Raw genomic sequence first — 106,179 nt, forward strand, 5'->3', positions numbered from 1 at the left:
TTAATTCTATTAATCTTATAATAATCAGACAACCTGAATCTTTCAATTAATAACACCATTTTCAAAATTGGTACATTTAAAAGCCTTATAGGGCCACAGGTTCGTCATTCCTGGATTAAGTGAAGAATAGATCTCTTTGCCACAGGGCAAAGTGTTAAGGTAATTTGTGAAACTCAGATATGTATAGAAATCTGATGCATTTCAAGAGTTTAACTGAACTATCCTATACTTTACTTTAGACCAGGCTGAGAGATTAGATTACTGCAGTGTACAGCTGCCCTTGAGCCCAGTGCAGAACCTTCAGCTTGTGTAGAATATCTGCACAGGTTTCCCATTTACTACTGAGCCAGGTTCAATGTCCTTGTATTAATTTACGAAGCCCTGCACAACTTAGGTCCAGCATATCTCAGGGACCACCTGAACCCCTATTTCTCTGCTCCATAGAAGCCAACTCCTATCAACTTCAGCTTCTTTCAGTTTATCATTTTTTCACTCTTAAGTTCAATTCCCCACTTTTCCTTATCAGTTTGCATTTTTCTAAAAAGGTCCTCATGAGAATTCATCAGCATTTTCCTGCAAATTTCTCCTAACCTACACATTTTTCTATGGATTTTTGTCTAATATACAATTTATCTAATATAATTTTGGGGGAAATTGCAAACCAGTTCCCCCAAATTTTTGTACATATTATTTTCACTGTGCATTTTTATGCATACTTAGTCTATACATTTCTGTACACATTACTTGGGTGGAGAACTGCATTGCAAAATTAGGAGCATTTCAAGTTTTGAAGAATGGCTATGTTTGGGGTGGAACTCAGTGTAGCACTAAGTGGGGTATACATGCACGGAACAAGGTCTGCTCATGCAGCAAGACCTCTTTCTGCGCCGCTCACCTGCCCCCTGCCTGACCCCCAAACCCTACAGAACAGATTTGGGGGTATGATTTGGGGAGAAGTAGAGGAGAAAGTCCTGTTGCATGAATGGACCTCGTTCCATACATGCAACAACTGAGTTAAAACCTGGCCCAAGTGCAGATTAGGAAGGTTTACCTTTAATGAAAACTATGTCCCCCATCCCTAGTCATTAGGTGGTTAGTTTTGATTGCTGCTGCCACTCTATTAATAAGATAAAGTTGATGTTGGCTAACAAGCAATCTACTATTCTCAGATAGCGCAATTCTTCTTTAGGGAACTATATTTGTATATATTTTAGCATACAGCAAAATCAATTGAGTTCTTGAGAATTCACGAGGAAATTTGTTGCACACTAAGCCAGAACTGAATTAATCATTATGCTGCTTACATTACTGAGTAATGTTCCAGCCATACTGGGGTCTCGACTGGAATGCAATTATTTCTGTGTAGAGAATGGGTCTGTGTGGGGCCCTTTAAAATTCTTCTCAATGACTGTTCCTTGACCACATGACAAGAGAATTGTGGCATTGTTCCCAGTTGTAGAGACATTTTAAAATATTGGTAGCTGCTCAGCATAAAAAAGCAGAGTGACTGCTCTCTGTAGCACTCCAGATTTCAGGTAAAAGATTAGCAGGACAGGGAAAGAACTTCCATTGCTTTATAATGGCTACTTCATTCTATTTGTGGCAGAGAATCATGCTGCAAATCTATCATGGCAATGTTGGGTCCCATGTCACCATAGGCCACACCAGTGATATAACTAAGGTGGCAAATGGTTTTCAGCAATTAAAGAGTGGAAGTCACAAAAGCCACAGACTTTGTTTACCAATAAAAATGCAATAGTAAACCACAGTACTCAGATAAGAATGTGTGAAATATATTTCGCACTGAGTACTCAACTAGGTGTGACACTGGAGCTCCCTGGTCTGATTTCCTGCATTAAGAATGTAGCATATATAGCCCTCAACATCCCTTAAATTCAGACTGGAGAGACTGAAGCATGGGGAAGCGGGGAGGTGACCCCCTTCCCTCCCAGCACTGTCCCGTCTCACACACACACACAAACACACACACACACACACTGAAAATTTCACCTATAGCTCCTGTTTGACCCATTATGGGAATTTAACATGTACACAAGTGAAGAGTCTGGATTTTTATGCTTTCTAGCCTCTGCTGTAGCTGGCAAACTTCTTGTCTCAAAGAACAAAGGAACTGTTATTAGCTTAGTACAGTACAAATATTTTCCTTAGACAAGTATCTTCCACTCATCAACCTTTTTTATAAAAAAAAAACAACCTGCTACTAAGTTGTGATATCTGATTCTTAGCTAGATGATCATTCCAACCTGAGCTTAGCTGTGGATTTACAAGGTCATAACAAGGCAATGCAAAATTCTGTACCAAGGCCACTATCCCAACATCACGAGAGTGGAAATTATAAGAGGTGTTTCCGCAAAATATGACCAGGTGTACGTTGCAAGGAATGGAATCACATGCTGTGAATCTCAGGTTCAGTCCCCTGGGATTTGGCATGCTATCCTCCTTCCTTATTTGGCAGAAGGTTGCAGTGCAGTGCCCTCTTTATGTTGTGCAGAGTCAGGTAGGGATTGTATAGAAGTGGGAATGCCAGGAAAGAGAGTCTTGCCCGCTTCATTGCCCCACTACTCTGCAACAGCCCTGCAGTGTTTTCCTATCTGGTAGATTCTGCAACCACTCACTTTATGGTCACTTGCAGCCCCAGAAAAAGCAAAAAGTGAGGCTGTCCTTTAATGATTAGAGTTGGGGATCCTGGCTCAGCACCTCTTGTTCCTCCAACCAGTCCCTCACAATTCACCACAGATTGTAAAGCCAGCATTCCAGCCGCCTGCTTCTCCCTGAGAACAGAGTGAATTCTTGGCTTTACCCACTCCTGCCAACTGTTCGTTGATCACTTGCAGTTTTTATTAATCAATCAATTAATTATAATTGCTTGTTGTTGTTATTTCTTCATTGTATGTTCTTCCAAGATTAAAATCCTCATCTATTCAAAGCTGTTCTTCCATTCAAAAGGTTTAGGCTTCTCTATTAATTTCATCTTCGTGCACGGGTCACTGAATGAACATTTGATGAGAGGCGTTTTTGCTCTTTACTCATGTTATTGCAATGAAGTAGCAACTACTGCATGCCCTGACTGAGTGGATGTCAATTTTTCCTAGTGACTCACCTGTTGCTGTGCGGTTATTTTGGGGCATAAATGGATAAGTTCCTAGACTGAATGCTTGGGACAGTTTCTTTTAAAGTGAAAATGGTAGACTGTTCTGTTGTATCCGTGATAAGCGTTCTACTGACGTAACACACACACACACACACACACACACACTGTAGCTTAGCCCCTGTGAATCTAAGCTCCTGAGTTGCCACCTACACCTGAAGCTGCCTCTTTAAATTAGATGCATTTCAGAATATTCTTTTCACATTACAATTCAAACTTTGACAAATTCCTACTCAGCTGTCAAACAAAAAGAAAGATAAAATATTTATCTGCACCTCACCATTTCTGGGACAACTGCGTTGGAGTGGAGAGAGATGAAGGGGAGATGAAGTAGCTATGTAGTACACAGCCAGGGTATATGCATCTGTTGGCAGAGCTGTGTTTTATATTTTAGCATGTGCATTTATTCCTGTGTACTCTGGGCATACCATGCCTGTACAGTTGAATATTTTATCTGTAACTACATGTATCCTAGTTATTCTTTATGCATGTGTGCTTGAATTGATCAGCAATGGCATATTTTGTTGTGTGTGTGTGTGTGTGCACATGCACATATGCGAAGAGCTATACATTGTGCATACAAAGTAAGAGTAATTACATGTCAGAAAGTGTTTTATGTAGGAAATAAATGTTCTTGAATATGTAATTTTCCATATAGTGTTTCTTTGTTTGCTGTCTCTTGACACAATCTATCTACAAAACACCAAGTGCAGTATTTGCACAAAGCATAATACAAGATGCACATTTGCATGTGCCACTGCAAGAGTGTATGTCCGTGCATTGAGAACATACATATACCATTCCCAAGAGTGAAGGTATATAAGCCTTTAATATGAACTGCACAACACTACATGATGCACATTCCTGTATTATTTTTCACTTACACTGCTGCATTGAGGAATTAGTTGTATGGGATACTGTCCATTCTGTGCACTTGTCAATGTAATACACTGTTGCCAAGGGTAAAGGTTAATTACTATTCTGGCAGCAGGGATAATCATGAGACTGGACTAAGTCAAGCAGTTAGCACAGGAGTATCCTTGGGAGAAAGTTGCCTGGGCACTTCTTGTGCTTTAGCAGGGCACAACAGTGTCTTAACAAGCGCCATAAGTAGTTGCTGCGCCTATATCCTCTGATCAACTTGCCCAGAATGGAGCTGATGAAATTACACGTGGTTTAATGGTTGTAATGGTGTTGTTCTATTGTTTGTTTAAATTATGGGTGTTTCTATTTTAACATTTGTGCAACTGGTTATGAACTTGCAAACTGATTGGAAGTGGTATATAAACTAATAATAATGTGGTATATACATTAATAGTTATTATAATAATAATAAACAATGTATACAATGTGTGCATGGAACTATTGAGATTTTACAATGCCTGAAATCACCAGCATCACATAGATAAAATTTAGGAAAATCTCCGGGGGGTTTTCCCCTGCTTGGTTTTGATGTTTTCTATGTAAAGTTTGCAGTAGAAAACTAGAAAAAATATGTTTATGGGCCATCCAAAACCTATTTCTGCTTCTTTGTCTAGAATTTCAGGATTTTTTAAAACATGATTTGTGGCTTGCCATTCCTGGTAGTTCTCCCCCCTCCCCCCCTCCCAAATAAGAGTGTGCACAAATGGGCAAAGTAGGAAGACAGGCAGGGTGTTCATTACGCACAATGCAGGCTGTCATTAAACGCTTCTGCTGAGGGGATGCTGCTTTTGCTTTGCTATTTTTTTCCTGCTGAGAGTCAAGGTTTCTTGAGGAAAGGAATATATAAATGAGGGGTGGGGAGAGAGAGAGAAATGAGATGGAATGACAGTAGGAGAGGGAAGCAGACCCATCAACTACTTAATCGCTGGATCATAGAACTTGGCCCATCCATGGGGGGAAATGCGGGAAAATACTGGGGGCACTCTTTGTCAAAAAAGGAGAGCAACCCACATCTTGCTGGAGTGAATGATGAAACCACCGCTGATTTGAATGGATCAGAGCTGCACTCTAATTAAATTATATTTTAACTACATCTGCACTACAGCTTTCTCACACATTTTGCATTTTATTCCACAAATAATACAATACGTAAGCAATACATCCGATTATGTTATACAAAACACTCCTCTTTTATTCCTGCATTGCAGGGGTTGGTCTAGCTCACCCTTGGGGTCTCCTCTTCCTTGCCTCCATGTCCCTTTAACCCGCCATGTTGCTTCTTACCTTTTCCTAGAATGTTGTACAGGTACAATCCACAGAAGCAAAAGCACACAGCAGCAGTCCAGCCTCATACCTCACCAGCTTATTTCTGCCCTTCCTTCAGTACATCTACCATGAACAAATGGGCCCAGCAAGTACCAGTAGCTATGTTCATAAAGCCCAGGCAACTTCACTCAAGCTCCCTTATTGGGCAGTTCCTCATGACCAATGAAGGTTGGTCTATTGGGGCAAACAGGGTACTGCCCCACCCAACTCATTCTGCCCTTAGCCAATCCCTGCCTGCCTACCTGCCTTCTTACTTAGATCCTGCCCAAAAGGTAGCACTGGCTATCACCTTGTTCCTCCTTACTCTCAGTCTTGCCATTATAGAATTCAGCAAGTGGGAGGATGGGGGCCCAACCAGAATTAGTTGAATCTGGCTGCCATTGGCTCTGGCTCCATCTACAGTTGACCTCTCTGCCAGTGGACCCTCTTTGCCCTTGAGTAGGTCTTGCAGTGCCTGAACACACCAAGGGGCACCCACTACCTGTAGTAAGAATATGCTTGTGTTCATCTGTCCTAGTGATACGGGATACCACACCACCTCCTTGAACCATGCAATGCTGCTCTTCTATGTGGTTTATGTCAGAATTTCCTCCAAGGGCACATCCTGCGTGGACCGAGGGAGAGGTTTTACATTCATTTGCAAAGGAGTGTGAAAAATTGCCAGAAAGGGCGAAGGGGATGTTTTTCAGGGGTGCGTGAAAATGTTTGTTAACTCCCAACATTGAGTCGGTACCGGTCTGTAACAATTAGAATGTACGCTCTGTTCCGTGCAACTGTAACTTTATTTTTCTCTGAGTACAGGGTTTAACATAGAATTGGCTCAAGGAAGCCTTTTCTGATCAAAATGATGCTGCAGCGCTAAGTGGTAAATCTTCAGTACAATTAGCACCACAAATACAAAGAGTTTCTGGGTGTATGGCTTTTCTGAATACTGTCCCTCCAAAGGCATAGACGGTCTTATTTAGTAGCATAGGGCAGTAAATGTCCTTCTGGCATTACTTTGGCCTACTTCTGTTAGATTTTCCTCGAAGCAATCTCGCTGTTTAATTGATGCATACCAAGGAGCAAGTCTAGAAGTCCCGATAAATGCAAGTTCCTTCTAGGCTTTCATTTCAATTATTCTGGTTTTCAACTGCAATTTAGCTGATAGAAGCCTAGAAGAACCTGAACGCTGAAGTAACCATGAGAAGAAATAAGCTGGGTTGCTTTAGACACTGATAAGGATGTCTGTAGAAAACGAAAGCTTTGGGAGTTCGGTATCGTCCATAAACTAGAGTTTTAACTTGTCGTGCTAATCCTTGCGCTGGCAGCAATAGATAGGGCAGTTCACCTGACTCCGCTCTGCACAGTAGGACTAGAAACAGTAGGGGACAAACCCTACAAGTAGGGACTAAGGCAGCAATCCTAGATACAGTATAGGAAATGACTCCTGAGTGACCATTTATCAAGTAGTTTACTTCTATCAGCTGTAGCCTAAATGGTGGTTATTTCGAGCACTTTTAGCCTGCTCTTCATTAAAAATCCCAGACAAACTAAAACTAACAACAGGAAAACTGCAGAATACTGGATACTTCTCAGTGTTCTTAACCAATGGCTTGGATAAATAAATAGGCCTTCAATAGGCATCTAAAAACCCAGCAGGGTTGGCACCAGCCAAATCTCTGAAGATGACAAGTAGGCAATCCATAGTTGGGGTGCTGTGATTGATAATACCTTCTCTCATGTAAACACATATCACACACTACAGGTAGGTGGATATGGGGCTGTGAAGAAGAAGAAGAAGAAGAGTTTTGATTTGATATCCCGCTTTATCACTACCCAAAGGAGTCTCAAAGCGGCTAACATTCTCCTTTCCCTTCCTCCCCCACAACAAACACTCTGTGAGGTGAGTGGGGCTGAGAGACTTCAGAGAAGTGTGACTAGCCCAAGGTCACCCAGCAGCTGCATGTGGAGGAGCGAGGAAGCGAACCCGGTTCCCCAGATAACGAGTCTGCCGCTCTTAACCACTACACCACACTACACAGGAGGTCCCAGTTCATGGTATCTCTAGGTAGGGCAGGGGGAACCTTGTGCCTGAAGCCCTGGAAAGTTACTGCCAGTGAGTATAGACAATACTGAACTAGGTGGACCAGTGGTTTTACACTGGATTCATCTATGCTGTTGTTTAATGTGGACAGTAAGCTTTCTGTGCGAACCCGGTTCCCCAGATTATGAGTCTACCACTCTTAACCACTACACCACACTAGTAGAGGGTTTCTCTACCAGAATTCAGAAACTGGGTGGTTTCATAGGGAATCCAGCAGCTCTGTTGGTCATAAACTGTGTGCTGTCAACAATAAGTTTTTAATGTAAGAATTTAAGAAGAGCCTAGCTGCTGGATCAAGCCAAATGCCCATCTATTCCATCGTCCTGCTTTCAGCACTGGCCAACTAGAGATCCCTGTGGGAAGCTCACAAATAGGACAAGAGGGCAATAGTGTTCTCTCATACATGATCTGCAGCACTGATGCTCAGAGTCAGAGGACTACTGTGTGCCTCCAATACTTGGGGTAATACAGAGCAGTCTTGATGACTAGTAGCCATTGGTAGCCATGCCCTCAAAATAACCCCCCTTTAAATCCATCTGAGCCATCTAAACTGTTTTTAATATTTTTAAATTGCTGTAACCTGCTCTGGGGCCTTATGGAGATTTTGTGATTCCCCAGGAGGTTTCTTTCTCCATGGGAATATCATCTAATGAAGATATCTTCTTGCCACAAGAAGCCACACAGATTTGCACAACTGCAATAAAAATAGATAGTGAGGGTCAATGGAGTGTTAGTAAACTGCAACATCTTTTACCGGCATAAAATGCAGGGAAGATGAAAGCAATGCAAATCAGACGTAATTACATTGGATTGGAAATGTAAATGAATCAAAGGTGAAATAGTTACCACTGAAATCAATATGGGAGTAAACTTAGATACAATTATACTTGGAAAAGATACACTCTTTATGACGTCTTTGCTTCCTGTTGTCTCCTTTGTTTCCACTTAGAATCTCCAGGACATTTAGAAATAAATGTACATTTTTAATTGCATTGTGATTGGTTTACGTGCTGCACTGGAGGTGCTGAGTTCAGATGAACTGCTAAATTAGAGATGCTTTGTATGAGAATTCTAGGGAGCAACATGGGCTGGGGTGTTGTTTGGGGGGGTTGGTGGTGGTGGGGTTGCTGTTGTTGCCATTGGTTTTATGTATCATTATTTTAGACCTTGTGGCTTACACGGAAATTGTTTAATATGGTTGTGTGTGTTTTGCTATTAGATTATTGTTTAGGACTATTTTTGTTATGTTGCAGTATGTATTTTTTCATGTTATCAGCTGTCTTGAGCATGGTTTGAACTGTGGAAAGGCAGCATGCAAATAAAATATGGGTGCACAGACTGGGCTTTGGTAGCTGGTTTAATAATTAACAGGTTTAATCAGAAGTAAGTCCCACTGAGATGTAAAGTTGGTTCTGAGCTCTTTGCCCTGTTCAGGTGTCTGGGGGGGGGGGGAACCCACAGGTCAAATAATCTAGGATTTCCACAGATTGGACCATTCATTGAAGGGAACCACTAGAGGCAGTTTGTGTCAATTGGTAGTAAAGAAATGTTGTTACAGCACAGCTGGCATGAGAAAAAACTATCACAAGGACCCACATAGTGTCAATGATCAAGAACTGTTGCTTGAGTTGTCAATAGATTTTAAATGTTGTAATGTAGCCTTCTTAAAGATATCAGCACCTCTAAATTGAGAAATTGGAGCTTTCTGAAAATGCCAACAACTTCACAATATTAAACCATGTGAAGGGCAGCCCAAGAGATGAACTGCTAATGACTAACAGATCATGAAGCTCCTTATGCACTTGTGGATCCAGGTGTTTGAAGGTTTCCGTGACATTATTGCTTAGAAAAACATCTGCACACTTGCCAAGGAGCTACAAATTGAATGGGGACCACAAGGGGGTGACTGAAGCATCTGTCCAGTCTCCACTGGCCATTCCTTTCCAGCTGGCAGCTGGCATGGGCACAGGGTCCGATATTGCCAGTCAACTCTCCTGTGTGACCCAAAGACTCCTGACAGAGGAGAGGTGGAATGCAAATTGGCCTATCATCCTTTGGAACCCAAGAGTTGCTGAGGTCAAGCAATCTCCTAACAAGGCAGAGACAACAACTGGGAGTCATCCCAGCCAGTCTTTATTTTGCTCAATAAATAGACAGTTGTTAGTCTCATTTGGTGCCTGAGATCTAAATGTCTTCCCTCAAAGTAGTGTTTCTGTTGCAGAGAAAATGCATATTCACAGCATGCAAATGTCAATGTCTGATTAGTATGAAAATATGGCTCCCCCTCCCCACTTCCAACCAACACATCCACTCGATTGTAACTGCTGCATGGAAGGTGGTTATTCAAATGTCATGGTGGGCGTCTATGGAATCTAGTTTGCGTCATCTCTAGTGCCTCTTGCCTTTTCCATGATGCCCTTACCGTGTTGTAAATTTGTTCATTCGTTGAATACTGGAAATAAAAATAAAAAAATTAATTAATTATTTTGGGTCTTAGAAGGCAATGTGTCTTTCCAGCACAGGTGCACATTCATGTTTTCAAAACAAAGTAAAACACAGAAGATGAATATAGACATCCTCTCACAATGTACTGGTAGGGTTGCCACACGTCCAGAATTTCCTGGACCTATCCAGAATACTACTGTCTCTAGCAGTGTCCGTGTGGAAATCGGAAAATGTCTGGGAAAATCTGGACGTATGGCAGCCATGTCAACAGCTTTGGGTAAAACTATGGTATTAAAAACCTTTGCCCCTCCCCCTATGTCAACAACTTTGCAAAAAAAAAAAAAACCTCAACAACTTTTCTGTCTGGATTTTCACTGTTTGAAATATGGAAACCCTATCACAATGATGCTTATAAAGATAAGATCTAGTACTACCAGAGCTGGTCTAGAGGTAGCATGGATATAGCATTAAAAAAAAAAGGCACATGCATTTTCAACTGATTGGAAAGGTCCTATGAGAGAGGAGGGGGAGAAAACCAAAGTCAGCAATAATCTATCTGGGCAATTCCCAATCCCTACTCAGAATATTTCAACCAACCTTATGCAGGGAAATGTGCAAAACAGTGGCAGCATCTTGCCACAGTTTAACCAACACCCAAAAGGAAACAAAGAGAAAGGGTAAATGAGAAAAGGGAGCTACAGCAAAGCCATCTTGTCCGGGTTTGACATAAAGAGATGCTCTGTGGTCTAAAAATTAGGAGGGGTTTTCCTCAGCTGTGCAGGGACTGTATAAATTGTCTCATTAAAAAGGTTGTAACAAACCAGGCGGATACTGAAAATGGAGGCTTTAGGAGATACATGAGTTCTACTGAGCCGCCTGGCACCAAATCATGAATTAAGCAGGCTCAAAGGCAGGCCAGGGTACTAAAGAGCACTTCATTTTTGCCGGGAATCTGCCTCAGGATTTGTTTTCAGTGCTAGACTTAAAAGATAGCAAGAAGTGCCACTGAACGTATGCAGGATTACCTTCCTCTCAACTCTGAAAGGTGGGCTGTTTTCATGCAGTAAGAGGGGCTTCCAATGTGTAGGGGCCCGAGTGTGGGGTGTGTGTGTGTGTTCCACCCAGGCCTAAGCCCAGGCCCCATACAAAAGGTGCTGGAATAAACCAAAATTGAGCCAGGTGCCAATTTTGTGGTATTTTGCCCCTGTTCCTAGTAAATCCCCACCCTGGACTTGGTCTTCTGTGATCTGGCAACTGAACTGTTTTGACTGATCTAATTCCCTCCTTTGTCAGCTGGCACTTCCACAGGGTATTTCCCACCCGGCCCTATCCTGCTCCACCCCCACCCCCACAATTCTGGGATTCTCTCCAGCCTAAACCCCAGCTACCCCCCAAGAACCATGGTCTCCCCTTCTCTCCTCCCACCTCCCCAGGAAGTTACCCAGGGTCTGAAAGCTTCACATGAAACCTAATCGATGCCAGACGAGCTGGCTCCTTCCCTGCCAGGCAGCTGTGCAGCCAATTCCCGCACACCCGTCTGCATAGCAGAAGGGAGGGGGGCTTCCCCCGCTGCCTGCGGAGAGAGCCTGGCCGTGGGCTATTTGGAAGGAGTTAAACCCATGGGGAGGCTGAGCTGAAAGGGTCAATCTTCTGTCAGACAGGGAATAAGTCACTGCTGCTATTATCTGATGAAAAAGGTGGGATGGCCTAGGGGCTAGAGCACAGCATTAAGGGACAGACATTGCAAGTCCTTGTTCTCTCCCCCCCACCTCCCTCACCTGACTCCTTAGGAGCACCATCTTGCCTTTCCAGGTACTCTTTGCCCCAAGGAGATGTCCCTCAAGCCCAGCCTTCTTATAGGGTGATGTGCACAGCTGCAGCACCTCATAATGTGGGCTACGTTTCTTAATGTAACCCTTTTGGTGAGAATGTAAGAGCTGCCAGATGCATTGCTTCTAAGCTCTGTGCAACTCAGTCTCATGTATCTGTGAGCGATAAAATAGCAATTTCATTTTAATGTTCATTTGCCTTATGCTAGTCTATTGCCCCAAATCGCCTTCACAACTGCATATAAGAGAGGAGGTGCACCACACTTCACAATGACAGCACAATCCTAAGCGTGTCTTCTCAAAAGTAAGTCCTAGGTAAGGAGGTATAGGATCGCAGCCTGGTTGCCCTCCAAAGCGGACAAATTCAGAGACATGCAAGGTATACTGAGTAGCTGGTGCACCCTGCTTAGAAAAAATCCACTGAGCCAGCAATCTGGAAGAAAAATATTGGTCCTGGCCCAGATTGAAGCAGCAGCACCACCATATGGTGCTTGGCCCATTTTCAAAAACCCAGCCTGTTACTTCTGTCAACAAAGTATGGAGCAATGACCATGAGCCAAGCACACGCACTGTTTAATGTCTGGAGGGTCATTCTAGGCTTCAGGAAGCCTAAGGTACTGTCTATATCTGGTACTACCCAAGATATATGACTACTACTAACAATAATACCTAACATTTATATAGCATTTTGGAAGACTGACAATGCTTCACATGTATTATCTCAGTAAGGCTTAGGGCAACCTTGAAAAGTAAGCTGGGATTATTATCCCTGCATTATAGAAAGTGATGAGGATGACAGATAGTATTTTGCAGAAGACCACCTGCCGAGTTCGTGATAAGGGTCAGATTTGAACTGGGGACTCTGTAACCAACCTCACCAAACATTTAAAGCACACTTGAAGCATATTTAAAGCATGCAGCATCCCCCAAAGAATGTGAAGGGTCCCGGGAATTGCAGCTCTGTGAGGTGTGAAATACAGTTCCCAGGATTCTTTGAGGGAATCAATGGGCTTTAAATGTATGGTGCGGATGCAGCCTTCATTATTTGTTGTTTGTTTGACTGACAGATTGAAAACCTTGTTGAGAAAGTATCACAGGATTCTTTGGTCCTCAGGCCCCCTGGAAAGGGATTGTTTGTTGTGACATGAGGAGAATCATTGTACTTGCAGGTTGGCCCCGTTCAAAGGGCAGGCTGAGGCATCTCCTTGTGAGCAGATCTGCTGGTAAGTAAACAGACAGGCACATAGAAGACTGGGACCCCATGAAGTTCCTGCAGATTTACTCACAGAGATACACCCCATATATGCCTTTTGTCTGTTGTCTATTCCTGTTTCAGACGGCACAAAGAAGAGCGCAGGAACAGAGGAAGGAGAACCAATCGATGTAAAATGAAGCTAGGGCAATGGTGGGGAAGGCACCTCATACCCATAGGTCACATACACGCAGCAGTTCCTTATGGCCACATCCACACCATAGATTTAAAGCACATCCCCCCTGCCGCAAAGAATACTGGAAACTGTAGTTTACCCCACGGAGGTACAATTTTTAGCACCCTAAACAAACTACACTTCCCAGTATTCTTTGGAGGAAGCTATGAGCTTTCCCATGTGCTGGATGCGCCCCTGGCAAGGGCCTGTCCTGATGGATGTATTATTGTGTGTGCTGATAGTATGCGTGACTGTTCGTCATTATGCAATGTGAGCCTCCATGTTGCCGCTTAGTGATATATATTTTAAATATTGTGCAGAGAGCGCACAGTGGGGATTCAGTTACACATTTAAAACATCAAAATTAAAGGAACATAGCAATAATTATTAAAGTGGAAGGAATGGGGGGGGGGGCTTGATTGTCTTCCAAGTCTGCAAGTTTATTATTGGAAAACAGCCCTGGTGTGTGAAATAAAGAAAATCTTCGCCCATCTTCCAATTTCCCACAGGAAACGTGGTAATTTCTCAATAAGAAGACCACAAAGCGGAGGCTTTCACTACAAAATAAAAAAAAAAAATTGATATGGAGAGATGTTTTCCTCCCACCCGTCTCCTTGTTTCCCAGAGTGTCTCAGCAGCACCCTCTTGTGTTCAACCACGGAAACTGGGTTTTGCCTCTTCATCGGTTGCCCCAGGAGCTTCTTATGCTTCGACTTTTTACACCAGCAAGAATGGTCAAGGAGAAACCCGGCCAAATACAGCTGCCACCAAAGCATCTAAAGGGGCACACCCAAGTCTGAAATGTGAAACTTGAAGACCTCCTGAATCAAGTGCCCCTTCTGAGATTTTAGCACATCAAGGAGAGACATTTGGTTACGAGAGTCCGCATCAGCCAAGGAGCTGAGGCTGCGGCAGAGCGCTGTCACCTGGTGCCCATAGACTGGAGATGCAGCCTAAAAAGTGGGGTCCTGCACAGCTGCCTTTGAGGCCTGTAGCAACAGCCCCATCTCATTAAATTCATTTCTGTTTCTTGCTGCAGTGTAATGGTCCTCTCCTAATAACAGGCTATCTGAGGATATTTTTCTCCCTTCGACACTGCCAGATCTCTCAGGACTCTAGCGAGGCCATGGCTGAGATGTCAGGAAGATTGTGGGTGGGGACTTGTAGCTTGGAGACACACTGCTGGGCTCATCTGCAGAAGGCAAGGGCATCAATGAGCTGGAACTGGCAACCCAAAGATGAAACAGTGGGAGATTAGATGGCATCGGAACAGCAACTGAGAGGCTGGTGCTGGGTTCTGGTGCCTTTTTACAACCAACTAGATAAGTGGTAATTTCTGTTTGTTCAGAGCACTGAGCACCCCAAGAGGAAATGTTTATCTTCATGCAGCAATTGCTACTCTTCTGGAAAGAGGACGGAGAATGTTCATGTTCTGGTGGTGAACTGGCTCTAGCTGCTTGGTGAAAGGGTTTGGAACCAAGTCTGCAGGATACAACCCACAGCTGCTCTCTGTTTCTTGAAGGTTGGCTAAAAGTGCTTTCCATTAGGTTCATTGAGGCCAAATGAAGTCCACCCTGGGCTGTGGCGACTTTCAAGTGAACCTTGTTTTCTAGGATAGGGTAGCTAATGCAGGGCACTCTAGAGCCTGTTGGACTCCAAGTCCCATCTGTCCCAGGCAGTGTGACCAATGGTGAGGGATGATGGGACATCCAGATAACACCTTGTTGGTCACCCCTCTCCTAGGTAGTACTTCTCTCTGAGCCTCTTCTAGGTGGTGCTTCTGCTGGGAAAGCATTATGCAGTGGTACCATGGTTCCCAAACGCCTTGGTACTCAAACAAATTGGGACCCAAACACTGCAAACCCAGAAGTAAGTGTTCCGGTTGAGAACTTTTTTGGAAGCTGAATGTGCTCCATTTTGAGCATTACGCTGAGGTCTCTCTATTTTTGCTATTTATTTTGTGTTTTTGCGGCTTCTTTGTTTTGTGTTTGTGACTGTGTGGAACCCAGTTCAGCTACTGATTATGTGACTGTAGTACATTGTTTATTGCTTTCATTTTATGGCTCAGTGGTCTCGTTAGATAGTAAAATTCATGTTAAATCGCTATTTTAGGGGTTGTTTTTAAAAAGTCTGGAATGGATTAATCCATTTTGCATTACTTTCTATGGGAAAGCGTGCCTTGGTTTTGGAACGCTTTGGTTTTGGAACAGACTTCCGGAACGGATTAAGTTTGAGAACCAAGGTACCACTGTACAATGATTCTGTTTATTCAGAAATCTTCATTAACATATTGGGAGATTCCCAGGACACCTGATGGGCCTGTGCCTCTAGTTTTCACCACCAAGAACCTTGCATGTTATCATGTCCCAGATGTAGATGGGCCATCAAACAGCCCTCCTCCCTGTAGTCCATTAGCAACAGTGCAGGCTCCTTATTAACATCTCCCCTGCTCTCACGGATCTTTCTGAAATGGCTCCAAATTGACATAATTCCAGGCTATTAGTGAAACCAACAATCTGATTGTGTTGCAAGGCTGTGGCTAATTATACCACATAAAGGGGCCTCTGCCAAGGTGTGGGAACGCTGTGCTTCTGAGCAAGGACAAGTTGGACTGTAGTCTGGGAAGAGCTGGGCTTTGGGTTTCATCTTTCGCTTCACAGTTCCTTTTGCTATATTTCGATTCAATTGCAGAATGAAAATTCAATCAGTTCTTTCCAAATTGCTTCAGACATCTCTTTCTTGCAGTTCCAAAGTACTTGAAACCCTGAAGCTCTGTGTGTGACGCTTTCTTGGTGTTTCCTTGACGCCTTGTCTGCATGTCCTGCCACTTGTAGATTTGAGGGTTTGTACGGGAGGTTTGTGGGACAGTTAATGTGCCTTTGGTGAGTGCCATGGGCGTAGCCAGAAATTTTGTTGGGGGGGCAGAACCGACGTGATTGGTCAGTTAGCCATGCCCATGATGAGTGCCTATCTTAAATGTGCTTATTAAACGATGGGGTAGGGATCACTAACTGGGAAGGGAAAACATCTCTCCTCCAAGACCTCTATTAATCCATCATATTGGGATGGATTCCTTCCAAGGACTTTCATTGTTATTTTCCTTGTTTACTTAATACTCTGAGAATTAGGGGTTTTCTGTTGCTTGCTGCCAGAGAGCTGTGAATTCCAAGGAACATAGCTTCTGTTCTACTTTTAGTCTGATGCCATGTTTTTGCAGAGAGAGTGCCTCCCCCATGCACATTCCTCTCCCGCTCTTTGTCACATTCTTTGTGCTGTTACTTCCTCAGCCCCCCTTCCATTAGTTCCTTCTTTACCCTCTCCCACTCTTTCTTCCCCATTCTCTAGTCTCCAGCACTATATTGGATGTTGCTAAGGAAGTCTGACTTGCACCATACAGCATCTAGCACGCACAAGCAGGAGTCCCTGTTACTTCTCTTAGTGGTAGCCAAGGTGCCACTTGTTGGAGATAGACAGAGTCACGCGGGTCACAATTTAGGCACACCTTGAGAACACTCAGCTCTGTGCTAGATTGCAGCTTCAGCCTTCAAGATGTGTGCTTTAATGTTCTGTTGTTCAAGTGTGCTGGGGTGGGAGTGCTTTATGTAGCCGTACTGGGCATGTGGGGGAATGCACGAATGCCTAGGAGCTTCCTAACATGCTACCTTCTCGTTTGTGGTCAGATATTAATTGGTGTAGACCATCTGCTATCTAACCACTTACCTGCAGACATTACAAGCCTGTGGTTTCTCTCTCTTGACGGGCTTTTAGCCACAAGCAGCTTTGCAGGGATGTAAGGGATTTGAACCATATGTCTCGTCACATGCTCTCTCTTTATTAAAAACAAAAAACAAAAATGTTTTCATATATAAAAATATAGATTTCTAGTGTGGCCTTGTTGTATTTTATTGTTGAATTTTGATATTAAGCTCCCCAGGCACCAATTGGCATAGGTGGGGGGCTATATAAATAACATAACAATTATGATCATTACTATGACAAACACTACACAGGAATCTCAAGGTTACTCTAGAGATAAGCACGATTATTTCTACCATTAATATAATAGGAACACACCATGGGAGGATGCAAATGTCTCGGTGAGAGAAAGGGTTTGTGCATATGGGAGGCTTATTTTCATGCTGTTTCCTTTGGGCGTGCATGTGTGGAACTGTGTGGGAGTGCAGCAAAAATAATCTGCTGGGGTACCCAGAGGAAAGGCTTACTTTTCTCTGCTGCATAGTTACATTTTTAATGCACGTGCCAATACACATGTATGCATACACAAAGGTTTCTGTATATGTGGATGGATATCAGTTGGCACATGTCTTATGCTAGGTCGGTCTTAATCTGAGCCAACTGGGAACTCTGGGAGCCCTTCCATTGTTCTGCCCCCTAACCAAGTCACTCCCAGCCCAGATTCATCAGCACAAGTACTGCAGCTCAGATAAGGATGACTCCTGCTCTCTGCTGGTGGGACCAGGATACTGATTTCATTGCCATTCCAACCAGCCACCAGCTGGGAGCCAAAGCATTGGCTCTGACAGGTTTGACAGCTGAGATGCAATAAGTGTGTTAACCCATCAGGGACATAAGGGATGATGGATGATGGTGAATAGATTTCCTTAGCTTACTTACCTGGAAGGGAATCTAATTGAGATCACTTTAACTTATTTTGGAGAAAACAGGGATAGGTCTGGGTTAAAACTTGCAAGAATCCCTCTCAACAGCCCTACATTATGGTAAAAGGCAGATCTGGGGGAAGGGGGTAGAACACAAATGCATAGGTTGTCCTAAACAATTCCTCCCCACCTGCATAGCACAGTAGTTGGCAAACCTAGTATGGATAAGTGTTGATCTCCCTCCATGTTTGAAGGTCGGCAGATGGAGCTTGAGAGTGAAGCTGCAGCTGGGATTAAGAAGGTATAGAGTGACTGAGCACAAGGCCATGTGCAGCTGTTGGTCTATTAGAACCTCTAGGGTTGAATCCTATGCACACAGGCATACTGTATTTATGCACACTGAAATCAATGCTCATGGATGTACTCAACTGAACATCAGATTAAGTGGTAAGGAGGCCCAAACCCCATTTGCATACAGTATATACATTTAGCTCCATAGGCTCCATAGACCTTCATCTACAAATCTGTTTTGCTAGCAAAACTGTAATATTGCTATATTGTACTGCATGCTTCTAGCCAGAAATGCAACTGTTAGTGCAAAGAAGGGATGAGGGATTCATAGTGATTTGTCCAAATGCTGATCAGGTAATTTAGGCAGCAGACAGTGACCCACCCTGCACAAGCAGACCTCATAACTTGTTGAGGTGTAGTTGCATTTTGAGATTAAACTGCTCTTTTCTTAGGCCTGATTTAAATCTGTCCTTACAGTTACAGCAGATGGGTGCTGTCACCTTTAAGTCAGGTTCCCCTGTACTGACTTTTGCAGTGCTAGTATGCCAGTATGGTAAGCACCCAGACCAGAATGTCTTGGTGCTCTGATACTGTGCATGCAGGGGACAGCAACCCAATTGAATCTGATGTTGGGCTGTGTAATTTCACAAACCATGTTTCGTCTACATGTCCCACATAAAGCCCATCTAAAGCTGAAAAGCAGCCAGCTTTTTCATAAAACGATGCAGATAGCAGAATACAACCCATAAGGCTTAAGAATACACTGAGTTACACCAGTGCAAGGATTTCTGCTCTAGAGAGTTGGGAGAACCCCTAGAACAGATTTAGGGTGCCCATGAGAGAATGTTTCATTGCACAAACAGAAATCCTTGCAATGGCAGAACAATTGCCTTAGAGCTATGCTGCAATTCCATCCTTTGTGGAATTACCTATAGCAACCCCAGTTGACAACCCTAGCATCTTTGCCGTTATCTATGCCATCTATGCATGTGCACACTGCTTGGAGGGTTTTCAGTATTTCTGAGGGACACTTTTGTACCTCAAACTGATATTGCAGTCAAGGAAAGCATCATACTCAGTGGCCTTGCATAATCACTTCATTCCTGCCTAACAAGAATTTGCAAGTGCAATCCCAAAATCCTAAACCATAGTTTGTATATAGCCTAAGTCAGGGGTAGGGAACCTGTGGCCCTCCACGTGCTGTTGGACTACAACTCCCATTATCCCTGACCATTGTCCATGCTAGTAGTGGGGGCCACAGGTTCCCTACCCCTGACTTAGGCTATATACACATTAGTGTCTTAAAACACAGTGAGATCACACATACACCCCACAGTTTAAGTCACATTTTATGTTGCTGTACATACCAGAGAGAGGGTGGGGACTGTCATCACCTGATGCACATTATCGGCTTGGTTGCTTCACACCTGTGACACACATCGTGGCTTCACATGTCAGCCATGGGAGCTCACTAGAATCAGAGTAAAAAGTAATGTGTACACAGCCTTAAACTAATAATTCAACAGCCATAATTTAACTATCAAGTATAGCAAGGCAATGTTAAGTTTGTACTATCAACAAACTTAAATACAAACTTGCTATACTTGTCAGGAACAGATCAGCAATAAAACACCAGGTGTCAGTGAAGTTAACTCTTTATTCAAAGAAACCAAAACAGTGTATGCCTAGCGACCACAGTAACTCCAGTAGGTCTTGGAAAGCCGTAACTAGGGGGTGGCAAGGTGGGGCCCCACTAGGGGCGCAGGCCGGGAGGCACAAAATTGGTTAAAAAATATGTCCATAAATATGTCTATAAATAAAAATATTGATTATTGCCTCATAAGAAAAGGTTTTAAATAGAGGGTGAATTTAATGGGGGGGGGGTTGGAGGAGAGGTGGAAAGAAGAGCTAATTTGTCAGTGGCTAGGGGGCACAATCTGGACATTTCTGCCAGGGGCGCAAGATCACCTAGCTACGGCTCTGAGGTCTTGACCCAATGAGGTAGTTGCAAGGACTGAGGGTCCCTGCCTCCCCACCACTCCCTAAGAATCTTCCTCCCCCAGATCCTTCCCAAGCAATCTCAGGCTTGTCTTGTCTCTCTTTGCTCTGCCCTCTTCATTTCTCTGCGTGTTCTGGGAAACCAGTGGGGAGGTGAGCCGGTCACAGCAGGAGGGAGAGGGCTTCTTCAGCAGCCTGCCCCCATTCCTCTCCAGCCTCCACTTCTGATTCTGATTCTGGACTGCCTTCTGCCATAGCCTCTTCCTGCTCACTAAACCCTGTTGCCTCTTCAGTTTCTGACATCTCCCAGTCCGCCCCCTCTTCTCCCTCTGACCACTCATCATCATCCCACCATGGCTCTGAGCTTTCTTCCCATGGGGGTTCCTTTGGGCGCTCCCCAGCTGTTGGCACCTCCTACCAGTCCTCTGCATCCAGACAGTCCATGACACCCCTGATAATCAACTTGTGGCTACTGATATAAAGATATGGTATGTGCCATTTATAAATATGCTGCACAGCAATTTTATGTATATTTGGTACTAGGAGCTGCTGTGCCTAACACAGATAGGATGCGATACTGCAAAAAAGGTATTGTAATTACTGAAAAGACAAGGGTTAAGGAAAAGTTGAGGGCTGACAATAGGACCTGGGGGGCACTGGTGGCAGTGAAGATACAGCCAGAGAAATGGTGCTGATAAAGAAGCAGAGCAGGTTATAAAGATGTTACCTTGCCTTGTTTTAGGATAGCATATCCCACCTCCCCCCTGGGGCCGCTCCACATCATACATTTAAGATCTATGGTTTTTTTCAAAGAATTATAGGAACTGTAGTTTAAGGGTGCTGGGAATTGTGTCTCTGTAATGGGGGAAAATAAAGGACGTGGGTGGCATTGTGGTCTAAATCACTGAGCCTAGGGCTTGCAGATCAGAAGGTTCAAATCCCCACGATGGTGTGAGCTCCCGTTGCTGGGTCCCAGCTCCTGCCAACCTAGCAGTTCGAAAGCACGTCAAAGTGCAAGTAGATAAATAGGTACCGCTCTGGTGGGAAGGCCAGAAGCAGTTTAGTCATGCTGGCCACATGACCCGGAAAAACGGTTTGCGGACAAATGTCGGCTCCCTGGGCCTGTAAAGCAAGATGAGCACGAGCACCGCAACCCCAGAGTCGTTCGCAACTGGACTTAACTGTCAGGGTCCTTTACCTTTACTTTATTTTTTTAATGAGGGAAATTACAGCTCTCAAGATTCTTTGCGGGAAGCCATGTGCTTTAAATGTAACATTCCGTTACCTAAGGGGCCTTCCTGTTCTGTCTAGACGGAAAGAGGGAGTCAGAAGCTAGTTGCAGATTTGCTGCGGAACGGCGGCAGTTAGTTGTTCTCCTATAATCTGAACGTTCTTCGGAACTCTGCAGGGATTTCATTTATTAAGCCAGTGTACAATGTTAAAACTGATCTGCACGTGACGTGGGACATTTAGGCTTGCCAAAGAATATTTTCTCGCCCGTCTTTCAAATTCCTCGTTGGCTCGGTCCCTTAATAACTCGCCAGAAGGCACCAATTGGCCGCCTGCGCGTTTTGAGCGCGCAAAACGGAACAGGCAGAGCGCGCGCTGATTGGTGGTGGGCGGCGAAGGCCAGCTCGCGCAAGGGGAGGGGAGCGGAGCGGAGCGGAGAGAGGGAGACTCGGAGTCGAACGCTCATTGTTTAGATTTAGCTCCCGCCAGGGACAGAGTCGGGAAGGCGGATTGGCGGAGGGAGAAGTGGGCGTGGCCGCGCGCGAGGAGTAGGCGGGGGAGCCGAGGCGCGAAGCTCTGGGGTTGGCTGCAGCGTCTCCGATCGCCGCGCGGGGATTGGTGGCTCCACCGTTCCGTCGTTAAGCCGGCGGCGCGCGGGGAGTGGGCTTTCGGCGTTTGGGCTTGAGAGGGAGAAGGAGAAGGAAGCAGGCAGGCAGGCAGGCAGGCAGGCGGGGGGAAAAGAAGAGATCTGTCATGGCGCGGGTGTCTGTCCTGGGAGTTTCGTTGCTGGAGAACCCGAGCCCCTTCGGCCACCCGCTCCGCTTCCAGGTGCAATTCGAGTGCGGGGAGGCGTTGCCTCACGGTGAGTACGGGAGGGGGGCGGGGGAGGAGAAGCTCCCGCGCCAGTAGCCTTGTTCCCCAACCGACCCTCAGTCCGAGCCAGGTTCCGTCGCACGAGGCGCCCGTCTGCAACCGACGCCCACGAGCCCCCACCCCTCCTCCCAGGATGGCAGGGCTGTGTGCCCCCCCCCTCCACTCCCGGGGCTTCCGCTATGGCTTTATTTTGTCAGCCTGAACACGGCTCTCCACACAGGGGCTGCTACGTGGGCGCTACACCTTCTAACTACCTTTAAAAATAAAAATATAGCTTTCCCAACTTGGTGTCTTAAGTTTTTAGCCTACAGAAACTTAGCAGCTTAATTGGGGCGAGGCTGCTCTTGAGATGGGGTGTGTGTGTGTGTGTGTGTATATATATATGCATACACACACACTTCAAAATGTCACCGGATGTGGGGTGTCCTTCTGGCCATTCTGCTGAGTGAGGCCTTGGCCCCTGCCAGGAAGCCCCACCCGGCAATAATGTTGGTCTGGGCAAAGAGGCAGTGTGGGGTGGGGATTTGGGCTGAGGAGACCATGGTTCAAATCCTTACTCAGCCAGGCATCTCCCTGGGTGACCTTGAGCTTGGCATCTAACCTACATCACAGGGTTTTTAGAAGTGGGGGGGGGGGGACCTATGCATGTCTCATTTAGCTCCTTGGGGTAAAGGTAGGATTTAAATGAAATAAAATAGCATTGGCTGTTTTGGGGTGGGAGCCCTAGTGCAGGCCTTGTCCTGATCTCAATGCCAGCAGCTCTGTGGGGGCAAGGTGTAGCTGCTTGATGGGATCAGCAGAGAGCTCCAGAATGAATGCCCATATTCTTTCCCTCCAAATAAACCATAGGCTCCTTATTTGTTCCTATAGGAAGAGTTTCTTGAATGCTATAGTAGGAACGCAGCTAGTCATTAACCATGTGCATCTCCCAGGCTTACTACTGGCTAACAGCTATGCCTTCCCGGGCATTCATTGGCAGTCAGTAACATGGAAAACTAGGAATTGTACTCTATAGTGTTGGTAACTTATCTGAGTTCTTTCAATTTCAGCTGAATGTTTGTTGTTATCAATTTCTTATGGTGTTTAATTATTCTTCACTAGATACTGCAGCGGTCTAATGCAAAATTATGAAGGCTGGTCTGTTAAGTCAAATGGGGCAGTGGCCCACTAAACTCAGCCTGCCCTCAGCTAACCCCCACCTGCCACTTGCATCCTATCCAGGAAGTGGCACTGTTTATCATCTTGCTTCTCCTTAATCTGTTACCATTTCTGTACTCAACAAGGATGAACATGGGGGCAAAAGTAGAATAAGTTGACTTCCTGTCATTGGCTCTGGCCCTATCAACTGTTCTTCTGAGAGAATGCCAAAGTATTATGTGGTACCATTCTGCCTACCCCTTGGGACCATACCAGTCTCTTCCCCTACTATTGTGGATTCTGGATTGTTAAATTGAAAATCACCGCGTTCCTTATTTCTACTCCTTGGTGATCTTCCACTACATTGGATTGTGTGAAGCAAGTTTGACTTGGTTCAGGACTCCTTTGATGGAAAGTTGCTGCTTCTGTCCCCGGGTAGGAGTGGGCTAAAAATGTCATTGTGTGGGACATTGTGAGAAATCTGGCTTTCTAAATGGTTGTTCTCTTGAAGGTTTACAAGGTGTGTCATTTCCTTAACCTTAAATTTAGGCTACTGGTTTTCTTATGAGCAGCAGGCACAAGTGCAAATCAAGAGCTTCCGAAATTATGGCCCTCTCCACAGAGAAAATTTGTAAGTCAGGCTTTTAAAATAGAGTAGCTTATCATGCAGACAGGTTTCTCTTCTGCATAAACTTGGAGAATAGCATGCAAAAAAGGGAACACTGCCATAAAATATAGGTGAACAACCAAGGAAAAAAGTATAAAATACTCAGCCGTGACAATCCCTAAAACGAGGTGAATGTGTAGTAAAGATATAACCCAAACTTAACTAAACACAACTCCAAAAAATGGGGTGAGGGCCCCTAAACAACTAAGTGGAATTAGACAAAAATATATGCAACTCAAATGAAAACCCTAACGAGATGCCGGCTCTTCCTCGTTTCACTGGATAAGAGTCTGTTTCCTCAGAGGGAAATTAATTATAGAAACTACAGAAAGCTACAAAAGTCAAACCAAAAGAATAAAGAGCAGTAGGGGGAGAATCCTCCCAAACTATTTCATGTTAGTTGAACTCAGGTTAGCTAACCTAAACAATTCTGATAACAAAACTCATTACTTTGAAAAAACGAAGCCGCACGGGCTCCTGTGACAAGATGCTACAAAAACCATGAAATTTGGTATTGGGTGCATAGTTTAGTATTCTGGGAGTTGCAGTTTTTGTTAAAAGAACTGAATGTCTAGCCTTACAGCTGGAAAAGATATATTTGAAAGTGATTGGGCAGTGCTTGGTGAAGCTTCAGAAGTTGCAAGCAGGGAGTCAGCTGAGCAGAGCAGGATTGGCAGAGGGGCATGTTTTAATGTCAGGGCTATGGTTTTGCCATCGCTTTTTTAAAATAAAGCATATGGCCTTCACATACATTATTAAGACCAGACTTCTCTTAACAGTGTTGAGATTGGGGAGAACTGGAGGTACAGAAAATCACAGTGAGATCCTTTACTTTGGGGCAAGATGTGTATGGCCTTTCCAACTTAGGAGCAGCTGCAAGTTTTCTAAATTTAATAACCTCTGTGTGGACAGATGCCAAAAAAGCGCTACCTGCAAAGTAGTAAAGTTCATAGAAGGCACATGAGAGTGAGCTGCAGCATAGGATCAACTTCCTATTTCAGATTCTAATCTCCTGTTAAGAGAAGTTCTTTCTTAGCAAAAAGCCAGGACAGCAAAGAGGGATTTCTGGTGAGCAAATGGGGATACTTTTGCACATTCCTCACAGCTCCTTATAGTTTCTTGTTGCTCCTGATGATTGCTCCGTTTGCTAACATCCCTTTTGACTTGCATTGTTTTTGGCACAAAAATGTGGAACAGTGGACTTCATTTATTCATGACCTCACATCATTGGATACAAGTTCTTGTTAATTAGCATTACTGTTCCATGTGAGAGAACTACTAGCATTCATAGCTGCACCAGTGGTCTATCATGGCAGATTGTGCACAATATTTTCTGACTTTTGACTAATGAAATAATCCATAAATGTTCAAGACAGACATAATAGCTAACTGGAAGTCACAGCAAATTTTGCATAGCAGATTCTTCACCCATGGTGGGAGCCTTTGCAGTTTGCTCCTCCCCTATGCAGGAAAGCTATCTTGCTTTTCTAAAGAAAAAGAATTTAAAACTCTATTTGTATATTTGCATTTAATTGCATCTGCACCTCTTCTTTAAAAAAAGGAAACTGTGTTAAAAAAAAACAAACTTTTTACTAAACTGCTCCAAGGATTGTGGTGAGGAATCTTGATGAGATTATGAGTGATGCCCACTGCTGGCTTATATGGCAGATTTGCAGACCTTGACCTGGAGGGAGGGAGAGAGAGGCATCTACTGAACACTGTGAGCGTGCTTCCAGATTGAGCCCATTGCTTTGCAAACATTACATCAATCTTCACCCAAAATTTCCCCATCATTGTTTAACAATATGAACTGTGGATATGAAAATGTTTTTTTGAGACACTGGAAAACAATAGAGGTTATTCAACCCTGCTCTTGAACTGGTGTGCACATTCTCCAAACACTGGTGCTAATGGTTTATTTCAATGTATTGGCTTTCTGAAGATGAAGGGAAATTTCCCTCAATCCGTCTAGGATTCTGGTGCCCACACTCTTGCCAACTGCATCCCTGTTGCTTTTACCTTTCAGATTTGGAGTGGAAGATCATCTATGTGGGCTCTGCAGAGAGTGAGGAATATGACCAAGTTCTTGACTCAGTGCTGGTGGGACCTGTTCCAGCTGGGAGGCATATGTTTGTGTTTGAAGTAAGTTTAGATCTATCTCTTGGAGAAGGATAGGAAAGATAAGCCTAAGGCTCCAGTCTCTAGATTTTTCTCTTCCGATTCATTGGAAAGGGACCTCCTGTTTCATTTTTAAGCTTTTTTATTTTCATTTTCCCTAATAGAGAAATGATTGTTACCTGGAGAAAATGAATTGCTGATGATGATATAAACAAATAAATGTGTTAATATCAAAGTCTCAAATCCTTTTTGCTCAGAAGAAAAATAAATGTGGCTCTTTGACCTGTGCTGATAACATTGCTGTAGTAATTACAGGGCACTGCTGCATTCTGGGGTGGTACAACTCTTAACAACATAGTTAGCCAGTGCTTTCAGGATAGTAATTCTTGTTAGAACACTAAACTAAGATGGAGGCTGATTAAATTAGTGGCCCAGTTCACTGGCTTTGGAACTGCAACTGCATTGCTTACTTCAATTTGTGTTGAAGTATAACTCCATCTTTGGCCTTTCTACCATCTGTAGTCCAGCTTTCTTTCTCCGCAATAATTTTACAATCATGGTGAACTGACATGAGGATAATTACCTGAATCTTTTGCTTGGTTTTCTGAGACTACATATTTTTGTTGCTTGTCTTTGTTGTGGCACAGCACCGAGAGAAATAAAAAAAAAAAAAGCTTTGATTATGAACTCCAGTCTGTTGGCATTTCATCTATAACTGTATCACTTTGTTCCAGCAACATAAGCCCATTCCTGGCTATATACACCTCAATGGATCTTGAATGAGGACTCTGTAGTATTCTCATTCAAGATTGGACCAGACAGACCTAGGTTCAAATCTCCACTCAGCCTAGAAACTGAGTGGGTAATTTAAAGTTTTAATATTCTTCAAGAATTGCAATGAGGATGAAATGGAAAAGCCTCAAGCATGCTGTCCTGAGTTTTCTTTTAAAGACAGGCAGGATGAAAATGTCACTTACCTTGTTTTGCTGTTTTCTCTGCAGGCCAATGCCCCCAACCCTGATCTAATCCCTGAAAGTGATGCTGTGGGAGTTACAGTAATACTTATCACTTGTACCTATCTGGGCCAAGAATTCATCCGCATTGGATACTATGTCAACAATGAATATATGGATCCTGAGTTAAGGGAGAACCCACCCGTCAAGCCAGACTTCTCCCAGGTGAGACACTGATCTGATAAAAGCAGCTTGTCCATCTTCTTGGCCTTCATGAAGGCCATGTCCTTGCCTTGGGAATTTGGATTGGGGACCCTTAACAGAATGCAAAGCAAGGCAAGTGAGGGGTGTGGCTTGGGGAGAATCCAGATAGAGAGACCTGGAGGGTTGTATTTGTCCTCCAGCCTGGTGGTTCCCATTTCTTTTGGGGAGTACAAAATCCTTACAAGGCCAGAGTAGTAACCTTTGAGACACAGTCACTTTGCAGTGTTGGAAAATGCTATGCAGGGGGAGGGTAGATGTTATTTGCGATGACAATATGAAGTAGAAAGTTATACAATGAGTTCAGCTCAGTATTAATTTATTGCCTGCATTCTGAATAAGATAGTGCATTTTGAGCAGAAAGCTGTGGAGTGGGCAGCCCTTGTGATATAGAATGGAGCTTTGATTTTTTCCCAGGAGTTATAGCACAACTTAAATACACTTTTGTAGAATAGAGTAGTGATAAAGGCCTGCTACAGCTGCATTCAGATAAAACCTTGTTTGTAATTGCATCTTCATCATATTATGTGCTGATTGATGTGGCTGCAGTGGAGTAGTTTGAGGGAGCTTTAAATCTCAAAGAGAAGATTAATATGTTTAGTGAGGTACCTACTTAGCTCTGTGAGTTGAGGGGACATTGATGATTCCCTCCTGGGAAGGTTTGTGCTCTGACAAAGGGCTTCAAAGCACTGAAAGAAAATTGGGGTTACTGAGTCACAGCAGCAGATTTTATTTATTTATTTAAAAAAAATATTTTCAATGCAAAATTACAACAAAAATTACAAACATAAAATCCAAAAAAAGAAAAAAAAACACCTACAAAGAAAACCATGCCATCATAATAATCTTTACGTACATATACACATATTGACTTCCTTCCTCTGTTTTGAGACCTCAAAATTTTTAATCTTTCTGAATTGTTGTGTCTAATGTAAATTATCTCTGTTTATACCTTTTGCACCGTTTTTCAGTTTCTTTAACCCTGCAAAACCTCATTTGTTACTTACCAATATACTTACTACAGAACAAATTTTTTTCATATATTCTTTAACACAATCCCATTCTTTTGCTAATTTTTGGTCTGATTGTCCTCTTAAGAATGCTGTCACAGCAGCAGATTTTAAGAGCCTATGGACTATAGAGTTTGGTTCAAGTCTTGTTTGCCATTTTGAAACCCAGTGTGCAAGGTAAGTAGGTGCCCTGTACATGTCAAAAAGTAAGAAAGATTACCAATGTGAAATAGAATTGGAAGGATTACACCCAGATATAAATTTTCTCTCTATGTTGTCACAAAATATAATAGTGTTAACTTTTAAAACCATTTTTTACTTCTGTTACCCCTCTCCTTTCTTGATATTGCTGCAGGAATTGAGTAGCTGTCAGCCGAGAAAGTTGATCCAATCATAAACCTATGTAACTTTGACCCCTGTTTTTCTTACTTCCAGCTGCAGAGGAATATCCTGGCATCGAACCCCAGAGTCACCCGTTTCCACATCAATTGGGATGGTCCTAGAGACCAGATGGACAATATTGAAAATGTAGACCCAGAACCTGATAGCTTCCTGCCTCCTAGCTGTGCCTACATCAAAGGGTTGGTCCATTCCATGGGTCTGCAACCAGAGAATTCCATGGACTGTATGTGATCCAAACACAATAATGTTGAGGACCCTGCGTAGTGAAGAGCAGCTGACAAGTTTTTGTGGGAGATGTAGGAGGGATTTGGGATAATGAAGCAACTCATATGTCTATGGAGATTGACAATTGAGAGTCCTTTTTGTGTTGGGGTTTGTAACAGATCTACAGGTCTGTTCTGTCATAGTATTTCTTCATTGATACTTGGATCCTCCTGCCACCGACCCTTGACAGGCACCTAGTCTAGCTGCATAAACAAGAACCCTGTGTTTCCCTCCTTTGTTCCAGGTCTCCAGAAGGCTGAGCAATGGGAGCTTCCTTGTTATTTTGTGCACCCATTTCCTGGGAATCTAGCATATGGGTGCCTTCTTTTCAGGACAGTTTTCTGTTTCAACACAGCTAAGTCTTGATGAGTTGCTGCTGGCAGAATAGCTAGCAATTGCAGACAGGTCTTGATGCCTCTCAGGAGTTGATAAGCCTGTCCCAATTTTACAATCTATGCTTAGTAAAAGGTGATGGATGATGAGATTTAAGCTGTACAATTTACCTATTTGCACAAGGGTCCCAGCACTGCTTTTGAGAGCTCCCTCTTTTAGCTTGCACCAGTTGGCCTTCTATCTACCACTGACCCAAAATCTGCCCAAGGCCACAGTGAGCAGGAATTGCATCAACTCCTTTAGGCAGTGGCTAAGTTTACAAATCCCTCCACAGAGGAAACATGCCTTTCTTCAAAAGGCCTGCACTTCTTCTTTTTCTGACCTGCCTCCAGTCCCACACCCTCCTTTTCTGTTATTACCTGCCCTGATACTTGATCTCTCTATTTCTCTCCCTGGTATTTTAGAGATGAACACAGCATATAGGTGTTTAAAACATTTTTGCATTGTATGTCTGACCAATAAAACTTTTTGGAATAAACTATTTTGTGAATTCTTAAGTGGTATCTAGTTGGTTCAATACAGAGAGAACCTTATTAAAGCTTTTACTGTGAGGGAATACTCATTTTGGCGAGGTTAAAAAAGACGTAGGTAGAATTTGCTTCCTTAAAGCAGGAGTGGCAAAATATAGTTGTGTGCAGTGTTAAAGATCTGTAAGATTTAGGATCTCTTCCAACTCTATAATTCTGAGGGTCATCTAGTCCAACCTACTGCAATACACAAAGTGATGCCTCCTAAATCTGTCTTGGGGATTTCCCTGACCCTCTAGACCAGAATTAGGGAGGGTGCAGGGCACAACAGTTGTTGTGCAAGTGTAAATCTTTATGCTGATGGAAAGAGCAAGTTGGATACCACCCCAATGATGGTCACGACCAGATTACTATTTTCAGCCTTCAGCTAATATAGTGTCATCGGTTAGTGTCATTTTTTTATTTTGTAAAATAACTTGTGGTAGGTTTAGATCAGATATAATGCCAAACCATGTTCTAGTGTGTGAGTGAGTCCTCCGTGCCCAAGGAGACTCAAACCAATGCCCCAGGAAAATAGAAAAACAGTTAAACAGTAATATAACATGTAAAAGACAGTAATGCAAAGATGACAAAAGTATCACTCCAGGGGGAAAGCGCCAGAATAAAATGCTCAATCAAATGCTTTAATGGCATACTTAAATATAAGCAAAACACTACAGTGTCCTGCCCTGGACCACCACTAGATCTTTCCTCATAAAGTACCTGCTACAAAGCACCCCTTTCAAATGGCTTGAAATATGAGTAGCCATTGAACTGCAGAGATTCTCTTGTGTGTCAAGTGAAACATGCCCAGTGTTCCCAAATTCCAGATCAGTGTAATTGGCTTACCTCAAATCAATGGATTATCAAGTAGACTGAAGTTGGAATTTTTAGGGTTGGTTGACTCATTTTAACTGATTTAAATACATTCATTTTTCACTGCTGAAAGGTTTTCAACCTGATCATTATTCAGCATGTATATGTTTGTGGCAGTGTGGTTAAAAGTAGCTTGTGAACCAGTGGTGCTGCACCAATACTATGAAGTTTAATAACAGTTATTTTTCTCCTTTTTTTGGCACCGCTACAGTTGTGGCAATTGGTGGAAACATCTTAGTCACGCTGCTTTCTGCAGGCAGTTGCATAAGCAATAATTATTCACGGATCAAAACTTAGCTGAAAACAAATGTGTGAGCTGGGGTGCTTAGGTTAGAAGAATGAGACTGATCCTTGAAGAATCTCTGTGTAAACACTCTGGGCCATAGACATTCCAGGATATTCCCGGAGGACACTTCACTTGCCCCAAGCCATTCTTGTAAAGCTGGCTGCACTTTGTTTATTAAACACCTTTTACATGTGTGTTCATGTGATTTACAACATATCTTTAAAGTTGGAAAAAGGTGTGTGTGTGAAATGTTGATAACCAGAACCTTGAACATGGTCCAGCGGCAGGTAGACTGCCAGTACAAATCCTGCAAACAAAACTGTTAATAGTGCTGCTGCTTAAAATGTGCTGTCACTCTTTTGTGCCACTTTCCCCCCAGTCTCATTTCCCTAATATTGTGTGTTCCATTTCATATTCTATTTCCTGCTTCTGGCCACCAATACAACCTCCATTTTAAGGAGCTCATGTGTGTGGTCCTTTCTCAAATTATTGGGCCAAACATGGCAGGAAAGTTACCTCTTGCACAGATTCAAGGATCCCTCTTGTCGGCCACTTCTGTTCTTCCCGTCATAGCTTCAAAACGAGTTAATTTTAGCTCATTTATAAACTTCAGCTAATCTAAAAGGCAATCTGCTCAGTTGATAAAGCTGGCTATAGAAAACCAATTTTACTTGTGCACTGCAGTGTGTGGTGACTTCATTTTGCTGTTGGATGCGATTCAAGAAGCTGAGTATAACAAAGCTCAGTAAACCTGGGACCTGAGTGTTCCTAGGCATCACAACAGCAAGGTTTCCTATGTGGAGGATGGAAGTGGTTTAGTTTTCGTCAAAGCAATAAAAAAGTATTGACTGGTGGATCTTGCTCAGGTAAGCTGGCACAGTCCTTGGAAGGTTCCTTGGAAGGCATGAAATTCAATAAAGCAAGCTAAAGAGGAATAAGGGCTTGCATGCAGCTCTCCTCCTTTATTCAGTACAAATGGGTAGTGTATAGCTCTCAGCTTTGCCTAAACATTCCAGCTGCACATTGCAGGTGGAGGAAAAACCTTATATACAGTAATGACATTATTCGCCTACCTGCTAAGGCTGTATTTTCTGCCCAGAGACATCAAATTAAGTTTTTAAGAAACTGGACCACCCTTGTAATACGGAACTTCCACACAATTGCATATTGGTGCTGTTTCTATGTGAAAATGAGGCAATGTAGTCCCCATCCCTTGCAGATGACCGCAGTGCCTGGAGACAGAAAGACAGGGCATGTATCCACAGCAATGACCAGAGAAGAGACAACCGGTGGGAGGAGTGCAGAGAGAAGGAACCAGCAAAACCAGAAACCTTCAATAAACATGTCTCTGCTGTATTGATCTCTATAGGCATAGCAGGCACTATAACTCTCCAATGGCTTGAATTTACCCCCATGGCCCACACTTCCATTGTCTCTTCAGAAAGACGGATGTCAACAGTCCCCATACAACAACCTCATTAAAGCATATACAGTGGAACCTCGGTTTTCAAACGTAATTGTTCCAGAAGACCGTTCATCTTCCAAAATGTTCGAAAACCAAAAATTGAAAGCAGAAGCTTCAGTACAATAGGGAAACTCAAAACAGAAGCTGTGTGGCACATTTGGCTTCCAAAAATCATTCGAAAACCGAAGCAGTTACTTCCGGGTTTTCGGCATCCAAAAGCTGAAATGTTCATCAATGAAGACATTCGACAACCGAGATTCCACTGTATATGAGTTGGGCCTGATGGAGACCAACAACTTTGGAACCCCTTAGTTTCCTGATTTTTCTTTAGGAAACAGTGCAAAATACCCCTTTAGGTTGCCTTCTGATACATAACAGGGATCTCTTGATTTGCACTACTTATAGCTTTAATATTCTGTGCCAATGTAACTCAAATACTGTTCTCAGTACTGGAGGGGGGGGGCAGAACGAGCTCAGCCTTGCCAATAGTCTTGACAACAGAAAAGGCATGGGCTTTCCCTATGCTTGTGTTCTCCTGAGGGATAAGAACCTCAGCAAGAAACACTCTTATCATACCTTCTTTCCTTGTCAAAGAAAAGGAGAAAGGGATCTTTAAAATCCTTTTCAAGGTCACCTTTGCTTTAAGCTGTGTCTAAATGAAACTCCCCTCTTGGCACAAGAGGATTTGAAAACTATATATGAAAAAGTACTGTTCCAGTTGCATGTTAGGATGAGGGCAAGGAAGATGTGGAGGGGAGCATTGAGAACTTATTGCAAATAAACTTATTTTGCATACTTACTCCTGTCTTATCAGCTGCAACCACAATACCAAGAAAAAGCCAAGTAATGTTCAGCCCTAATAGTGCTTAAAGACAGGGATGTGGTTTTCTCTGATGGGCAAATATGCAGCCAGGTGACCTGTAGGAATCTGGACTCTTTTCTTCCTTTTTTGGATGTTTAGTAACCCTAGCAGGCTTACTATGACCCAGTCTCCTTGAATTTGAGTAGTTTGCAGATGTTTTCCCCCTTTGGGGGAACAGTTCAAACTCCCAAGGGTGTGTTGTATCTGAGCTTAAGGGAGACTGCAACATATAAACACTGCATTACAATATGTCAAGAGGTTTGGCACTATCAGTTGTGGACTGGTTTTTATTACACAGCATATGGTTGGTTTACCAATGCCAGGATGTCTGTGTTATCAACATGACTTATTGTGTGTGGTTGATTGCCGCTGTTACATACACTGCATTTTTATATGTTCTCGTCTGATTTCACTGCACCACCCCCACCAACTTCAGCCATATATATGTGCTTGCAACTTAGGATAACCCTTAATGTATCTGAAGTGGACTGTAGACCATGAAAGTTTATTTTGTAATAATTGCATCTCTAAGGTGTCACAGGACTCCCTGCTACTCTTGCTGCAACAGATGCATGCACCTACTCCTCTAGAAATTGTAATAATGCTGTAGGTAAAACTTGGAGTCATTTCAGCTGCATAGGTTGCCCTCCCCTTGAAAAGGGCGGCAAAGCAGGTTTGAACAGCTTTTACTTACATTTCCATGTGCCCGGCCTAAAGAACACCAATGTGCCCTTCTGGAGGTAAACCCTGACCCTTAAAGGGGAGCATTTATGACGAACCTCCCTGGTTACTACCCATCTGTTACTAAGTGTATTATTTCTGAGGTGTTCGGGGTCACTTTTTACATCCACCCCAACTCGATTCTTGAGGTCCGTCTGTGTGGATAATCCCTTTTTATTATAACTAGGGATAACTTTGCTCTGGGCTCCTGGGTTGAGAATACCTCTCAGCTCTATCAGTTCTGGGGCTCTCTCTCATTAGATTCCCCCCACTGCGTCAGTTAGCTAAACCCTTTTAGTAACTGTGTAGCCTTACTGAGGTTTCTGCCCTCCTGAGTGAAACTCCAAGACACAAACTATCACCCTGCAGGTCAGTTTTGCCTTTTCCCTGAGTTCACCTCCTCATGAGCATCCATATATGGCTGGACCAAGTAAATGCCTCTTTTCTCTTGGCTCAACAAAAACAAGTCTTTATTTAGTTCAGAACATCATGTTTCAAGTAGTTCAATAGTTCATCAGCTTAGTTACATCTAAATCATAAACTCTTTCAGTATAACCGACTAATCTTCATCCTATCCTAGCCTAACCACCACTATCCTGGCCCCCACACCCCTCTTCTTCCAGTCACCACACACTCCCTCCCTCTTCTCCAACTGCCAAAAACCGTTCCCTCCTTTTAAACCGGGGATCGCCCCGCCCCCAAAGGATGAACTGTCCATCAAAAATGAAGATGCCTTAACTCTTTCGGTGCTGGGCTGTCATACCTCCTCCATCTTAAGGCCAATCCATCACAGCATTAACTAGAGCTGTTTCTTCCTGCTGTGCTGTGCTGTGCTGCACTGAATTTGAGGCTGGAAGGTTCCCTGTGGTCTCAGAAATGCCCCAGACTCAAAGACTGTCCTCACTTCCTGGCACCAACTGTTCACATAACACGTATGCTGCTCCACAATCCAGATATTTCACAACAACAGAAGGGAACCTTACAGCTGCACAATAGCTGCCTTTGTTGTGCTTTGTTTAATCTCCTCTCCACAGGGAAATAAAGCTGTTATGTACTGAGTTGAATAGGATCCAAACTGCAGCAGGCTGATTGGTCCTAGAACAATAGGATTGAGATTGCAGCAGTCTGACTGGTCCCAGAACAATAGGATTGAGATTGCAGCAGTCTGACTGGTCCCAGAACAATAGGATTGAGATTGCAGCAGTCTGATTGGTCTGCAGGAGCCACCCAATCCAGCTCCAGGTGGAAGTGAATCCGCATTCCGATTGGCATACAGGAGTATCCCGGAATTAGCCAATCACGTGGGGCCCATTGTGTAAATAGTGTATATAAAGCAAACATTTTGGGGGAACTGCATTCCTCACTACTATGAGCTGAATAAAGAGCATGAAATTCACACTGGACTCCGAGTATCTTTCACTGGCAAGGACACCCTACGCCGCATGACGCAAGGGGACTGGGAGTACCGCCTTGCCACATTCCTTCTAGCACAGCACAGCACCCCCAGCTCAACGACTGGCCGGAGCCCCGCGGAACTACTAATGGGCCGGCGCCTCGCAATCAGACTGGACCGCCTCCACCCCGACAGAGCTCAGGATGAGGTAGTGGTGGGTGAAGGCAAGAACCCCCGGACCTTTGTGGCCCAGGATCCAGTGTATGCAAAGAATTTTGGGGCAGGCCCGGCATGGGTACCCGCCACAGTCACCAGGGTGACGGGCCCCGTGTCATACGAGGTGCTAACAGAGGGGGGGCAATGCTGGCGCCGCCACTGCGACCAGCTACGGCGACGATTCCCAGGAGAAAACCAGGAGGAGGACAGGTCAGAGGAGTCCCAAGGGAACAGTGGGGCATTGAGACCCGTAGAGCAGGAGGGGCTGGCAGGGGAGGCAGAATCAGTAAATACTGAGAGGACCCGCGAGGCCGAAAGGGCACCGGAACCAGAGCCACGACAGAGCGAGCTGGTTGCGCCAGACCAAACAGCCCCATCACAACCAGCAGCCTCGGAACACGAGCCAGAACCAGAACCCCTGACCAGGGAACAGCCCAGGCCACAACGCACACGTAGGCGGCCAGCGTACCTTGAGGACTATGGATGCAACCTCCCAGGCACTACTGGAACTTAGAGGGGAGGGGTGTTATGTACTGAGTTGAATAGGATCCAAACTGCAGCAGGCTGATTGGTCCTAGAACAATAGGATTGAGATTGCAGCAGTCTGACTGGTCCCAGAACAATAGGATTGAGATTGCAGCAGTCTGACTGGTCCCAGAACAATAGGATTGAGATTGCAGCAGTCTGATTGGTCTGCAGGAGCCACCCAATCCAGCTCCAGGTGGAAGTGAATCCGCATTCCGATTGGCATACAGGAGTATCCCGGAATTAGCCAATCACGTGGGGCCCATTGTGTAAATAGTGTATATAAAGCAAACATTTTGGGGGAACTGCATTCCTCACTACTATGAGCTGAATAAAGAGCATGAAATTCACACTGGACTCCGAGTATCTTTCAAAAGCTGATGGCACCAATCCGAGTTTCATAGTCTGCTGTGGGCTGGAGGTACATCCTTCTCCCTTTTAACCAGATGCTTATTTACTACATCAGTGCATGGCCCCACCACTGCAATTTGCTTCATCTGCTCTTTGGCAGCATCCACGGCAGGAGCCACATCTTCTTCTAAGCAAAGTCTGCCTCGTTTTTCTCTCTTTGACATCATATTACAAGGAGAAATCATAATGTGAGCTCAAAGCGGAGATCTAGCCAGACTGGCCTGTTTATTACCATCTGGGCTCCAGTTGCTCATCAGACACTCTCCACCCTTAAGATTCCATAATACATGCATAGTTCTTGATGTAGGTAGGCAAAAGGAAAGCAGAAATCATAATGTTGTGTGCTGCTTGTTAAATTCTCTGGAGTGCTATTTATGTTATACAAGTGGGATAACCAGCCTATTATAACCAATATGTTTAAGTCTAATTAATGCATGAATGGGTTAATACCATAGAGTAAGCTGTCCTGCCAGGCTTAGCCATGCCCACTTCCCTTACTTTGGGTAATCAAGCTTATTCTCCAGTCGACCTGAGAAGCTCAGCATGTAAAGAAGTTTGAGCTGGCTGCTCCAGCTCAGACTGCATGGATCTCACAATCCATTATGGAGTTTCTATACCAATAATTTAGGAACTTTCACCACTTTGTAAGTAATACAAGTTTTTATGCCAGTGCAACCCTTTCTGAAGCACATGAATATGACCTTTGGATAATTTGCAAGTAAACCATTTTTAAACTTATCAAATGCATGGTTTCTTTTCCTATGCCAGGGGAGGAGGGAAACTTTGGAAATAAACTTTTTAAGGGTAATTTTTGGGGGTGCACTTTTAAAGTTTTACAGCCTCTATTTCTATACTTTAGTTTGCTGCATATTCTGTGATTTTAAATCTCTGCCGAGGTTCTCTCACCAAATAGTATTTTCCCCAAACTTGGATACTGGCATCCAGGAATTCTCCATTTATACCTCCCCCACCCCACCCCGTGAACCAACAATACATGTATTTGTAAAATCAAAGTGGAAAGGTTTGGATAACACTTGGTATGGCTATCTAAACACTACAAATCAGTTTGCATCCAGTGTAACTATTGTGAGCCCCTGCAAATAATCTGGAGGATTGCACCCCAGTGAGAGTGTTGGGGACCCTTTGTTAGAGCTCTCCAAACCCATTGAGAGTTTCCCAATGAGAAAAAAAAAATCAGTGCTAAATAGGTATGGAAAGTGATTTAAATCTTTGGTGTGTAGACCTGCACTCTGAAATTCACCCACCTCAAACATGTACCAAACTCTTCAGTATTTCAAATACGCTATCTGGAGCTATTTTCTTACTGTTTCCCTGCACACATTTTTAAAATTTGAGTAGTAGAAGCTTATCTATTAGGGCAAATGGGGCACCACTGCCAGCCTTCTTACAACCAGTCCAGGGGGTGGCACTGCTGGTGGGGTTCCTCTGCCTTGTTTCAGCATTACCCTTGGACAACTCAGTAGGGAGGAGGAAGAGGGCAGAATTACCTGTCTAACTAGTTTGCTCTGCCTGTCATGGATTCTGGCTCTAGCTACTGTTGGTCTTCCCCCGCTCACCTCCACCCCCACCCTGGAAATGTAATATTTGACATAGTACTCATGTTTACCCAGCAGAGGAGAGGTTGGAGAAAGTACAAAAATGCAAAGCTGAGATAAATACCTAAGGCTATTCACATTTTTAATAGTAGCGTTTGATTAATTTTATTAATTTGAACTGGTAGCTTCAAATTTGAAATTAGCATCCTATTTGAAAATGCTGTATATTTATAACTACTTGAAATGCACTAATTTGTTAAAATGTGATTGGTTTTCAGTGTTCAGATTTCAGATGTGTTCATTATTGACCTAATTTGATCTGTCTTTGTGCTCAAAATCAAACTAATAAGGCCTATGCTCATGCAGCCAAAATAGCTAAAATTAAATGCCATATTTTATCCCTTTCATAGCAGTGCAGAAAACTGCTACTTTTGAGCATCCAGTTGTCAGTCATGTCCTGGACAGAATAACTTTGCTGCATAAGGAAATCTAGTGAGAAGTTTTTAAGCTGAGGTTGGTCAACTATCAAGGATACTGTAACAGAGGATTTCCTGGTTTGGCCTGGGGTTTTTGGGCAAAGTGAACTTTGACATCCCTTCCAACCAAGTATGATTTTAAAATGTGTGTATCAGGGTTCAAGTGAAGCCAGGACCCACTCTTGAAACCTAGTTTCAGTGCCAGAATCAGGACACTCTTGGAATATATGAAGTACACCTCCATAGGTACATGTAGTTCAAGTATAGTGACCAAGTTTTTAAAGTATCATCTGGAATGACACTTAATTTTCTTTTTGGATTGCAAATGTAGTATGGGCAATTTCAGCTAAGGATCCAGAAATCAGAGAATATTGGCAGAAAAAAAGCTGCTGAAACATAGGATTCTGTATAAGTTCTTGCCCTCTAAATATGATCCCTATTATCTGTTTCAAGTCCCCAACAACCTATTTTATTATTTTATTTTATTTAACACATCTATAAACTGCTTCACAGCCAGAGGCCATTGAAGCAGTCAGTGTACAATTAAAAAAGCACACTGGTACTTCGAGAAGTACCTGCTCGCTTATACTGTGATAAGGTTTAGGTTGCAAAGCTTAGCACATTTAATAGGCTGTAATTCTCCCAGAAGTCTCTTCTGAGCAAATATGTGTAATGTTGCATTATGATTTTCCCATTAAAGGATGAACAACTTTCTCATGGTGCTTTCTGCCACTTGGGGAAAGAAATAGGGCCTCATTCTGTTGGCTATACAAGAAATAAACATGAAAGGTGAAGGTGAGGAGAGGATGGAGAAAATGTTAAGCAAAAGCAAGAATGGCTAAAGCATTAAGAAGAAATTGAGTAAAGCATGAAAAAGTATTGGTCATTGCTACTGTATTAGTTATTGCTACTGAGACACTTGAAACAGTGTCTTAGAGGCACTTGAAAAGAACAGAAAATTATTGTGGCTTGTATTTGTCTTGCCTTGTTCATCTTCCAGCACCAGTCTTTAACATACACATACCCTTAGTGCATAGTAAAGCCCTGTAAAACATCTGAGGTTCCTAGGTTATGTGCCCTTCTGCATTCTGCATAATGCTAGCAGGTTAGTAGTACTGCTTTAACTGTCTAGTTGTAACTTCCAGAGAGAGAGAGAGAGAGAGAGAGATGGGATAGTTTATTGCAGCAAAAACAAAGAAGAATCTTGTGACATTTTAAGGCTATCATAATAAATAATAACTGTATTAGTATTTAAGTAGCATTTGTCATGGTGACAGCCACGTCCTACATTGCCTCCAGAGCTGTTAACAGTTGCCAAACAAACAGTGAAGTGAAAATGTAGTCTAGACGTTTAGGTTGGTTACACAACGCGCTTAGGAAAAACCCTTTAAAAAACCCGCAGACTGTGTATGTCACAAAATGAACAACTATCAGCAATACACTTCGGGCATCAGATTTATTACATAAGTTCAGCTCGTTATATAAGCTCTGAGCCCCCCCCCCCATTTCAGCCAAGATTTGGAAAATCCTGTCATCATACGGAAATTTAGATAAATTAGGGCCAAACTAGACGGATAAACCTCTGAATTCACTTTGCCCAGCCATTGTTTCACACGCTCACGTAGCTGGAGACATAGAAGGCGCAAATGAACTGTTTCCTCCCACCCTCCAGTCGGAGTTTATGGGCGTGGTAAGCAGTCTACATCAGAGAGCGCTCCGGGTTAATCAATAACAAGCATAAAGGTCTCAATTCATTCAAAAGATGGCACAGTCAGTCTATATTCATACATTAACCGAAGTGCATGAACAAAGGGGTAGTCAAGGACAGTCATACGTTAGTCCAGGTGCACAAAGCAAGCTTGAGAGCACAAGATCAGCTGAACGCCCATTCTTATCAGAGCATCGCTTTGTCAGGCTCCCGCCCCTCAAAAGTGAATTTATTCCATACTGGTCAACCGAGGACAATAGCTTTGCGCAACAGCCAACCCCTATGCTCGCTGCACAATGGAACCCCTGTATTATTTATTTCTACCTGTATTCTAAAATCCCACTGGAAGCATCAAACACCACGTCCGGAGACGCGTTTTATTGCTGCCCCTCCTCCTTCCTTTACAATGGACATTCTTCGGAATTAGGAAAATCTAAATATTCTAATAATAGAACCCTGAGCCATCTCCCGGTCTAGCCAATTAACGGATCCACACCAGAAGGGTGGGACTATAAATCTTCCGTTAGCCAATCACAGAAGCCGGTGGAAGCGTTCGGCTTCAACCCGACACTTTTTGCGCAAGAAGGAGGGCGGGCGCGCGAGAGGAAGCCGTCACGGTCCCCGGGCCAATTGCGACCGGGGCTTCAGCGACGGGACCAATCGGCTGGCGGTAGCCGCGCAGGCTAGCCAATGGCGCACGCGCGGGGAGGTGGCACCGCCGCCGCCGCTGCTACTGCCGCCAGGGGAGAAGGGGGCGGAGGCGACCCCGGTCTGGCAGGGGAGGGGGGGATTGGGCCTGGCTGGGCCCAGCCGGAGCCTCCTGCCGCCTGCACCGAGCGAGCGGGGAGAGCGCCCCCTCCCCGCGGGCCCAGCCCAAGCCCGAGCCCGGCCCCCGCCTGGCCATGGGCAACGCGGCCACGGCCAAGAAGGGCGGCGAGATTGAGAGCGGTGAGTGAGCAGCGGCGGCGGCGGCGGGAGGAAGCCGGGTGTGGGGAGCGGGGGCCGCAGTCAGGGAGAAGCCGAGGCAGGAATTGGCGCCGGACCTCCCTCCTCCCTCCCGGAGCGGTGAATGTTCTGGGGTTTGCGGGGAGCCGGTTCCTTAGAGTGGAGGAGTAGCGGGGGCGTCGCCGCCCGTGAAGCCCGCTCGGGGGGCAAGACACCGCCTTGCCCACCCTGTCTTCACACCAGGTACCCCGGGCGGGAGTGGGGGTGTTTCCCGAGCCGTGCCAGGCTTATCCGAGGTGGGGGGTGGCGCCAGTCCCCTCCATGCCCCGTTTGTGGGACACCTGGCTGGCCGGGGCTGCCGGTGGACTTTGGGGCCGATCCGGCCGGGCTGCCTGCCGCGCTCTCCGGCGCCCCCGCCCTGCTTCCCCTAGGAGCCTGCGAGTGCGCTGCCTCCACATGGAGTGAGTCCCCTTCTCCTGGCTTCCCAGCACAACCCATTCTTCCCGTTCGCCTTCCCCTCCCTAGAGCATTACTTTTAATGCTTTGTCCGATTTAGGTCCACGTGTGTGTTTATTCGGGGAAGGGGGTTTCTAGCATGAAAAAACGGGTTTAAAAAAAATAAATAAATTGGCGAGCGGGGGTTGTTTTCTGCCTCTGGCAACACTGCCTCTGGTCGTGCCTGTGCGCTAAAAACCAGTTTATGTTGACTTTGCCTGTATCTTGTAGGTTAGTTATCCTCCCCAAATATATCAAACAGATTTAAATACGAAGCATAGCATTTTCTCTTTTATCTGAGGCTCCTTAGTTAACAGTGGCTGGTACCGAATATGTGCAATGAAGCTAACACTTTGCTATTGCTTTTAGGCAGGTATGACAGGTTCCTGTTCAATAGACAGCTCGCCCTGTTAAAACACAAATGGAAGGCTACTTAATTCAGCAGAGACAGACGGATGTGTCCGCTACGCCCCACCCCCCAAAGGAAGCTGCAGAATGGAACTGCAAACTGGTCAGGCAGGGCCTCAGATGGAAAGACTAGCAACAAAGCAGGAAGTATGTGTGTAGCGTATCTAGATGGAAAACGGAGAGGTCTGCTTGGATTGCTTTCGAGGAAGTGGAAGGCAGGATTATGTAGCCGTGGCAGACTTGCAGAACAGTCAAAGAATTCATGCTGGAATAGGACCTCATGAAAACTATTTAAAACCACACACACACCCTTTGGGGTTCTTTCAGTTTACCTGTCTTCTTTGGGAGCTTGTGGCATGCAGGCCTGTTCAATTAAGTCTATGAGTTTTACCTGCCACATTGCATCCAAGCAGTGGGTGGGAAAAACTCGGCCTTTTCTTCTGCACTGGAGAATTCAGGTCATGTTTCTTTAGGACTAATGCATCTCATAATCTTATTTTTTTATACCAGCCTCTTTAACAGCTGGGCTTGGGCTCAGTTACAGATAAAAAATGTGAAACAAAGTTACACTGCAGGACTCAGGATTTCTAGGTGCTAGTACTATTCTTTGAACATGGAATTGTCCATCCTTAAAGGCTCCCTCAAAAGAGAGAGAAAGTATAGGGAGGAAATGTATGAAAATTGCAAAGGAAGTGCCAGGGCTTGGCACAGAAGGTTATCTCCTGGAATAAGAGAGCTGTCAGACTTCTGCTCCATGTGGACTCAGTCCTTGTCCCAGCATGTATTCCTAAATCCCTTCCTAAAGTTGTGGATAGGATTCAGGAACCTTGACTTCTTGTCCATTATTACTCTCTTCCCTTCCCAGCTTGTTTGACTCTGTGATCAAAATCCCATTACTGTTTAGACTGAGGCTGACCCTTTCCCAAAGAGATTATTACACTTAGTAGCTGTATGGCAGGATTATATCTGTGGCTTGTAATGATCCCTGTAGAAAGAGGAAAGGGCAGGGCACATAGCAAGTGTACTAATTCCTACCCCTGCATCACTGCTTTACAGTGTTTTAATGTACCGTATTCGTTGTTCTCAGCACTTCATTCATTGTCTGCTGTTAACAGTATCCAGGAATTGCCCAACAAGACAACGACAAGAATCCATCAACAGCCTGCAAATCAATATGGCAAACCTGATCCAAAAACACCCACCCACCCCACTCACAGACGAAAACAAAGTTCACCACAGCCAATCACAAACAAACAACCACACCCAGCCTAGGGCAACCCCAACCTCTCTCACCACCAAAGGAACACAAGCGAATAGTAAAGAGAACCCGCACAAGCGATGTTCACACAAAACCCCACACATACATTAAGTTAAATAGAAACATCGCCACCCGACCCCACCCTCCATGGCCCCCTCCACCTCTTTCCCCCTTTTCTTCCTAATGTAACACTAATGTCTCAACAAATGAAGCTGATCTGTAGAAAATGTAACTTGAAAAAATCGACATTGCACATATTTTTGTAAATCAAGAAACGTTTAATAAAAAATGCAATTAAAAAAAAACCAGTATCCAGGATTTAGGGACTCTACTAAGAATGAGATGGACCAGTATTTGGACTTCCTGAACATCAAAAGCCTGATTGATACTGTTTTTATTAACCACAAAGATAGCTATTGCCAAAGCAAGAGAACTCAACATTGTGTATTAAAAATAAGTTGTGCAAATTAATATTTTGTGCAGCTACACATATCTTGTAGAAATATGTCTATATTTATATTTGATTCTAAATATATTTATATTATTTTGTGGAATTTAGAATATATCCTTGAAGGGAAGCACAGGTAAATGAGTGACATGCGTGACATAGGGTAACATGAAGTGCAAAATTCATAGGTACATGGCTTTGATGATCACTGGTTCTTTCAAATGCACATTTGTAAATATTAACTCTGAAGGACTGAAACCTACTGTTATATATTTAAAACGTGGATTTATCAGCAATCCAAATACTACACCATATTTGAGTATGTGGAATCTCAGGACATGCATAGTTCTGACTTAGTTACGGTATTGTTATTTAGGTAAATGTATACCTTCCCCTTCTATTGTGATCATGGTACTTGGAAGTGGAGTTTGTTAAGATTGGGAAAATTTAAGGACACTTTCCTTAAAATTGTCTTGAGTAGTTGTGATTGAATTATAAACATCCTTCAAAACTTTAGCCTGATCATCAGATTTAACATACATGCATGCATGTCATCTAGTAAAGTTCAAGTTCATAAATTGATGGTTGTAGCCAAAGCCCATGATAGTATTAATGCAATAATACAGAACATATATTCATAATACAAAAATACTGCCAAGTTCCTGAAACACAGTTTTCCTTGTATCTCTCTGAGAGCTCCAATTGTAATATTATTTTGCCTTTTAAAAATCCAATTTACCAGCATCCATAACGTACAGTAAGAAAGACAAGTTCCCAGATACACCAACAAACTCAAATCCAGCTTGATTTCAGATTCCACCTCTGAAGCACCACCACAATTTATAGCAATTTTATCTTAACTCCTTTTTCCTGGTTTATTTAATTATTAATTTTTGCAGCCAGTGTATAGATGGCCATTCTGCATGTTACGGAGCTATTATTGTCACTCAAAAGAAACAACTGTGTGTGCCTGCTTGCTTGTGTGAACAAAGGTTTCAGAAAGCCATCTCTTGGCTCTCTATGTAAGGGGCAGGCTAACAGATAATGGGTGATGTCTCCCACCTGACCATAAATACAAAGTCTGTATACAAGACCTTGTTGTAGTCGCCATCCAAGACTGGGGTGGGCATCACTTGGAAATGCAGCTCAATAAAAGCATTTCTTAAGGAAACTGGTGAAATTCCAGATACTAGCCCTAAAATGCTGTTTTTTCAAGAGTGGGTACCAAGGGGGAAATTTTGTGTTTCTAATTAGTTGTAGGTCCCTTCTGGATACTGTCCAGAAGATCCAATCCCTTAGTTGTCATCTAGTCAAAAAGCTATTTATTAGTCTTTGCAACAAATGATTTATTGGCAGTTATAAAATATTACAAAGGCTATTTTCTCAAGTAACAGCATGCATTATATGAGCTCCATTAGGTAAAAAAAAACTTGAAGGCTTCTGAACAGTTGCTTGTTGTAGAAGTATGCTCTGTGGACCATTATTCTCTGTAGAGAGTAATCCAGTTAGCAACTGAAAGAAATTTAAAGGAAACAAATAGTAATTATTAATTGTTAAATAGGAACTTTAGCACACTATGCACATGATATCCAAGCAGTAAGGTTTAAGTTGTGGGACTTTGAAGGAATACTTGCATCTGCCTCTCTGCCTGCAGCTCTCCTGGTATATGCGCAGCAGTTGGAGGTGGGCTCCCTTGCAGTTTTCTAGTCCAATCTGTCCCCTTTTGTTGCTTTCAACAGATCTGAGGAGCAGACGCAACATTAGACCTGTGTCTCTGTTGCTGATGCATGGAACTTCTTTGCAGATTTGTTGTTTGATCCACAAAGAAACTGTGCTGATAATTTTACTCCCAGCTCTCATTTTTGGCAGGATTAAAAAGGAAAACAAAGCAAGACTTCAATTAAACAGAGCACAGCTTTAATTAAACAATTAATCCAATATAATGTATGTGAAGCTTTTATGTGAAGTGCACTTAATAGAAGCATTGTTTCTTTTTATTAAATGGGACATCCAGGTGCCTATGGCTTGGCTGCTAGGCTTTGTGTAAAAATGTCTATCATGGAATTTCTGGAAGATAGATGGATCAAGTAAACTTCCTGTCTACTCGGAAGAACTCAGAAGGGGAACAATTCTTGTTTTATGTAGCCTTTAAAAAAACCAAAACCTGACGATGTAATTATTGTGATTCTCTTTCATTGGCGGTTTTAAAGTTGAAACTAGATAACAACTACTACATCCTATCTTTCCTCCAATAAGTTCAAGGTGGAGTACATGGTTCTTCCCCTTCTCAGTTTGTCCTCACAACAACCCTGTGAGGTAGGTTTAAGTTGAGAGGCAGTGCCAAGCCCAGGGAACTTTGTGACTGAGTAGGGATTGTGCAACATTACATGGAGGTCCTTTCCAGCTCTTGCAACTGTCTGTTAGGTGTGGACATCCATATATTGTTGGACCCCAATTCCTGTCAGCTTCACCTATCTGAATTAATCATTCAGTGCAAATGATAAATGGATTTTAATAGGCTAGCCAACAGATCTGGAAAAATGCAAATAGGTCCTGCCGTTTGTAGCCACCATCCAAACGTGAGTTGACTTGGCTTCCTGAGTAGGCTCTCAAATGTGGATTGGAGTGCAATAGGGGTTACTTACAGGAGCAGACAGTCCTTGTGGTATTCTGGTACAAAATGCTTCCCAATTTTTTTGTCAAAGAAAATGTGGCTATATACCGGTAGGTATCAAACCTGTGGCTGACACACTGTTGGTATGTTAAGTAAATATAAATGAAATGTATGGAGAACCATGGATTGGTAAACTAAACTCTTTCAGTTGCATCTTAAAAAATAGTCTAGTAGCACCTTAGAGACCAACTAAGTTTGTTCTGGGTACAGTGGTGTCTCGCAAGACGAAAATAATTCGTTCTGCGAGTGTTGTCGTATAGCGAATTTTTCGTTTTGCGAAGCACCAACGGGAAAATAGCGGTTTGACATGAAATCCCCCCCCCCGTCTTGCGAGGCAAGCCCATTGACATTTTTGTCTTGCGAGACAGCCTTCCGCTAGTGAATGCCTTTCGTCTAGCGAGTTTTTCGTCTAGCGAGGCATTCGTCTAGCGGGGCACCACTGTATAATCTTTCGTGTGCATGCACACTTCTTCAGCATCTGGGCTTCCAATAAACGGTTGTATCCAGTTCAGCCTCTGGGGCAACGGAGGAGTCTGCTTTATCTGACCAAAAAGGGGGTGAGGTGATATATACGGTATATATATATATATTTGTAAATTCCCACTTCCTCCTGCGTCTGCTATGCTGTTCCAAGGGGTCTCCAGGGCAGGCACTGGGGACTGCAGAGGGCAGTACAAGCAGCTGTGAGGTATGTCCACAGTTAAAGGTAGGTTTCCTCTTCCGTCTTTCTCTCATCTTTCTATTAGGTTGTAAGTTACTTGGGGCTGCGATCTGTTTTCTGCTCATTATTCTGTTCATTGCCATGAACACTGATGGAACTATATTAAAAGTAGGTTCCTTAACTTCAAGTCTGGGAAAATCTAAGCCCCCTTTTAAAAGTTGTGATTTCCTGTTTGTTCCGCAGAACTACACCAAAGGCAGAACTGCTGATTGACAGCTTAGTTGTTTAAAGCAGCTTTTTTCCCAACCTGGTGCCCTCCAGATATTTCAAACTATAGCTTCCAGCATTGGCTATACTGGCAGAAGCTGTTGTGTATTGTAGCCCTAAACATCTGGAGGGCACCAGGTTGGCAAAGGCTTAACATCTAGCTGGTATTAGAAATTGAGTTGGTTCATCTCACTCTGCAGATCTGTGACTCTTGGCTTTTGTTAAAGTGATATGATTTGCCTATGATCTCTACCATATATAAAGTGGAGGGAGTTAGGGCTTCTGACCCAGTGAAAAAACCCCTATCAGCATGTGCTAATCTGATTTTTTAAACAAACAAACAAACAAACTTCTTTTGCTTCTAGGAAGCCTGCAGTTTGGGTGAAGAATGTGAACACAGAGTCCCTGAAAACATACTAAAACTTAGAGAATATGCATTGGTTTTGTGGTTAAATTTTGTTTACTTATATGTCTTCTCACCCTCAAAAGGGCCTCCAGGGGCTGCTGCAACTTCCAAGTGACAATAAAACAAATGATAAAACCAGAGATAATTTAAGATCAGCCAACAAATCAAATCCACTGCTGGTTGTAATCGCAGCAAGTAGCAAAAGAACTCCCTGGAGTTGGGGAAAGGTGTTAGGAGTAAGCTGTGATTACCGTAAGAAGTTTCTTCAGAAGACGCAGACAGGAGAGGGAAATGTAAGAAACCATTATCTGTGTACACTATAAAAATATGAAACTGTTTCCTTGCCCATGTAATTGGCACTCTGTTCTTCCAAGGTTGCGAACAGGCCCCAGCAGTTCTTGCTCTCCTCATTAGGTTCTCCCAGTTATGTGATGGAAGCAGTCTTCAAGGAAGGGTTTGATGTGCATGGGATCCCAGATGTTTTAGGGTTCTTGGTAGGTTAAAAGTGTGAGCTCGCACCGATGATTAAGATGAGAAATTGGAACTCTATTAAAGATCAGAGTAAACTAGCAGGAACTTTTGGTAAAACGAGGTCAAAACTGAGCTTACAAAGCCAATAATGCGACTTTGAAAGTTTTGTGCGCTTTGGAGCTGAAGGGTGGGGTGGCAAATATGCCAAGGGTGGTTATTTTCTGTGAAGAGGTGGTATGGTAGGTAAAGGCTAATAAGGAAGCAACAACTGTTCATTTGTATGAGTAGCACAGTGTCGGGAATGCTTCATACCTCACAGAGTAAAGGTTCAAGTGGTGGAATTTTTGCTACATAATTTTGAAGTGTCTTAAGCATCTGTTTCATAGCATGTAGACATCTGGGGAGTCAACCAAGGCCATTCCTTGCCATGTGCATAGGTGCATGTAGCAGTTTCAAACAATGTGCCCACCATGTGTAGATCATGAAAGATCTTCAAGAAATTACTACAATCTCGTAAGTCAGAATTCAGATTGCTGACATTAATTGGGTCCCTGCTGCACCTGTAAGCACTCATTGATCAGTGTAAAAATCCACTCTTTTTGCAATCAAGGTTGCTGGTTTAAAATGTGTTTAAAGAGTAATTTACTGCCTTAAAAAACTGGAGTATGAACGCTGAGCAACCTTTTGTACATTCCTTTGTAGAATCCAGAGATGATTTCACACTTGTTTCCTTTTTTTAGTGTGTGAATACTTCATAATACATAGCATTTAGATATTAGCCAGCTCTTAAGTTGCTTGAAGCGTCTTAAAAGCAAAGTGCTGCCCGCTTCATTCTCCTGAGTAGGTTAGTCAGCACGTGTTTCTGGCAGGATTCCTATGTCTTTAATGACTGTGACAAGCAGGTATCCAACAGCAGAATCTTGCTGGAGTCACCTGCTGAATTTCTGTTTGGATTGCAGCCGTTAAGGGGCATAGGAGCTCCTGAGAAAAAGATTTGGTAGCCCAAGCCCTTAAGTGCTGTTCTCCTTGTCACTTCCTCCAAGATCCTGTGTTGCTTTCTGAAGTGTTGCAGACAGGTTAGTCACCAGGTGGGTAATTTCTGAGGATCAGTAAATGCAACAACCTGCCACATCACTCTGTACTATATTTGCACTCATCCCTTACCACACAGACAAGTGTACAGGCATTCACAAACCACAGGCAGGCCTTCCTGTGCTCCCCCTGTGGTTGCCACTGCCATACTGGGGTAGAGGGAAGAAAGAAAGCCAGCAGCTCAGGCCTGCAGCACGAGCAAGCAGACCAGTGAAATGGGCAGGTGGGCAGCCAAGGCAAGCCTTCCTATGCACTCTCTGTCATTGCTACCACAATTTGGGTGTGTGTAGAGGAAACAGGTCAGCGGCCCAGGCAGGTAAACTGGCAGAGTTGGCCACCCAGGCAGGCCTTGCTGAGCTCCCTCTGTTGCCATCTGCAAAGGGGGGGGGGCAGGAGAATGAAGAGGCCCTCTCCCTGCTGCTGCCAGAAGGAAATCTGCAAATGAAGCAGAAGTAGGGAGATAGGGGGAAGTTTCTTTGGGTTTTTTGGCAATCTTGTGGGTGGGGGTTGAGCCAGTTGTGAGGGGTTGGTTGTGGGAGAAGTGTAAAACGAGAGGGTTGGCAATGGGATGGGGTTATACAGTTTATAAGACCTGCTTCTGATTCGGGAAATGTTTTTAGTCTTTGTGCTGCTAGCTTCATGCTCCCTTTCTCTTGGGTTGACTGCCTAAAAGACACGCCTGACTCTTCCACTGCCTCCATGCCAAGCTCCTTTTCTCTTTTTCCCAGGCATGGACCTCATCCTGTTGCCTTGTGGTCTTGGTGCAGAGGGAGCATCCATCAAATTTCCACAATCTGTATCTATCTGTAGACTGATCTAGCAGTACGATGTGGAGAAAGCTGACAGAGAAGTTTTCCTCCCCTTCATAAAAATAGAACTAGATGCTGAATGTTGGAAGTGCAAGGGCACACAAAAGAAAGTATATCTTCATGCAGGGCATAGTTAAACTACATGCTGTCACAAATGTTGTGATAGTCACCAACTTAAAGGCTCCTGGTCATGGTGGCTGTGCAGAGGTGATGTGCTTCTGAATACTGAATACTGTTTGTCAGGAAGCACAAGAGGAGAAAGTGCTGTTGTGATCGTGACCTGGTTGTTGACTTCCCATAGTGGCCCCTTTGAGAGTAGGATGCTGGACTAGGTAGGTCTTTGGTCTGATCCAGCAGAACTCTTCTTATTCTTATATCAGCTAGATCTTATCCTGATTTGTTAGTTGCTCCAAGCATTTTAGATTATCTTTTAAAATGTATTTTATTATTATGGAACAGAAACACGGAACATTTCCTGGAGTTGCTTTCTGTACCTCTTAGCCCCTGCCCTTGTTTCTGGCTTTTGAATTGAGAAGGCAGCAAAATAAACTGAAATTTCAAGAAGATCCAGCTTGCTTATTTTCTTATATGCTGCTGTGGGTCTCTGTAGAGGTTCGTGTACAATTAGCACAGTGCCTTGACTTAGTGCTTCTGTGAGCCTTTCTCTATAACTGTTTGATTCACAGTGCCTACTAAAGCAAGGGGTCAAGCATAAGGTTTGAGGGCCATAGCAGGTTCTATGTATGTCCCCAAGGTGGCCCAGGACACCCCTAAAACATTCTGGTCAAAATTTTGGACCAGCTTAAATTGCACTGTAGACAAAAGCACCCCATAACTGTTAACTGCTATATTCTCTGGTAGCAAACACTGGTGAGTTTTATTTCTGTTAGGTTGCTTTGGAAGGGGTGTAAAGGAGGTGAGAAATGCTTGTTCCTAGCTTCTTTAGGATGCAGAGGAAGACAAATGTATATGATGTTACTTACCGTATTTTTCCGCCTATAAGACGCCCCCTATTTTTGGGGACCCAGATTTAAGAAAATGGGGAGAGATGGCCCCATGTATAAGACACTCCCTAATTTTTTTACATTATTTTTAAGGAAAAAAACTAGTCTTATACACAGAAAAATACGGTAATTATATTCTCATGATTGTTTTAAACCTGGTAGCTGCAGTAGCAATTTCCCTTCCCTTCTAGTTTTAATGTGTAAAACTGAGCATTGACCCTGAGTACTGAAATCCTTGACCAGAATGATTCGTATCCTGATCAACCTGTTCTGTTTGTTAGTAAGTTAATCAAGAGGTGATTTCAGACCGAAGACTGTAAAGGGGTCTGTCTACTAAATTACAAAAAAGGGGGGGAAAAGATTGGACATATTGCTCAAGAGAACCCCATTATGTTTAAATGGAGACAGAAGCTGTGTAAATGACAGTGACAAGCTGGCTTGAGTAACTACTGCCTCTTGCTAACTTGTAGCATGCTGTAAACCTTGGTGGATAAATGAGGGAGTATTACAAATTAGTGCATTTGTAGTTTTGGCAGGAATAGGAGAGTGGTTTGGGCATCCACAGACCAGATCGGGCACGTTCTTCAGCCATGATGCATTTAAGACTATCAACGCCTGGCCTGTGGAATGTTTTCTGGCAATTCTAGTTAGGAGAACAAACTTGAAGTTTAACCTTCTGTTGCCCTGTGGTTCAAGTGTGGGATTGTGTTGTGAGTCATTCCACTTGTAACGTTTTTGCAAAGGAGTAATGGCTAATAGTTGTATTGATCAGGTTAGATAAGACTTACAGGCCGGGGCCTTATTGTAGCACGATACAGTGATTGGGTTTTGGCTCTTTCCTGATGAATTTCTCGTACATGGAAGTTTGGAAACGACAAATACAGTACCCATTCTTGTGTGTTAGCTATTTATTTAGCAGCTTTTAGCCTTGCTTGTTTAGACTTCAAAAGTCATTTCAGTTGACAGAATTTAAAAAAGAAAAAGAAAACACAAATCATTAAGAGCAAAGAGAAAATGCAACCATTGGACATGCCTCTAACTCAAACACCCTCCTAAAAATTGAGATCTTAAACATTATACTTTTGAAAGCTGATGCAAGAGTTCATTAAATGCATCCCCTAGGAATAGTGTTCCAAATAGTACCCCTCATCCTACCGCAACAAACAAGGGAACTGTTAAGCATTGCTTTTCCAGTGTTCCCAAGGACATAATAGCGGTGGTATGCCTCTGATAACTTTGGTTCAGGGCTTTAAATATCAAAAATATACTTCGATGTGTGCTTAGAAGCACACTGGCAATGCAGGCAAATGTTTGAAAATGGATGTAATATATTGTCAGCAATCTACCGCCATTAAGAGCTTTGCTGTTGTATTTATTTATTACATTTATATTCTACTTCTCTAAGGAGCTCACAACAATGTACATGGTCCTCCTTTCTTTACCCAGCCCTCCCCGTTATATTCAAAACAACTTGCTCACTAGCCCAAGGTCACTCATCAAGCTTCATGGCTGAATGGGGGTTTGAACTTGGGTTTCTGTAGCCTGGACATTCTAACCATTACACTACACTGTTCATTGCCCAAACATAATGTGGAGGTTAGCGATAGCTGACACAATAACATATACCGGTAGTATAACAGTGCTGAACGGAAAGGAAAAAATGGATGCTTTTTGTGCCATCTGGTGGCCATTTATTTCCTACACTAGTGAAAAGGGTCTACAAAATAATGTTATCCACTGCATCTCTACAAAACTGGGTGTTGTGGCCATGCATACTACTTTGTACTTCAGCTGGAGAAGATGACCTTGCTGTGGATGGATGCTCCCACACTAGCCTGATGGAACAACATAAGAGAATCCTGTAGAGAGAAACTAAAAGAAGAATGAATTTAATAAAGACATGAATTCTAAACATGGAAGCAATGGTGTACAGTGATATTTTTTTGTAGAGGAAGTAACACTGTGGGTCAGAAGCACCAGCTTGTGAGGATGGTTGCAGGGGGTGGGCGCAGAAGCCTCCTGAGCTTTGAGGAGGAGGTGCAAGGCTTAATGCTTTAACACTCTAATTTACCAGGAACATTTAGGGGACTAGCTTAGTCCCCCTAGTCCACTGCCCGGAAGCTGGTGAGGTTGGGGAGTACATTATAACTGAAGTATACCTGAAGGAGTGTCTCCACCCCCATTGTTCAGCCTGGACACTAAGGTCCAGCTGCGAGGGCCTTCTGGCGGTTCCCTCACTGCAAGAATTAAGGTTACAGGGAACCAGGCAGAGCGCCTTCTTGGTAGTGGCGCCCGCCCTGTGGAACACCCTCTCATCAGATGTCAAGGAAATAAACAATTCTCTGACTTTTAGAAGACATCTGAAGGCTGCCCTGTTTAGGGAAGTTTTTGGTGTTTGAGCTTTTATCATGTTTTTAATATTCTGTTGGGAGCTGCCCAGAGTGGCTGGGGAAACCCAGCCAGATGGACTGGGTATTAATTAATAATACTAATACTAATAATAACAACAACAACTGGGTTCAGTCACCTAGATTTGATTTGTTATACAAACTTGAACGAAGCGAAACGGCCAATCGGGCGCGGGGCAGCAGGCTTGTGCGCTGAGGGTTCTGCTCTGGCCACGCCCTCCTAGTTCTACAGGAGATCACTGGAGATCAGACCAGGCAGGCCCGGGGCCTGATGTGCTCCGCTTGCGTTTCTTAAAAGTATGTGCCAAAGGCAGGCTCCTGGGCCTCAGAAGGGTTTGATCTTTACTCTTGTTCTTTACAGGGTCTGGCTTTAGGTCTTTTTAGCAGGCTGTTTCACCCCACCCCTCTCTCTCTGCCCCTTGGAGCCGGTCTCCTAGAGAGCTGGCAAAGCGGTAGTATGGATTGGGCCTTCTGGGGAGCCGTAGGTGAAGAGAAGCCACATTCCAGACTGGCAAGATGGAGGTCGGAGGTGAGGGGGAGTAATAGGCTGGGGAGCCAGGGGAGGAGAAGAGGCTCGGAGTCTATGATGCCAGCCCTCTCGGGGGTCCAAGGAGGGGGTGTCGTGGCTTTGTCTAGGGACGGGTAGCCCCAGTCTTCACCGCAGGGGAAGGAGGGGAATGTGACAGGATCGGTAGAGCTGAGAAGTAGAGATATTTCCCACTCATAATGTGAGGTGGCTTCCGTTTGGGCCCAATCAAGGGACTTTGGAAGGTAAAGAATGGCTTTGATTTGCTTAGCTGTACCATCTGGCTTCTGCAGGCTGATAATTTAAGAAAAGGTAGGCCCTTTGATTATAACATGCTGTCTAACTTAACACACTCCCATCTGGTTACTTTTCCCTGTCTTGTCCTCTTGCAGGTTTGCACTGTGGAAGGTCAGAACCGGTAGTAATTCAGGTTTACGTTCTTTGAGGGAGAGGATTTTTATTTCTGTTAGGACAGTTTGTACAAGGCCCTAAAAACCTGGGGTTACTGTGGGACTGAGTTCTTTAGAGTGGAGCGTGGCAAGTGGCTAACAGAGGGAATGTCCACACTTTAAATTCCTATGTTGAATTATTAAGAGAGAGTGTTATTTGTTAGGGCTGGTTGATGGTCCCGGAGCTTATTGATTAAATTGTGATTGTACATAAATGTGCCGATTAAAACCCAAACTTCACATTGAGATGTTACAAAGATGTAGGTGTGTTATAGTTAAAAAGCTGTTGAGAGGGGTGCCTTTTCTAAGAATTGTGAGGAATTGGAGAAGTTCAGTTTTTCTTACGTTACGCATAGAATACTTTGCTAATTCTCCATATAGAAAAGTAGTACTTGTGCTATGAAGAAGTAGGCTGTGAAGTTTGAGATCTGTTCTGATGATGTGCATAATGTAGAATTAGGCTTTTCTAGAATGGAAAGTAATGTTTGTGGTGTCGTTGGCAGACTGGAATAGGAATCTTGGGAAGGCGTGGAAGTTATATAAATAAAGAAGGAGCAGATCAATCAAGATGCAAGTGATGAAAATAGGGAAAGTGCTGTTACTCTTGAAAAAGGAATCCATTTTATCTTCTAGTGAGTTTTGTTTAAGATGTGTGCTAAGAAAAAACAAAGCAAACAAAACTATATAAAGGTGGAATACTTCTGGAAAGTCAGACTTTCATAAGTTTTTTTCCTTTTTGTTATACATCTTAATCTCAGCTCCTTTGCTATGGTTGTGAAGTGTGGGTTTGGTTTTTTTAATGGCCGGGAAAGAACCCAAAAGATCACACAAGCAAAATTCTCAATTTTGTTCAGCATCAGGGCCATACTGAAAATCTTTAACTGGGGTCACCAGTCAGTCATACTTGTATTGTTTGTAGCAGATGATCATTACATGGAAGAGTCACCAGCTAACTGAATTTTGCTTTTACAGGCCTAACTACAGTAGAGTATATGTGACCCACTCATGTAACTTTCCATGTGATGTACTTGTTTGCTTTCAGAAGCAGACTCACCGGGCTTCACTTCAAATGAATGGATACCTTGTGATACAGCTGTATTGCTTGGCTTGGTGTGCATTCAGCTTCCAACAGCCAACGTATGAATAGAGTGCTGAGTGGAAGGCTTTATGCACCCTTCAGTGCTTACTCTTTATTCTTTTTAACATAGGTTGAGAGCTAACAGGTTGAGAAGCATTACTTAATTCCAACTGTGCTGCTTCCAGTTCGTGATCTGATCCACCATCTGCGAAGTACTTCAGATGAATGCAAAAGTTCAAGGGACACTTGGCCACAGAAAAGAGTTTTGAGAGAAAGATGTGACCCAGCACCATTCCTTGTGGTCCAGCCACCAGAGGGGGATGTTGCACATGGTTTCTAAAGATGGTATAATGCTGATTGGTTTGCTATTTTCAGAATGTCTGATTCAAGCATCTCTTGTTACCAATTAATGAGAAAAACCATGGGGTGTGTATGTGACTTGTAATTGTTGGCAAAGTGTACCATTTGTGCTCTGTGGTCTTTGTTCAGTTATTACTTGGTTTGGGAAAGAGAAAATGGTTGACGATACCTTTTGCAGATAAGATTCTCTGTTTCTGCATTAATCACAAAAGGCATGAGCATAAGAGATGCGGGTGATCTCAGAAGTTGCCTCAGTGTGGTAAAATGTGTGGAAGTGCTAATGTTGGAGTTGTAATATGTGTTACTATGCCAGAAAATAGTCATGTTGTCGGAGATCTTGTTTTGCAAAGCTCTTAGCACATACATGTGCCTCTTGAGAGCAAACCTGTGGCTTTACAGCTATATGGCGAGAGAGGGTGTGAAGTACATATAAGAGAATAAGGTTTCAGAAAGTGGAACACTCATTAGCAATGCATTATGTGTAGTGAGGTGCTAAAATATGACAAACAGTCAGATCCTAATAATGTGTACTTTGGAAGTAAGCCTCCTTGATGCAATGAGAAATCCTTAACACGTAGATAAATCTTCCAGTTTACATCTAGATAAACTTTACAAAGCTATGTAAGGTTGACGCTGCAAAGAAGGATCACTCTCAAATTCCAACTGATTGTTGCAAGAGCTACAGGTATATTGGTATCTTCATTCTCTCCTCTGCAATCTTGTTCACAGAGCAAGGAGCCACTTTGAGAGAGGAATGGATTTCAGCTGATAAGCCAGCAAACATAATGGCCATGTCTTTTCTTGCTCTTCTTCATACCTGAAGCACTATCTATAGGAAGAGGGGGACGGGACATATGTATGTGTATACACATTGTGAAAGCAATATACATCCAGGCCCCATTACATGTAGATGTGTGAGTTCCTAAGGTGCAGCTTATTCTGACTTGTACTTATTGTTTAGAGGTCACCATATTGCACCGACCCATACTGTTTTGTTAAACAAAGTCTTTAGGCTAAGTTGATTTCTGGACTCCCATCTGCTGCAGTCAGCATGACCCGTGGTCGGCTAAGATGGGAGTTGTAGTCCCTCCCCCTTGCTTTAGACTGGTATGCTGGGTTCAGCATTTTGGAACGGGACAGTCAGAAGGATGGACAGCATTGGTGAATTTAGCTGCTGGTTGACAATACTATTTTATGCTTTATACCTGCCAGTTGTATTGAGAATGAAATCAACTTGTCCAGCCTGACAGTGGAAAATGCGCATGAGAATATGTGATATCCTCATTGTGGGGTTCAGACTTGTGGGAGAGAAAAAATGATGTTGCTGTGAAGTTTGTCTTTTTTGTGGGGGAGCTGTGTAATGGGATCATCACCCTTTGTGATCTCCTATCAGGATAGTTGTAGCTCAGTATTGTTCTGTACCTTGTGTTGGATGAGTCTGAGAGGCCCTTATTTTGCAGAGAATACCTCTTGATTACATTGATGTCAGCAAACGGGGGGGGGGGGGGTTAAAATTATGACATTTATAAAAACTGTTTGGAGACTTCACACAGACAAAGCCCTAGCTTTCCTGAGTAGCATGGGCTTACTGGCAAGCGTGCATTAACTATGCAAACCCTGATATCATGTTACATTAGCGGGTATGGAACTCTGTAAGTGTTGTTCTCCAATTCTAAAGTGTTGATCTTTGGCTTGATGGTATATCTCTTGATGTCTCATTCTAAACATTGATATGCTGATGCTGCAAACATCAAGATAAGACTCTGCCAATAATTTCTAAACAATATTTTCCAGTGAGCACAACTCATTATTTGGTAGTGGTTTGGAATTTTGAATTCAGAAGCCATTTTAAAAACATTATTGCAATGCTTTATTGCATTTGTTTTAAAAACAAAGACTATTCACCAATTCTCCTTCCTTTCTCTCATTAAAGTTTTCAGGTGTGATTTAAGACTTGTTTATGAAAATACATATGACGGGAACTATGCAGGCAAACATAACTGGAGGATTTTATGGTGAAAACTGGTTCTCAGTAGCAAACCTGTTAAAAGTAATGGGAATGGATAAGGAACTAAAGGGACATAGCTGACTTTCATATTTTAGTTAAGTATAATAATGTGCACAGTATGTATAAGCATGTTTCCGCTCTTAACCATTTCTGCAACCTCCATTGGTAACCACTTATTTTTTGCACTTGCCAATTAATTGAGGACTCCATCTAGTGTTTTGTAAATAATGACAAATGTGCAGAACCCCGCCCCCTAAAAGCACTAATTGTTGCATATCTCACTCTATCTGGTGAGTGGTACAACTCCCACATCAAAAATTCAGGTGGTCAGTACTACCTAACTGATTTACATCAGTTTACACCACCAGCAATTACTGAAATGTAGAGAAAGGAATGCTAGTAGTTAACCACAGCCTGTTAGCAGATCTTAAAAGATGTAGCTCCCCCAGCCATCTTTGTTTTAACTAATTCTGATGCAGGTCGTTATCTGATTTTTATTTGCTACCTATTGCTTTTTACTGTGGCTTTAATGTTTGACTTTTGCACATTGTGAACCCTCTTATGAACCATTCTGGTTAAGAGGCAGTGTTAAATATGTCAAATTAAATAATATTGCCTGGCGTGTTTTAACTGAGAAGCATTCCTCAGTGTTTCGTTTCTAGCTTCTGTGTTGGAGCTTCATGTTTCTAACCACTTTCATTCTTAGTGAAGTATTCCAGGCTGCTTGGAATGGCAGGGAGTCGTATTGTACCAGATGATTCTTTCAGCCAATTAGGGTGACCCAAGTTCTCAGGGAGTCAGCTTAACCGATTATACACTCCCAATATCTGACATATGAAATTGGGTTCATTGTAAGGTAGCAAAGAACAGAAAGAGCTCTGTCAAAAGAATCTGCTGGCAGAGTGTGCCAAGAAAGAAAAGTCTGAAATATCCCCAAGTCCCAAATATTCACTTTCCTTTCTGAAAAGAGGGTGGGAGGGCTTCTGCATCTCGCTTGCAAGTTCTGAGATCCAGTTCTAAAGAGTGTTGTGACATCCAGTAGGTGCAGTTGGAAGAGGATGCCACGAAGTACATTCTGGTATTGAGTTTACAAAATGAGAAAATTGGTTCCATTATCTATCAATTTGGTACATTTGAAAGATGAAGTGATACACTCAGACTTCAAAATAAAGACGCGTTCCATTTGTAAGAAACAAAGCTGATGGTAGCACAGTTTGATTTTGCCTGTTCCCAAGGTGCATTGTCCCAGGATAAGTTGAACCCATGTTCAGGGTCTCTGAAGTAGTATCCTGAATTTTGCTTGCCAGTGGCCACCTCTGAGCAACTGAAGACTTGTCTATGTGTAATCTGGAAGCTTTTCTTCCACTTCAAATGGTAGGTGTGGAACTCCCAATCCAGATAAGGATTGCAGCAGCAGTAAGAGGTTAAAGCTCCCTATTCTCCTGTCAATCCATACTGAATCCCTGTGCCTACTAAGTTCCTTTTTTTTAAAGGCCATTAATGCAATTGCTAACTGTGTGAAAGGCATCTTGTATGGTCCTAATTTTAATGGCATACCTATCTTTACCAGCATCTAAATGTTCTCTTTGCGCTTCAAAATGTGTGTAATTAAGAAGGCATTAATTGTCCTTTAGTTGGTAGTTTATATTATGCTACAAGATTTCTGCCAATTGGGGGGGGGCAGGGGTTATCCCCCCAGTAGTTAAAGATATAAGAAGAGCCTTGCTGAATCAGATCAAAAGCTGATACGATTTAGCATCTTGTTTCCCACCATGGACAACCAGATACAGTACCAGATATGTTCACTCCAGCAACTGGTATACAGGGGTGTGCCACCTCTGATCCTGGAGGTAGGATACAGCACCTTTCTCCCCTTCGCACAATTGTCTGTGGCAAAAACTGATTAGAGCTTGGATGTAGCAATATTATGGTAAAGGTATTGTGGGTACAGAATTTACTCGTGCAGACCACTTGCTGTCAGCCCAAGCTGTCCATTCACTTAGCCTTTCCAGTTAGGTCTTCTTCATCTGGTTGGACTCTTGCTCAGCAGCTTGCATGTCTGCTTTTAGTGTTGACCCTGCTAAGTTTAGAGGCCCAGAAATTATAGGGAATTGCTGAGGAGGGCAGAGCACCTCAAGGACTCTTCCACCTGTCCTCTTGGTGTGCCATTCCTTGTCTTACACAACCATTGCTTTCTGCTGCTGTGGCTGGTTGCATTTATTCCAGCATGCTCATTAAAAAATATTTTAAGCCTTTGTGCTGAACCCGTCAGAGATTTGCCTCCTGGGATGACAAAATAAATAAATAAATCACCTCATCTAATGAAGCCTCACCTGCACAATGTTTAACCCTTTCTGTGTCTTCAAAACTGAGAACCTGTTTGTTTTTTAATGCTACAAATTAAGATTCCTAACTTCTTGAGAGCTTGGAAACCTGGCAACTTGTCTGCAGTTAGTAGGTCTACCCCACTCTAAGTACTTGGTTTCTACTACTGCCTACAAGTCAGTCTAGGAAGGAAATTGTTTGCTCTACTTCTGCTACAATACCACATTGACATATTTGATCTGGATTGATTCAGCTGAATTGTAGAACTGTGAAGAAGAGTCTCATTATTTCCTTTGTTTTTCTGCTAGAGATGCTATGGTATTACTTGGTAGCAGATCTGCGTTAACACACACCCAACAGATTTGCAGTATGAGTAGTAGTTGTTGTGAACTTTTGTCTTTTCTGTAAGTCGGGTCTGGAATAATCGTTTGGATTTCTAGAAATGGCATGCTTAATACTCAGTTTGAAGCGTTTTCCAGCCATGTGAGAAGTTGCTCTTCCTGGGTGCATCAGTAGTCTACCTAGTTCAGTAAGCTGCCTTTGGCAGTAGTCAAATCTGACTCCTCTCAGAGGAAGTAACTATGTTCTTGCTTTGTGATCTGAATGATGATAAAGTGTTGGCCTGCGGAGAGGCTTTCTGAACTTTATGAAATGCAGAGCAGCAAAGGGATCCTCCTTGCATTCTTAGTTAATAGTTCAGACTAGTTTCAGTTTCAGCAGAGAGAATGGACAATGGAGGAGTGCAATGTCCTCATGGACAACCTTTATGTGCATGTTTTACTGAACATTTGTGCAGAAGATGCAAAGTTGGTAGCCTGTTCCTTTAAGGACTTTGTACAAAGCTGGCTCCATGCCCAGCCTCTTCTCTTCTTCCCCCCCCCCCACTTCAAGGCTGTTCCTTTGGGGCTTTTCCTGAAACAATACCGCAAGCTACCCTGCCACTCTGCTTGCTCTCCTTGCCCTGCAGACAGTCTCTGAATCTAGAGCCAGCTCTGCTTTGAGGGACAATGGAGAGTTGCAGCACAGGCAGAATGAACTAGGCAGCCTGAGTCTGGATCTGTGCTGAAGGCGTAGAGAACAAGGCTGTCGTATGGAAATAGCGATATGGAAACTGAACCCAGTAGTCCTCAGAGTATGTGGGAAGGTGACTCCGAATTCAGCTTCCAGTTTTGGACCCAGCTTTTTTTGTGGATACACTTGGTTGGCCGGTTGGTCTCTTACATCCTGCATAGCTTTGGGGGGCTAAAGCAATAAGTCCTTCCTGTCTCTTATGACTTGGTTGTTCTTTGGAGGTCCACTGTGACATCTAATATTTTTTATAGCTCTTTGGCAAGCAGTCCTATGAGGAGGAGACATCGCTCTGTATTTTTTCTTCTTTCTTTTTCCTTACCACCATTCTTCTCTGTTCTGGATGGCCTCGCCTAAGAAAGGCTTCTTAACCTTGAGAGAAGGATAAAGCTTTAGAAGCAAGATTTCTGGTTTCTCTTCCCATGTTTATCCACACACTCTGGACTGTCCAGTAATCTTTTGCTTCATTCAGACAATATGAGCTTTTGGGGGCTGCTTAGCAATAGAATCCAGAAGTTATGAGGACTGCCATTCTGCAAATGAATGTTCACTCTTGGAATGTTGTATTAATGTTTAGAAAGAGCGATTTCTATCTCCAGAACATAGAACATTCAAGGGGATATGGGCTTGAATGAGCTCCTACTTTGAGTTTTGGGGGCTACACCTTGTCGTATTCCATCTACAGCATCAGAGGTTTGCTTTGGCGTGCTCTAGTTTCATCAAGTTATCTGAACATCTTGGTCCCTTCCAACTCTACAATTCTATGATTCTATCTCAGTCTCCCTCTCTCCTTGAATTGTTTCTTCTTTCTGTTAAAGAATCATCTAATTTTGGAAGATAATAGGGCTTCCCTACCTGCCAATTTCCTTTTTTGCCCTACCTTCAGCCCTGAGGGCAAAAGAGATTCAGAGAATTCGTGAGCTATTTTAAGCCTCATTGCATAGCCCTTGCTACTGCTGATCTGGCAGGCCTTCCTCCCTCTGTATTAATCAAATCTGCCTGCTGTTCACCCTCTGATCAGCTGTGTAAGTGACCAGGCTCCCTGTATTTCTTTCTAAACAGAGAGAATATGGAATGAACTGTCTTGGAGCCTTTCTGAGCCTTAGCGTGGGGGCTTGGGAAAACCTGATATGGATGGCTGCCCTGGACTGGTTGCTGAACTGACATGAATGCTATGGTCCAGGGAGGTGGGTTTGATGGAAGTCGAGAGCAGTCGGCTCAAGCCAAATGCCTGTGTGAATCACTTGGAGGGGAATGTTAAGAGCTCTGCTGAATCTGGGACTGTGTCTGTTCTCCAGTTGCTGCCTTTACCCCTCTCTTCCTGTGGTGGGACAGGAAAAGCAGCGCCGCTGCCTCTACCTGTTGGCAAATAGCAATGACTGAGGAGAGTGCCCTCCTGGATCCTGACTGAGTTGCTTGGCTGTGTTTGATCCGTGAGCAGAGCTGGGGCAGAGGAAAAGAACCGGTGATAAAATAAAAGAGAAACATGAGCCATGGAGCTGAGGTGAACTCTCAAAACTCCAGCAAGGACAAAGGGTGTAAGATGTCGGCGCTACAGAAACTGGAGAGTCTGGCAGGGCGGATCTTTTACTGGGGGCTACGGAATGATGCGGGGGCACCAAACGTTGGGGAGGCAGCCTATGAATCTGAGCACACGGCCGCCTGGAATGAGCAGAGTGAGTTGACAAAGGAGCACTGTTTCCAGGGGTGCCAGAATCGGTGGGTTCCCTCGAGGCTCTGCTCCAGAGCTGCTGCTGTTCTGTATCTCTTGGTGCATGCGTGTGCTTGTGGTTAAGTGTGGAACAGGAGTCTGAAATAAGGCTCTGATATTTTTCAGAGAAGCCCACAAATGGCTATAGCCTTGGCTCTGACAGCCATTTTGGCTATGACTGTTGACTACCTCTTTCCTCATGCTAAGCTAAAGTGTAGGGTGCTCAACTTTAATGAGGCCACAGCTGCTTGGTGTATGGCTTTGATTTTGGCCTTAGGGAAGCCACATCGATTCTCAACAGCCCACTGCAACTCACTCTTTCTTACTATTTGTTATCAAGCTGTTGGAGCCTGATGCTGCTGAATCATCTGTACAAGCTCTAACTCTGCAAGTGTCTTATCGCACAGAGTAGAGGCGGGGAGCCTGTAACTCTCCCAAAGTTGTTGGGCTTCTGCTTCTATCAACCCTGGCCCAAATGGTGTGAGTTGTAGTCTAGTAACATTGGTGGGGCACAAGTTCCCCATCCCTGACCTAGAGAAAGGATAGCTGGAGCCTTCCTGGGTGCTCTCCCACATTTTGGGGGGAGAATTGCAACTTTTTTTGGAAGTTGTTGACTTCTTCATTATTAAGAAGCAAATTCTCTTTGCCCATGTGTGTTTCAAAACTTTCCCCCCATTTTGAAAGTTTTTCCTCTGGCCTCTCCAACTGATGTTGTCACTTTAGCTGTTTTGGTTAAAATGTGTGGTCAGAGTTGTTGACAGGGAATTTCAGTCTGAGGTTGACAGAGTGATGTGAGTGAAAGTCATGGGCTGATGATTGTTGCTTTTTCCTCTTTGCTGCCACTACCAGTCAGGATTGTAGCTTTTGTTGTTGACTTGGTGTGATGTCATAATTTATTTCTGTCACTAGCTGTATCTTAATTCATGGTGTTGTCTACCTCTAGGGTGATGGGTTGTAAATAGATGGTAGGCTTTCTATTGTTCTGTCTGGACCACACATTACTCCTTCCTCTAAGGCAGAAGGGAGTGAATGCAGTCTTTTCTTGGATCCTCAAGTATGTTTAAACAAAGCTGTCACAATGTTTTGGCAACGCTGCTTGGTCTAAAATAGAAGCTTATAGAACATCTGATGCCAGATTCTTCTTTGGCCCCTTTAATCTTTTGGCATTGGCACCTCCTCCATGCTGTATCTGAGTGTGTTGCCCATGAAGGAAAGTGTTCAAAACCAGCAGCAGCACATTTTGGAAATATTTAGCATATGCAATACACATGTAGATTGTGTTCAACATCTACATGAAACTGCTGACAGTCACTAGTTAAGCAACTCTGCAGTAGGATTAGATTTCTCTGGATCTATCAGTGATCCTTGTATTTCAAGTTTAGTAAATCCTCATAAAGAAAGCATCCTAGTTAAATTGGGGTGGGTTTTGTCTACCCTGCTAAGCACTGAAAAATTTGTGTCTGTTTCTCAGAGATTTCCTTTCAAACAAGGTATTCTCTAGATTTGTGCCATCTTCTCCAGAACTGTTGACTGGATTTGCTTGCCTACCTTGCCCTGTCCAAATCCAGGTTTAAATGTGACTATCTTTGAGCTTATATTGGCTTGGCAACCCTAAATGCCTAAGCAACAATAAAATAAGTATGCTACTTGTCAACCACCTGGCATCCACCCACTGGGGAAGATGCATGGAGTGCATCTGTCAGTGAAATTTTAGGCCTTAAGCATCTGTGCCCTTAGAGCTAGGTTGGCTGGCCAATTTAATTTAAACAAGGAGCGACTATGAGTTATTGGTACTCCTAGCTGAAACATGGCAGACTTCCTATGTTGACAGAGCCGTCTTAAGGGGATCTGCCGCCCTGGCGCGGCTATCCCTCCGGCGCCCCCGCCATGCCGCCTCTCCGCCGCCTCCCTCCCGCGCTTGCCGCCCCTTGGGAGGGGGGTGGGCGAGCGGGGGGGGGGGTGAGGGGCGTGGCGCTGGAGCGGCGCGGGGCTCTGCGCGCCCTTCCAGCGCTTCCGGGATGGGAGGCGAGGGCGGCCGGCTCGCGCTCCCGCGCAGCTGGACGGCGCGGCGCTGCTGGGCAGCTCGCGCTGCATCGGGCGGGCGGCCGGCTGCGCGCGGGAGCTCTGCGCGCCCTTCCAGCGCTTCCGGGATGGGAGGCGAGGGCGGCCGGCTCGCGCTCCGCGCGCAGCTGGACGGCGCGGCGGCGCCCGCCCTCGCCTCCCAGAGCCCCAGCTGGAGTGCTGGAAGGTCGCGCAAAGCCCCGCGCCGCTCCAGCGCTCCAGCTGGGGCTCTGGGAGGCGAGGGCGGGCGGCTTACAGGCCGCCCGCCGGCGCGCGAGTGCCCGCCTGCCCGTGGGGGCGGGGGCGGGTTGGGGAGGAGGAGCCCGGTATGCCGGCGGGCTCGCGGGGGCGCCCCTGGGGCGCCCAGCGCCCTGGCGCACCGCGCCACCGGCTTCTATGGATGAGACGGCTCTGTATGTTGATCACTCCTGCAAGCTTAGGGTTGGCAGGACCAGTTGCTTCTCCAGGTCTCCTAAAGCCCAACAAAGCCTTCTCATGCCAGTTATATAGAGCAGATGTCAAAGGGACTTGTAATTTGGGCAACACATGTTGTCTCTATTCCCAGGGATTCCCTTCCCTCAGTAACAATCAGATGCATAGTTAAAACCTGTGCAGACTTGGAAAGGTTGGCAGCTGGGTAGAGGTGTTTATGAGAAATTCCTGCAAGATTTGTGATGTACGCATTCAGTGAGATGAATTATGTTCCCAAGTGTAAGCATGTTGAAGTGGTCTGGTCCTTAGCTTCCTAGGTCTTGGTACTGTTGATTTAAGAATATTGATTTCTCCCACTGTGCTTTAGGCTCTAGGACAACTTGAAAGATTAGTTCACCTTTCTTGAAGACAAGGCATAAAGCAGCAGCAACCCCACTGATGCAAGGACTGCATATTATTCTCATGACAATTGTGCATCTAATGTTGCAGGAGAAGTGTGATTGGTACATGCATTGAATGGTTATCTTGTTAAATCACAGTGCAAGAATCCTTACTTTTTGTAGGAAGGCTTGCTGCTTTTTCTCTCCCTCTCCCTCTCCCTGCCCCTTTTCCCTTGTACTTTCCCTATCTTATGCCATGGCGAGTTCACAACACTGTGGAATAGAATGCCACTTTGAAGCCTAAGTTGGGCTGGCACCCTCGGCTCTGCAATAGCTGATGGGCAAGTGCTAAACAATAGCTAGTGGGAGTTGCTGTTTGACTCACTGCTTGCCTGCTAATTTTGGTTCTTGGCCTGAATTGGCTGCAGTTTCCTATTGAGCGCAGCCGTGTTAGGGACATGGCTGTCTGTTCAATCTATTCCCAGGGAAATTGATTAGGGTCACTGTGTTCTGGGCCTCTGGCAAAGCTACTTTGCCCTTCATCTTCTAGACCACTGTGGCATTGTGGTTGAAGGGTGGAAAACCAGTGTCTCTCTCCTGTAGGTGGGCCTTTACAGAACATGACAGACTGGTATTAAAGCAACCTGTAGCTGAGATAAAGGCTTCAGGATTAAAGAGAGATGAGTGCTCAACCATTTTTCTCTGGGTGCTGTGTTAAATTATTCTGACTGCACCTGTACACTCATAATTATTACATAATTCTGTTTTGAAGGCACTGAAGAATTCAGCAGAAATTGTGCTCTCTCCTTTCTGCTTTGATACTTTTTGTTCTTGCAATATGTCTCAAGGTACCTCCTCCAGTATCTAAAATGTCTTCAATCTGCACATATAACTTAGTGGAAGGTGTTCTCAATGAGCTTCTTGCCTTAATTTTGTAATTTTGATGCTTTGCTTTAGGGTCTTATAAGCACAGCAATAGAGGGGCATGTCTGTTGCCACCCACTTTTGTCACCTACTTCCTAAAGCAACTGCCTTGGACTGTATTTGCTACTGTCAGTATTTTTTCCCTGCCTAGTTGAGGACTTGAGCACTTAACATTGCCTGTTTTTGAACCTCATCTTTGAGGTAATATTGCAAAAGGACAAATTACAAACCCTTTGATCATCGTACCACCTACCAACAAAACTTTTTGTCTTTTTTGAATTGGGCTACGTTTTATTGGTCCATCAGGCAGATGCTCACAACACCTACTACTTCAGATAGATTTAAAAGGAGAAAAATAACTAGGTGTTGTCAGCATTTTGATGGCACCTGACTCCAAATTCCTGGATTATTTTCCTCAGCTATGCCATTTAGATGTTAAACAGCATGAGAAACAAGAAGGATCCTTCAACATCTTCTGGAATCAACCAGCCAAGTGGAAAAAGAACTAGAAGAGAGCGGTATCTCTTATCACATGTCCAATAACAGATCTAGAAGTATACCAAGAGAGATGGTATGAAGAGCCAGCAAGATGTCCAGGAGTATCAGTGGTTCTTATTTTTAACCTGCAAGCTGCCTTGAGTCCTGTCAGGAAAAAGGGTGGGGTATAATTAAGTATATTATTATAAAAATATGTCATCAATGCTACCCCACACACCCCTCTCTCTCACACACAAATTTTCTATGGTGACCAAAGCAGCATTGGTAGCAAAACTTGGCCAGGAGAAAGATTGATTAGCTAGATTTGAGAAGCCACCACCCACTCAAACCTCTTGCCTCTTCTCCTCAGTCCACACATCTCACCAGCCCTGCTTCACACCTTCCTCAAGTGCTTTTGCTGGCTGGAATGCATCCTTGAACTGTGATGATCCCAATTCCTCTTTGGGATGGAGAGATGTGTACTTTTGCATGGCCAGCTTCTACATGATGTGGCTTCTGCATCGTTGGAATGCAACCTACTGTACGAAGGTGGTAAGAGTTGCATCTGTTGCTCCACCCACTTCTTGCTTCTGGTCCTGCTTCCTCTCTGGAATACAGCCCTTGGAAGGCTGCTCAAGAGGGAACAAGACCCAGGTTCAAGTCACTGCTCAACCATGAAGCTCACTGGGCTGTCCTGAGCCAGTAGCTCTTCCTGCTTAACTTACCATACAGAGTACTTAGGAGGATAAAAGCTGAGGGAGCAGGGAGAACCATATATGCTACTCCCTGGCCTTCCTTGAAAAATGGAGTATAATTTAAAAGCAACTGTATGGCAGGAATCTTTCAGCCATTAAAGTAGGAATATTAAAGTGGGACTGGGTGGGAGGTAGAAACAGAATGGTCACTTACAACATTGCACCTATCCAGTGGCAGGTGCTGGTAGCATTTGCTGAACCCCATTGCACACAGTAGTAGTAGCAGCACCACCAAAGACTTCTATGCACGGGAAGAATTGCTTTTCCCGGGCATAAATAGTAAGTGCCAGCACTGGCAAACTGCAGTAACTCTTGGAACAGAAGTGCAGCTTCTGAGAAAGGCATCTCAACTGCACATGACATGAGTTGCAACTGCATACTCATTGCATTAAAAAAACAACAACATTGAAGCGCCCTAGACTTGTGCTCTACGGGCTCTAATTTTTTTTTTTAAATGAGCTGCGTACAAGCAGATGATCATAGCCAGTGCTAAAGCAGTGAATGTGCTTTGTGGAGCCTCTGCCCCCTGCCACTGCCCACAAGCATAGAATGGGATCTGTGTGCATAGAACGCCAACTGGTGACCATTCTGGAAGTGAGCCAGGGACTGGCAGCTTGAATGCCAGTGTTGAATGGTGTCGTTGTTTCTTATTGATACACCTGCCCAAGAGCCATAGATTCTGGAAATGCAAGAGAATAAAATTCGCGAGGAAAAAACAATGTCCAATCTTAAGTGAGAAAGGGAGCAGTATTATGATAGAAAGGGTTTGGTGGCTGCTGAGAGGAGAGAATCAAGACAGCGAGAGCCACAGCAAAACTCCAGATCCCTCCACTGAGCATGTAAGCTTCCACATGGACTGGACTGCTCCCAGGACTGGACTGCACTAGCAAAAAAAATCCATATCAAGTAGAAGTACAAAAGCACTTTTGCCATATTTTAAATGGAATACATAAACAGGGTTTCTACTTGTTCTCAACAAACTTCTTCAGAAAGTTGAGGAAACAATGAGGGACATGCTATTTTTAAATCAGAATCTGACTAATAGGAAGGAAATGTTTGAGTCTGTGAAAACAGTTGGCTATGTAAAAGAAAGTAACTATGAACTGCTGAAGTCCATGATCCTGAAATAGGAAGAGGAAGGGCAGCAGAATAGCAATGAATGTTTAACAGCTGAAAGCTTCAAAAAGAGCATTAGCTTTTTGAAAAGTGTTGGCTGGAAAAATGTTTTGAAAGGAGAATCTATGATAGCAATCAAAGCCTGATGTTCTTTCCTAATATGATCAGGGGAGGAAATGGGACCTCCAAAACAAAGTTGAAAGGAAGTCAGCCTACCTTAATATCTGCCACTGACTGATGGTGCAAATGGAGACATCTTGCATTGCTTCTACGGTCTGACCCTTAGAGAGAGGGAGTTCTGTTATGAGAAATGCAGCTGCCTGGAACACCTGTGTTCTCCATGGTTGCAAGTCATCATTTGGTGTGACATTCTTGTGGTCTTCTGGGAATCTCTCTTGTGCCAGCCCTAGGCGGTTTGCAGCCTGAAGTGGAGCCCGAATGATGTCTACTGGGGTCAGCATTTTAAAATGTCTTTGCCACCTATTCAGACACAGATTCTTGCCTTTATCTTATCCATCTCTTTATCGCTGTCCCCTTGGTGCCACATACAGCAGATCTTGTTACATGGTAGGGATGGTCATGATTCCTGCCCCCCCCCCTTTGGAGATAATGAAATCTAAAAAAGATGGCATTTAGGGTTCAAACAATTTCAGACCAAATAGGTTTTAAAAATATGTAACTGTACCTGCAACACTAAAGGAAACCATTACTCACCTTGGAACCTGTTGGTAATTGGCCTTCTAGGGTGGTCTGATCCATCAAGAAGTGTGCCATGCTGTTTTGCCTCCAGCTGTAGTCCTTTGCACTACTTTACAGGTGAAACATTTCCATGTGTGTCTGAAGGTTGGAAGGATGTTTGCCATGTCTGAAAGTTGGGTAGTCACCTTCCCATTGAACAGACTTCACTGAGAAGTGTTCCTGGCTAGCCTGGCCTGCTCCAGAAATGAAGAAACCAAGGACCATCATTCCTTCAGATGCATTCAGAACCTGGCACTTTCAGACAGAGCCTCCCTCCCACATGCTGCCAGAAACCAGTAGTGGATGCTCTTCACAGGGGCTATTACAAAATTCTGATGCAGACTCAGCCAGCTGATGCTCGAAAAGCAGAAGCTGTGTGTGTGTGTGTGTGTGTGTGTGTGTGTGTGTGCTTTTGATCTATTCTTGCTTATGAGACGCTCTGAGAAGGTTGGGCTGATCTTTGAGCATCCTCTGTATGGAGGTTATCTTTAGCTCAGCTTCCAAGCAGTCATTCCTTCTGAAATCACTCTTCTGCTTTTCTCTTGAGAAATTCGTCCAGCTCTGACTTGAGGGAGCAGTGTGAAGCCTTAGGCCTTCTGGCATTTCATTGTATTTGTGCTGGATAGGACTCCTTTTATCCTCTCAAATATATACCGGTATGTGTGTGTCTATGTTGTAGATTTCATTCTACTTCGTATTTCCACGTGAGTCCTGCTACTATCTCTAGCTCCTTCTGTTGGGCTACCACTTCCAGAGAGTCCTGTGCTGGATAGCTGCATATGCTTAATCTTCTAGTAAATTGGCAATTGCGGTGTAGCTGTCATGCCTTATTATCTTACTGGTCATCACCTGCAGGCCATGTAAACAAGCCACTCTCTTCTCATCCCTTCGTATTTTCTTTTGGATTAGGAGCTGCTCTTGTATAGGTTACTTTAAGCCTGTGTTAACCTGTTTCTATTAATGAAAAGAGACACAGGGCTATCTGTTCTTGGCAAGCATGTGCTTGAACTTGCTTTCTGTTCTGGTGTGTGTTTGTTTTTGGGATCAGCTCTGGGGTGGCTGGGCTAAGAGGCGATTCCTTTTCAGCAGTCGCATGGCACTTCACTCACACACATCAAAGTAAGAACCTAACAAGTAATGAGGGTGAGTGAAGTAGGAGCTCAAGGTGGAACTGAGATCACTAATGGCACAATGGAAATCATACGGCTGGACTGATAAAATGTTTTCATTCCAAGGGAACAAAATAAAGGGTTTCTCTCGGCACCAGCTGGAGACCTGGGCTTTTACTTTCTCTGCTTCCTTTCCCCTCTTGAGAAATAGAAAATAGATGTATAGGCACCACTTGAAAACAAGCAAAAACACAAGTTGCCTAATAATGCAGGCTGGTCTTGGCTTGGGTAAGTTTGCTGGGCATGGGGGAGGATCTACAACAGCCTTTTGTGATAGGCTTGTGAATGAGCTGCCTTTGGTGACTGGCAGTATCTTTCTCGCCACCTCCTCCTCTCTTTCTCTTTGCATTGCCATCATGTGATCCCCTGTCCCCGTTCTCCCCCCCCCCCAGCATTGTTTCGTAACCAGCTGTCCCACTTACAGAACAGTTGTTTCTGGACTTCGGGGAAGTGTTACATTGTGGGGGAAATGGTTTGCACAGCATCTGGGATGACACTCTCGACCTAATCTCTAGGCAGAGGCCACGTTGGCTTAGTCTAGTTCAAGCCTCACTCCACTTGGAATCTCAGGAGCTCCGTGTATGGTGGATCTTCAAGGTGGAACCTGCTGTGTCTGAATAAGCAGCAGGTGTTCCAGAGGAGCCTTTCCAGGTGCTATGGTAGATCACTCCTGCTGGCTATAACAGTGGCCTACACTGATGCAGTCGAAGGAAAGGGAGAGAAGGCGAAACAGGCGTGCCCTGGAGCTGCGCTCAGCCCTTTGCTGGCTGGGGACTCTCTTTCACTTCCAGGAGAAGTTGAGCTCCAGGCGGGGGCCGTGTTTGCTTTTGCCACCAGGGGCAAAGTCCCCCATGAGCCGTCGGGTCAGCCCTTCCCCGCCACCTGTTTTGACCTCTTAACTGTATGGTTGCAGCTACGGAAACGGTCAGGTCACCAGGTGGACCCTTGGGGCTGAGGGCCACCGAATGGATGGTAAGGAACCATGGGGTCCTGGGTGGGTGAATGGACTGCTGCCTGCTTTCTCCCTCGCTCCCTGTGTTTATTAGACAGCTGCTTCTTTCCAGGAATGTATGGTGAGAAAAGGGCTCTAAAGAGAAAGGCACACAGGGATCTATCTATGACGCTGAATGTAGCACAGTAAATTTTTGAGCAGATGGGTTTGTACTCACATGCAGCCCCTACAACAAATCAGCTCTGACTGTCATAGACATATGTAGAAACTATTTAAATGGTTAGCCTTGGGGGAGTTATTCCTGATGAATTATGTTTCCACTAACTCCAGAATTTATCCCCTTTTATTTCCAGTTAAAGAACCTTGAGCGTTGAACAAAAGATTCTCAGAGCTGCTGCTTTCTCTCTAAGGGTACCATTTCTGCTTTATGAATTTGCAGCACGTCGTAGTTTGAGCTGAGCTTTCTTGCTGCTATTACCATCCTAATTGCTGTTTTAAATGCTTATATGAAGGCAGAATCTGCCAGTTTATTCTAAGTAGTAGATTCAAAGCCTCAAAAATCAAGGGTGTTGGCATTATAAAGAGTAAGGAGGGTCAATTAGGAGAAATCTAAGGATCAACATGCTCAAGAGTGTGCTCCTTGCTGACAAGCCATCTAAAGCAAATTCTGATAACTTTCACCCAGTCCAGTGGACATGATTGTATTTAAATAAAATGTCTAGCCCTCAAGGTTGGGATGAAGTATCAGAAATAGCTGTTTAGATTCTGCTAAACACTTAGGATGTGGATGAGTCTTCTGCTGTCATGAAGCAGATTCTCTTGTTTTCTAGAATTCTCCTAACATTTTATCAGTATTCCAAGCTCATGGGAAAGGCATGGATGGAGAAAGCTCATCATTTGTGGGATAGGAGGAAAAGGTTAAACTTCCCTCTATTTTTTTTTAACTGACTGGCTTCCTAATGGTGCATTTAGTGCATTTGGCTTTCAGTGACAAATGGCAGGTGAAAACATTTCCCCCCGGAAACCTATGCCTGCTCACTTTGACCACTGGTCTTCTGTAGAGGCATTTCTTTCTCCCCCTATTAATATCTGTTGTTACACCTTCTGACCTGGTCACTACAATCTCAGTTATAGGGTGGGGGGCAGCCTATTGGTGAAGAAACTGCATCATGCTTTTTCTTAGAGACACTGTCCTGTCACTTATTAGGACCATGTTCACAGATGTCATGGCTGAGCTGAGATGTCATGAGACTTCCTGTTTCAGCCCCCAATAAAAAATAGAGCCATTGTGGTGTAGTGTTAGTGTATTGGACTTGGACTGGGGAGACCCTGGGTTCTAATCCCCAATCTGCTCTGAAACCCACTGGCTGACCTTGGATCAGCGACTCTCAGCCTAATCTACTCACAACTTGTGTTAGTATAATTGGAGGAAGGGGGATAATAGAATTGCATATGGTGCCCTGAGCTCCTTGGAAGAAGAGTGAGATACAAATTTAATAAGAAATAAAAAAAGAAATATTTCACATCCTCAAGTGTATCACAACCAAAATGAAATTTGCACAAATCTGTCCCATGGTTGATTCCAATTGCAGGCATTGGTTTACTGGTCATAGGATATTTCTTAGAAGTGTTGAGGGGATGAGGTTGTAGAACCCGATTACCTGCACTTGGCCTAGAAATTAAGGGCACATGCACACCATACATCCCAACACACATTTAAAGCACATGACCTTCCTGAAAGAATCCTGGGAACTCTATTTCTGCCCCCCCCCCCCGGTACCTTCAACTACATATTCCAGGATTCCTTGGAGAAAGTTATGTGCTTTAACTGTGTGCTGGTTGTGCTTCAAGTGCATGGCATGGATCTGCCCTAAATCTGCTAGTCTGTATGCCATCCTTTTGCTGGCTGGCTTTCTATACTAGAGAGATTACAATGGCCTCTGTTCATGTATAGCCACTGAAAAAGACAGGAAAATGCAAGGCAGTGTGTTGATAACATCTGGCTGGCCTGTGCTTGCCTATGGCCAAGGCTCTTAGGATGTTTAAGATCCCTCTGAGATAACATACAAGTTACGCACCAAAGCCATCACTTGCCCCTCAAGAGACTTGTTAGCCCAAATGATGATGCTTTTTCGCTGTTGTTTTGGAAACCTTGTGAGGAGGGAGGCCGCTTGTGTTGGAGAGTATATTGGTTTCTGTCTCCAGTTGCTAGCAGTGCAGGAGTGAGATTAAATTCTAATTTCATATCTAAATTAATGCTGAAAAGACCCAGAGTGATAAAGTGGTGAAACAAAACCAGTAAAACATTAAATGAGGAACACTGAGGTGGCAGTGTTCAGATGCAGCAGATCAGTACAAATAGGAATCCCATGCAGACTGCTTCCCAACAGTCCTGCAAAAAGACGTTTTCCTTGCATTTCTAAAACGTTATTGTGAAAATCATTGCCACACTTCTGCTGGGAACTCATTCCAAACCTGCTGGAAAGGTCCTGCTCCTTCCAACTGAAGTTTAACTTCTGGAAGATGGTTTTTTTTTTCTTCTGGGCCCAACCAGAAGTCCCTAATGGGAGGCTAGTGTATGTGTGTCAGGAACACAGGAAGCTACCTTCCACCAAATCAGACAATTGGTCAGTCTAACTTAGGGATAGAGTCCCTGTGGCCCTCCAGATGTTGGACTCCATCTTCCATCAGTCCCAGCTGGCATGACCAATGACCAGGGATGATGAGAGTTGTAGCTCAACAACGTATGGATTGTCACAGGTTCCCATCTCTAGTCTATACTGACTGGGAGCACCTTTCCAGGATTTCGGCAGGTCTTTCCCAACCTACTTGGAGATACTAGATATTGAGCCTGGAGCCTTCTGCATGTAAAACGGGTGGGGAACCTGAGTCCCTCCAGCTGTTCTTCGCATCGGCCCCAGCCAGCATTGGCAGTGGTAAGGGACAATGGGAGCTGGAGGTGTGTCCGCCACTTAGGCATGGATTATGTTTCAGGGCCCACACACATAAGCAAAAATTGTGTAAGTGGGGAGCACCCTCTAAAAAGCCTCTGAACGCCTGCTTTCCCCTGTTCTCCAGCTCTCTCTTCATTGCAGACTAAAATATCAGCTCTGGGGCTGGTTGGAGGCTGGAGGATACGCAGGCAAGTGGTGGTGGTGGTGGTGGTGGTAGCTGCTGCTGCTGCTGCTGCAGTACCCCTCCCGTCAGCTGTTAGGCAGGGAGACTGTGTGCTCGGGTCTCTTTGGGGCTTCCTCCGCCGTCACTTTTCAGGCTCTGGGGAGGGTCTCCTCACAAGCAACAAGGACTGTTCAGCTCTCTCCCACTATTTCCTGGTTTGAATTTTTTTATTTATTTCCTGGCGCTGCATGTATATGCATTTGTGCACAAGTTTATTGCCTGTAGTCTTTCCCCCTTGTATGGCCAGAATGCCTAGTAACCTACTGTTACCTCAGCTTCCCTTCTGATAGGTAGTGCAGTTCATATCCTTGAGCAGCCTGGACCTTGTTTTTACTCCATGCAGAAGATACCATCTGCCTGGGAATGCAAATGGTGCCACACCAACAATTATTTGAAGCACATGTGAACTTCTGCCGTTCTACAAAATGTGTTCTGTAAATAACACTGGGGCTTTTATTCCCTAGTGCAGATTTTCTTTTGTACTCCCTTCCATTTGTTTATTCTTAAGGCGTTTATATGCAGCTTAATCATAAGCATTTTCACCAAGTATTTTGTGAGAGGACTGCGACCTAAGCTGCAGAGCAGCTAAAATAGCATTTGGAGGTGGCCTTCTCCATAGGAAGCACAAAATAAGGTTTTTTAAAAAAATAAACGCAGCACGTCCATCATACGATGCTCTAATTTGCCGTGCTCGTGAAAATCATATGCAAATTGTATTTCATGTGGATTAGCACTGAGCTTTCAGCTTCTGCAGCTTTTCTTGGGGTGCCCCTCTGTCAAAGAAGGTGCTCCACCTTGGTTGTTGCTTTGCTGATCTCCAAAGTGCAGAGAGAAAAGAGGTGAATTCGTGTGTCTGATGAGAGCAGCTTCTGCTTGGTGAATAAGCCTAATGGGGAAACTCTTTGAGGATGAAAGTGTGCATGGTGGAGATCGGCACAGTAAAAGAGAGTGCCTGCCTATGTGGCTTGAGTGCCCTGTGCTCAGTTTATCTGCTAGCAATGCTGCCTAGTAGTTGTGTTTTGGATACAGTGGGAGAAGGAGGAGATACTGGAGGCTTTGAAAGATTACTAGCACTGCATCTCTATTAGTCCCCTATGCTCTGGTGTTTATCTTGGCACAGGTCACTCTGTGAGGCTCTTGTGCAATTGGACATGGTCGATTAGTTCCATAAGCTGGATTCATGGAGTCTGACCAAGCCAACGTGAATAGAAAGTGCCTTCATCGGGTTCACTGTTTAAGGGGTGCTCTCAGCTCAAATGGTGTAATGGAGAGTTATTTCTGTGGCAAGAGATGCTTTTAACACCTGGGGCTTTGTTGTAATGAGGCAAATGGTGTGTTTCTGCTCTTTCCCCCTTGTTGCTTCTATTCAGCCAACCAATTTCTTGTTCGATTGTCATCTGCAATTCTGGCTGCAGCAGCGGTTGAAGATGTGTGGGGAAGGGAGCATAATTAGGAAGGGAAATGGCTGGAGAATCCAACCCCCTTGGGCCAACCCAGTCTTGTATACAGTATACTGTATCTTGCAGCAGCTAGCATAAGAAACCTATTACAAGAAAGGTAGAAGAGCCCTCTAGTGGTCATTGGAAGGATGTTTTTACACATATATTGGGTATCTTAATCTGCAACAGAAATTTGCTGAAGCCCTAAAGCAGGAGTGGGGAGCCTGTGTCCCCCAGAAGTTGCTGGACTATAACTCCCATAATCCCAGACCATTACCATACTGGCTGAGGCTTTAACTGACTACCCAGCCCCTCCCTATGCATTCCAGATCTCATGAAGGGAACCCTCTTAAAGGAAACAAGGGGCACCCCAAAATAAAGTAATGATTCCTGCATACTCAGAGGACTCTCTGGGAGATGTGCAGAAGTATGTAAGTTTGTGAGCTGAAAGAGAGAACGACTTTTTGAAAAGAGAACTAAAGCATTGTGGGCATTTTAAGACCTTTAGACTGTCGATGACATACAGAAAAATAGAGTATTTACTGGTGCAGTTCATCTCTGTCTGAACAGGGAAATTCTAGGTTCATGTTGCACCCCAAAAGTAAGAGGTGCTGTCTTTTTGCTGCTAGCCTCTTCTGGGAGGGAGCCGAGTGCCGGGGGGGGGGGCTATGCTGCTGTTGCTGTCCATTTACAGCAATGTTAAAATCCTGGGGTTCCTTCATTGTTTTATGTGAGCAGCTCTTAGTTCTGCCCTGGAGGATGGAAAAAATGGGTCAGATTGGAAGTTGGGCATGCTGTGTTAGTCTAGCAATTATGTCTATGGCTGCAGGCTGTTGAGCCATAGAATGATGGTGTCAGTTAAAAGTGGCAAACAGAGGGGGAGGTTGGGGGATGCATGCCATGAGGCTAAAATATTTTCACCCTATATATTCCTCTATTTTGGTAATTAAAAAATAATAATAAGGTGCTCGTACTCATGTCTTGATAAAAGTGCTGTGGGTACCAGCTCCAAATGGCTGCCTTGGCAGCAAAAGGTGCCTGCTCTCCATATTGGTGAGTGCTGCCCTCCCAGAAGCAATATATACACACATGCATACACGCATCTCAATAAAACGCTTGGATTCAGGACTGGCAACCAGCCCTGAACCCTGGGCAAGTTAGCATTTTATAGCAGACTCGGGGAACATTTATAACATGTGGGAAAGCAAAAATATGTGAGTCTTGAATAGTACTGCTGGCCTCCTGTTTCAGGCTATGTGGAACCCTGAACATTTAGAATAATTTTCTCTGTATGCCCAAGCAGCTGAATTAAATCCGAAGGCGTTCCAGATACATTATAATTGAGAAAAGGTGAAGCCCATTCCTTTGTTTTTCAGATCTAGCAAAAAGATTGTAAAATGCTGACCTACAGCTCCTATCATTCTTTACTGTTCCTGACCATTCTGGCTTGGGCTTATGGGAATTGGAGCCTAGTGACACCTGGAGGGCCACAAAACTTAACAGAATGCTGCTGCCTTTTGCAAACCTGCTTCAAAGCATTCTGGTCAGTGAGAGTGCTTCAGAAAGGAAAGCTGAATCTGGTCTTCCTCAGCCTTCTCAACTCAGGCTGTGGGTACCATGGCCACAGAATACAGCTCTTCGTTTTGGGTCTGTAATAGAGGGGGAGGGAACAGCTGTCTTTGGAAAGGGCCATAGCTCAGTGGCAGAGCATATACTTCTGTGTGCATTGAAGGTCCCAAATTCAGTTGCTTGTACTGCTAGCAAGGTTGAAAAAGTGTCTCATCTGCCACCCTGTGGAGTTGCTGGCAGTCAAGTGTTGCAGGCAGTGCTGAGCAAGATGGGCCAATAGGCTGATTTTGGCACAAGGCAGCTTCTACTACTTAGAAAACATTTATTAGACGTGCGTTCCAGCACAGAAGGCACCAGAGTTCAAATAATGGTTTAAAGCAAATCTATCAAATAAGCCACTAGACGAAATTTCATGAAATGGTAGGGGGCATTAGTGTGGGAGATGAAGAAAATGTGGGTAGAGCTTGTTGGGTTAAAAATAGGGCTAGCTGAACATGCCCACGCTTGCGTTGTACTGTAGGGGAGTGCTCAGACTCCCAATAACTTTTTGTTTCTTAAAAAAAGAAATCTACAAAATTGTGTGAGCATTTCTTCAAAGGCACTCTTCAAGCTGGATGATTAGAAGCACTGCAGAATGGCAGGTGAGCTTCAGAGTGAGTGAGCGCCTCGTGTTCCACATTGGGACACACAAACTCCTGCACAGACACTGATGGGATCTAAATGAGCTGTCACTACTGCCAGCGAGGACTTGGGGTCATGGTAGAAAGCGCAGTGACGTCATCTCAGTGTGCTGGCGCAGTGGAGGAAAAGCAAATCTGATACTGGGAATTACTATGAAAAAGGACTGAAAATGAAACAGCAAGTACGCCAGGATGAGTCTCTGGTATGGCTGTGCTTGGAATGCCAATGTAGTTCTAGTGCCCTGGTTTTGAAAAAGAGATCACAGAAGGGGAGGAAAGTAAAGAAATGGGTGGCTAAAGATATTCAGGTGGATGGGACTTACTTTGAAGAGAAGTTTAGGCCGCACACTTATTTAGTTCACAAAATTAGGAATGGTGTGAAAGAAACCAAAACATTGGAGCTTGAAGTTCTCTAATAATTTGACAGCAAGTTCAGGACAAATTAAAGCAAGCACTGTTTTCAACTTACGGAATTCATCCCACAGTTTGGAAGGCCACTAACACTGTCACTGTCAACTGGAATTGGTTTAGCTCCCATAGATGGGTCTATCAATGGCTGTAGTTCATGGCTTGCAGATGTACTACATCTTTCCTTACCAGGGGCAGCAGACAGGGGTATGTGGTTGGTCCTGGTTAGAGACCAAATACTATAGTTGATGAACCTAGAATTCTGATCCTGCAAGATTAATGTTGCCAACATCCAACAAGAGGAACAAACAATTACTTGCACTTTCACACTTGTATTACGTTTTCCCAAGGAACTCAAGGTAACATATATGGGATTATCAGTTTTTTTCCTACCAGCAGCCCTGTGAATTAAGTTATGTTTCTTGTGTGATTTCCCCCCGCCCCACCCCGCCCCACAAAAGACCCGTTCAAAACCATTGAGCTTCATGGTTCAAATTCAGTTATCTAGCCACTACACCACAATGACTCTTACAGTGCCATTTGAAAGCTGGGAGAACAGGAGATTAGCACATCACAATTATAGTCTTGAGCAGGGGTCAGCAAACTTTTTCAGCAGGGGGCCGGTCCACTGTCCCTCAGACCTTGTGGGGGACACACACCTATATTTTGAAAAAAATAATAATGAACAAATTCCTATGCCCCACAAATAACCCAGAGATGCATTTTAAATAAAAGGACACATTCTACTCATGTAAAAACATGCTGATTCCCAGACCGTCCATGGGCCAGATTTAGAAGGTGATTGGGCCAGATCCTGCCCCCGGGCCTTAGTTTGCCTACCTATGGCCTTGAGGAATGTTGCAAGTTCACTGGGCAAGGAATTGTACAGCGGTCAGTGACGTTGAGACATGGTCCAACACCATCTGGTAACCCAAGAAAGAGACAGGTTGTCCTAATGAAATTTTTTCCTGTACCTGGTAACCTATCTAAATTTTAGTCAAAGTAGTTTTTTAAACCACAGTTTCTCTTATTTCAAATATACATATTGATGTGGAAGTATTACATCTTTCTCTGATTTCTGCTGCTCCAGAGAAGCGGACACGGGGCAATGGATTCAAACTACAAGAAAGAAGATTCCACCTAAACATTAGGAAGAACTTCCTGACAGTAAGAGCTGTCCGACAGTGGAATTTGCTGCCAAGGAGTGTGGTGGAGTCTCCTTCTTTGGAGGTCTTTAAGCGGAGGCTTGACAGCCATCTGTCAGGAATGCTTTGATGGTGTTTCCTGCTGGACTGGATAGCCCTTGTGGTCTCTTCCAACTCTATGATTCTATGATTTGGCATGTAAATGCACATGTTTGTATTGCAATGCAATGTCTTGAGTTTTGTGTGCCATAACTTGGAAACCCATATTGCTAGGGGACATTGGCTTCATTCTGGAGCCAGACCAATGTTCAGGGCTCACTTTCAGGCAAAATAAACTCCCAGCCCCTAAACCACACTCTGAATCTAACATTAAATCAAGGTTTATTAAACTATGGTTTATGAAACCATGACTTAGTGTTTTGTGCAAAGCCTGCCTAGTGGCTTGACTATGGTTTGTTTACTGCCAACAAACCGTGATCTGAAGCTGTGGTTTGTTGCTGGTTTATGACCCTTAGTTTGTTGTAATTAAGGTTAGCAACTCTCACCAAGCCAAACACCCTTCTTTAACCATTGTTTGTTTGGCCTCCCCACCCCAGATGCTCACTGAGCTACAAAGGCATGAGTCAAAAGCAGCTGAAAATTGAACCAAACTTTGGAGAAAAACAAGCCATGGTTTGCTTGCTCATCTGTGAGACAACTCATGGCTTGTTTTAACAAACCGTGGTTTAGTGTTCTGTGGTTTAGTGTTCTGTGTGAACCAGGCCTCTGTCTGGAGAATAGAGCAGCCATCAAGAATACAGAATTACTCTCTCCCTTTGCTAGACCTCAAGACAGGGGTGATGGTTTAGAGTGCAGTTGGAGGCTCTAGAGCATGACGCAGGAGCGACCGACTGCCTGAGGTTAGATGAGATCATAGTGCTCAGCCTGGCCTTAAGGCCTGTGGTGCTCTGTTGCTGTCGGGGGTCCCTCATGGCTTATGGAAGAGGTCAGTGTTTGGAGATGGGGAGGGGTGATTGCTGCCCCTTTTTGGAGGGGGGCACATGGAGCTGAAATACAATGCTGAGATGGCCCTAGGAAGGGGGGAAGAGCTGCCGGAATTTTCTTATGTGGCAAAAGAAATCTCCTTGAGAGGTGGGGAGGGGGCTGGGATCTGTGCAGGAAGGTGTAAGCTGGTGGCGCTCTGTAAGTAATGTGGATAAAGCAGGAGACAAAGGGAAAGTAGGTCAGACAGGCTGAGCTGCAGCTCCACGTCTGTTTGTGTGCGTGTCTCGGGGAAATCCAGCCGCTCTGTGCTGCAGCATGAAGGAATTGGGTGGGAGGATTGCTGTGAAGGTTTGGAGTGGGAGGATGCTCTGAAAGCATCCCCAGACTGCGCCTGGCCATGTTCCCTTTGTGTCAGGTACCTCTCCTGTAGGAAAGAAGAGGCTGGTGCAAAGCAACCTTATTTCAGGGGCTCCTCCATTTTATGGTCTTCGGATCTCATGCCAGGAGAAGCTGCATCTCTATGATGGGAGGGGGGAACTGAAAATGTGCTTTTTCTAGTGGATGCAGGGGCAGATTTAACTCCACATTCTGAACTGGGAGCCAGGATCCCTGGCATCTATAGTCAGGCTCCATTTCTGTAGATGGTACAGCAAATTTACTTTGGCTGAGGAGTGCTTGCTTGGCCTTTTTTGCTTCTCTTTGCTTTATGCAGATACAGTTGTACCTTGGATCCCAAACACCTTGCAACTCGAACGTTTCCGCAAACCCGGAAGTGAGTGTTCTGGTTTGCGAATGTTCTTTGGAATCCAAACATCTGACACAGGTTCCGCGGGTTCCGATTGCGTGCAGGAAGCTCCTGCAGCCAATCGGAAGCTGCGCCTTGGTCGCTGAACGTTTGGGAAGTTGAACGGACTTCTGGAACGGATTCTGTTCAGCTTCTAAGGTACGACTATATGCTGTGCTTGGCCCCAATGGATGATGAGATCTTGAGGGCTTGGTTTGTAAGTTGTTGTTTCATAGAATCATAGAGGTGGCAACTGTCAACTGCAGTATTGTTGATAGGTGGCCACCCAGCCTGCTGTTCTTGATGCTGATACTATTTAGTTGTTTTTCTCACAAAGTGACCCAAAGAAACTTACATTGAAAATAATAACAAAATAATAGCAAAAAAACACAGCAATGCAATTAAAAGGCAGGTCTGATAGATTCCCGGCCAACACGAAAAGAGGCCACAATTCCCCCCTTCAATTTAAGAACCCAAAGCCTGGGTGAAGAGAAAAGTCTAAATATAGATAAAGATGGCACCAGGCATGCCTCCCTGGGGAGAGTATTTCACAACAGGAGCAACCACTGAAAGAGTCATCTACCCCTTCCAAAGCAGTCTGCTGTACTGCTGAACAGGTCATACTGTCAGGAAGTTCTTCCTGATGTTTGGTCTAAATCCAATCCTTTTTCTTGTAATCTAAACCCATTAATTTAGGTGCTATCTTCTGGAACAACAGAAAACAAAATTTCTCCATCTATGTAATAGAGGGCTATTACATTGCCTCTTGATAGTCTCTTTTCCAGGATGTAAAATTCACTGACTCCTTCAACCTTCCCCCAAAGGGCTTGGTTTCCAGGCTCTTCATCATCATTGTTGCCCTCCTCAGAAAACATTCCAGGAGTGAGGCAACCCTTTAGAAAGTGGGGGTATGAAAAGTGTTTGGGGTTCCTTCCCAGCCCAGCAAGGGGTACCAGTCTAAGAATGCACTCAGCCCGTTCCTAGTTAATCAAGCAGTACTGCTTTGCCAGTGAACACAACCTTTTGGTGTTGGCAGAATGCTGTGTTACATAGATGGAAATGCTGGAAGAGGGAATTTAGTATGCCAATTCTGCTTTCTAAAGCCCAGCCCTGGGCTACTTCTGGAAATATCCTCTGCCAGAGTCCCCAAAACTCTGGTTTATATCATGACAAAAAAACAAAACAAAACTTGGACGATGTTCAGCTTGCATAATGCACAGAATTAGCATATAATTATTTGATCACTTTTAATCAGCCAAATTTATTTAATTAACTGATTAGATTGTGACTCCAATTGTCTTCAGAACCCGCACAAGTGGTATTATTTCTATTGTGCAGCTGGAGTAAAGAGAAAAGGATGAGGTTCATGGGGTACAGGTGAATGATTAGGATGTGTTAAGGGTCATTCTCTCTCTCTCATTTACCTGTTTACCTTTAGATCCTTTAACAGACATTGGATCCACCTTTCTAAGCTTTATCTTTCCTTTGTGGCCATGACTGCTAGAAATCTGAGGCAGTCACGCCTAGTTGGGTGTTCTCATCTGCAGCTATATTTGACATGTTTCTGTCGGCAGTAGATGGGTTTTTCAGCCTGAAACCTGTTTGGACATGGAGCATTTCCTTGGTTCTGTGAATTTTCTGTTCTCAAGAACCCTCTTTGTCGTCATGCTTGGTGCCATTACATACCTGTAGCTTCAAAAAACCTGATTATGCAATTTAGAGAGTGTACAACTATCTACGTGGTAGTCTTCCTGCTTTGGATACATGGAGTGTGTTGGAGCACCAGGTAGTTTCTCTTAGACAGACACAAGACTGCCTTCCAGGTTGGCTCTGATCTTTTGTACATTATAGAACACAAGGTATGCAGTGGCCATGCCATGGCTGCTGGTGTCTGCGTACAGGTCATCAGTTGGTTTGCATTCAGAATGATATTGGGAGCCCTTAGTTCAGTGCTGGTGGATGTGTGGCTCTCTAAATGTCTATTCCAGCTCCAGCTAGTGATCGGGGTCGGAAGATGGGAGTTACAGTCCAGCAGCATCTGGAGGGCCACAGGTCCCCTCTCCCCCATGTTTCAGTCACTGTCTCAGCACATGGCAGGTGCTTTTACCATGAGTGGCTCACCTGTGGCTGGGAAACTTTAGAGTCTCTGAGTCTTGAATGATTCCACTTCACCTCTCATGATTGATGTTATTGGCTGAAATCCAGAAGGGCCCATGCTTCCCTAGATTCTCAGAATTTCATTCTTGGAAGGTTCCCCACAACTCCTAAATTGCTCTTTTAAACTCCCAAAAATAAGTTTAGGGGTTGTGGCATGAGAACCTTTTTGAAGGGGAGAAGCTGCCAGTACATGGAACTGCCGGTCTTGAAAGTCTCTAGTTGTGTGTGTGTATTTTTGAAACTTGCAGAGCACCTTCTGAGTTGGAAACTGAGGAGAAAATGTGTGCATGCAAACAGATGGGACATGTGCTTATGTCTAGACTTTGGCCCTATGGTATTTTAGATGCTTACCCTCAGAGGGCAGGATTCACCTAATGAACCCTATCAGTGGAAGCTCTGTACAAGGGCTTCTGCATGTGCAACAGGGCTTCCCCCTCTCCCACATGCACCCTGATATTGGCTTGAACAGCATGGAGGAAGGGAGATGGTTCCATCTGGCAAGTGGAAATTCTTGCATAGGCAGAGCGTTTGTCATGGTGTGGCATTGAATTTCACATCTGTATGACTCCTCAAAAGCCTTGCGAATGAGTGGCATGGATGTGGAGAGAGTGGGGCCTGCCTTCCTTTTTCATGGGTTTACTTATTCCCTGTTCTTGCTTTAAAAGGCTGGAGGTCCCAGTGTGGCCCAAAGTTGTCTGTGACTTGCAAGGATTGGACACAGGTTGGCCCCCAAAATAAGCAACATGGTGATAGACCTAAAGCTGAGCAGCCATGATCTTTAGCAGAGGTGACATGGTTGCTACTGTATTCTCCAGGCTGGATTTAGGGCTCCAGTGGTAACACAGACTTCTCAAATGTCGATTGTGCATATTTCCACAGTGCAGCAGTTGGCCATTTCTCATCTAGAGTCTCATGGCTGAGCCTAAAAGAGGGGGCTGTGTGTCTGCTCTCTGCCCTCCAGGGAATGTTTGCTCCTTGGGAATCCGACTTGTTGAAAGGTGTTGTCTTCCCCTTTCTGGCCTTCCTGCTTGGACTGCATCCTCCGTTCCTGGTGATTCAACAAATAGGCCCGTCAAAGAAATGAGAGCTGGCAGGCTTGAAGGGGACTCCTGTTTCCCAACATAGCCTCTTTGACTCCTAAAGAGTATTCAGCAGCTCAGGCCTTCAGGCAACATGCTCTCTTTTCAATGCTCTTTCTCTGCCTCTGCTTACTTACAGTGAAGGAGTTTCTTGCCAAAGCCAAAGAAGAGTTCCTCAAGAAATGGGAGAACCCGTTGCAGGTATGACACCTCTCTTCTCATATTGATATTTTGCCTTCCTATCTAGCCATGGCAGCCTGGGTCTTGTGCTTCTAAGCTCTTAGGCCTGATTTGAAAGTGACACTGACCTGGTTTGCATGCAACCATCAGCCAGAGTTAGACAACTTACAGGTGAAACTCGAAAAATTAGAATATCGTGGAAAAGTTCATTTATTTCAGTAATTTAACTTAAAAGGTGGAACTAATATGTGAGATAGACTCATGACATGCAAAGCGAGATAAGTCAAGCCTTTATTTGTTATAATTGTGATGATTGTGGCGTACAGCTAATGAAAACCCCAAATTCACAATCTCAGAAAATTAGAATATTAAATGAAATCAACAAAACAAGGATTGCAAATAGAACAATATTGGACCTCTGAAAAGTAGAAGCATGTATATTTACTCAGTACTTGGTTTGGGCCCCTTTTGCATCAATTACTGCCTCAATGCAGCGTGGCATGGAAGCTATCAGCCTGTGGCACTGCTGAGGTGTTATGGAAGACCAGGATGCTTCAATAGCGGCCTTCAGCTCTTCTGCATTGCTCGGTCTCATGTCTCTCATCTTTTTCTTGGCAATGCCCCATAGATTCTCTATGGGGTTCAGGTCAGGCGAGTTTGCTGGCCAATCAAGCACAGTAATCCCATGGGCATTGAACCAGGTTTTGGTACTTTTGGCAGTGTGGGCAGGTGCCAAGTCCTGCTGGAAAATGAAGTCAGCATCCCCATAAAGCTCATCTGCAGAAGGAAGTATGAAATGCTCCAAAATCTCCTGGTAGGTGGCTGCGTCGACCCTGGACTTAATGAAGCACAGTGGACCAACACCAGCAGATGACATGGCTCCCCAAATCAACACAGACTATGGAAACTTCACACTGGACTTCAGGCATCTGGCATTGTGTGCCTCCCCATTCTTCCTTCAGACTCTGGGTCCTTGGTTTCCAAAGGTGATGCAAAAGTTGCTCTCATCAGAGAAGAGGACTTGGGATCACTGAGCAACACACCAGTTCTTTTTTTCTTTAGCCCACGTAAGATGCTTCTGAAATTGTTTCTTGATCAGGAGTGGCTTGACAAGAAGAATGCAACATTTGAAGCCCATCTCCAGGATCCGTCTGTGTGTGGTGGCTCTTGATGCACTAACTCCAGCCTCAGTCCACTCCTTGTGAAAGTCCCCAATATGTTTGAATGGTCTTTTCCTGACAATCCTTTCCAGGCTGCAGTCATTCCTGCTGCTTGTGCACCTTTTTCTTCCACACTTTTCCCTTCTGCATAACTTTCCATTAATGCGCTTTGATACAGCACTTTGGGAACATCCAGCTTCTTCTGCAATTACCTTTTGAGGCTTTCCCTCCTTGTGGAGGGTCTCAAAGATGGTTTTCTGCACAACTGTCAGGTCAGCAGCCTTTCCCATGATTGTGATTCCTACTGAACCAGACTGAGAGACCATTTAAAGGCTCAGGAACCCTTTGCAGATGTTATGGATTGAGTACTGCACCTTATCACAATATTCTAATTTTCTGAGATTGTGAATTTTCACAATATTCTAATTTTCTGAGATTGTGAATTTGGGGTTTTCATCAGCTGTACGCCATAATCATCACAATTATAACAAATAAAGGCTTGACATATCTCGCTTTGCATGTCATGAGTCTATCACATATATTAGTTCCACCTTTTAAGTTAAATTACTGAAATAAATGAACTTTTCCACGATATTCTAATTTTTCGAGTTTCACCTGTATGGCTTCACAGGAAAGAGCATATGTGTTGGTGCACACGGCTTAAATCGCTCCCGTGTACCCTGCCTCCTTTTGATGTGCTGGAAAAAACAGACTAGGGTGCCAAGAATACATGTGTACAGTTTCACACAATACATGTGTATAGTTTAAGCTCAGAATATGTGTGTACAGTTTCACACAACTGGTGTTGCATTTAAGTAAGGGATGCACTGCCTAACTGAATGCTAAAGTGTGCTGCATGCATTGAAACGACTGCCTTGATATTAAATCCATTACATCTATATCCCACCTTTCCTTAAGCTGGTGTACATAGTTCTCCCCATTTTATCCTCACAGCAGTCCTGTGAGGTAGGTTAGGCTGAGAAACTGCAACTGGCCCATTGAGCTTCATGGCTGAGTGGGGATATGAACCCTGGTGTCCTGGGTCCAGGTCTGACCACAGTGTTTCTGGCTCTCCTGTGCTGGCTGTGTGGAAGCCCATTTGGGTATGCATTCACTTGTTTTTTGTGTGTATAAAATGTGACTGGTGTAACTTTTTAAAACGAGGCTTTGGAAGGATCTTGCCAAACCTTTGTTATTGCTGGTTACACCAAAGGCAAAAGTCTTGATGCTGGTGGACATCCTAAATTATCCTGCTGAAGAAATAGGCGCTGAGACTGGTGTTTCAGTCCCCAGGTTATTCTGGAATTGCCCCTTTTCTAGGAATAATTTTTGCAGGGGTACAATACAGGAGGAGAATGAGGTGTCCAAGATGGAAACACAGGAAGAGAGTCAGCTTTGGATTAGTTTACCTTTTGCAGTTCTAAGACACTTTGGAAGATGTGTCTGACAATAAGGTTTGCCAGTGGCTGGGTTGCTTGCATGAAGGAACAAATAGTCAAGATCTTTCCAAATTACTAAGCAAGGCTCAGAAGCCCTTCACCTATCACATATACTCCTTGGTGTTAGCAGACCATATTACAGATAGGGGAATGCAATCTCCCTCTAGTTGAATAAGGTATTTTCTTCCCTGCAATATCTGATGAATACCTCACTGCTCAACTAACAGGTCTGATGCGTTAGCTTTTCAGCAAATAACTCCCAGAAGGTGGCTGCCAAAATAACTGCTTCATGGCAATAAAATGACTGTGTAAATTGGCCCGGAAATTTAGATGCTCTCGCTGTTTTGGCTTGTTCCATTTGCTGCCCCCTGCATAAAGGTGTCATTACATCTGGTTGTATTTTGCAATAAGTGTGATATTTGGGGATATTACTGTTTTTTTGTCAGGCTCTCAGGCTTAACCTATTGCTGCTAGTTTCTAGGTTATTACAGACAGTGTAGTGAGTGTTGGGTGTCTGTACAGTCCTTTTTGTGGATTGAGTTTGATTTTCTTGCTGTTCAGTATGCAGGAGGATTGTATGTCTTTCTCTCTAAAAACTCTTGTCTTTTGCGCCCTCTCGTGGTAAAAAGTTATCTGTGTCTCAAACCCCAAGAATGCTGCAAGATTCAGGGAGAAGAGTTGGCACGCCACAGGGACCTCTTCAATAACAGTTGCTGCTTTAATATGGCATGGTACTTCCTGAAGGGTTATCTTTAAAATGAAACTAGTAAGCCAGCATTTTGAACCCTCACAGCCACTTAAGGGTCCCCAAAATCTGATGACTAAAGCCTGGTGTCCTTAACAGATTGTCTTCCTCTGCTTTTTATATTATTTATTTTCAAAATCCTTTTTCAGAATACGTCCAGCCTGGATCACTTCGACCGGCTCAAGACCCTGGGTACAGGCTCTTTTGGGCGGGTGATGCTCGTGAAGCACAAGGATACCGGGAATTACTTTGCCATGAAGATCCTTGACAAGCAGAAAGTGAGTTTGAGCCTGTCATTGAGTTCTGGGAGTTTGTGCCTGAGGTTGGCAAGAGGGAGGCCCAACTGACTCTGGTTGACTTCCTTTCTGTCTTCCAGGTTGTTAAACTGAAGCAGATCGAGCACACCCTCAATGAAAAGCGCATTCTCCAGGCTGTGAACTTCCCATTCCTTGTCAGGCTAGAGTATTCTTTTAAGGTAAAGGGTGTCTGTGCACTCTCTGTCCCCACCCCCTGCCTAAATATTCATTCTCTGGCTTTCTGGTCCTCTGGACACCTGCTCTGCTGGATCAGATCAAAGGCACACAGTGGCCAACTTAAGGGAGGCTAACCACTTTACCATAGCACCATAGCACCCAGCTAATATTTTCGCCTCTGTCTGGGCTTGTGGCTAGCTGAGCATCCACCATTGCAGGCAAGCCCATACTTTCTGTGCCGGTACAGTAGGTGCAGTATGCTTCCCCTTTGGGAGCAGCCTGGGTGGGTGGATCTCCTGGGCTAGAGCACACATTGTCATGATAGGCCCTCAAAACTATTCCTTATGATAGGCCTTCAATATTTTGTTTTGTCCTACCTCTTTATGGCATTTGTGCAGCTTTGAGCAAGTAAACTAGTGGGCACTATAAGCATACAGAATGTTTAATAAAGCCAACAGTATTTAATCATTTTGTGTTTGAGTCATCTAGAGAACAATCTTACTGGGTTGCCTTATATAAATACAGTAAGTAAGGCTGCAATCCTAACACCACTTACCTAGGAGTAAGCCCCATTGAATTCAGTAGGATTTACTTTCAAGTCAATGTGGAAGTGCTATAGGGAGCATGTAAGTCTGGACTATGTGACAAGGCAACTGTGCCTTGTCTATTAATGCAGCTCTAAATCAGGGTTTTGCAAGCTTCCGTTCACCTCAGCTACATGGAAAGGATATAAAAAGCCATTGAGTCCTACCTATTGCCACAAAGGGCAGAACCATTTTTTAAAAATCTGCTTTGAAGGAAATATGCATGTTTATATACCCTTTGCGGCTGTAACCTAAAACCATGGACACAGTGTCTGTTTGAAAGCTCAACCAGAAGAGGAGGCCTCTGCTGCTGTCTCATAGGTTCCTTCCCATTTTCCCTCTGCTATAGCAGTCCTTGACAATGCCGTGTCAAAAGCTTACCTCTCGATCAGAATAAAGCCTGAACAAATACATTCATGCTACCTTGCAGAGATTGTTTCAGTTGTAGACTTTGGGGATTAGAAAAAAAAGTATCTTAATTCTGAATACTATTTCCTCGGCAGTAAGTCTCATTGATGTTAGTGGGACTTGCTTCCAAGTTGGTTGGTGTTAGACTGTGTGTATAATTCATTCCCTTGGTAGTGAGAGTAATTCTATAAGTCTACAAGAAGATCCTTGCTGGATCAGCCCCAAAGCCCATCTAGTCCAGCATTCTGCCCAACAGTCCATACTAGCCAACCAGGTGCCTATGGGGTGCCACAAACAGGATCTGAGCACAACACTCTTTTGTTTATGAACTGGTATTGAGAGGCCTGCTTCCCCATAGTGGAGTTACTATAGTTATCATGACTAGCGGTCATTATTAGTCTTATCCTACATGACCAGGTGCTAGAGGTTTGAGTTCACCTTAGTAACTGCTACTTTTGAAGTTGTTGCCTTTTTTTTAAGGTAATGGCAGGAGGAGACGCTGAACAGAACATAGCACTAAAACCAAAACACTCTGCTATAGAAACAGTTTTGCACCAAGCAAAACTATATGATCGTTGTGCAAATAAGTTGTGTGTGCAAATGAATGGGGACTAGAAGACAAGGAACTTGTATACATTCAGATTTTAAAGAACTTGCATTTATTGAGCGGGAAGCAAGGCAATGGTGGTAGAGAGCGATGGACTAGGGAACAAACATGAAGATTGGAATTGGGGGCAGTTAGGAAAGTGTAGCCATGCAAAAGGAACGAAGTACTGATCTGAAATGCCGGGACCTGTTCCTTTACCACCACCTAGTCTGTAGGCACTGTATCAATATTTTGTTTTTGTTTTTATCTGCAACTGCAAGGGCAAGATACTTCCTTTTTTTAAAGGAAATTGGCAGGAACTTGAATTCTGTGGTGCATATAATCCTTTCTCCCAGCCCAACAGCAAACCCAGTTTCTGTTCTAGAGTGCTCCTATGGATGTGTGAGGCAATATAGAAGTAAATAAATTGGGGAGCTATGGCCCTGAACATACAAGGTTGGGGTGGGTGCAAAGCAGTGCTGGCCAGGACCCTGAGTTGTTTCTGCCCTTGATTACAGGATAACTCAAATCTGTACATGGTGATGGAATACATCCCAGGTGGCGAGATGTTCTCCCACCTACGACGGATTGGCAGGTTCAGGTGAGTGTGCTCCCCTGTCATTGTAAGGTTGGGATGATGCTCTCAATTGTGGGAACAGAAGAGCTGAGAGTTGGGCTTCCTGGGTTAGAACAGGAGGAAAGAACTAGGTTTCTTTTGTTCTGCTCTTTAAAGTTGAGTTGGGGATATCTTCCCCTTCCAGCAAGCCCTATCTTCTGGTGTAGAGAATGTGCAGTTTAGAAAAAAGTCTAATGATAGGACAGAAGTTGCATTTGCTTTGACATTAATTCCCATCCTCCTGGATGTGAAGCTGGTGACTTGCAAGGAGCAGATCATTCCTATCAGAGTGTGGTGACAATGACACTGAGTTCCTGATGATTCTCGTTAACACTAAGGGGCAAGGGGTGGCCTGACTTGACAGCCCATATGAGTGGAGTGCTTTTCATCAGAGGATTGTTAGCAAAGACTTCAGTATAGAAGCTACCACCATAGAACATGGCTTCTATCGTACTTTGTATCCATTTACTGTATGGGAAGCCGGATGTTTGTTAACATGCTCTCATTTAACTGTGTAGTTATGTGCAGTTCAAATAAACTGCCATCTTGTAGAACAGTCTAGGACTGGCATAGCACTGAGACTGAGCGACGGACCAGGAAGCTCCCAGTTCGAATGTTGCCTCTGCCATGAACTCAGCTACATGGCATTACGCAAAGTTCTGTCTCACAGCCTCAGCCCCACCATCTGCAACACGGAGAGTAAATAGTAATGACTTACCTTACAGGATTGTTGCAATGATTACACCTACATAAGAAGATGGTCAGAATAAGGGAAGAGATTCTGCAGGCGTTGAGGCAGAGGTGGGGCAGGGAGAGCATGAGTGAAATGTGTGAGATAACTTCCAGCTGAAGACTCAAGGTCCTGTTGAATGGGGAACAGGGGAGAGATCTGGTCTTATGGTATTGGTTTGTGGCAGGGGTGGAAACCTGAGCCCTTTTGTTGAGAGTACAGCTCCCATCATCCCTGACTGAGCTGGCTGGGGCTGATGGGAGTTGGAGCCCAACCCAACAGTGCCTGGAGGGCCACAGGTTCTCCATCCCTGGTTTATGGGGATCAGTGAAGGTGAAGACTCAGCTGGCATACACTGGAGATGGCTTATGAAGAAGCTTTCTCCCCTTTTGTTGCAGTGAACCTCATGCCCGGTTTTATGCCGCTCAGATAGTGCTGACTTTTGAGTACCTGCACTCACTAGATCTCATCTATCGAGACTTGAAGCCTGAGAACCTCCTCATCGACCAGCAGGGCTACATTGAGGTAATGCTGCCTCCATCCATTCTGTGAGATTCTGCCGCACAGCATTTTGAGAATTCCCCAAATATCTGAAATATGTTTTCTTTCCCCAAATATCTGAAACAATTAGCTTTTTAAGAAAGGACTAAATTTTGACAAGCATATGTAACTTCTTAGGAAATTTTGGAGTTGACATAAAATCTAAAGGCACACCTCTTTGTATCATTTGTGCTTTGGTTATCAGGAAGTCCACCCCCCCCCAAGTGGTGCCTGCTTAACCAAACGTGCTCCAAACCACTAGATGCACTTTTCCTATTTTGGTGGCAAGTGGGGAGCATGTTAGAAAACATTCATTACGAGCAGTTGCTGTTTAGAAAGAGATACTTCCCTTTGGAAACAAAATCTTCTCTATTATAGATATTCTACCCGAAACATCACCTCTCCATGTGCTGGGGTTTGTGCAAGCCTCCATCACTTCCTTTGTGCTGCTGACCCTATTGGTGTGGAGAACTCAGCTTTGTTAATTTTCTCTTACCTCCAGGTGACAGATTTTGGCTTTGCCAAACGAGTGAAAGGCCGAACATGGACCCTTTGTGGGACTCCAGAATACCTGGCTCCTGAAATCATTCTGAGCAAGGTGAGACACCTGTACCCAGGAACAGTGTTTTGGGCCTTGTTCAGCCCAGAAAGAAGACTGTGTCCATCTTGATATCTTGCAGACCCTCTTCTTGTACACTGCAATTAAGTGCCGCGATCATCCTTGGTGTTTGTGATCTGAGCCTCCTTTCCTGTTTCAGGGTTATAACAAAGCTGTGGACTGGTGGGCCCTGGGTGTCCTCATCTACGAAATGGCAGCCGGCTACCCCCCATTTTTTGCAGACCAGCCCATTCAGATATATGAGAAGATCGTCTCTGGGAAGGTAATATTTCAGCGTAGAGGCTTGCATGCTGGGTACAGGATATTACAAATATATATTACAATATGTAGACCATCTTGTCCATGGAGAAAATGCAGTACTTCCCTAGAAGGCGTGTTAGAAATTTCCAAATATCTCACACTATACAGTGCATACATTTATAATGTTCGGTGAAGCATGGACCTGCTGTGTTTACCTGCCAAATAAATGTTGGAGTAGATGGAATTCAGCAGACTGTGAAAGGAAACCCCCTCTGTATTTTCTTGGCAAATTTTCCAGCTATTTTTTGGTGCTGCTTACAGCTTTCACCAAAGGAACAAATGTCTGGAAATCTAGATGGCAGCAGTTACATTCACAGTCTGACCTTATTTTGAGGAAAGGGGCAGATATGTTGACTTCATTTGAATACTGAGTCTCAAATTTTGTATACTTTAAATAAACTTAAGGCTCTAGTCTTCAGTGTGAAGAAGAAATTAGTTGAAGCATTCTACAGGCTAAGTGGAATATGGATTTTCTGAGTCTAGAATTCCAGCATGGATTGAACCCAGTGTCTGTGATACTTGGCAGTTCTCCCAGGTGAGACTCCTAGAGTAATGTGAGGCCGAGCAGCACAAAAATGATCAGAAAAGCACAAAGTGTAGTTTTATAAGTTAAACAGAGTAAAACCGCAGAAAGGGGGAGACATGCAACTCAAACTGTCTGTAACTGCAAAGCTGTGAGTTTTCAGAATATTGCTCTTAGAATTTGTAACACGGCCTAAAGGAGTGAGGTGTGGCAGGGCAGTGTTGGAGAAGACTGTCCTCCAACCTTTGCAGAAAAATGTGTGATGTCAAAGGAACATCTCCCCTACCCAAGAAAACTAAACAAAAGTAATTGAGATCAATGGATATATGTGCATGATTTCTCAGGTGGTTAATGCTAAAATAATCAGTATTAGTTGCCATCTGAGTCAGGCTTTTATGCCAGGAACTGTACTGACCCAGCCTTTCTCAGCAACACCTAAGATCTTCTATTGAGTCAACTAATTGTTGACGAATAAACATGCATTTTTGATAACAGTTATCCTGTGGCACTGACCGCACTTTACTTTGGATTTGAAATTTGTGCAGGTGTGTTATGGATCCCCGCAATGTCCTTCAGCAAAGGATTTGTCCTTGTTAAGATTGCTGTGATACTATTATTATTATTATTATTATTATTATTATTATTATTATTATTATTATCAGCAGCACTTAGTATCACAGTTGGGCATGAGGCATTACTATTAACTAGTTGAATTAATATAAAAGCTACCAGAACCTTGTTTGTGATAGGTTCTTGCATCAGGACAGCTTAGCAAAGGTTGCATATAAAAAACATAGTCAAAATGTTAGGCGCTCGATCAGGTTTGATTCTCTGCAAAATAAACTGATAATACTTGTGCACCTCTGTGAGGTGGGCTTTTACTTAGGTAAGTCATCCAAGTAATAATGACTGAGGGTTAAACACGGTTGGTCATGATGACAGTCTAGCACAGATCTCAGCAGAATGAATAGCAAGTGACCATTAATCAAGATTAGGTGCTCTGCTTAAAAGAGAAATGGAATCTGGGTAGAAGTAGCTCCTTTCACAACACCTAAGAGAAGAGGCTAAGCCAGACTCTGTGATACTTATATTTGATCTTGGTGAAGCTTGTATAAAATTCCAGTCTTACATTTAAACTGGTACACTAAATGTACTTAAATATAGGGCATATATTTGAGCCAGATTTTTTCTAACTGATTCATCTGTTTCCACCACCCTGCCAAGGAAACCTAAGAGCATTGCTTGGGGATCCTCATTGCTTCATGGAATCACATTGCCTAATGCCTTAAGCCCCATTAAAAACTTTGGTGTAAATATGTGCATAACCTAGCGCCACATCCCTACGAATCTTTGCCTGATAACATTCTACCTTTTTATCTATCTTAATATCTTTCTGCGGTAGAACAAAATGTAGGTTACAGTAAGTACATATACATGAACTGCCCTGGGATCTTTGGATGAAGGGTGGTATACAAATTTAATAAATAAACTAAATATAGCCACTTTGCCAGTGCTTTTTTCTTAGGGCGTTTGCTCCTAGGGTTTCTGATTTAAGATCTTCATACCCATTAGCCACCCTGAATTTCATTTAGGTTACATATATTGTCAAGAAGCAAGCGCAAAGAGCACCTGTATTATTTTTAAGGGTTTTCTTGCTGTCAACTTCTGTTGCCAAACTGCTCCTTAAATTTTCAGTTTTTTTAAAAAAAAGTAGTTCAGGGGACATTGCCTCAGTTGTACATTTGTGTGTGCGTGTGGATTTCTCTCTCTCAGCAGTTCCTGTGGCAAGCCAGTCAGACCATTATTTTTTTAAAAAAAATTCAGAAGTTATAAATCAGTTTAAAGAGAGAGAGGCAAGCGTTCCAAGTGTGCCAGTAAAAGCCCTCCTTCTGCCCCTCTTGTGTTTAGTGTGTTTTGTGGTAGGTGTTGCAGTTGCAGACATATGGCGAATTAGTGCTTTGGCTACAGAGCATAATGAATCTCACTTCCTGCCCTTTCCCTGTGGCTGTCAGATTTCTCCTGGAAGGCAGAGAGATTAACCTGTTCTTGGCTTCTGCCTCATTGCACCCAGGTTCGCTTCCCGTCTCACTTCAGCTCAGACCTGAAGGACCTGTTGCGTAACTTACTCCAGGTAGACCTCACCAAACGCTTTGGCAACCTCAAAAATGGAGTCAATGACATCAAGAACCACAAGTGGTTTGCTACTACCGATTGGATTGCCATCTACCAACGGAAGGTAAGGAGAAGTAGCAGGGTGCAGTCACAAGAGGGGGGCGGCTTGTGGTAGCAGCCCACAGCCTTATTTCCAGAGCAAAGCTTTCCACTATCACACTGCCAGAGAAGTAATGCCAACTCACTATGGGTGTGTAGTGCTGGTACACAAAGCCATCCAAACACGTGTATCACCGTTTTGAAGTGTATAGCTCACAGCCTCACAAACAAGAGAGCCCCCACCCACCCACAAAGCTTATCTCTGTGTTGAGAAAACCTGCATGTGAAGCAGCTCTTATACTTCAGTGGAACTTGCAGGCCCAATATTAATGATATGGGATCTCGGGACATATTGTGATTATTCATTATCTGTGAAAAGATCCCAGGATCTACAGTAGTTAAATCCACTGTTGCAGCTGTGTTATGTCTTCTCTTGGACCTTCCCTTTGTGAATTTGAAAGCTTCAGCCCCACAGCTGCTAATGGCATCTGGATGCTAAAAACCTCCTTTGGTCACGTGTTGCTTTCCATGAAGCCTGCAGCCTTCCAGATGTTGTCAGGCTCCAGTTCCCACCTTGCTGGTCAGGAGTTTGAATCCAGCACAGTCTGGAGGGCCATTCCTGGTACAGGCTCTGCTAATGGCCCATATGAAAGTAATTGCCCATAGAACATGACGAGAGGGCAGGGCTGATAACCCCCTTTGTATGAAAAAGCTGAAGGGAGGCAGGATAGGATGATGTCGTCAACCGTGTTCACTCTTAGTTCTGCTGCCTACCTAATTTGCAAATATTCTGGAGATGAAGGTTTTAAGTTTCAGTTCCTCCTAAACGGGGGGGGGGGGGGAATAGAAGGCCCAATTAAATGCATCTCTGCCTTGAGAGAAGGAAGCTGAGCAGCAAGGCAAGGGCCAGTAGGTGCAGCTTTCATTTTGGCTGGGCCTGATTTGGGGTCAAACAAGACGTGCGTTTTTGTTCAGTCTGTGCCTGCCCATTTGCCTGTAATGTGCAGGTGTGGGGAGAGCCATGTTTTATGTCAGGGTGGGCTTTCAAAGAAGGGGATAAAGGGCTACTCCGTCCACCCTTTCCCTTTTTGTTTTATTATAATTATTATTTATTGAATTTATATACCGCCCTATATCCAGAGGTCTCAGGGTGGTTCACAAAACAAAATCAAAATATAAAACCACAAAACACATTATCAAATTAAAACAATAAACACACCTCAACAAAACAAAACAAAATGCCACATTTTAAAAGGGCATAGGATGTCAATCAAATGAACCAAAGGCCTGGTTAAAAAGGAACATTTCTGCCTCGTGCCTAAAGGTGCATAATGCTGCTTTGAGATTATTTCCCCACAAACCAGTTCCAGTATTGGAAGTAGAGTGGGCTAAAGGCAAAGGAGATTAAAGTAACCCAAGTGTGGCAGGGTAAAGGAGGGGAAAGTTTTGTTCCCCTCTCCTGCCAACTCATTTTTGATACTCAGAAAGTAGATCTCAGCCCCACCTGAGAGATAAGCAGTCAAGGACCTGATTAAAAAGCACAGGCATGTCTGGCTTGCCCTTTAGCAGGCTCAAGCTATGAGTGAGGAAGAGCTCATGTTGCTCTCCTTGCCTGTGGAATAGGTTCAGCTATATCCAAGGTCCACATTTCCTTTTGGGCAGCCTTCCAGGGACCACATGCTGATGGTGGGTGAAGCCAGAGCCAAAGTGAGCAAAGCAGTGGATGTGAATTTTATCGTGCAATAGGCTCCCTTTCTACAGATGCTTGCACACCCACACCCACACCCTCTGCCTTCCATCCAGGCAAGCAAGAGGTATTGCCAGAGCTCAAGGACCTATTCCAGTCAGGCAAGGGGGGCCAGGGAGGTGTGTGTGTTCTGGGGAGGGTCCCACAGGTCAGAGAGGAGTACATTTGCCCCCCAACCCTGAGGTTCCTCTGTATGACATGCTCTCTTTCTCTCCCTTTCTCTCCCCTGCCCACCTATTTTTGTTTCTGGTTAAATTGAGAAGGGGCTTAAACCACAGGGAGCCCAATTTCACATTGAATGGTATCATTTCTCTCTCCTAAACACATGCACACACGACCTCTAATAATTCCTCACTTTGTCCCCTCCCTTCCACAGGTGGAAGCTCCCTTTATACCAAAGTGCAAAGGCCCCGGCGACACAAGTAACTTTGACGACTATGAGGAAGAGGAGATCCGGGTGTCCATCAGTGAGAAGTGCGCCAAGGAGTTTGCAGAATTTTAGGGCCAGTCCCCCTTGCTTTGTGTGCCCAGGAAAAGGAAGGGCTGGATTTGATCAGCCCCAAGGGCCAGAGTTCCTTGCCTATATGTTAATTTGGGGAGGTGGGAGAGTGTTGGGGTTCACCTGAATCTGTTTGGGCAGAAGAGAGAAAAGGGGAGTTCATTTTGAAGCTGTGGAAAAGGCAGCAGTCGGAGTGCCATCCATCCACCTCCCACTGAAAGCTGTAAGGTGGCTCCCAGCCACTCTCAAGCAGGTTTTAAACAAATTCCCTTCCTCCTCATATTGACTCCAACCCCCCTCCCCACCACCACCACACACAAACCCTAATTGGACAGTCCCTGGTTTATTGGTGGCTTTATTTTATTTTATTATATTTTTTAGGGGAAAGGGGATATATTTGCCGTTCATCACCCCCTATGAAAGGTCTGGTTCATGGGGCATTGCAAGAATTTCTGGAAGGGAGGGGGGTTAGGGCAAGAAATAACCACATCCACACAGCACTTTGGTGTTTAGACCAGCACTGAACAGGTTAATGGCCCCACCCTCTCAACTTCCCCTATGGGACAATTCCTGTCCTTTTATCAGTCTCCCCCCCCCCTTTCCAGGCCCCTTTTATTATCTTTAAATAAAAAGTTTAAAGAAATAGTTGACTGGCTTTATAAAAAAAGGGTTTTAAAAGTCTAGGCAGGGCACAGTGCTTTTTTATACGCTCTGTCTCCCGCACCGTTAAATTAAATGCAGCAGGAATTTTAACTCTGTAAAAACAACTGAGTTTTAGCATGAAGAATTTGTGTGTGTTTTTTGGATAGAAAAACACTTTATTTCCAATCTTTGTCTCCCTATTTTGGGGGAAAGAAGGGGGCAATAGTTTTCACACCTGTAGGAGGGAGCAGTGACTGGTTGCCAGCTGGCGAAGGCATACTGAGAGAAGGAACCTTGTCTCAATTTGTCTTTCTTAAATGTGCACACACCTCTTCTCTCTCTCTCTCTCTCTCTCTCTCTCTCTCTCTCTCTCTCTCTCTCTCTCTCTCTCTCTCTCCCCCCCCCCAAGTCACCCCATCACCACCGCCCTCCAATCCAAATGTCCCAACATGAGCTTCCCCACTTCAGGCAACTCTTGGAGCATCTGCCTGAATGGAAGAGAAACAAGCAGGATCTAGTCCACCCTGTGAAACATCAGATAGACTCTAGCTAGTTGCCATGGTTCAAAGGGGCTTCTCCCATTTGGTGAGTCATCAGGGTGGGAGAAAGTCCATGTAGATAGACCTTGACTGTTGCAGGCAAAATGCATTGGTTGCTAGGATCCTACCCTTCCCAACTCAAACCTCCAACGTCTGTTTTTGTAATACAAGGATCTTTCCAGTCTGTTGGTGGAAACTCCATTGCATCGGTTCTTAAGGGCTCCATCGGCCTGCTATGTTTTTTTATGTTAAGATGGTAAGGAGGGAGTGGAAAATGTAAATCCCGGTATAAACGGAGGTGGGGTAGGGGCTTAGAAACAAAAGTGTTGGGAAAGCCCATTCCATTTTGACCTGCAGTTCTGACAGGGAATGAGAGGTGGCATCTGTTTTATTAGAGTCTTTTCTCATGGATGTGGAGGGAGCTGTGACTCAAAGATGAGGAGGGGGAGCCCATTTCTCTCCATTTAATTTGTTCCGACTCTTTCTTCACCCTCCCTTTCCAATGCAATGCCTCTTTGTGTTCTGTCTTCACCTACCCCACTCCAAACACACTCTATATTCACCAGTTTAGTTTTCTTTTGTTTTCTTTCTGTGGCTGGGGAGCAAAGCAGTCTTCTTTAGATTGATAGATGACATATAACACATACAGAAGCGCTGTCAGGAGCAGACAAGCTTTGCTTGCCCCTCCAACTCCTCGTCATCCTCTTCCCACCAATAGCTCATTGGCCTCTTCTATGTTGGGTTGGGGAGACAGCGGGAGTTAAAATACCCACCAGCTCCCTGCCTCAGAAAAAAACACTTCTATGTAATCCAACAAAACTTGTTTCACTGAGAAAAAAAACAAACCCTACTTCCTCTTTAACAGTGTGCTTTGTTGTAAACATATTTGAAACTATTACCAATAAAGTTTTGTTTAAAAAAAAACCTGAACTTTTATTTCTGATGCGTGACTTAAGACAGGGTGGTGCGGAGAAGAGGAAAAAGTGAGGTGCTGCGATGAGATTGAGAAGTTTGAACGCTAATACAGGAGACAGTACTTGGGCCTTCCAAATGACAGGTGCTAAATGATGACACTGGATGGGAAGTTACGGAATATATCTTCTTAGAGAGCAGTATGTGTACTTACATTTGCCACTGACACAGTGAGATTCTTTACCTACGGTTTAACTGACATGCCTGAAGGTACGTAGATTGAGGGTATTGTCTGTCCTGATCAACTTTAAGGAGGTCAGCTAACAAAATGGATTAGCTGGTTTTAACTTACTAGCCAATCAATAATGCAATAGCAATATAAGTGATATTTTGAGTCTATTTTATTCTTAGTTTGTGGGAATTCTGCTAGCATCTTAAAGATGGAAAGGTAAGATTATCAAATAGCTGTGAAAATGGGATCGTGTGTCTGTTACCTAAAGTTTACATCAGCATTCCACAGTTGCCGGATTCACTGGACCTGTGTGTATTTGCCATAGGATGTTGATACTTATAGAAAACTCCTATCCTGCTGATTACAAAAGAACACACTATTGGTTTGTATATGAAATAAATGTCACATGTTGAGTTACATAATGAACTATAGTGTTGTACAAAGTCTCCTAGTGCAAAATCCATCCATTCAAGGCCATTGAAAGTTGGGCAGACAAAATAGAAACCACTTTAATGGTACACAGACGTTCCTATTCTTGTAAGAGATCAACCATTATCAACACAGTCTATGAGAAAACTAATTGTATTAATCACCAGAGGTACAACTATATTGCAAGGTTTCTGGACCTTTGTGTTTTGCTTTTGGGGTCTCTGCTTATGGTCATAGTTGAAGGACTTTTTCAGCAAGATATATGGCAACTGTAGTTGGCTATGATGTCACTCTTTTCCTTAATCTAAATTTTGCTTTTTCTATGTACATATTTTCAGGCTTGGCTTGAAAAAGTGACAGTCTACCAATAGCTTGTGGCACATTACAAACTAACTTACTTGCGTTGCATTAGCTAGCTAGGATGCTAGAGCAGTTTTTCATGCTGCTACAAGACTCCTTTCTTGTTCAAGTTCGAATGAAGTTGGCTTCTAAAGAGATGTCTGCTCAAGTGAAGTGATAGAATGAGGTGCACTGGAAAAATAGGGTGAACTGTTCTAAAAGTGAATGGGTCATTCTGAGAATAACAAGCATTAGGGACTGAACAGCAAAGGGATGCAACTTGATTTGAAGCATGCTAGCTGCTTTCCCAGTTCATATAGAGGTAAGATTTCTTGGAGATGAAAACAGCTATGAGATCCTTTTTGGTTCCTTTTTTAATTTTCTTAGCTAAACCCAGAGACACTGTAGTTTGTTCACTCCACCTTCCCCCAATGTTGACGACAGTTTGGAAGAGGAATTCCACTTTCACCTCCAGTTAATAGCTGTGGTATTACTTTCAAAAACTGCAAAATCTTTATGACCAGAGGTGGCAGTGGGACAAAAATGTGTGTGTGTGTACACATGGGAACTGAAGCCCCTCTCAAACCACTTTTCATCTCTCAAACGTACCTATCTCCCTCTTAAATTGCCTTCTGATACCCTATTTGGTCCCCATTGTTTGAGCACTTTTTTCTCTTCATGATGTGGTCAGGCAAGGAGGCCACATCTGGTGATGAGCAAAGTCTTGCTCAGGAGGGTAGCACTTGGTTAACAGTGATCCCCAGCGTTCCAAAGCTAACAGGGTGCAGAAGTTGTAGGCCAGTGAGCCTGCCTACAGTTCTTGCAGCTTCCTGGAGCTGTCTGACACCATGCGGCCTCTCAATAGGTCCACATACAACTCATGGCTGCTATGCAAGAAAGTTGGTACAAAAGACACTATAACGCTAGAGAATGTTGAAAACCCAGAAGCACAGTTAACCCTCTCAAACACAGGCTTGTTAACGTATCTTGCCCCTTTTCCTGTCACAGACAGGTTCTGTTGCCATATATAAGGAATCATACCCCAATTTCAATGTATCAACTGTTTAGGTATCTTCAAGTTTGATTAATCTCTCTCTCTCTCTCTCTCTCTCTCTCTCTGTGTGTGTGTGTGTGTGTGTGTGTGTGTTTGTAGTCTTCAGGCCATTTGACTTGCATAATATCCTTTTTACATAAGATTTAGATGACTGATGTTTGAAAGTTGTATACTCAAGAGGAATGCTACATTTGGCATGTTCTTGTCTCAGTTCAGGATGCCTGGAAACCTTGAATTTGCTTGCCAGCAAATACTGGAATTCTTGAACCTTGGTGTTTTAAGGAAAACCACCAATGAGAGATGTTAAGAGTAACAAAAATGCTACTGCAATTTTTCAAGGCGGTTGCTCTTGAAATCTCTCTGGAGGGCACAAATGCTTCGGTTTGGAAAGGATCATTCATTTGACATACTGGGAGTTTTAAAGTAAAACAAGTGGACTGGTAGTTTCAAAACATACTGAAAGCTACAGTGCTTTATTCCCACCTCTGGAAGGGAGGAGGGCTTGAAAAAGATGGCATGAAGGCAGTTCATTCCTGACCACTTCCTCTCACTGACTCAGCTTGTGAACATAGGCATATTGCTTCCCTTTCCAGTGCCTCTTTCCCATCAGTAATGGGGGTGGATCAAAGCCACTGCTTCCCACAGTCCACATCAATGCTAAATCGTGTTACCTGTGCCATAACTGGAAAAACTATGATTTGAGGTGGACTGGAAATTCTCACAGGATTAGCATTGGGGAAAGTATTGAGTTAAACGGGTGCAGCCTAAGAAGACACAAAACCCTGTTATTCTGCCCTAATTGCAGTATGTGGAAACTGGGAATATAACTCATGAAAGCTACCCACTTGATCTTAACATAACCTTATCAGCTGTCCTCAACATAAAGAAGTAGTCTATAGCGCAATGTTAAAACTCATGGTAACTTAGCATGGCCGCTCAATTTATACTATCCATTTTGCTTTTTGGGCCATAGAAAGCTACATGATTCTGAGTCAGATCATTGGCCTATCCAGCTTAGTACTGTCTGCACTGGCTGGCAGTGGCTCTCCAGGGTTTTTGATGCAAGGTTTCCCCCCCCCCCCCAGTCCTACCTTGAGCCATCAAGGATTGCATCTGGGACCTACATACAAAGCAGATGCTTTTGTTCTCCCCCAAAATCAACAAGGAAGGGATTCTGTTCTGTAGGATCCCTTATTCACTTTCCCCCTCTTCTTGCTCCTGCCCCAGGCATAAAGCAGATCACTACTGTATTTCTCTTATGATGGGCAGTGTACTCCAGGAACTCATCTGCTATATAGTTCAGCAGGTTGCTGCACTCTGCATAGATATTCAACGCATCTCTCACTGAGAACTGAGCCTGCTATTTACGTAGCCTCTGTATTCTAATTCTTGGTCATGCTATTGCAATGTATTGTTGGAAATATATATAGAAGCTGGAGCTGCAACAATATGATGCAGTGCTGAGTGCTGCTATTAAAGATTCTAACCACTCCCTCCCTCAAACCAGTTAGTCAGTCTCTGGCTCCTGAGCATGCTGTTCTCATTGGTCTGCTTTGAGATTTCCTTCCATTGGGTTTTCCCCACCATTTTTTTGTATTGCTACAAATCTTGGGGTTCCCCTATGCCTGGTAGTAGCTCCCCTTTTGTGCAAGGGCCTACAGCTTGAAAAGTGGAGCAGCGTCTGTGTACACAACATTTTGCAGCACTGCCCTCCCAATGCATGCTAGCACTACCCAAGGGGGGGGGGGGGTAGCTTAGCCGCAGAGTGACTGTGATGAAGATTGGTCTAGCTTGGTCAGGACTTGAGTAATTAGCAGGTCGAGAAGATGGACAATAGCACTGACTTCAACCAGACATAGCTTAAGTTGGTGGTGCTGATGTGTACTGCTGACTTTTACGTGAACAATAACTACCACACTGTGTTTACTATGGATATGCTTTAGTGCAACTCCACAAATAAATGAAGAGATATCTGTGTGGTGCGCTAGCCTTTGGCATCTTGTGAAAATTTCACAGCCCTACAGTACATCAGTACAGAGAAAATATACTCAAGGCCTCGGTCACTCTACTGCAGATTTCCTGTCTCATCTCTTTGAAATTCAATAGTCAATATATTCCTAGCATTGCTTAGATTCTGACTTTCTGGGGCTGCGGGGGGGGGGGAATCCAACTGTTACAATTAATTGCTTAACCATAATAGAAACAGGTACAAACTTCCCCTTTCTGATCCTACTTATCCTCTTAAACTATGTTTTAGCAGCTTATGTTTTGTTATGTCATCGCATCATAAACTCTGGGGTCCTGGCCAAAAAGAAGAGTACAGTAATCAAAATACAACATACTGTAATGTGAAATCTAAGGGCTTCCTTTCTAACATTTCTAGTGTATGAGAACAAGTCGGAGGAGGGTACCAAAGACTGTGGGAGTTTACAGCAGGACATCCTAGTGTGACCAGAGGCCAACTGGTTGTGACAACTGCAAGAGTTCAGTTCAGTCTGACCTCTGTGTATTTACTTGGATGCAAGTCTCACTATGCTCAGTGGAGCTTGCTTCTCCGTGCACAGAACTGAAACCTTAATGGTGTAGCCTAGGGCTGCAAAAGCAAATGTCATAGGAAGTGAAGGAGTGGTGGCTGGGAGGGACATTTTTCCTCTCTTTACAGCCGCCTTTTTTAAAAAAAAAAAAAACACAAAGCAAAACATAGAGGTTCTGATCTCCTTCCATATTTGAGCGCTCACATTTATCTGCTGTGGGCAGGAAAGGCAAGTGTACAGAGACAGGCAGGACAAACCTTCAGGGATCAGGATTAAGCAAGGGCGTGGACGCTGACCGCTGTAGTTTTGAGTGAATAAATGGGGACTAGGAGGTGGTCAGGTTCGTAAATTGGGCAAATGAAGACGGGCGTTTGAAAGGAAAGCTAAGCGTTGCAGGCTGAGGGGGAAACTTCTACAGT

At 44.0% G+C, this 106,179-nt stretch overlaps 2 protein-coding genes across 4 annotated transcripts; both read left to right on the plus strand.

Moving 5' to 3' along the window:
- Positions 1-22,037: 22,037 nt before the first annotated feature.
- ASF1B (anti-silencing function 1B histone chaperone) lies at positions 22,038-29,903 on the plus strand. Its single transcript, XM_033139698.1, has 4 exons — positions 22,038-22,206; positions 26,048-26,163; positions 27,141-27,317; positions 28,799-29,903. Exons 1-4 carry the CDS (start codon positions 22,098-22,100, stop codon positions 28,994-28,996), a joined length of 600 nt encoding a protein of 199 aa, XP_032995589.1. The 5' UTR covers positions 22,038-22,097; the 3' UTR covers positions 28,997-29,903.
- A 12,328-nt stretch (positions 29,904-42,231) lies between these two features.
- Positions 42,232-101,184, plus strand: PRKACA (protein kinase cAMP-activated catalytic subunit alpha). Of its 3 annotated transcripts, none has more exons than XM_033139701.1 (10): positions 42,232-42,417; positions 85,859-85,920; positions 89,393-89,521; positions 89,620-89,718; positions 91,813-91,895; positions 93,039-93,165; positions 93,683-93,778; positions 93,939-94,061; positions 96,694-96,858; positions 98,957-101,184. In XM_033139701.1, the coding sequence occupies exons 1-10, from the start codon at positions 42,318-42,320 to the stop codon at positions 99,080-99,082; spliced, it is 1,110 nt and encodes a 369-aa protein (XP_032995592.1). In that variant the 5' UTR covers positions 42,232-42,317; the 3' UTR covers positions 99,083-101,184. The 3 variants fall into 3 exon arrangements, with proteins under 3 accessions (XP_032995592.1, XP_032995590.1, XP_032995593.1); XM_033139699.1 differs by lacking the exon at positions 42,232-42,417 and adding an exon at positions 63,111-63,258; XM_033139702.1 differs by lacking the exon at positions 42,232-42,417 and adding an exon at positions 72,174-72,317.
- Positions 101,185-106,179: the final 4,995 nt, after the last annotated feature.

This window comes from Lacerta agilis, chromosome 2 (genome assembly GCF_009819535.1).
Source record: "Lacerta agilis isolate rLacAgi1 chromosome 2, rLacAgi1.pri, whole genome shotgun sequence".
NCBI lineage: Eukaryota > Metazoa > Chordata > Lepidosauria > Squamata > Lacertidae > Lacerta > Lacerta agilis.

Excerpts from the sequence above, each read along its gene's own strand:
- PRKACA (XM_033139699.1), top strand. The coding sequence starts at position 63,126 with ATGTCGGCGCTACAGAAACTGGAGAGTCTGGCAGGGCGGATCTTTTAC. Across the intron at positions 89,522-89,619 it reads AGATCCTTGACAAGCAGAAA|GTTGTTAAACTGAAGCAGAT; the intron begins GTGAGTTTGAGC and ends TCTGTCTTCCAG. Across the intron at positions 89,719-91,812 it reads GGCTAGAGTATTCTTTTAAG|GATAACTCAAATCTGTACAT; the intron begins GTAAAGGGTGTC and ends CCTTGATTACAG.
- ASF1B (XM_033139698.1), top strand. The coding sequence starts at position 22,098 with ATGGCGCGGGTGTCTGTCCTGGGAGTTTCGTTGCTGGAGAACCCGAGC. Across the intron at positions 22,207-26,047 it reads CGGGGAGGCGTTGCCTCACG|ATTTGGAGTGGAAGATCATC; the intron begins GTGAGTACGGGA and ends TTTACCTTTCAG. Across the intron at positions 27,318-28,798 it reads TCAAGCCAGACTTCTCCCAG|CTGCAGAGGAATATCCTGGC; the intron begins GTGAGACACTGA and ends TCTTACTTCCAG.